This window comes from Schistocerca nitens, chromosome 7, assembly GCF_023898315.1.
Source record: "Schistocerca nitens isolate TAMUIC-IGC-003100 chromosome 7, iqSchNite1.1, whole genome shotgun sequence".
Classification (NCBI taxonomy): Eukaryota; Metazoa; Arthropoda; class Insecta; order Orthoptera; family Acrididae; genus Schistocerca; species Schistocerca nitens.
This window is the reverse complement of record NC_064620.1, coordinates 333,432,074-333,576,252: the sequence shown is the minus strand read 5'-3', so window position 1 is coordinate 333,576,252 and position 144,179 is coordinate 333,432,074. Positions and strand designations below refer to the sequence as shown.

Sequence of the window (144,179 nt, the reverse complement as noted above, 5' to 3'; positions counted from 1 at the left end):
GCGCATCTGCTCGACGACCCTTCTTGAAGACTGGGACTACCTGTGCTCTGTTCCAATCATTTGAAACCTTCCGTTCCTCTAGAGACTTGCGGTACACGGCTGTCAGAAGGGGGGCAAGTTCTTTCGCGTACTCTGTGTAGAAACGAATTGGTATCCCGTCAGGTCCAGTGGACTTTCCTCTGTTCAGTGATTCCAGTTGCTTTTCTATTCCTTGGAAACTTATTTCGATTTCAGCCATTTTTTCGTTTGTGCGAGGATTTAGAGAAGGAACTGCAGTGCGGTCTTCCTCTGTGAAACAGCTTTGGAAAAAAGTGTTTAGTATTTCAGCTTTACGCGTGTCGTCCTCTGTTTCAATGCCATCATCACCCCGGAGTGTCTGGATATGCTGTTTTGAGCCACTTACTGATTTAACGTAAGACCAGAACTTCCTAGGATTTTCTGTTAAGTCGGTACATAGAATTTTACTTTCGAATTCACTGAACGCTTCTCACACAGCCCTCCTTACGCTAACTTTGACATTGTTTAGCTTCTGTTTGTCTGAGAGGTTTTGGCTGCATTTAAACTTGGAGTGAAGCTCTCTTTGCTTTCGCAGTAGCTTCCTAACTTTGTTGTTGAACCACGGTGGGTTTTTCCCGTCCCTCACAGTTTTACTCGGCACGTACCTGTCTAAAACGCATTTTACAATTGCCTTAACCTTTTTCCATAAACACTCAACATTGTCAGTGTCGGAACAGAAATTTTCGTTTTTATCTGTTAGGTAGTCTGAAATCTGCCTTCTATTACTCTTGCTAAACAGATAAACCTTCCTCCCTTTTTTTATATTCCTATTAACTTCCATATTCAGGGATGCTGCAACGGCCTTATGATCACTGATTCCCTGTTCTGCACTTACAGAGTCGAAAAGTTCGGGTCTGTTTGTTATCAGTAGGTCCAAGATGTTATCTCCACGTGTCGGTTCTCTGTTTGATTGCTCGAGGTAATTTTCGGATAGTGCACTCAGTATAATGTCACTCGATGCTCTGTCCCTACCACCCGTCCTAAACATCTGAGTGTCCCAGTTTATATCTGGTAAATTGAAATCTCCACCTAAGACTATAACATGCTGAGAAAATTTATGTGCAATGTATTCCAAATTTTCTCTCAATTGTTCTGCAACTAATGCTGCTGAGTCGGGAGGTCGGTAAAAGGAGCCAATTATTAACCTAGCTCGGTTGTTGAGTGTAACCTCCACCCATAATATTTCACAGGAACTATCCACTTCTACTACACTACAGGATAAACTACTACTAACAGCGACAAACACGCCACCACCGGCTGCATGCAATCTATCCTTTCTAAACACCGTCTGTGCCTTTGTAAAAATTTCGGCTGAATTTATCTCTGGCTTCAGCCAGCTTTCTGTACCTATAACGATTTCAGCTTCGGTGCTTTCTATCAGCGCTTGAAGTTCCGGTACTTCACCAATGCAGCTTCGACAGTTTAAAATTAAAATACCGATTGCTGCTTGGTCCCCGCATGTCCTGACTTTGCCCCACACCCTTTGAGGCTGTTGCCCTTTCTGTACTTGCCCGAGGCCATCTAACCTAAAAAACCGCCTAGCCCACGCCACACAACCCCTGCTACCCGTGTAGCCGCTTGTTGCGTGTAGTGGACTCCTGACTTATCCAGCGGAACCCGAAACCCCACCACCCTATGGCGCAAGTCGAGGAATCTGCAGCCCACATGGTCGCAGAACCGTCTCAGCCTCTGATTCAGACCCTCCACTCGGCTCTGTACCAAAGGTCCGCAGTCAGTCCTGTCGACGATGCTGCAGATGGTGAGCTCTGCTTTCATCCCGCTAGCGAGACTGGCAGTCTTCACCAAATCAGATAGCCGCCGGAAGCCAGAGAGGATTTCCTCCGTATTTTAGGTATGCTGAAGATGAGTGCTACTAAGGAGGTAAGGTTTAAGATGGAAGATAACAAAATATATAGAATGATTGCATGGAATTACACCTATCATGCAGCACAAATTGGGTTATGGGTGCAGGAGGCACGTGCCCGTGTCTGCTTCCAAAGACCTGTAGCAGACGTGGCTAAAATTATATCTAGGAAAACCATAGACATACTGCCTGGGTAAAACTGTAGACTGTCAAAGCCGAAACAGGACTGAAAAAAAGTACACAATGGTTACAAGGTAAAAATTCATTTATTACTGAAAGTAATTTTACATTTTCATAAACAGATACAGCAACCCTGTTTTTACACGTCTTCTTCTTCTTCTCCAGTCGATGGAAAGGACACCCGTAAAATTCCAGGTCTTGAATAGCAGCCAACTTAAAGATTCGACACATCCATGAGATCTTCTCCACCCCTTCAGGAAGATGATGGTTGAATAGTCAAAGTGACGTCACAGTTTCTATACAGGGTAAGCTGGGATCATCCCAGTGAATTATATGGTAGAAATGTGTTAACCACTTTCCACTCTTCCATGTCTTACCACATATCACATACTTGAAAAACCATGGTGACGCATTGTTTGCTGAGAATGTTCCTATTATTCCTGCATCTTCTGTGTATGCTGTATCTTTAAATATTATCTGTCTATGCTCATAATTACAGAAACCATGAAGTAAACAAATAGATCATTAAAAAAGTAATAGAACCATACTTGGCTACAGAACAGACATTATCATTATTGATCTTTTCAGCTATACATCCAGTGAGATGTATCAGAATTGATGGCAGTCCATCAATCAGGCATCACACATTCGAGTCAGTGCTTAAAGCGGGGCTCATACATTAAAATGCATGAGGTGGCAAATAAAATATATATTACATAGTAATGGTACAAGTTGTGTAGGGAACATATAGTGATCAAAAGCGTTCATGTGGTGACACCTCTTAATCAGTTTCACATAAATATCCGACAGCACATTACACACATTTCTTGATTTCGCCTAGTTAAACACGCTGTAAGCAGTAACATTCTCTTTTCCTGGTGAATCCGCAGTCCTCAAAATTAATTTTCATAGCACATTGAGGAAGTAAGAGCTCTAGAATATTTTTTCAAATGTGTAGTTACAGGTCTGTTGTTGAACAAGCAGAGTTGTGCAGCCTCTATCCCCCTCTGATAGTGATAATTAAAGCAAGACCATACTCTGCACAATACACTATCACTCCTCAGAACTGTGGCAATACCTTATTCACACACATCCTGCACACACTTGAAGTCTAATAACTGAATGACGATGGATTCATAGTGATTATTCAGTTACATACAGCTGATGCGCTGAAACACACAAACAGAAGTTTATTGTACCTTGTAATCAAGCATTATTTCCATTCAGGCCTATAGGAGGTTTCTGCATAACATGGTATTCCTTTTTGAAAGTTCAGCTTCTGCACAGACGTTATAGGATATATAAGGTCTGAATCATTAAGTCACCATTTTTCGCACATATAACAAACAAGATCTTTGTGTGACGCACAAACAGGCTCTTTTGTTTTTTCGTAACAAATTCAATTTTGCCAGCTGCACCAATAGAGCCGTCTCACGGTGATCCTCCTCCTTCTCCAAAGTGTTATACAGGTACAGTGCTCAGCAACAGGAACTTATAAATGTGCTCAGACTACAACAATTTTGCAGTTTCTCCACCCATCTGCTCAGCCTGTAAAAATTAACTCAGAATGGACATACTCTAGTATGTATTGCACTCACAGTGATTTCTTACTTGAGGGAAATTTGTGTGATCTGGGTGGTAGTCTCTATGCATGGAACGCACAGGCACAAACCCTGACTTGGCGGTCTGAATATATAAAAGACGCGTAAATACGAAAAGGTTTCGTGGAAGTGGTGAAATCGATAAACCGAAAAGATTTTAGGAGTTTTTTAAATCGTAATTACATCCTTTATTCATCGAGAAATAAGCTGGTGCGAGTGTGGAGGTATCATAATTTTTCTGTGCTCCTATAAGTGATAGTCAGAAATGTTATGCTGCTGCTTGAACGTAAAGTTACCATGGCTTATGTTCTGACGTATCCCCAGACTTTTGTGGGAAGTAATCAAAGTGCTATTCACACAAAAACAAAAAGCAAACATTACATATGTCTAGTCGTAAGGGAAGGAAAGATTTGATGTGATGAATTATGGTTTAAAGGCGTTAAGGAGTATATAGGAACGTAAGGGGTGGTAGATTCATTTCGTAAACAGCTGTACAATATAGTAATGCAAGGGCTCAACTGGACCTTCTATAGTGTACAAACAGGACGGGCAGTACGGCTGTAACGAAACGTCCCCTCATCGGCAGCCCTAAGCGTATCCTCGCGTTTTCCTTGTTGCACTACCGACAGTGATGTTGGTTACAGCACACCAACCTGTACCGGTGATGTCTTTCCAACGCTTTCGTCCACGGGAGCGTTGTCGATTATCACATAGTGTCGGACGCCTGTGCTTTATAACACTTTTATGAAAGAGTCTTGGCAGGGTGCAGCACTTTCCGGAGTCACTGACTGGAAAACTTAAATGTCAGATAATTTCCTAGAATCGTGACACGTAGCAAGTGTCAGTGTGAGTGCTGTATACCCATAAATGATAGATAACTGCATTCTTTTTTTGAAATGCGTATATATTGCACTGTAAAGTTACTGTGGCTTGTGTTCTGGCATGTCCAGAGAAGATGACTGTGTGTCCTATTGTGAGGAAGGTATAGATTCAGCACATTGATAGCTATAAGGAGAATGAAAGATTTTTTTTACATGGAAAATTATGTGCACTATAGATATTGAGATTCGTCCCAGAACCACGACCGACAGGAGACATTCCCAGTACATTGCTCGGTGTCAGACTGCAGCAGCAATCCTAATATTTAATTGTAGTTACACTGATAAATATGAGCCTGATTCCCAATATTCTTGTGAGTCTAGAGATGGCCATAGAAATCACAGCAGCAAGCAAGCAGGTTGGGGGCGGAAACTGCATCTCAGCAGACGCCTTTGTTCTGAGCTGGGTCTTGCCCATCCTTTGTACACCAGTTCAGAGAGCCTGAGAAAGCTTCCAGATTATGATGATTTGGCTGGTGGCTCCCTGGATGGGTAAATAGTGAACTAATACACATTTTGCATTAGGTCGCCTTCAGGGCAGCGTGTGTCACATGTATACTCTACAGAAATTTGAGAAGATTCAATACGAGTAGTGTTTGCGCTGGGAGTATTGATAGCATTCAAACTCAGATCCTCCTGGGGTGGGGGGTCGTCCACAGCAGGTTGGACTCTCTCTGGCTGACACGCACTTCCATGGCTGTGGTCATGGATCATGTTTAAGGCAGCAATTTTCTCTGTCAGCGGTGCACTGCAGCACAGTGAGTACGTGGGATGTATTTGACGTTCTGTAGACCACTTTTGCAGAGTTTAAGTATCTGTGTAATATGGCGATCTGCATAAAATAGTTTTGCCGCCTAAAGTCTTGTCTGCTGGAAACAATGGTGGATAGTGCTCCCACACCAGCAGCAGCAGCAGTCTGTTGGGTTAATTCAGTCACAGACGGGCTGTCCCATTAGGACTACCAGGAAGAATGCATTTAGTGTTACTCTGAGCTATTTTCGTAAACAGGTCCTGTTATGACAAGAATTTCCATGCAGACAAGCTAAAACATCATGAAAGCTCCTACTGAAGCGACTGTTTACTGTTTCTGTGACCCTTTACGAATTCCGAGAAGGGGCTGATAAGCAATGGACGAGCTCTGCCATTAGGAGCATCAGGAAGAATGCATCCTTTGTTATTCTGGGGAGCATTTCAAAAGATTTCTATAGTGCATCTATAACTTGGCCGTTATTTACATAGACATGTGTCATTGACGACCTTTTAGCTGCACCTGCAAGAGTGACCCGCTATGCAGGCATCTTGCTGAGGGTGATCTGTTATATGAACATCTCGCTGGACTGCAGGCACAAAGGACATGTGTCATTGTGCCAGCAACAGTGTCTAGGTAGACATGTGTTGAAAGGAATTTCTCAGGTGTCAAGTATGAAATGGGATGCCATCGCCTTGTGCTCACAGGACCCAAACTGACACCTGTGCATGGTTTGGCAGGTAATGGTCACATCTTCAATTCACAGGGGCTATTGGTGCATCTCAACTCCTGGCAGTGTGTGTGGTGGCGTTCCATGTGGTCCAGTGGACTGGGGATGGCAGGTGGTTCGTGCTTCGTGATTGGAAGATTTGCCAGTGTAATTGTGTGTGACAGATGTTTCATTACGGTATTCCTTGTGCAATCAGAAAAAAAAAAGAAAAGTGGTCGACGTAATTACTTCCTACAAGACCTACATCTTTCCAAACAGCAGATAATGATGAGCAACAGAAATCCAACCCCCACAAACTGAATTTTTTATAAATAAACAATATACCCTTGAATTTCCTGTTATGAGATTCTTCTTCTCCACCTCAGAGCCGCCAATTTCGAGGTACAGGAGGGGAGGGGGGAAGGAAGGGGGGTGGGTGAGGGGCAGGCAGAGTTACTAGAAGGGAGGGGTTCATTAATTGATCAGTTTAATTAAATAGAGTGAGAGGGGGCTATTCAAATAAGTCAGACCTGAAAGTGTACCTGCAGCAGTGAGGGGAATGGTTGGGTTGGAGGTTTTCTGAGGGAGGGGGAGGGGAGGTGGATGGGGGAGCAATAGGTTAAGGATCAGTCAATGAAAAGGAAGGATCGTTTTAGCTGAACAATAAGTTAAGGAGTTGTCAATCAAAGAAGAACACTAGGTTAATGACCTGTCAGTCAAAGAGAACAATAGGTAGTTCATACCTGCCCCTGATGTAGGCAACCCGCACTAACAAAATGCACCAGTGTCCTTGTTGTCCTACTACTCACTACCTCATTAAGACAACGAATACCTGTCAGATTACAAGAAAAAATTAGCTATGAAGTGTGCCAGAGTTCCGTCTTTGGTACTATATTGTTCCAGGTATATACAAATGATTTGCCAAAACCATATGAGGGCTATAAACACAGTGACGTTTGCCAACGATACAAGCATTTTTATAAAAGGATGCACTGAGAATGATCTACAGCATAACGTTTCTAACACAATAAATGAGGCAGGAAAATGGTTTATGGATAACGCTTTGGTCATAAATAAGGGAAAAATGGTATGGATGAATTACAGTAATATTAGAAGTAGAGCTAGAAGCAACATAAAAGATGAGTTAGCGAACTATGCTTTGCACAATCTCCATACACTTGAGATGCTAAAAGCATCAAGAAGTTTTGAATAAGAAACTATGTAAATAATATTATGTGCTCAGAATATTTTGGGACTGTTACAGCACTGAATCATCATTCTGTGGCTATTAGGCTGATATGAACAGCTTTCTTAGATATGATGTGATCTTCTGGGATTGGAAAATAAACTTTCACACTTTAAATAAGGACTATCAGAATAATGAAAGAAGTTCCCCATAAAGAGCCATGAAAGGAAATACAACGAGATGAAAAAAGTCATGGGATACCTCCTAATATTATATCAGACCTCCTTTTGCCTGGCGTAAAGCAGCATTGCAACATGGCATGGACTCGAACAACTCGTTGCAAGTCTCTTGCAGAAATACTGAGCTATGCTGGACCTATAGTGGTCCATAATTCCGAAAAGGTTGCAGGTGCATGATTTTGTACACGAACTGTTCTCTCGATTATGTCCCATAAATTTTAGATGGAATTGATGTCGGGCAACCCAGGTGGCCAAATCATTTGCTCGAATTGTCCAAAACGTTCTTCAAACCAACTGTAAACAACTGTGGCCTGGTGACACAGCGCATTCTCATCCCCACAAATTCCATCGTTGTTTGGGAACATAAAGTCAATGAATGGTCCCCAAGTAACCAAGCGTAACAATATCCAGTCAATGATCGGTTCAGTTGGTCCAGAGGACCCAGTCCATCCCCTATAAACACAGTCCACACCATTGTGGAGCCACCACCAGCTTGCACAGTGCCTTCTTGACAACTGGGTCCATGGCTTTGTGGGAGCTGCTTCACCTCGAGCCCTACCATCAAATCTTGCCAACTGAAATTGGGACTCATATGATCAGGTCACGGTTTTCCAGTTGTCTAGGGTCAAACCGGAATGCTCACAAGCCCAGGAGAGACGCTGTCGCGCTATCAACAAAGGCGGTAGCATTGATCCTCTGCTCTACTGTCCTAATGGATACATTCGCGGTACGGCCCACATTAATTTCTGTGGTTATTTCACGCATTGCTGCTTGTCTGTTATCACTGATAGTTCTACGCAAATGCTGCTGCTCTCGGCCTTTATGTGAAGGCCGTCGGCCACTGCGTTGTCTGTTGTGAGAGGTATTGCCTGAAATGTGGTATTCTCGGCACACTCTTGATACTGTGTATCTCGGAATATCGAATTCCCTAACGATTTCCAAAATTGAATGTCCGATGGGTCTAGCTCCAACTATCATTCCGCATTCAAACTCTGTTACTTCCCGTTGTGTGTCCATAACCGTGTCGTATACCTTATCACATGAAACAACTGAGTACAAATGATATCCCCGCCAATGCACTGCCCTTCCATTCCTTGCGTGCGCTTTACTACCGCCATATATGCATACCTCTATCCCATTACTTTTGCCATCTCAGTGTATTTAAGGAATTTATAATAATGACACTTCTTGTATTATACAGGGTGATTCAAAAAGAATACCACAACTTTAAAAATGTGTATTTAATGAAAGAAACATAATATAACCTTCTGTTATACATCATTACAAAGAGTATTTAAAAAGGTTTTTTTTTCACTCAAAAACAAGTTCAGAGATGTTCAATATGGCCCCCTCCAGACACACGAGCAATATCAACCCGATACTCCAACTCGTTCCACAGGGCTTCTTGGAGGCCAGTGATGAAGTGCTCTGTCACAGGCTGCCTGGCGGCCGATCCATCGCCTCGGGTAGTTGACGTTCAGGTAGTTACAGACAGATAAGTGCCAATGTGGTGGCGCTCCATCCTTCTGAAATATGAATTGTTGTGCTTCTTGTTCGAGCTGAGGGAACAACCAATTCTCTAACATCTCCAGATACTTCGAAGAAAAAGGGACCAAAAACTTTATTGGCTGAAATGGCACAGAAAACGTTCACCTTAGGCGAGTCACGTTCATACTGAGTTGTTTCCCGCGGATTCTCAGTGCCCCATATACAGACATTGTGACGGTTGACTTTCCCGTTAGTGTGGAAAGTTGCTTCATCACTAAACACAATCTTTGAAACGAAAGATTCATCTGTTTCCATTTGAGCAAGGATAAAATCACAGAAATCGATTCTTTTAATCTTATCAGCTGCAGACAGTGCTTGAACCAATTTCAGACGATAAGGTTTCATAACTAACCTTTTTCGTAGGACTCTCCATACAGTTGATTGTGGAATTTGCAGCTCTCTGCTAGCTCTGCGAGTCGCTTTTCCTGGGCTGCGAACAAATGCAGGCTGGATGCGTGCTACATTTTCATCACTCGTTCTCGGCCGTCCAGAACTTTTCCCTTTGCACAAACACCCATTCTCTGTAAACTGTTTATACCAACGTTTAATACACCACCTATCAGGAGGTTTAACACCATACTTCGTTCGAAATGCACGCTGAACAACTGTCGTCGATTCACTTCTGCCGTACTCAATAACACAAAAAGCTTTCTGTTGAGCGGTCGCCATCTTAGCATCAACTGACGCTGACGCCTAGTCAACAGCGCCTCAAGGGAACAAATGTACAACTAAATGAAACTTTATAGCTCCCTTAATTCGCCGACAGATAGTGCTTAGCTCTGCCTTTTGTCGTTGCAGAGTTTTAAATTCCTAAAGTTGTGGTATTCTTTGTGAATCAGCCTGTACATTCACAAATGTGTTTGCTTTCTGAAAACTCACCATGAAATTTCAACATTGAACAATCAGGTACATAACTTCAAAACAAAAAACAGGGACGATTTTCACAGAGAGACCTTCAAAAAAGCCCTTTACCAAGAAAGGGTACATTGCCAACTCAAAATACTTTTTAGTGCATTGCACCAGGAGACAGGCAGCTTGGAACCTAACAAGCAGGTCCTCATCCATTACTAGGGGGTTTCTTACGTCAACGTTATGACGTAACCCCAAAGGAAAAAGACTATGAGTGTGAGGTATAGCGATCGCGCTGGTCATGGGACAGGACCTTTGCTCCCAGTCCAACGATGAGAATATGTGTTGTTCAGGTGCTCGCAGACATTAACATCGAAGAGGGCTGGTGCACCGTCGTGTTGAAGCCACATCCTTTCGCGGACTACAAGGGGTACAGTCTCCAAGAACTGTGGCAGTACATCTCGCAAGAACAGCAGGTAACGCGGATCAGTCAAACGGAGAGACAGCAAATAAGGTCCTATTAGGTGATCTCGGATTATGCCCATTCATACATTTACAGAGAATCGTTGTTGGTGGCCACCAGTGTGGGTGCCGTAGGGATTACCCTCATCCCAGACATGGCTGTTAAAAAAAGACACCATCACAAGTGAATGAGGCCTTGTCCGTGAACAATACAGATCGTACAGATTTCGGCACTACAGCATGCGGTAGGTAACACATTGACAAAAGTGAATGTGGGGCTCAAAATGCGTTGATCCCAGTGCCTGCACATTTTCTTTATGACAGGGGCCTAAAACCTGTTCCGCCAGTACTCTCCTCACTGTATCCTTACAAATGTGCGTTTCATGGCCAACTTGACGGGTCCTTATTGCTGGATGGTCGGCCATACATCCCACATCATCTCCTCAAATTCTCGTGTTCGGACATGTCTGTGATGGGAACCCTGGACGGTTCTTTGTGGCGTAAACAACCCTTCTTTCGCAAGTTGGTATCCACTAAGATAAACTTCTGCTGGTGTCTACGGAGATAAACTTCTTCCGTTTAGGATGACGCCCGTTAGAAACCGTTGTCTGTACATACGTGCTGGTTTAAGGGCACTATATCCTGCCGCACCGTACATTAAATGCGTATCTGCCAACTCTCGTCACGAAAAACGTTCCATCTCTGACTACGCGTCATGCACTGTACACAGTAATACACCTCATTATGGTCACATCACAAATTATCTGATGCAATGGACAACTGACACCAGTGATGTCGGTATGCGTGCGACACAGGTTAATGCGACAATGTGGCGAATGCGGTCGTCACATAATACACGTACTATGAGCTAAGTTGTGTAGGCTTTCATTATGTCTTTTGGAGGTCAACGGTGTTTGTTGTTTGATGCAGGTTTTTTGTTCCTTTTCCAGCAGAATGGAGTGTTTTACGATACTGATGTTACTGTAGTTTCATATTCTCAACGGGAGTGTGAACTAAGTTTAGTCCCCTTCGTTGCATTGGTACTTTATCCCCATGTGCTATCCATCCGTTATGCACAGTGTCTCTGTAAGCGTCCGTGAAGTTCGGATGTCGACAAAAAAAGCTGGAATCAGAAACCTATTCCTTGACTTCTCCTGACTGCGTTGGCTTGTTACAGGTTAACGTAAGACCATAGCAGCAATCATGACATTCAATGTTCAGTTGATGAAGTAAATATCGAAAGTTCGTACTCTTTCCCTAATCTAATATGGCATGAAGACCGAGAATATTTCATAGCTGCAGTACCTTGAAACAATTTCATCTTACTCTTGATTTACCGTTCCATGAAAGAAGAAAATTCTAAGCACTCCATTAACATTTCCACACGACTACTTGTTACAGGACCGGGACATTGTTCCTGCAGGCCTCTAGCTTCCCGGAAAGTGCCCCGAATACACGTAAATCATGGTGACGTTGTCGGCAGCGCAGTGCAACAAGTGGCCAGTATTTAACTTCTGCCCGGAACTAAATCCACAGTCCGGAGTTACGGCCCAACAGGCGCACTAAATCATTCCCGCAGTTTCAGGAACAATGTGTGGCGTCAGTGACTGCCATATGTTTTATATAGCAAACAAAGCTCTCCATTCCGGTGGGCAATTTGTTGTGAATTGCATAAAACTACTAAAAAGGGATGTGCGTGTCTCCAAACACTCAGAACAGCACTAAAATGTGCTTAGAATACAAATCGCTCACCTTGAACAGCGGCACGACCCACTCACACGCAAAACTGCGCCTCTTACCTCGACAGACATTTTAATGATCACCTATTCGAGGTCTAAAATGGAAACTTTGGTAACGAAATAAAACCAAAATATTGATATAATAGGACTAAAACCACACATATTTTAATGTCGTGACATTTTTCTATATTTCTCTCTGCCTAAAACAATAGGCTGGTACATAAGTTCGTAGCCTTTTTCCATAAGTTTAATAAACACAACGGATAAATGTTACAGCAGTAAAATATTTTCCTTCACTGTTTACAACAGTTACTTGGGGTAACTTTCGAATCCCGCAACTGGAGCAATCAGATAGTTTTGAGTCGAAGAACTCGTTGAGCCATACTCGGAGCGCATTTTATTCTGGAAAGGAAGTTCCTTGAACGCTTTTCGATAGAGAGCAGGTGAAAATCTGAGGGAGTAAGATCAGGAGAATAAGATGAGTGCGGAATGACTTAGCAACCCAACTCCTGTATAGTGTTTTTTGTCTAGCAGAATGCAGGAGCGCGTTATCACGGAGTAGCATCACTTCAACCAGTTTTCATGGTCGTTGTTCTTGAACTGCGTCTGCAAGACGTCTCAGTTGACAATAAAGGTTGTCAGTGATGCTTACAGCTCGGGGAAGCAATTCGTATTACATCACACCGTCGCTGTTCCATCAGATGCATAACATTATCTTTTGTGAATGCGCGCAGATCCCCAATGCATGCATATCTCGCAGGATAGTGGAATGCTCACAGTTTATCACATTTGCGGGTTCTAGAGTACGTTGAAATGGATCATTGTGGTCTTCATCAAACCCTGAAGGTCTTCCTGAACGTGGAGAGTCACTAAATGTCAAAACGATCCTCCTCAAAACGAGAAAACCATTTTCTTGCCGTGCTCTGTCCAATGGCATTATTCCCATACACGGTGCAAATGTTTCTGGCTGTTTCCGTTGCTGTCACCCCCCCCCCCCCCCCCTATTGAACTCAGACAAAAAAAATATGTCGGAAATGTTACGATTTCTCCACTTGTCACTCCATTTTCTAGCGTCCACAGGTCCAACCACTACCTCTAAATGACAAAGTAACAGTACGTAAACTGAAATAGCAATAATGAACTACCAATAACAAAAATGACTATCGATGAATATAGCAACCGGAATATCAACATACAAAACAAGAACGCTATGAACTTATGACCAACTTAATGCATTGATATTTCAAGTTTTCAGACACGTTATCATCGTATTTTAAGCCGTATTGGGTCCCGATAAGGTTGCGCAGCTGGCGAGGGGCAGAGCTTCCCCTTTATAACCACTATTTAGCTGTTGCCTGAGGAAAACCTGTCATGCCGTTCGGTTTATTTCAACTTCTGATGAAACACTATCTGGTGATGTCAAGGCGACTAAGGACTTTCCTATAAAATTTCTGGAAATTGTCAGAGTAAATGAACTGTTGCCTTCACTTAACAATTCCGGGCTGAGATGCCGTGGTCCATACATAAGACTCTCCCCTGACGTTTCGCCTTAGACTGTGGAAGGCATCCTCCGAGGACAATCGGCGAACTGCGGAACATGTGTTTCAGGAAGGTGATCATGAAATAAAGTTTAGTGAGACGATCGTCATAGCAAAAACGTCGCATTATTATGCGCGAATGTACAGAGAGGCCATTGAGATTGCCAAACACTGCAATAATTTTAATAGAAAAGATGAAGGCATTAAGCTGGATAAGATATGGATGTCAACATTGCAGCAACAGCGTGACAATCGATTAATTTCAATTAAGAAAGTTTGCAATATCAGAGATCGTACCACAGTCGACGTCATGTGATTGACAGCAGAGCCCTCTAGGCAGTTCGCCGATTGTCCTCGGAGGATGCCGTCCGCAGTCGAAGGAGAAACGTCAGGGGAGAGTCTTATGTATGGACCACGGCATCTCAGCCCGGAAGTGTTAAGTGATGACAACACCTGCCGTGAAAGCCTTGTCAAGTCTAAACCAGAAAATGCTGCCAAACAAAACGCTCGTTGCATCAAATGAAACCATAGAAGGAACGAAACATAAAAAACATAAGCTATCCGTTGCTCCTTGCAGCAACGCTGATGGTATAAAGAAGCTTGCCCATTTCGTTATTGGCAAATGTAAGAAGCCTAGGACATTCAAAAACATTACTAACTTATCTTCATTGCCGGTTTGTTACTGCAATCAAAAACCTGCTTGGATGGACAGCAATCTTTCCAGATCTTGGTTTTTCGACCAGTTCGTTCCATCTGTTGCAAAAGACTTGAAACAAAAAAGTTCCCTGTTCGTGCTCTATTGCTGTTGTATAACGCACCATCACATCCATCTGAGGACGAAAGGGGACATAAAAGTTATCTTCTTTCCACCAAATGTGACATCACTTATCCAGTCAATGAATCAGGTGGTGATCAAATGGTTAAAAAGAGGCGGTACCGCAGAAAGTACATAAGCTCAATTTCGGAAACGTCCCAAGAAGATTGTAACATGCTTGAAGCTACGAAATCCCTCAACGTCAAAGATGCTATCTATAAGATTGGTGAGTCATGGCAGGAACTCAACACCTGACATGCTGTGAAAATCTTGGCGTAAGCTTTAAGCGGAAGCTATGACTGAAAATGATCAAATAAAAGGCGAGCAAAACAACGACACGCACGAAATCGTTAAAGATGTACATGCTGTACAATCTAATGTCCCTGCTAGTGAAGGTGAGGAGTGGATTGCCCAATGTGACAAAGACTGTGAAACCAGCGAAGGGCTCAGTCACAACCAGACAACTGCCGCTGTTTTGGAAAAAAAAAAAAAAAAATAGTGAAGAAACTGTGAGCGAGGACTTGAAAGGTGATGATGACAAATCCAACTATCCAGACTTCACACACCGACTCCAAAACCGCTTTTAATATTCAGTACATCGAATAGAACTCAACCGCAACACCTACGGGCATTTTGTGGATCAGGAAATTGAGGAATACTGCAGCTAAGGCTAGAATTCCATCTGCTACATAAAACTCTATAATTGACTTTCTTCCTAAGTAATTTTGTACTGGTGTATAGTACTGTACATACGTACTGTATGTACAGGGCAGTACAACAAATACAAACTGTACAGTTTGTCAATTATAATAATAATAACAGCTTTTGCAGCTTTTACTGGTGAGAATACTATACATGTGTACAGTAGTCATTTTTGAGTTCAGAGAATGTCCATTTTAATGTGAATCCGTATAATCACACCTTTTGCGTTTCGACTTATACTCCAGACTCAAATGTGACGGATCACAGGGGTTGTGCCGCAGATGCGTCTGATGCAGCTGGACGTTTTCGCTGCGAGCTTTTCAAATGGGGGTGAGCAGCCGCGGAACCCAACGCACAGAAACTTATTTCATATTCAAAATATCGTGCAAGGTGTGACCAACCAATCCACGGCTGCTTTTCCCTTTTTCCACTGACGCCCCAATCATGATAACGCTGTTCGTCGAGCACGACTTTTGTTGCAATTCCCGGTTCTTCATGTTGACAAGGTTGTCTCACACACAGAGTTGCCTGTTGCGTATCCTGTATCGATGATACAAGCACTCTCTAGATCTAGCACCATCATTCAAGAAAATACCAGACTTCTCCAGTAATACGGGGCTAGAACTATTTAAGTAGCGCTGGGCGGAGGAATCGGGTAGTTCCCATTTGAATACCGATCAGATAAGACGATTCTTTCTAAACATAATACGAACAACGAGTGCAAGTTAGTAATGTTTGAAATGGTTATTGCGGGTACTTGGGACGTGAAGAGTATAGAGATGTGTGCTTCGATGTCTAAAGTGTTATTCTAGATATTTTTCCGTCTAATAAACTTACCAGAGCATGCCTAAGAATGCCTAAAAATGAAAAGAAAATGCGTAAGAATGCCTAAGAATGGAAAGAAAAACGTGTCACTTTTCGGATGATTACACAAAAGCTTGGTCTTTTGTCAAGAAAGGACGTGCGGATCAGCAAGCGTCGTACGAGATTTGTCATTGTTTCATCTCAGTAACGCATGGAGGTCATGCAGACAAGAGGCAGCACATTTCTACGAAGACTTATACAAATAGATTCGTGGTAACATCGACATCAAAGCCTATGTCTAGAATTCATGATTATAGAAGATACCCAAGAAGTAATTCTCCCCGGCCGGGGTGGCCGAGCGGTTCTAGGCGCTACAGTCTGGAACCGCGCGACCGCTACGGTCGCAGGTTCGAATCCTGCCTCGGGCATGGATGTGTGTGGTGTCCTTAGGTTTGTTAGGTTTAAGTAGTTCTAATTTCTAGGGGACTGATGACCTCAGAAGTTAAGTCCCATAGTGCTCAGAGCCATTTGAACCATTTTCGAGGTGATAGTTAAAAATTTATATCTTTCACATATCAATATTACAAAAATGCTTATATGTATGCAAGCTCCACATCTCCTCCTGAACCACTGGACCGATCTCAACCAAACTTGGCACACTTACTTCCTATTACCTGGAAAGAACCAGCTACCTCCTACTAGGATTGAGGTGATAACGTGGAGAGAAAATGGGGTTGGAAGATATGGACAGACAGAGTGGGGGGAGGAGGAGAAGGTCACTTACAGGAGGGGGGGGGGGAGGAGATGGAATGGAGTGAGAGGAGGAAGGGGGAAATGGACAGAAAGGGAAAAGATAGATTGTGAGGAGAGGAGGAGATGGACACAGAGAGGGGAGGGGATAGAGAAAGGAAAGATGAGTACATGGAGAGAGAGGGAGGAGGAAGGGGCCGGCCGGAGTGGCCGAGCGGTTCTAGGCGCTACAGTCTGGAACCGCGCGACCGCTACGGTCACAGGTTCGAATCCTGCCTCGGGCATGGATGTGTGTGATGTCCTTGGGTTATTTAGGTTTAAGTAGTTCTAAGTTCTAGGGGACTGATGACATCAGAAGTTAAGTCCCATAGTGCTCAGAGCCATTTGAACCATTTGAGGAGGAAGAGGTGGACAGAGAGAGGGAAAAGAAAGAGATGAACAGAGAGGGGGGGGACAGAAGAATGTGGACGAAGAGGGGGGCAGGAGAGTGAGGGAGGGAGGAGATGGACTAATAGAAGGTTGGAATAAATACATATCTGGGTAATGCCGGATACTCAGCTAGTTCCAAGTAATAAAATAAGAGCTCATACAGAAAGGTACTGACAATCTTTCATCCTGCTTAGTACCAACGAATCGAATAGCAAGGGCAGCAATTGGGACTAAGTCACTACTTACCCCCGGTCACATACCATTTGCGGAGTACAACATAGATTTTGAATACACATTTGACCAATTTTATGGATTACGTCACTGTTACTTCCATGACTTCACATTTTGTGGATCGTATTCTGTATGGTAGGGCTTGGAAAGCACGAGGGTGAATCAAATATAAAGTGGGATTTTTGTTTTACACGCTTTTCTGTAAACGGTGAGCGGAGTGATCTCAGCTATTCGTTGCTTTTGTTTCCAGTTATTGTTCTCCACAGCCAGAACGTTGTCGTACCATTTCTTTAGTCAGAGAAAGAGGTGCCATCATATGTTGCGCGTCGCGTTATTCAAGTTTCTCACAACAGAGGCTGTAACACCGTCCGAAATTTTGAAAAGACTTGCGGAGCGCCGGCCGCTGGTGGCCGAGCGGTTCTGGCGCTACAGTCTGGAACCGCGCGACCGCTACGGTCGCAGGTTCGAATCCTGCCTCGGGCATGGATGTGTGTGTTGTCCTTAGGTTAGTTAGGTTTAAGTAGTTCTAAGTTCTAGGGGACTTATGACCTCAGCAGTTGAGTCCCATAGTGCTCAGAGCCATTTTTGAACTTGCGGAGCAGTTCGGTGAAAACACCCTGAGAAAGTCTCAAGTGTACGCATGGCACAAACAGTTTTTACCGGAACGAGAAACAGTTGAGAATGCAGTTCATCAACGTTGCCCAACGATCAGTAAGACTAAGGAGAATTTCTACTGGATTTCGGAAAGTGTCTGCAATGTGGGTGTCTCGTCTTCTCACCGCAGGGCACAAATTTCATCGTCTCGAGATGTGCAGACGGCTACTGAGCACAACCACTTCTCAGAAGGGAAACATTTTTTGCACAGGATTGTGACCTGTGACGAATAGTGGGTGCACCACAACATCCCGGCATGCGAAAAAGTAGCATGGAATGGCGCAAAAAGGACGAATCTACACCAATCAAAGCCAAAAACCATCTTTCCGAGAGGAAGGTTCTTGCAGCAATCTTCTTTTACTTTAAATGAGTTCTTCTCGTCGATTTTCTGCACGAACGTCGTGCTATGAACCCTGCAGACTGTTGACAACTTTTGGACCAAACAAAATGTGTACATCATCAGAAAAGGCGTGTTTTTCCGCCCCAGAATATGATCGTATGTCATGACAACGCTCGACGCGTCACAGCTACCTGAACTCAACAAAACATCAGAAGTTTTATGAACCACTCCAGAAAATCCTCCCTACAGTCTGGATTTATCGCCCTTCGATTTGCATTTGTTTGGACCACTAAAGGAAGCAGTCGGAGAACACAGATTTGACGACGATGGAGCTGCCGAGATGTTCGTGAGTAAATGGCTGCTGTCACAATCACGTTCATTTTACGATAACGGGATAAAACACTTGCCTATCCGTTGGAAAAAATTATTTCCCATTCAGGAGACTCCGTATAAAAATATATAAATTCGTGTGTATGAGTTTTCCTTAAGCTTAAATAAACTTATAAAAAACAAAATCCAGTTTGTAGTTGATTCGCCGTCGTATTTTGTGACTCTCTCTGTCTCAAAATTAGTTGCCCTCCCCATTTCGATGTCCATGTTTATCTTCCACGTTGCCAGTAACAAGTGCAGAGCCTGTTTCTTTAGTTCCGCCGCCAGCTCGTGCTCTGTAAGAGGTAACGTCTGCGTTGCTACTGCTTCTCTCGCCGCGGCATCCCTTCCGAAATACTGCCATCCAGTACGTGTCCGCAGGCCCTTCTTTCCGTCCTACGTAAACCGATAGGCGCCGCGCACTCGGTAAACACAGAGACGCGATCCGCTGGCAAAGCACGCCTTCCCGCAGGCCACCGCTGCTGCTGCCAAGTGGGGGCTGGTTAAAACTCTCTGCGTTAGCAAAACAGATCGCCAGCTCTTTCATTCGACTTGTAAGGTCGACGCCCTATCGACTGGGGATGCGTCCATTAAATGCGCGGCATTTGTTCAGTTTTAATGGGGCCGAAGAAAGCCATGGCAAGGTCGTAGCGCAGGAAAACATATAGTAATTCGTCTAGAACTACGTTCCGAGTTGCGCTCTGTGTATCACATTCTACATTTGCGTCTATATTTTATGCGTCACTATAAAGTGCGTGCTGGCGGATACTTTCTCTATCAAATACTGTGGTTTCTTCCCTTCTGTTCACTAACTGCACGTGGGCAGAAAATCGTAATAACATACATACGAGGCGTGATCAAAAAATAACGGGAATTCTTGTTTTTCTTAAATAATCTTTATTTATTCATCAAAATCAACTTTGTCTCCTTCAAACTAATCCTCCTCAGATATAATACAGTTACGCCAGCGTTTTTTCCAAACTATGAAACATTTATGGAACTCGCCTTACGTTATCAGCTCCTTCAACAACCCTGTTTTTATCTCATCAATGGCGACAAAGCGACGTTCTTTCGTGGTTCTCTGCAGACCAGACAGAAATCGCAGGGGCGCATTTCCGGCGAATACGGTGGCTGAGACAACATAACGATTTTGTTTTTTACCAAAAAATCACAAACAAGCATTGAGGTGTGAACGGAAACATTGTGTAATTTCCATGATTAGTTTTTCAACCATTCTAGTCGTTTTCTTCGGACTGCTTCAAGCAAACGGCGCGTAACTTCTAGACAGTATTCCTTATTGACCGTTCCAGGCAGGAACTCATGATGTACTAGCCCATTGTAGTCGAAGAAAGCAGTGAGAAGAACCTTCATGTGTGATTGAACTTGTCGAATTTTTTTCGTTCTTGGCTCTTCAGGCAGTTTCCACTGGGGCAGTTGGGCGTTGGTTTCGACGTCATAGCTGTATACTCACGTTTCGTCAACTGTTATAACCTTCTTTACAAGTTCTGGACCATTGTCGACTTCATTCAGTAATTCCCGCGCGATGTCTACGAGACGCCGTTTTTGGTCGAAATTCAACAATTTTGGAACAAACTTTGCTGCTACACATTTCATGCCCCAAACATCCGAAACAATTGCTTGGCACGAACCAAAGGATATGCTGACATCATCAGCAATCTCTCTGATGGTGATTCGGCGATTTTTCAGAATCACCTTCTCTACTTCTTCCACAATGTCGTCTTCTCGACGCTCTTTGAAAGGTTTATACCAACTGCAGACTCTTGTCTTACTCGTAGTAGCCGAAATTCACACTCAACATTACGAATGCGGTGCTGCACTTTATTTCATTTTTCAAGTAAAATTTAATGTAAATTCTTTGATCCGTCTTTTCCAAAAGTAAAAATTTGCCTAACATTCGAAAACACTTACAACCTTTTCGACTGTTAACAATAAGCTAAATATTGAAAACTGCTAAAAAGCATACGTCAGAAACATTTGTACCAAGATATAAAAAATTGGGAATCGGATGTATAAAGTATGCGAAATTAAAAAATTCCTTTTACTTCTTGGTCACACCTCATGGGCGTGTTCTTATTTTATACAGGGTGAACCTGAACTCCACCGACCAAATATCAGAGGCTGCTCAGAGATATTTCCAGAATATTTTGGCACAAGAAACCAGCATTCTCCAGTGGCTCATTCCAGTGTGACAACGAATTATGAATTATTCAGTTTGTTACTTGAATAATCTTTGTCACTGCGAAAATAGCTTCATAACATAGGAATAATCTATAATACGCAACCACTACAATGTACAAACGTACCATAACAACAAATGGAAAAGTACTGTGATGTCACTGCTGGACCATTACAGCACAGTGCTGCAGTGATGTCCTTCTATTGCCCATGATGAATACGTGCATGAGGTGCATATTGGTCAACTATTATTAATCGGTTAACTTATTCAAACTGCTACGTATCACTGTTAACAGACAACACTGACGGAAAAATAAACCCGAGAGAGAACCAGTCAGTACTGATTGCAAGATTGACAGCGAAGAGTTAAGTGTGCGTAACTGTGGTCAATGGCAAGTACAGTGAGTTAATGAATGGAACAAGTTCGCTTCCACGAAAGACATGCAGAGCATACTGTCGACATTGCTCTGTTGTACAGATATTTTGAGTTCAGTACAAATATAAAAATAAATGAGAGTAAGAAATTACGTAGAGTGCAATTACTCTATAGCGAGCCACCAATGACCACATGTTCCTTACACCAAAATATTCGGAAAACATTCCTGAACAACCCCTGCGGATTTGGTCACTTGTATATGCAGTCTACACCCGAGTGAGTGTTATTGAGGTGCAGGGTATTAGGAGACTGTGATCACTAGAGCCTGGGTTTTATGTGTAATCACATAATACTCATTCCCAACGTTACTACACATGTGAAAGTTGCAATTGTTTACGAGTTATGTTGTCAGCGTTGATATATTTCATTTTATCGTTATATATTTTTACGTATTTCACTAAAATTATAAGTTTTTTTTAAATGGCATTCTAGTGCAATAAAACGTAGTTAATGACACTTTGAGATGGATTGCGTGTGGCCGAGCGGTTCTAGGCGCTTCAGTCTGGAACCGCGCGACCGCTACGGTCGCAGGTTCGAATCCTGCCTCGGGCATGGATGTGTGTGGTGTCCTTAGGTTAGTTAGGTTTAAGTAGTTCTAAGTTCTAGGGGACTTATGACCTCAGATGTTAAGTCCCATGCTGCTCAGAGCCATTTGAACCATTTGATGGATTACGAAGGCTATTTTGCTGCTAAATTATCTAATATTAGGAATTTCGGTTCTCGAAAGCAAAGCAGATACAATAACAATACTGTATATGGCATACTAGTAGCCTTATTGGTGTAGTAAAGGGTTTTGTTTACTGTCGAGATTGGCAGTGGGGCAAATGAAAGAGTAGTGGCCCGAAGTTTTCCGACTACTAGCGACTTCTACCGATTCATAACTCGAGAGTGCTTACGCCAAGATAAATCTTAAGAGTTCACGACTGTTTGTGAGTCCGTGATGTCTCTTATTTCATCTAAATTTACCAGTTGTGGAAGTATGAAACCAAAATTTGGTTGGAATAATTACACGTCTGGTGTTTGAAACTAACAAACAATATTTCATCCAAAACAATCTACATTGCTATTTATACATTTCTCCCATCTCTCCGGCAGGTTATGAATGCCACCCAAAAAAAAAAAAGAAAAAAAGGAAAAAAAAAACAGTTCTTCTTAAAGCGAACCAGTCAGCGAGCCATTTTCGTACATTTTCATACGAACTGAGGCGCTGATCAGCGAAAGCGTGTCCCAGTGATGCAAATAGATGATAGTCGGGCAGAGTCAAGTCTGAAAAATATGTCGCATGCCCTAGTATTTCCGAACTGAACACCTCGATCGTTTCCCTGAGCCGTTTAGCTATGTGTGATGGGGCGTTATCATAGAGCAATACGAATCTGTGTTGACTTCTTCCATATTCCGGTCGTTTTTCACGTAATGCTCGATTTAAATCGATCATTTGCTGTACGAGCGTACGACATTGTGAGCCGGGAGTCCCCCATTCGGGTAAGTTAGGCCGCCGAGGGCAAGTGCTTATTGCATTCGACGCCACATGGGGCGACTTGCGCGTCGGAGATGGAGATGAAATGATGATGATGACAACACAACACCCAGTCCCTGAGCGGAGAAAATCTCCTGCCCCAGCCGGGAATCGAACCCGAGCCCCTTGGCCTGGCATTCCGCCGCGCTGACCACTCAGTTAACGGTTCTTGCGGAACCCATTTTCCCACTTTCTGCATCTTCCCTGTATCTTTCAATCGGAGAGAAACGGCTTTCTGCGTCACATTCAATTGTTCCCCGAGTTCTTTTTTAGTATCATCTTCATCCAATAAAGCCTGCAATTCGTTGTCTTCGAACTTTTTCGGAGGTTTCCCGCGCTCATCGTTTCTCACGAATCACCACTTTTGAATTTTCTGAATCGCTCTTATGTGTTTTCCCTAGAGCACGTTCGCCGAAAATTACAAGCATTCGATGCGATTCTGCAGCAGTTTTCTTCAAATGATAACAGAAAACCAATGCTTTCCGCAAATCGAAGTTTGTAGGCACAAAACTCGACATGTTTCCGGTTTTGTAACAGATGCCGATGTTTGGAACTTGGGTTATTGCGTGTTGACGTTCGGTGCCAATTGTTATATGAAGCAGATGGCGCTGCAGACGAGGTCTCACGGGCTCTACACTGAAGGCTAGCACCATCTATAGCGATATTCCGGTTTCATAATTCTACACTTGGTAGATCTTCCGATGAACGACATTTTCATTATTGATGGAGAGATTGTTCTCTTTCGAGCACGCAATGAAGTGCCTACTTCAACATCATACACGTGGCCTGGCGAACACAAAGAACGAAGCAGTGCTATCGTCTAACAATAAGAAGCAAATGTTGTCGACTCAGAAGCAAAAGACTCCAAAGTCCACAAACGGATTTTTCCACGGTATTTGATCTGCTAAAGAACAAATTTCAAATGACTGAATACTACACGTTTCTACAAAAATACTACGGACAATAGGTACCTGATGAATAGACATTGAGGAAAACACTACTTAGATTTTTGTTACGAGGAGGCTCTGAAAAGTATATGCCACATTAAAGATACCACCACATATGGATAGCCGTCGACGAAACAACGAACGTATGTGGACATTTCATTGGCAATCTCATCGTTGGCAAACTCGATGGAGAAGAACGTGTAAAGTAATTATTGATTTCCTGCAAAGTGTTGGAATGCATAAGGCAAAGCCGTGCATTCCGGGTATGCTAGGTAAGCGCCGCTTACCCATACGAATTTCCGGCAGTGAAAATAACTCAACTTTTTCTGTTATCAGTCCTCTGTGTTCTGGAAATATAAATGTTTCTTCCGCAACTCGTGTTTCTGCGATGGAAAAGTTGCAACACTTACCGCTGAGCTAAGAGCATGGTGGAGCGCATGTGTGTGTGTGTGTGTGTGTGTGTGTGTGTGTGTGTGTGTGTGTGCACAAGCGAAATTTTTAACGACTCGGGGAAGCTGTGAGCCGTGAGGCTTCCGCTGCCCTGTTAGCTCACGTGTGGCGTGCGCATTCAAACTCCCGGCCTTCTACTGCCCAGTCAGCTAGCTAACGCATCGCGACAATTTTTTTTTTTTTTCTAAGTGAAAGTCAAGTTATTGTTTGCAGACTTCCAAGTTCAGAAACAATAGTTTTTTCTGTAGAGTGAAACAGAAATTTTAATTAGAGCTGTTGCGTGAAGACGTTCGAAGTTCAGAGCATAATGTAAGTACGGTATTAATTTATTTATTTTACGTTTCATTGCGGCGGTTTGTTGATTACGATACGATGAACAATTACAGTCTTAAATGTATGAGACTGATACGACAAAGTACTATTTACATATAGCTTCCGAGCATATATTCTTTCGAGGGTGGGAAGGAGTAATGGACTGCGTGTGTGGTTCGTAATTTGAAGACGCGGGTTCGAATCTTGGCATCAGCAAAAGTTTAATTTTTTTCTTCGGTCTCATACGTATATCACTGATATATAACACTGTGAAAATGTCTCAAGGATCGTAAAAATTTCATTTATTAATTACGTTTTTTATTCTCTCTAATTATAGTATGGTAGAGGCGGAGTGTATAATACAACAGTTGTTGCTGAAGATGAACCTCCTGCTAAACGGAAGCGTTGTACATCCCTCCATTTTAAGAAGGTTCCTCTAATCTGATATTGTTGACAATGTAGTTGTGCAAATTGAAGAAAGGTTTGAATTATTGCATCAACTTGAATTCATATCTCTGTTGGACCCAAAGACGTATGAAACGTACAAAACAAATTTCCCTACATCTGCATTTGAAAAATTGAGACAAACTCCTAAGGACGTGTTTGATTTTGTTCGACTGACAAATGAACTATCCGTGTTATATGCATATGAAAACTTTAGTAATGATCTCCCACATGAACTTGTGAGATCACTAAAGAGCAGACAATTAGATACAGCTCTGCCTGACGTGTATAAACTAGGTTTACTTTCTGTTACTGTCCAAAGCACAACTGCATCTGTAGAAAGATCTTTTTCTGCATTAAGAAAATTAAATCGTACCAAAGGTGCACACAGAGTCAACAGCGTCTTTCTAGTTTGGCACTTCTACCCATAGAAGCGGATGTTCTTCACAATCTAAGAAGTAGGCATACCTTCTATGATGATGTGATCACTGAGTTCACCAGACAAGAAAGAAGAATGGAATTTACATACAAATACGTAGATAATTGTAAAATCTAGTTCATTAATCGAAATTTGTCAAGTACACGTAACAATAAATATCGTGTTAAGTGAAATAGAATCTCATTTCCGATCCTTTCCGTACATTGACCTAAAGCTCAAAGTCGTTAAGTATTATGGGCTGAGGGACTTCATGAAGAAGTAGCCGTTGTTATGCATTCAGATGTTTTGCCTAGGTCCTGAACGCAGAAAATACCCTACGCTTGTTCTATCCGCATTTGATTCGTTTCTCCGAACTGGCCCATGCAGTGCAACGTACCACAAAAGAAATAAAAAAAAAAAATAGTTTCATGCACCAAGGAAAAAGCCTTACATCATCATGTGCCGCTTTATGAAGAACTGCTGCTGAACCTAGCGTTGCTATCTGAGCCTGTTCTAACGAGGTGGGGTCCTTGGATTGAAACTGTAGGTTTTTATAATGAACATTTTCAAACCATTGAAATCTGTGATTGATTCAGTTCTGAGAGAATCTTTAATTCGAGGAAAAAAAGGAAGGAAGATTAAGGTTTAATGTCATTAGAGTCGGAGCACTATAATCCAGATGGCATAAGAAGTTCCCCGACAGCTCGCAGCACTGTTGCCAACTTTCACTGTGAAGCAGTAAGGGATGCAGTAGAAAACAGTAGGTAGCCGTCAATAGTGCTGCGACAGTGAGGCACTGCCATAGAGACGTTTACAAAATCGTGTTACGGTATTACAATATCATTTTTCTTTGTCAAAGTAGATAAGTCAAATAAATTTGATAGTGCAATAGGGAAACTTGTGAAATCTCGCCTTTTGTCAAAGAAATAGGATCAAATCCGGTACCTCGCACTAGCCATAGCAATAAACAAATGTCTATCTTCTGGTGTCTTTATAGACTTCCTTAAACTGGCGCGCACAGTACCAATATATAAGAAGGGGTATCCAGTGTGTCCAGTGTCCAGCTTCAGAGCAATCTCAGTGGAACCAGTACTAGCAAAAGTTACTGAGTCTGTGATGGACTGCCAGGTACTGAATTACTTCGAGGAAAACAACTTATTCCAAAACACACAGCACGGATTCCGCAAAGTGGGATCAACAGTGACAGCCACACTGGACTTATTAAAAACGATTCGATAGAGTTTTGAAGAGAGAGAGAGAGAGAGAGAGAGAGAGAGAGAGAGAGAGAGAGAGAGAGAGAGAGTGTGGCACTGCCACACTGTGACCTCAGCAAAGCCTTTGATTGCATCTCACACACAACACTAATAGTCAAGTTAAGATGCTATGGTGTTGGAGGTGGTGTTCTATCAACACTCCAATCTTATTTGGAAAACTGAAAGCAGGTAGTATCAGTGCACAGAGCAACTTCTCTTGAACAAAAACTGGAACATGGAGTGCCCCAAGGATCAGTCTTAAGACCTCTCCTATTCCTCATATATGTCAATTATATGAGCTGTAATAGTCAAATGTTGCAGTTTGCAGATGACACTACCCTTATTGACAAAGGACATACAGCTGCAGAAGCTCTTGGTGCATCAAATTTGATGTTTGAAGAAATAAAAGAATGGTTCATCATAAATAAAATGAAGATCAATGAAGAAAAAAACCCAACATTTGATACACAGTCTAACCAACATTGAAGAGCAAGAAAACATGGAGACTGTCAGACTACTGGGCTTCAAGATTGACAGCAAACTCTCCATGAATGATCACACTGCACGTGTATGCACCAAACTTTCTCGTGTGATATACCTTCTGAAGAAGCTGAAGAGGGTAATAACTGACCAGTTTCTGACAATAGTCTACCATGCACTCTTCCACAGCCACATTAGCTATGGACTGTTGTTGTGGGGACACTCCTCAGGCTGCAAAGATGTGTTGCTATTACAAAAAAAGCCATCAGGATCATATCATCTAGCAAAAGACTGGACCACTGTAAGCCTATTTTCACCAGGCTAGGCATAATGACTGTTTTTAACCAGTATATGTTTTTCTGCCTCATTTATATAAAAGAAAATCAAAGGAATTTTAGCATAAGACAATAAATACATAATCATGACACTCGCTGTAACAGGAACATTGAAGTGCCGAGGTGTCGCCTATCAAGTACACAAGACAGCTATCCAACAGTCACCCTAAAAATGTACAATCAACTGCCTCCATGTACATCTACATCTGAAATCCCTGCCACCTGAATTATTTCGGAAAAAAATTGCTCAAGACTTGAAACAACATGTACTATATTCCCTGGAAGAGTTTTTCCACAGTGGTTATAGTGAATGGACAAAATAATAAATATTATTATGTTTTATATATAATTTTGCCTAAATTTAATCTTCTATGTTCTCAGTTAACTGCACATTTAATTTTGTTTTACTTAAAGAACATATTTTGCCAAAACGAAACTTTATGTGTGTGATTTACATGGTTTTGTAAACATTTTGCTTTATGGTATTTTCATTTGCTGCTATGAAATTTTACTTTCCTGTTTAGTTATATTTCAGGTTCTCTATGTTCTGTGTGTTTTTGTGCACTGCATAAATATATTCTTTTATTTGTAATATAAATTTTGTATATGGTGTTGTATAAATGTTAGTCGATAAACATTGTATTTGTGACGCAGTCTGCCCAGCCATGGCTGGTAAACGACGAAGATAAAGCATTTCATCATAAAATGTGACCGCTTGGAGTGCTGACATTGTGACAGGCTGACAGCTATTTGACGTCTGTAGTGTGTGTGTGTACAAAGATGGTGCAAAATTTAGTTGGTGTGTTCTTCCAGATGCTACCTGTTATTGAACCTTCTGGGCTTTTGGGTCTGCCACATTTTGATACTGCATTTTTCAAAGTAGGGACTGGTGATATGTCTTCAGCAGTGATACAACTTTTCCAAGTTCCTGGAACTTCGTGTTGGGCTTTATTCACAGGGATATGGTTGTCGCAAGAAATGAAGTTGAATGCTGAATGGAATCAGATGATGAGACATTCAAGTTACTTGTTTTTGAGGGAGGGATGGATACCGACCTAGATGCATTGCTTCGGATGTAGCTGGAGAATCAGAATTTACAATTGTAGTAATTGGTTCAGCATACTGCAGAGCTGGGATACTTTCTTCCTCTTCTTTGATCGAATCGGGATCAAAATCCTGGAAAATTATTCATTTACAGGATTTAGTTCCATAGCCTTGAACCCATTCATAGCTATCTGACCTGTCTGAACCGTCAAATATGTTCTAACAAACAGCTCAGAAACCTCATAATATACCACATTTTTATTTTGCAATTGCCAATCCCCAATTTCCTCACTGCAGTAATGTCTTAATGGCAAGGGGCTGGATCTTGTGAGTGATTTGTTGTGGTAGCTAAATATGCTGACATGAGATTTCTGAGCCCCATTCATCAGATGAAGATTTCTAGTAGGGCTGAAGTGGCCATCCAAAATGAGGAGAATTGAAAGTTATGCAATGAAAGTGAAGTGATCAAATTAGTCCAAAAAAGCTTCAAAACTAATCCATCCAGACTACTGGCATCAGAAAATATGTCCTAGATAAGCCCATCTTGCCAGAAGATGACTGAAGTCCTTGCATGGTAATATCATAAAAGGAAGGATAAATATGCCACTCAGATTCATTCAGACTACAGTTGTAATTAAGAAGCCCCTCTCAGGAGATGTCATTGACCCTATTTGTCACGTATCATTCAAAGCAAGGATTATGGGCAGCTTGCCCTGGACTACAGATAATTCCACTTCGTCCCAGTTAAAAATACGTAAAGGAGGGCAGTTATGAGCTTCTAATGCTGCTTCATAGAGATCAAAGAATTTCACTCCGTTTCTCTATTGAAGCCCTTGACAGTAGCAACAAATGTACCAGTCAGAGTACAAAGGAATAATTTGTGACCATGTCTTTGCATGAAGCATTTGAATGTCTTTATCTACGACTTCTTTCATGATAAAAAACAGACTTGAAATAACTTTCAGTTCACCCAGCTGACATTCAAGCCTCTTAACATCATTCCTTGTGCAAACAAAATATTTCTTCTCCATCATTAGCAAATTTTCAATTAGATTTTTTTCGAGTTCATCTGGTAATACTGGTTTCCATCCAAGTTTAGACAGTACAGCTTCAGTGAGACAGTACAGCATCAGTGGGTTCAGTGTGTGATCATACATAATCAAGTAGCTTTGCATCACTTACATCAAATCTCTTGGAAGAGATGGAAAGAGGGAAGTGCATGATCACAATCTGGCAGCGCACCTTCCCTCATGCTTCTACACTTTGCTCCCTTCCCATCCACCCTGTTACACCCCACAACACAAATTATCCCTCAGAGTTAGACGTGGTACACACATTTAACATTTGTTCCTAACCTACTTCATTTAACAGTAAAGATTAATTTTATACTATTAAAATACTATTTTTAATAATATGTGATTTTTCCACCCCATGCAATGTAGAAGCTATTAGTCCTAAAGAAAAAATGAATAGGACCACTGCAGGCGCCTCTGCTGCATGGTCGCTGGCCTCGTGGAAGTCAACGTGTTAAAAATGTGGCATTTCTATTGGATATTACCTTTTCTTTGCTCTTTTAGAAGAGGAGCAAGATAGAGAGTGGTCTATAGCTATCTACTTTCAATATGTTTCCTTTCTTGAAAACTGGGGTTACTTGGGCTATTTTCAAAAGGCCAGGAAAACTTTGACATTAAAGTGCTATTAATTGCAGTGGAAAGGGGTCCTGATATGTTTGCCTATAATACGATTTTCTTATTTAGCCCATCATATTTCACAGACTTAAAGAGTTTTGTGATGCCTTTACTGTGTTTTTTGTATCATTGGTGAGGTAAAGAGAGTATTTATCTGTCTTTACAAGTAGTTGATAGAGATTAGTTGGAAAAATATCTGTAATTGCACATGGAGGTCTGTATATACAATACCCACAATTATAATATATTATCTTTCCCACCTATAGTTTATAACAGGCAGTTCAATGACACAACACTTACATTTACAGCACAGCAATTACTACAACTTTCTGCAAATACTGAAACACCACCACCAAGCTTGATCTCCCAGATGAAATATGAGCAAAGATTCATTGTTACTGGGTGCATAGTGAGAATTTTTTCTTCAGGACACCAGTGCTCAGTGATAACTAATACATCTGATTTATTAAAACATGCTATGGTTTCCTAATCATTGTGCTTATTTTGTAGACTTCTAAAGTTCTGGTCGATAAACTTCAAATTGAATGTTTCTTTACCTGAAGTTTTCTTGTGTAGTATTTTGTAACACAGCGTGTAAATTATTAATTATGTCACTTAAAGTATTATTTTTACACATATTACTTGTATCGTGATCCCCTTTCCTTCTGCCTGCAACTAAAAAAAATTCGAACTGGCATGCAGCATTATTTTTTGCCAGTGCACAGTGTTTGACCCTATTTCTTCTAAAACGAATGTCTTCTATACTTTTGCTGGTATTGCTCTAGGTGATGGCGAATATGTAGCTTTTGTAGTTACTGCTCATGCCTGGTCTGGTATTTCTGATGTTGATGGCTGCTCAGTTGTTTGTTGAGACTGGAACTGATGCTGCTCCTGTTGGCTTCACTATTGGAAGTACACCTACTGCTTTTGCCTGTTTTTGTTTCTGTTGTAATGTCAGCTGAGGTTGTATTTTCTATACCACTGCTTTCAGAATGGTAGTTCACTAATGCTGATGGCTGCTCTGCTGTTTCAGGATACACCACTGGAAGGCTGGTTTGTACAGATTATTACCTTGCAGGGTGAGTTTTTCTAATGTTTCAGTGATTTTTCCACTGAGTAGTCTCTTGGAACTTTGTTCAGATGCATTCTACTATTCATATACTTTTGCATAATGTCCACACTAATAAAATGGGCATTTGAGTACAATTTGCAGATCATATGGGACCATCTGTTTGCCTTTTTAATTTAAAACTTTACATAGGAAGTAGGAATGAGAATGTGTCTGCATGTATCCCTGTTACAATTACGATGTCCTTTCTTGAAGAATGAAGAACTTGCCTTAGGTTACAGACTGCAGTCACCAGTTCATTACTATAATCATTGTTTCCACCCCCAATCAACACAATAAACTGTCCTGCTCAATGTTTTTGATAACTTCACCCATGGGTTCCCCAGGTTTAACACTGCTACGTAAATTCACATTGAACTCATTATGCAAGAATCCTGCAAGACTGCATCAATAGCTGCCGGAATACACAGCTGTTTCTGTAGTTTACATTATTGAGAAGGTTCTTACTTGTGTTTACAAATTTGTGCAAAATTCTTCACTTCACGTTTTTTCCACAGTTGTAGCATTTACACCTGTATGTAGGTTCTCACAACTGGTACTACTACTACTACTACTACTACAATTTAAGCTGTCTCAAAATCGAGCATTTATAGACACTTCAGTGCAGAAATGTTTCCCACCATTAACTGCATTTCTTCTCTAGTTCATCAAATCTACAGCTTAACATGCACATTTTGCTTAAAAGCACCACAATTACGTCGTCTTTACAGTATTTTTCATTTTGTTTGTGAGCGAGCCGCCACTGATACATCATGAACAAATCCATATCTTCTAATTTGAAGTGCTAAAATGATACACAGTTCCGCACTTCACACAAATTATTCCTTTTACTGCATGCTTCTGCCAGTGGCAAGAATCTGAGTCACTTTTTTTTTTGGCGGATCTTCCTAAAATGACATACTAGGTACACATGCAATTTTTGTGTCGCACTTTTCTGTTTCACTTGTGCTTGTTTCAAATACTTTTGTGACAATATACATCACACACAGCTGGTCAGAATACAAACCAAGATATCTGCAAGACTAACACTTCTGGTCTACTTTCATCTCATAAGCCACAGAACTGCATTTTATCGAAGAAACACACTGTATGTGGGACTGAGGCTTGCCAATACTTTACCAAGTTGAGTCACATCACTCGCCACCATGAAATTTAAAACAAGACCAAAAAGAATATTGATTGCTAATCCACACTGCTCATCTAGTGAGTATCTTTGTTTTGTACAGAATAAAGGCAATTTTAAGTAGGCTTCATCTGTGTTTAGATTCATTTAATATAAACACCTTATCACCCAGCTTTGTTCAGTCATTTCTTAAATAACAAATCTCAAATAATTCTTAGTTCCTTACATGAAATGCTCTCTACCTTCAAATCAAGGCTCACCTATAACTAAATTACTTATAAACCTGTCTTGCCATGTCACCGTTTGTTGCAAAAATTAAAAAAAAAAAGATGTAAATACACATATGTATTTGTTAGAATGTATGCAAGAAATTCTCTTGTGTAATATACCTCCTAAAGATTAAAAAAGTGATTACAGACCAGTTTCTGATGATTGTCTACTATGCTTTGTTCCACAACCACATTTTGTATGGATTACAGCTATGGGGTCATTCTGCAGGCTGCAATGACATGCTGCTATTGCAAAAGAAGGCAATAAGAATTATTACATCGAGCAGCAGCCAGGGACACTGCAGACTGTTATTCAGAACATTGGGAATAATGACTGTTTATAGCCACTATGTGTCATCATGTCTCATCCACATAAGGGAAAACCTAGGCACCAACAGAAAGAGGCAAAACAAATCAATAAACATAACACTCACAGCAAAGAAGACATAAATTTACCAATCTGCCGACTGTCCAAAACAAAGAGACAGTTTTCCAGTGATCGCTGTGAGGATGTTCAACAAACTACCTGTTGAATTGCAGACCCTGCTGCTGGACAACTTCAAGAAACAAATTGCTGAAGGCCCAAAACAATGCCCACAATACTCGGACCAAGAATTCTTTGACTGTGAAGAAAGCGAATGGACACAGTGAACATGACATATCTATATACATTACCTGTATAAAGTTTAGATGTTATTCTGTAATTCATTATATTGTAATCACTTGATTGTAACTTTGACACAGTCTGTCCAGCCATGGATGGTGAATGACAAAGACCAGTTAATAAATGGTATGAACTGACAAATTCAGAAAAATAATCAATGCATCATCTGATGTTGAGTAAAAAAATTATTATTATTATTATTATTATTATTACTATCAATATATTGTTACCACATATGATACAGACAGTCTGTTAGAACGTATCTGTTTAAATAGGGGCTGGTCCTTGTTGCATATGAAATGACAGTTTGATGTTGTCCATTATAAATGGTTTTGTGAAAGCCTATAACTTTGAAAAGAATGGGTTTGTTTATAAATAACTTTTCGTCTAATAGTCATGGTTTTCTTTTATTCATATTTTACATGAAACTTTTTTGGAAAATGATTTCCATTTTCAAGTGTGTTCTCTCTTTGTGCTATGCCATTTTTACTTAAAGATGGCATAGTACAAAGAGAAAACCACTTGAAAATGGGAATCATTTCCCAAAATGCATCGAGTAAAATATGAATAAAAGAAAAGCATGTTTGGTAGCAGAGAAATAAGTGTAATGGGTGTTTCTTTTATTAATTTATGTACTCTGCAACTATATGTGATTGGTATATGACAGTTGGCAACCATTCCCTAATATATAATTGGTGAACAAGGAACAAATGTTTCACATGAAATTTTACCACATAAACCAACAATACATTTAATTTGCAGTTAGTTACTCATATTGAAAGGAAAAAAAAAATGAACCGTACATAGCTTTGAAGTTGTCTTGCTTCCACAATATTACAACAATCAGCAGAAATTGCGAATGCATTTATTTCAAGTTCCATGGTACCTCTGAATACCTCATTATCAGAGGGAAAATTGTGTAGTGTAGAAGTTTTCCTAACATAGTAGACCTTTATGTGCAACTCAGGCCTTTCTGGATGCATTTTTACTTACATTGAGGTGATGAGTCGTGGGATACAGCCTAATACTGTGTCAGACCGCCATCTGTCCACTGTAGTGCACCAACTAGATGTGGCATGGACTCAACAAGTCACTGGAAGTCCCCTGCAGAAATATTGAGCCATGCTGCCTCTATATTTGTCCATAATTGCAAAACAGTTGCACGGTTTTGTGCATAAACTGTCCTCTCAATTGAGTCTCATAAATCTTCAATGGAATTCATACTGGACGATCTGTGTGGCCAAACCATTTGCTTGAATTGCCCAGAATGTTCTTCAAAGCAATCGCGACCAGTTGTTGCCTGCTGATGTGACACACTGTCATCCATAAAAATCCCATTGTTGTCTGGGAACCCGACATCCATGACACTACCATCAGCTCTTGCCAACTGAAATTTGGACTCATCTGACCACACCATGGTTTTCCAGTCATCTACAGGCCAACCAATATAGTCACGAGCCCAGGACAGGTGCTGCAGGCAATGTTGTGCTCTCAGCAAAGGTACTTGTGTTGGTCATCTTCTGCCACAGCTTATTAATGCCAAATATTGCCGCACTGTCTAGTGGATACATTTGTCATATGTCCCACATTTATTTCTGTAGTTATTTCACATAGTGCTGCTTGTCTGTTAGCTCTGGCAATTCTATGCAAACACCACTGATCTTGGTCATTGAGTGAAAGCTGTTGACCACAGTGTTGAGCATAGTGAGAGGTAACACCTGCAACGTGGTATTCTCAGCACACACTTGAGAGTGTGGATCACCGAATATTAAATTTCCTAACAATTTCCGATGAGACACTTAAAGTAGTAAAGGAGTTTTGCTATTTAGGGAGTAAAATAACTGATGATGGTCGAAGTAGAGAGGATATAAAATGTAGACTGGCAATGGCAAGGAAAGCGTTTCTGAAGAAGAGAAATTTGTTAACATCGAGTATAGATTTAGGTGTCAGGAAGTCGTTTCTGAAAGTATTTGTATGGAGTGTAGCCCTGTATGGAAGTGAAACATGGATGATAACTAGTTTGGACAAGAAGAGAATAGAAGCTTTCGAAATGTGGTGCTACAGAAGAATGCTGAAGATAAGGTGGGTAGATCACGTAACTAATGAGGAGGTATTGAATAGGATTGGGGAGAAGAGAAGTTTGTGGCACAACTTGACAAGAAGAAGGGATCGGTTGGTAGGACATGTTTTGAGGCATCAAGGGATCACAAATTTAGCATTGGAGGGCAGCGTGGAGGGTAAAAATCGTAGAGGGAGGCCAAGAGTTGAATACACTAAACAGATTCAGAAGGATGTAGGTTGCAGTAGGTACTGGGAGATGAAGAAGCTTGCACAGGATAGAGTAGCATGGAGAGCTGCATCAAACCAGTCTCAGGACTGAAGACCACAACAACAACAACAACAACAACAACAACAACAACAACAATAATTTCCGAAATGCCATGTCCAATGCATTGAGCTCCAACTACCATTCCACATTCAGAGTCTTTTAATTTTCACTGTGCGGCCATAATCAAAATTCAAACCTTTTCGCATGAATCACCTGAGTACAAATGACAGCTCCACCAATGCACTATCCTTTTATACCTTGTGTACACAATACTACCACCATCTGTATCTATATCACTATCCCACAACTTTTATCCCCTAAGTGTGAAAACAAGATGAATGCTTCAATTATAGCATTTATTCAAAGTGCACATACACTTGTTTGCTTCTTCAGGCAACAAGCTCTCATCATCAATCTCATTTCAACAAAGTATTGATGATACTCATACACAGAACCTGAGCCATTTCACATCCGTAACATTTATGAGTAGAGATCAGTTACTTACGGACAATTTTTTGTCACAACAGATACCCTGAATCCTGATCATGTAAGCAACTCAAGCTGAGCGAGTGAAATATGGAGATCACCTTTAACAAACAAATGATTTGAAGAGATTAATCCTTTCCCTACAGCAGCACTATTTTATCCAGTATTGGTAGTATCCTTAAAAAATATGAAGGTAAATGCGCTTTACATTCTTTCACGTGTGTCTGACCTTTCCTGGGTTCTGCGAAGGACAACATGGGCCTCATATGACACAGTATTCTTGAAATCTTTGAGAGTTTGGAAAATCTCAACATTGGTCAAAGTTCTTACACTATCTGGGACTGGGAGCAATGGTAAAAAATAAAGCACTGTTGACACCACATGTAGTTAGGGCAGAGAAAGTGTTTGCATTTTTGCAACGGATAATTTAAGTTAGAGAAAGGAATAATACAATGGCAAGGCACAGGATGTGCGCTGAGTATTCTACGATTGTATCAAATACAGAGTGTGCTGTAACAGGAGGAATAAGGAGGTGACCATGTGCATATTAAAATTTGATGGTCTATCCAATGGACAAATTTAAACATGTGCTGTGTCCAAGTGCCAGCACTAGGGGCTGTAGATTGGCACCTGCAAACTTTGATTTATCATGATACTTTGCACCCATTTCAAGGACTGCATCAACTGTTAGCAGCATCAGCTAATGATGTTGAGGGAGTACTCGATCAAAATTTTTTGAAGTTTCAGTGACTCTATCTGACGCAGTGCCTGGGACCCGCAGCAACAAGAATAATGTTCATCCAAAAATGCATAACTACAAATTTTAAACAAGGATATTTGCTTTAGTATAATTACTGTGTAGACTATCTAGTTATTAGTGCTGTAGGATAACATAACACTCAAGAACAAATTTTTAATATCAAAATACTTTGGATAAACGTGTGATTAAATGCATATGTCTCAATATGTAAAACATAAAGCAGTCAACAAACATGTTCATGAGAGAGGCACTGTAGGTACGAAGTACATACTCGTCAATAATGCTTAACCAATCAACAGCACAATTGCAACAAATGTAACACAGTCAGATGAATAAATATTGTAGTCTTCAACATATAAATATAAAAACATTTGCATACAATAATATTAACAAATAACCATTTGTGCAGGCTTAAAAAGACTGTACTAAAGGAAATGCTGCCCAGTGGTCATCACAGATCAAAAACAGCTTTGGCTTTGTCTGCTATCATCATGGCAATGGCTAGACTTGATGTAGCTCCAGGTGAAGGAGCATTCCGGCAATGGAGAATACGTTCACCAAACTCCCCTATTGCTCCAGTGTGAAAGACAAAGTCATCAACAAGCTGCCCTGAAGTATCCATGGCTTGAGCTCGAACTCCAGCAGGCCCTCTGAAAGATATGTACTTTCATTACTCAATGAACATATCATTTACTTCAAGATTACCACACAAAAAAGCAGGTTCAAATGAAATTATATATAATAAATTTATGTTGTAGCACAGGAATGTAAAAGCAAGGAAATCAGTAATGTTGACTGACTGACTGACTAATCTTGCATTTCTTCAGCTGGTGAAGGGAAGACAGAAGTTCAAATTTTGCATAGATCGCAATTTAATCCAGACTTAAGAAAAATCGTAGAAAGGTAAGGAATCAAAAGAAAGAGAGGAACTTTAGTAAGCTGAAAGAGCCAGAAGAGTGAGCATTTTAAAGGGGGGCATTAGGCAAAAATTAGCTGAAACCAGGGAAAAGAATAGAATAGATGACAAATGGGTAAGTTTGAGGGATGAAACAGTGAAGGCAACATATAATCAAACATGCAAAAAGATGAGGCCCAGAAGATACACTGAATTTAATAGATAAACAAGTAAATATAAAAAATGTGGCAACTGAAAACAGACACATAAAAAAGTTATAATGGCAGAAAGCGCAAACTGGCAAAGCAGGAATATGTAGAGGAGAAATGCAAATTGTTGTACGGCCCTGAGAAAGGAACAGTGAGATCATCAGCTCCCTTACCCTACTAATTAGAGACAAATATGGTGTATGCAGTGAAAAGTATGCACCAAAAGGTAAATTATAAAATGTAATACTCAGCCACCCTGTTACACTCTCTCTTGCCTCACAGTCACACTTTCGGGTAGCAGACCAAAGTCAGTTTATGATTAAAATATACAGACAGTAACAACACAGAAGCTAACATAATGTAACAGGGAACTATGCCCCGTTAATAAATGGAAAAATACAAGGTGAAGCAATCTCCTTGGAAAAACATTAAAACTGTCTACCTAATAAACTACTGAAATAATCAATTTTTGACAATATAATGTGATTGGATAGGTAAAAAAAAAAAAAAAAATACTCACCAAGCAGCAGCAGGAGAACATGCACAAAAATGTTTAACTTATGCAAGCTTTTAGAGCCAGTGGCTCCCTCTTCTGGCAGAAGAGAAGAGAAGGAAAAGGACTTGAGAGGTTTAGGAAAAAGGATATAGTTCAGATAAGTTACCCAGAATCCTGGGTCAGAGGAGACTTACCAGACAGGATGAAAAGGAAAGACTGATTGTTAGGTACTGCACCAGATGATATTTGAAAACCTGAGATCTTAAAGATGGAAGACAGGGTACTTCCCAAGACAGAGATTACTGCTAAAACATCTTGCACGAGTTAATATGAGTGAAAAGCTAAGAGCACTGTATGTAACGGAGGTGGGAGGGGGGATAGGGAAAACTAGACAGGTCAACAATGAAAGATGTAGAATACTAAAATAGAGTGAAGAAAGGAGTAGTTACTGTGAAGAAATGCTGAGACCAAAGGAATTAATGTAAATTAAGGCCAGGTGTATAGCAAGAACCAAGGGCATGTTGTAGTGCTAGATCCCACCTGCAGAGTTAAGAGAAACAAGTGTCTGGGGAAAGAATCCAGATGGTGTGTGCAGTGAAACAGGCACCGAGATCATGACCGTCATGTTGTGCAGCATGTCCTACAGCATGATATTTGTATTGCTGGCATACACCCTCTGCCTATGCCCATTCATCCTGACTGATACCTGGGTGGTAGTCATGTTGATGTTAAAGGCTTTTAAGTGTTTACATAACAGCTGCTATATGAGTGTCATTTCACAGGTGGGTCTCCCTTTGATGGTATTTGTTTTGACAGCTATAGGGCTGGTATAGGTGGTGGTAGGAGGGTGCATAGGCCAAGGCTTGCCGTGGGGATGGTCACAGGGGTAGGAGCAACTGGGTAGGGATATGGGTACAGAAGGATCATGGGGTCTGACAAGGATATTGCGGAGATTGGCAGGGTGACATAAAGCTATTCTAGGTGTGATGGGCAAAATCTCAAGACGCAAAGGATCTCATTTCAGGCATAATTTTAGGAAGTTACGGCCTTGTTGAAGTAGCTGATTAATACATGCAAGAGCATGATAATACTGAGTGTCAAGAAGTGTCTCCCGAAGTTCTTTTTGAAGGGATCAGCAGTACCAGGATTGGATGTGATGGCCTGGGAAATTTGCTTTTGAACTGGGCTGGTGGGGTAATTATGTTCAGTGAAGGCTGAGGTGAAAATGGTGGTGTATTGCTGTAAAGAGTCTGCATCTGAACAAATAAGTTTGTCTCAAATGCCAAGGCCGTATGGGAGGGAATGTTTGACGTGGAAAGGATGGCAACTGTCAAAACTTAAGTACTGTTGTTTGTTAGTAGGTTTAATGTGGACTGAAGTGTGTAGCTGGCCTTCGGTGAGGATGAGGTCAACACCAAGAAAAGCGGCATGGAATTTGGAATAGGACCATGTGGAATTTAATAGGGAGAATGTATTTAGAGATTCCTGGAATTTTAACAGGTCAACCTCACCATGAATCCAAATGGCAAAGATGTCACCAATGTATCTAAACCAAACTAGGGGCTGAAAGCTTATCGATCCCAAGAAAGCCCCCTCCAAGCAATTGGCAAAGATGTCACCAATGTATCTAAACCAAACTAGGGGCTGAAAGCTTATCGATCCCAAGAAAGCCCCCTCCAAGCGACCCATGAAAAGTTTGGCACAGCTGCTATATGACATGTCATTTCACAGGTGGCTCTCCCTTTGATGGTATATGTTTAGACAGCTATAGGGCTGGTATAGGTGGTGGTAGGAGGATGCATAGGGCAAGGCTTGCAGTGGGGATGGTCACAGGGGTAGGAGCAACTTAGCTGCTACATCTGCTGCTTCATTACCCTGAATTCCCTCTTGCCCTGGTAATCAGCAGAATGATACCTCCTTCTACTGCCTCTGTAAGTGAAAAAGTATACCACTGATCAACTGCATATACTTTTTTGTTGGGTATGTGTGACAAATAGCCTGAAGGGCACTTAGGGAGTTGTTGCAGTTGTTGCATCCTGGTTCCCACAGCCATACCCCTGATCCATTTGTATGTCTGCCCCTCAAAGATGAAGTAATTGTTGGCAAATATAAAGTTGATTATGGTGAACATGAAGGATGTCTTAGGTTTGGAATCAGTGAGCACTGACTGAGGAAATGTTTAGCAGCAGACAGACCATGAATGTGGGGGATGTTGGTACAGAGGGCGATGGCATCAATGGTGACAAGAAAGGTTCATGGAGGGAAATGAACAGGAATGGATTTCAGATGATCTAGGAAATGGTTGGTATCTTTAATAGAGGAATAAGTCTTTATACTATGGGTTGTAGGTGTTAATGATCTAAGGCAGATGTAAGTTTGAGGGGTGCCCTATGCTCTTTCTACACCCATCACAGTACCCTATGGCTCCTACAACTGTGACCATCCCCACTGCAAGACTTGACCTATGCACCCTCCTACCACCACCCATACGAGCTCTATAACTGGCAAAACATATACTATCAAAGGGAGAGCCACCTGTGAAACGACACATCATAAACCAGCTGTAATATAAACACTGTTCAGCTTTTTAAATCAGCATGACTATCATACAGGTATGAGTTAGGATGAATGGGCATAGATAGAGGATGTATACTGGCCATACCAATATACTGTTGCAGAGTATGCTCTACAACGTGACAGTCGTAACCCCGGTGCCCATCTCACCACACACACTATCTGGATTCTTCCCCCAGACACAAGTTTCTCCAAATTCCACAGGTGGGAACTAGTGTTACAACATATTCTTGGTTCTCACCACCCACATGGTCTTAATTTACATTAATTCCTCCGGTCTCAGCATTTCTTCACAGTAACTACTCCTTTCTTCACTCCGTTTTAGCTTTCCACTTCTTTCATTCTCTGACCCATCTATTTTTAGCCATCCCCCCTCCCACCGCTGTCACATACAATGCACTTTCCTTTTCACTCTTATGAACTCATGCACAATGTTTTAGCAGTAATCTCTGTCTTGTGTATTACCCTGTCTTCCACCTTTAAGCTCTCAGGTTTTCAAATCTCATCTGGTACAGTCCCCAAAAATCAGGCTTTCCTTCTCATCCCGTCTGGTAAGACTCCCATGATCTGGGATTCTGGGTGACTTTTCTGAACTGTATCCCTTTTCCTAAACCTCTCCAGTTCTTTCCTTTCACCCTTCTTCCTTCCCCCTCAACTATTATGCCGGAAGGAGGAGACTCGGGCTCCAAAAGCTTGCATAAGTTAAACCTTTTTGTGTGTATCTTCTCCTGCCACTACTTGGTGACTACATTTCTTTACCTATCCAATCATATTATATAATAAACTACTGTGAAGTTCAGACATGAAACACCAACAACATTCAATTCATCATCTCCTAAAATAGATGGCAGGTCTGCTGGTAAGCTGGATGCAGCGCTTATAGTTTGATATACAGCACACACTGTTAAAATGGGATGTACAGACACCTACACACCACAAGCCAAAAGCTAGCGTATTCTGCCTCCTGCTGGAGGAGAAATCCATACATCAGAGGACATTGCCCTATCTGGAGGACTGTTAACTGTACGTCCTCTCACTGAAATGGCCAGAAAGAGGAACACCACAGACATGCTGTTTGTTTCACTGACCGCAGCATGTTGTTCCCCAACCCTAACTACTACTCCTCCCACAGACGCAGGATCCTACGCCTCAGGTGAAGTAACTGCACAGATATGGGCAGCATGCTCAGAAATTGTATTTTCCACACACGTATTCTTAGCTGCTACATCTGCTGCTTCATTACCCTGAATTTCCTCTTGCCCTGGTAATCAGCAGAATGATACCTCCTTCTACTGCCTCTGTAAGTGAAAAAGTATACTACTGATCAACTGCATATACATTTTTGCTGGGTACGTGTGACAAGTTGCCTGAAGGGCACTTAGGGAGTTGTTGCAGTTGAGGAATTTGGTAGCATGATAACACTGCATTGCAGCATTAGAAAATTGTAGCGAAATGCGGGAAGATCTGCAGCGGATAGGCACTTGGTGCAGGGAGTGGCAACTGACCCGTAACATAGACAAATGTAATGTATTGCAGATACATAGAAAGAAGGATCCTTTATTGTATGATTATATGATAGCGGAACAAACACTGGTAGCAGTTACTTCTGTAAAATATCTGGGAGGATGGGTGAGGAACGATTTGAAGTGGAATGATCATATAAAATTAATTGTTGGTAAGGCGGGTACCAGGTTGAGATTCATTGGGAGAGTACTTAGAAAATGTAGTCCATCAACAAAGGAGGTGGCTTACAAAACACTCGTTCGACCTATACTTGAGTATTGCTCAACAGTGTTGGATCTGTACCAGATTGGGTTGACGGAGGAGATAGAGAAGATCCAAAGAAGAGCAGCGCGTTTCGTCACAGGGTTATTTGGTAACCGTGATAGCGTTAAGGAGATGTTTAGCAAACTCAAGTGGCAGACTCTCCAAGAAAGGCGCTCTGCATCGCGGTGTAGCTTGCTCGCCAGGTTTTGAGAGGGTGCGTTTCTGGATGAGGTATCGAATATATTGCTTCCCCCTACTTATACCTCCCGAGGAGATCACGAATGTAAAATTAGAGAGATTCGAGCACGCACGGAAGCTTTCAGACAGTCGTTCTTCCCGCGAACCATACGCGACTGGAACAGAAAAGGGAGGTAATGACAGTGGCACGTAAAGTGCCCTCCGCCACACACCGTTGGGTGGCTTGCGGAGTATAAACGTAGATGTAGATGTAGATCTGCTACAATCCCCCACACCACAAAAAAGCATGTATATAATCGTCATACACAGTGATTGCATGAGGCAAGCAAGCCTTGAGAACATATTTTGGAAATGACACAACACAGAGAGTGGAATTCCCTGTCTTAGACCCAACAGTGCAAACCAGAATACATTCACAGTGCCCAGATAAAATTCTGTAAAACATTGATTTAAAAACATAGCCTGGGGTATAATTCCTTTTGTATGCTGACATATCAAAAAGAACTCTGGGAATCTTTATTAACCAAGGAATTGAACAACTCCAACCTCATAGTACAGAAACATGGTCCACATTAAGAGCTGCTAGATCCTGCCGCACACAAATCCCAAATGGCATCATTGCTCGTGGTCTATTTCTGAATAGTCGGTCCATTAGAGGGCAAACAATGGTATGGAATGCTGGTGGCTGTGGGGTTGATAGTAGGCCACATATATAGTGCATCAGAAGCATTCTGCCACTGGAAGATGAACAGTGGCTCACCAGCCTCAACACAAGAGGCTGAGAATCAGATTGGTTCTGTGTGCTCCTCGCACAAACACCTCGTAATACTGGAGCAGACATGTTTGGTCTGCTTCCCATCATCCTTGGCTGACGCATTTCAAAATAATTCAATGGTTTTAGACCTGTAGCCTTTTATTCTTCAGATATGGCAACCATGTCAGCTTTCAATCAAATGTGAGACAAAGAAACTTTACCAAACTTTTAAAATCGAGAACACTACCCCTCATTTTAAGAATAGGCAGATTAAGAGGGCAACAAGAACAGCTAACTCATTCTCCAAAACAATGACTTAACTGAAATCCAAATTAGTCAGTAATTCTTAAATATTCATATATTCTGAAACCACAATATTCAGTTTATGTTTGACTGAAATTTAGTCCACGTATGAGGGTTTCAAAAGGATAAAAAAAAAAGCTGTTTAAAATGTTTGATGGTCTGTATCTCAATCTCAATATATTTCAGTTAAGTCACATTTCTCTGAGGAAAATTTAAAACCTGTGCTATCTGCTCACTCCTCCAAGCACGTTATCATTAACTGCTGCTGATGAGATCTAATTGCAGTGTTGAATGAGAAGCAGAATATGGCAAAGTCATCCACAAACAATGAACATCAGATGGAAGACTTAACCATTGACATAATATCATTTATGGCAATAGCAAACAGACTCACACTTAAAACAGATCACTGAGGGACACCATTTTCTTGTTCAAACTGCTCGGAAAGAGTAACACCGACATGATACACAAGACATAATGTGGAAAGGAAGGCCCGAATGAATATTGGTGGTCATTCACTGGAGTCACATTTGTGAAGCTGTCCTAGGATGTGATGTTTCCAAGTCATGTTGTAGGCACTCTCAAGTTAAAAAAAATATGTATGAGGTGCTATCTGGGTAGGGAAGATAGTTATATTTCCACCTCCAGCAGGATGAGGTTGTCAAGAGTAGAATGATACCTCCACGTATGTCAACTAAGTAATTCCCATGATTCTGGGACCTAAGTCAGATTCTGGTTGACCGTGTGTTCTAGTGTCTTTCCTATACAGCTTGTGAGGGTCACACTTATGTAACTATTGGGCAATGTGAGATCCTTTCCTGGTTTCAGAAGGGGTAATAAAATTGTCTTCTTCCATGATTCAGGATTATTACCAGTTAACCGAATTTATTAAAAATATACTTTTAATCCTGTGTTGGGTACTGTAATATGCTGTAGGGGATTTGAACCTGGTGCAAACTCCTAAGTTTTCGCATAGGAAAGGGACAGCTGTAGTCCTCGATTTTGTTGGAATGGAAATTCCAACCACTCCTCTCCATTAATTCCTGAAAGTGGCAGAAAGCTAGATCCTGGTTTTTGGTGGCAGTGATCAAACTGAAGTACTCTGTCATTGTCTGTGCTGTTTCCAGATACAGACTGGAGACATCCTAGCGTCAGTATAGTATTTATAGGTGCTCACACACATTCAGCAAATATCCTCTTTATGGTGTCCCATACCTTTGAAGAACTAGTGGAATGATTTATTAAGCCCAGAAATGCTCTTCATAGCGTCTTCTTGCTCTTTTTGACTGTCCTTCATGCTTTTTCCCTTGTAAATGAAAAGGCTGCAAGGTTGATAGCAGATGGGTGGCATTTGAAGTATTGCAAAGCCATTTGTCTAGCCCTAATTAAGGAGACACACTTGATGTTCCACCATGGGATGTGTTGCCTCTGAAACTGGCCTGAGGACTTTGTGATAATGCTGGTAATGTGATGCACTCAGTCTTGGATGCTGTATTAGTGTTCAAAAATAGCTAGCTGTTTCTGTAGCATCCAGTCTGCTCTGCTAAGCATCCACTGTGGTGGATTTCTATCAGGATCAGCTCTATCTGAGAGGTGTAACAAGACAGGGATGTGGTCAGTCGAATGCAAGTCATCAAGCACTTCCCACAGAGCAGCATCTATATGGGCTGTGGTGGAGAATGACCCCATAGCAGGCTGATGTGTGCTATTAACAGAAATAAGAAGGCAAAATTCTTCTGACACAAGGAGGATTTCAAGAATTCAACCCCTGCCACACCCTCACAGCACATTATGTGCATTAAAATCTCCTACAACCAAGAATGGTTGTGAAATCAGGTCATAAAGAGCCTCTGTATTTGAAACTTCATTAGATGGCAGATAAACATTACACAGTATAACTTCAAATGAAATGTGCAGTGTGATAGCAACTGCCTGAATAGCTTTTCCAAGAAGAACAGAAGCGGAGTGGTAAGTGTCATTCACAAAGACAGACAGCCCACCTTTAGTCCTGTCCTGACTGAGGTCATCTGTTCGATGGAGGCTGATCACTCAAGCACAGGGAGATCAGTATGTTTAAAATGTGTTTTCCTGTACACACACACACACACACACACACACACACACACACACACACAGGGATCTCCCCCATGCCAACAGCTTTCTTTGGTTCCTCCACTTGTTCTGAGCCCGTTCATTTTCCACTGGAGCACAGGAGCCATCCATAAAGCAAAATGTAATAATTCTAGCATTACTTTTCCTCAATAGCAGTTGTCAATATCATTATTATTTTTTTGAATTTTGGACAGGTCAATATTATCTCAGCTGCTTTTCTGAAAACTTCCATATAATTTTACACACAATATGTTATACTTTAAGCTAAAATTTTGAAAAGGAATTACTTTATTTTCGATGTTACAATCGATAAGTACTAGCTCTCAATGCACAGTTAAAATTATTTTTTTTTACAAACATTTGAAATTATGAATTATTTGGCACACTTAAAATTTCTATTACTATTTACACAATTTAGTACTGTTTACTACATTTATTTCTGGATTCATTTATGAAATAGTAAATGAACTTAACAGAAATTCATTTTTCAAAAAAATTGTAATGCATTTTGTGTTGCTTCTGTAACAAGTGACGTTAAATAAAATATAGCGTTTCAGTCTTCGATCGCTATTCTTTATTTTCAATTACCGGTTTCGGGCTAGCTGCTCATCTTCAGGTCATATATTGCAGTTACAGAGTAACTTGTCGGTACAGAACACTCGGTTCGCTGTCATAAGTAAAGTAAATTTGTAGTGGACTGACAAGGCAGCCAGTCCACAGTGACGAGTAACCGAAAGGCACGCGTACACACACGCCGACTGGCGTTAAGTCTGAAACAGGATACGTGATGAAAGCTATAAAGAAAATAACGGAGCTTCTCGTATACTTAACTTTAATTCATTGTGGTACATTTCTCTTGATAATACAAGTGAGACTCTCTCCAGATTTGGTTAATGGCGCCTTGCTAGGTCGTAGCCATGGACTTAGCTGAAGGCTATTCTAACTGTCTCTCGGCAAATGAGAGAAGGCTTCGTACGTGTAGTCGCTAGCAATGTCGTCCATACAACTGGGGCGAGTGCTCGTACGTCTCTCTAGACCTGCCGTGTGGTGGCGCTCGGTCTGCGATCACACAGTGGCGACACGCGGGTCCGACATGTACTAATGGACCGCGGCCGATTTAAAGCTACCACCTAGCAAGTGTGGTGTCTAGCGGTGACACCACAAAATTGATGGGCTTACTTGTAACTGGGAGAACAAGAACTCTTCAGAAAATCTGCACACTTTATTGCCTGTTAGCTAATAACTTGCTGTTTTGTGTGACATAAAATTAAACATAGGATACAGAAAAACCAGTAAAGACAGGAGACAAGCAAGACAGTACACATTTCTTCAATCCTCAAGTCCAAGCAAATTTTTCTCCCTAATCTTGCTACAGGTTTACATGGCGTGCTTTCCTTTCTGTGAAAGTTCGTCAAATGTTTTGCTACATGAAAAAACGAAATGTCGTCGTCTAATACTGATAAAGCTGTTAATACAAATAGTACCCAAGACTGGTGTGGTTACTCGATCTGATTAGGTCTATTTTGTCACTGTGTGCTAGATAAAACAAAATAGGCCTTTCTAATATTACAACAATTGTACCACACACCACATGAGCGAGTCTGTTTTGGCAATAATGATCATTTTTATAGTACGACAATATAATTCACGAAGTGCCAATACGAAATACCTATTTGGCCTACTACAATGAAAAAGCTTTATGTTAGGAAATAGTTTCACATTCATTCATACGCTCCAGTTTCTCATGCATGAGACCGAAAAGTAGTAGAACGAAATTTTTGTATAAATTTGGAATCGTCATATTCTGCCATAATTTGTGTGACGTCCCAGATTCTTCTCCTTCTTCGTTCTAACAAACAATCATGTCATCACTAATTCTGTAACTATTCCTACTACTGTCAAAACTCATTCTCCAGTTACCGAGCGAGGTGGCGCAGTGGTTAGACACTGGACTCGCCTTCGGGAGGACGACGGTTCAATCCCGCGTCCGGCCATCCCGATTTAGGTTTTCCGTGATTTCCCTAAATCGCTCTAGGCAAATGCCGGGATGGTTCCTTTCAAAGGGCACGGCCAACTTCCTTCCCTAATCCGATGAGACCGATGACCTCGCTGTCTGGTCTCCTTCCCCAAACAAACCAACCAACCATCATTCTCCAGTTAACTTTACTAACCCTGCCACAACCACCGGTTTAGTTATCCAGCAATTACTCTCCGGTTAGACCTTATTACGTGTTCGTACAATGCGTTTTCCGCGCTACTCCCAGAATGGAACTCAAGCGGCTGCCAGCCGGGGACTACAACTGGCCCTGTCTCATGTAGCGATCTGGCCAAAACTTTTTTTGTCAGAATTTCACTTTCTTGGATACACTGTGAAGATAATACATAATCTGTCTTGCCTGTTATTCCTGTTAGTTGTTTATTTCCACCCTAGTAGTCTGAATCTATGGATTTCGCTGGTAATTATAACAACGGTAAACATTTGCAACGCTAAACAAGCAGCAGTTGGCATTCACCAGTTCGGCTGTGTTCCGCTCAGCTCCTATAGGCCCGTACCGTTTTGTCTACAGGAACGTTCATTTCTAGATGCGCAGAGACACCACGTATACTATGCAAGCATTCAAAAATCAGCTTCTAATTCATTCAAAAATCAACTTAGACTGTTTTCAAAAACCAGCAGAAGTGCGTTTCAAAATCATATGAATAATCGATAGACCAACGTGTGCTGGATGCTAGGTGCTTTGTGAAACAAGGGTTTTTTTTCTCAAGAATATGAATTTGCCCCCTCCCCCCAAAATTGCCGCCCAGTTAAGATACCTCGGTTTGCCATCCCCACCCCCACTAGATCTGGGCCTGCTGCGCTCGTGTGAATCTGGCATCTTGGGCACACCAGTAAAATTTTTCCGGGTACCATGTGGCTGATTGCTGCTACTGCTGCTTACACAGCCAACAGCCACACTTATTTAGCCAGAAGCGGGAGAAGGTATTACTCATATGCGACTCAACTGGGCGCGTGCATGAGCCCGTTCGTAACTGCTTAAATGAATCTAATGTAAACAGTTGTGACGTCACGCTCAACGGAGGCAATTTGTTGTTATGAAGCATTGCATAGTCTTCCTAAAGCCTTTGGCACATTTTGCTGTTGGCAGATGCTTGTATGTGCACTGTGTTATTTTATATGATGCATTTCTTTGCAATTTAAGTTTTATTTCCGTTTTTTCTCTCGTTCATGTTTTAATGCTGCAGTATTACTCTGCAGTAGTGGGATACAGTAATATCCTTTGTTAGAGGATTGGTTCTTAGCAGTCAAAATTACAAAAATTTAACTGAAAACTGAAACAATGAAAAATTCCCGGAATATTAAAAAATTCCCAGGTTTTTCCCGGTTTTCTCCCGGATGAAAAAATTCCTGGGTTTTTCCCGGATCTCCCGGTTGTCCCGGGTCGTATACACCCTGTCTATTATTTATTACATATGATTGAACTTACTGATATATGATTATGAACTTTATTCATTTTGTTGTGACAAAACATTTCTGCTAGTGTGTACCCAGTGTGGTTTGGTTCATGGCTCAGTCCTCACATCGTAAGCATAGGCCTTAATATTTTTAATTACTTTCTCCCTTCATGAGTCAACATATCCATAAATATTCTGGTCTATGTGGCTGATTGATTTTGTGCTATACTCCTACTTTTGATTTAGTTTATTCTTCTGGTATGTAGCCATCATTGTGAGTTTTTTGAATTGGCTCACTCACCCTACACTTACACTCTAAATATTTTTTTCTTCTCTTTTGATGATTTTGAAGGTGTGACTTTATAGATGTAAACTTGCAATTTGTAATTCTAGTAATTTACACTGCCTCTGCACTTGTTTCTATAGTTTAGTGTTGTAATATTGTAGTTTTGGCTTTGTATCAACTGTCCTGAGACAGAATGTTCCACAGATCCGAAAATGTGAATGCCATGTCCTCATATATATGTATAGATTATGACTTGTATAGTAGATATTTTTCTTAGATTTTCTGTGATATGTTATGTATCAGATACTTCTATACAACTGTATTCTATTTTCTGGCATGATTTTGTTCACTGTTTGGCAAACTTTATAGTAGGTCACAAAATATTGTAAATAACATTGTTTCCATATTACGTGAGGGGGATATTGTAACAGGACGTCCCCCTCTATCATTACTGTTCCTCAACAGTAGTTGATGCCAATATTATTTTTCGAATTTTGATCAGGTCAATATTATCTCAGCTGCTTTTCTCAAAACTTTCATATAATTTTATACACATGTTATACTTCAAGCTAAAATTTATGAAACGGAATTACTTTATTTTTAATGTTACAGTTGATAAGTACTAGCTCTCAATGAACAGTTAAATTTTCTTTTTTTTTTTTTTTAATTTGAAATTACGAATTATTTGGCACACTTAGAATTTCTATTACTAATTATGCAATCTAGTACTGTTTATTACATTTATTTCTGGATTCATTTATGAAATAATAATCGAAATTAATAGATATTCATTTGTTGAGAAAAATTGTAAGCCCTTTGGATTATGGTTATTACAGCAGAGTGAAGTAGTAGTAAACAAGTCTCTGATGTGATCAGATGTATTTTTGAATTTTGGGTGAACAATGTAATTTCAGTTTTGTTAATGTGAAATTCAAAAGGCTGTACGATATACTAAAATGTGACAAAATATATTAACATAACAACAAAAATTCTGCAAAAACTATCTTCAGATTTATTTAGATAAATTCAACCATGAGGACCTAAAATGTGGGAATTTCAGCTTCATCAATCAGACACCTAGACAAGAAGAACTGGAGCCAACTCTACACAAAAAGCTATATAAACTAGAAAGTTTATTGTAATCTTCACTCCTCTCAAATATTTCATAAAATACTTTGCTTATTGTGAACAATAACTGGAATTAAGAAAGGAAGGGGGAGATTACATATATCAACAGCCATTATATTGATATTGTTTTATTAGGCAACCAGTTTCAATGTTCCACTCACATCATCTTCAGGCCTGCTGCATGAATGACACCAGGTACCATTTGTATATGTTTTACACATGGCACCAATATCTTGGTTTCTTAGATATCTGAACTTCATGAGTATGTGTGCTCTTCACACATGTGACAGGAGTGAGTAGGAGTTGCTGCCACGTGTGTAAAGAGCACACATGCTCAAGTAGTTCAGATATCTATGGAACTAGATACAAATGCTGGTGCGTTATCTTGTACATGCACGAGTGGTGCTTGGTGTCATTCATGTGACAGGCCTGAAGGTGATGTGATTGAAAAATCAAAATTAGTTGCCTAATAAAACAATATATTAATATAATGGCTGTTGGTATATTATAATTAGCTTTCATTGACCAGCCACTGTCTCACACTCATGAAACCAAGAACAAAATTGCATTTATTTATAAGGCAGGTTTAGATCTTCCCCTTTCTCTTCTGTGTGTAGAAGAAGCCATTTCACAAATGGTACAATGGAGAGGCCCAGTGAGATCATTTAAGCAATTCTCAAAGTGAACAGTCATATTGTCATCTGGGTGTTTTTCTGTCTTACAGTCATCTTGCTTTGATTGAGCCTTCCTGACAGTATGCTTCATCTTAGTCTTCTCCTTCAGAGTTAGTAACACCTTTAGGCCAAGGCAAACTGTTCTTCTGCAGTTGCCTTCCAATGTGATGTCTACCTTCAGAGTTAGTAACACCTTTAGGCCAAGGCAAACTGTTCTTCTGCAGTTGCCTTCCAATGTGATGTCTATGGCATGGGCTGAAGTGTTGCTTATGACTGGAATTTGTGATGAGATGGCAACAGTTTCTTTCAAATTTCTTTCTCCAAGGTGCATTTGCAAGACCAGTTTTTTCTATCAGAAACCATTGTGACGTCTATGTGGAAACACTTTTTCAGGTTTATTTGTGAGAGGTGCAGGAAACAAAACTGTAGAGGCTGGTTGTTGAAGATATTTGTACACTTTCTTCATTCCAGCATACAGTATGTGCTTAGTCACCTCCAATTCCTCGATTTTCTTTTATTCCTTAAACATTGTACACTCTCTGCTCCAAGCTGTATGTGAACCTGAACAATTGACATATGACACAAGAGTTCAGAGGAGGTACAAATAGCTCCTTCAACAATGTCAGCCATAGCACTCTTACCACACATAGCTTGATTTTTATACCCCACAGCGGTTTGCCTGAATTTATGGTATGTGAAACACCTCATGGGGTTGGAGAAGTATGGTCTGACTTTTAGTCTTATGAAGGCTGCTTTAATGTAATCTGGCAAAATCAGCCAACTGGACAGCAATGTAAAAAATTCTGATTTTGACAGTGTTCCACTCTGATGATGCATTACTTTTCACACTTCAATGACCCCTTTGTTATCTGTCCACTCCTCCTTAAGCTCTGTAGTGTCCATATGCAAGCTGTCACTGCATGTTACTACTGCCTGACTGTAGCAAAGGGTGCCGTTCAGTGCAACCTCAATAGGACACTTACTTGAAAGTTTTGACTTGAGGAAGCAAGTGGCTTGCTGTGATATAGCTGTTTTGACCAGTAATGTTCCATTATACAACCACTTAGTACCTTCAAGGGTTCCAGCCAATCAACCGAAAGTAGTTACAGAAAAAGCACTTCACCCAGACAGAGCCTTGTGTATCTGGGTAAGCCTTTACAAAAGATGTGCAGCAGGATCCACAGAGGGTGCCCACTAGCAACTGTTCCACACCACTGGCAAATAGCACTCCCGTAAGATTGGGAAATTTTTTTTATAGAGGTTTGTAATGTCCTCCTGATCCCCCTTGCCTGTGATACGCAACATTCCACGACCACACCGCACAGTGGTCACTGAAAAATGCCCAGAGCTTACAACAACAGCAGAATGGCGGCACCTACCACTTATAACTTCATTAGGAAATCCATACCCAGTAAACGATTGCTGAGCTCCCTGAGGTGCTTGACATTTAGAACAACACAGGGGAGCATGTGTGGCTTTACCAGAATATTGAGGATAAGATGAGCATTGACACCCCCCCCCCCCCCCCTCCAATCCAAAATCCTGAAAGGTGGAAGTAAAAAAATTTGAACACAATATTATGGAAAGATAAGAGGAAGTAAATGGAGATGGGATGGGAAATATGATACTGTAAGAAGAATTAGACAGGGCTCTGAAAGAATTAAGTCAAAAGGAGGCCTCTGGAATAGATGACATTCCGCCAGAGTTGTTGAGATCCTTGAGAGGTCCATCCATGATAATAAAATTCCACTTGGTATACAAGATATACCAAATGAGCAAAATACTTCAAGAAGAATGTAACAGTTCCAAGAAAGGCAGGTGCTGACCGGTGGGAATATTACCAAAGTATCAGTTTAACGAGTCATGGTTAGAAAGCTTTTGACAATACTGATTTGACAAACTACAAGGAGTAAATTGTTATCTACAAACTGTAAAGCAACCAGGCTCAGAGGACATGAAAGAGAGGCAGTAGTTGAGAGAAAATGGGACAGGGTTGTGACCTATCCCAAGAATTATTCAATCTGTACCTTAAGCAAGCTGTGAAGAACATGAAGGAAAAATCTGGAAAGGGAATTAAAGCTCATGAAGAAGAAATAAAATCTTTGAAGTTTGCCAATGTTGGAGTAATTCTGTTGGAGACAGTAGTAAAGGACTTAGAAGAACTATTCAATGGAATGGACAGTTTCTTGAAACAAGATTACAAGATCAACATCAACAAAAGTTGACTGAAGGGTAATTGGATGTAGTCAAGTTAAATCAGGTGATTCTGAGGGAATTAGATTAAGAAATGAGACACTAAAAGAGGTAGATGTGTTTTTATTATTTAGGATGAAAAATAAGTGATTATGGCCAAAGCAGAGGGGATATAAAATGTAGACTGCCAATAGCAAGGAGTGTATTATTGAAAAAGAGAAATTTGTTAACATCAAATACAAATGTAAATGTTTGGAAGTCTTTTTTAAATATTTGTGAAAATTTATGATTTACAAAAGATGTGCAGCAGGATCCACAGAGGGTGCCCACTAGCAACTGTTCCACACCACTGGCACTTTTTTATAAATAACCAGTTTCAGTCAGACAACTAAACATCCTCAGGTATAACACAACTTCAATTGCATGAAATGTGTCATATCATGAGAACTCGCCGGCCAGAGTGGCCGAGCGGTTCTAGGCGCTACAGTCTGGAACCGCGCGACCGCTACGGTCGTAGGTTCGAATCCTGCCTCGGGCATGGATGTGTGTGATATCCTTAGGTTAGTTAGGTTTAAGTAGTTCTAAGTTCTAGGGGACTCATGACCTGAGAAGTTAAGTCCCATAGTGCTCAGAGCCATTTGAACCATGAGAACTCGTATATACATAAGACCCAACTGCATTAAAACCACAGCATGTTGTAAAGCATCAAACACAACTAACGTAATAGGTTGATGTGGGCGAAGCACATGGACAGGATATGAAAGAATGTGCCTTGATTGTAGCCTTTTACAAGAGTGAAACATGGGTGATAAAACAATACAGACAAAAAAAGGGACGACACTTTTGAAATGTGGTGCTACAGAAGAATGCTGAAAGTTATACTTGGATAGATCAGATAACTGACGAGAAACTACTGAATCGAATTGGTGGAGAAAATAAATTTATTTCAGAGCTCAATTAAAAGAAGGGTCCAATCGATAGGGCATATCCTGAAATGTCACAGAATTGTCAGTTTGGTAACATGCAGAACAGACTAGCATAGAGAGCTGCATCATACCAGTTTTTGGGCTGAAGACAACAACAACAACAACAACATCCATTTTATATAATCGCCTATCTACACTGATGAAACAAGAAACGTGTATGGAGAGACTACACACATTACTTCAAACATATCTATATTGTGATGAGAAACCAGTAAAAAGCGAATGCTACTGCCTAATAGAATGCAAAGTTATGGTTAAATTTTTAAGGTCAAGACACTTACAGAAATAATCAGTGTAACTACCTTACAGATGAGCAATATTATTTGCTTTAATGACATTCTGTGATTTACTTTTAGTTGTAGCCCTCCTATCAATACCCACAGTTCAGAAGAGGAGATGGTATGACAGCTGGATTTGCAGCAATTCTTAGATTCCATACATTCCAGTACAACCTATCCATTTGCATACTCACAGTGATATCCTTGACCAATCATAACACAAGCAGATGGTAGTCCGAATCACCTGGTTGGTGAATAAATGAATAAGTATGATGGGGGTAACTAAACAATAGGCTTAAGATTCATTGCAGAATGAAATTTTTTTCTCAGGGGGGGGACTGCAGACTGGAATGAAATTTACACAAATTAGAACAGTTTGTCACAGAGAACTAAAATCTGGATTGCATTTCTATTTAAGTGGAAGTTTGGGTTTGAATACTGATGCCATACACAATTTTAAACTGTATAGAGTTTTGTTTTAGTTTCATTTAGACAACTAGCAAGAAATGGACATGAAGTGATATCAGATTACTAACACTGCACACCAGTGCTCAAAGCTCTGTTTTAAAATACATAAATCTCACTGTACAGTGACTGTATTGAGCTCTTTGTCTTCTCCTGCTTCTTCTTTTTTACTTTTATGATAATAGGCAATTCAGGACGATTCATTTTATTTTAAAAGTTGAAAATTACTCAAGATTTTAACAAAATTCCAAAATTGTTTTCTAAGAATATATTTTAATAGGACATACATACCTTTCAACATCAGAAAGTTTAATTTCTGGTATGTACTTCTGCAGCTCTTTCACTTGGAGGAAAGGGAATGCTGACTTTAGTATCTCTTTGCTACCAAACCCAAGATATTTAAATGCCAGTTTTCGAAATCCGGGATATGCTAAAACCTCTTTTAACTCCTTCCAGTCAAAATCTTTCCACCTTGAAAAATAAATATGAATCATTTAAATGTTTAATGTAATTGTAACAATACTTTCCTTAATTCTCTCTCTCTCTCTCTCTCTCTCACACACACACACACACACACACACACACACACACACACACGCACACACACACACACACACACACACACACCAATTACAGCAGCAATGAAATACATCATTGACACTAGTCTTAAAAGTGCCAAGAACAATGTTGCACAAATGAAACAGCACTGATGAAGGTCTAACATTACCTGTGGGATGCATAACTCACCTTGAATCAATGCAATTTCTCTCCCTGATATTAAATTTACCATATGCAACATCTCAGAATTAATCTAATGATCTTACGCCACTGAGGACACAAGCAAGTATAATATTTAATTATATCAAACACAGAATACTATTGCTATGCTCTGACATATTGTGTACCTGTAGCCTTCTCGTTTAAATGCAAGGATAGCATTTGGTCCAAGCCATACACTGCCATCCATTCGGGGTGTAAAGTGGACTCCCAAAAATGGGTACCTCGAATCTGGAACCTTCAGAAAAAAGGGAAAATCAGTTAAACTGAATCACAAATAAACTATTGTGATCTACATCTACATCAATACTCCACAAGCCACAGCATGTGCATGGCAGATCCTATATGGATCCGTATGAGCCCTAATTTCTCATATCTTATCTTCATGGTCCTTACTCGCAATGTATGTTGGCTGCAGCAGAATTGTTCGGCAGTCAGCTCCAAATGCCGGTTCTCTAAATTATCTCAATAGTGTTTCTTGAAAAGAACATTGCCTTTCCTCTATGGATTCCCATCTGAGTTCCCAAAGCATCTCCGTACCACTTATGTGTTGTCTGAACCTACCAGCAACAAATCACACAGCCAGCCTCTGAATTGCTTTAATGTCTTCCTTCAATCCATCCTGGTATGGATTCCACACACTTGGGTAGTGCTCACGAACAGGTTGCACCAGTGTCCTACACGCGGTCTCCTGTACAGGTGAACCACTCTTTTCTAAAATTCTCCCAATAAACCAAAGTCAACGATTCACCTTCCCTACCACAGTTCTCATATGCTCATTCCAGTTTATATAGCTTTGCAACATTATGCCCAGATATTTAAACACTTGACTGTGTCAACCAGGTCACTAGTAATACTGTATCTGAAAGTTGCAGGTTTGTTCTACCTACTCCTGCACATTAACTTATATTTATCCACATTTAGAGGTAGCTGTCATCACAACAACTTGATATTTTGTCTAAATTGTCTTGTATCTTCCTACAGTCACTCAGCTTCGACACCTTACCATACACCATAGCACCATCAGCAAACAACTGCAGATTGCTGCCCATCCTGTTTGCCAAATCATTTATGTATATAGGGAGCAATAGCAGTCCTATCACACTTCTCTAGGGCACTCCTGATGATACACTTGACTCTGATGAACACTCGCTGTCAAGGACAACATAATGGGTTTTATTGCTTAAGAAGTCTTTGAGCCACTCACATACCTGTGAACTTATTTCGTATGTTTGTACCTTTGTTAACAGCTTGCAATGATGCACCATGTTAAATGCCTTCCAGAAATCTAGAAATATGGCATCTGCCTGTTGCCCTACACTCATAGTTCACAGTATTTCACTTGAGAAAATTGCACGTCGAGTACTGCAGAAGTGATGCTTTCTAAATCTATGCTGATTCGTGGACATAAAGTTCTCAATCTCAAGGAAGTTTATTATATTCGAACTGAGGATATTTTCAAGGATTCTGCAGGAAACCAAAATCAGGGATATTCATCCGTAATTTTGCTGGTCTATTCTTTTACCCTTCTTATGCAATGGAATCACCTGCGCTTTTTTCTAGTCGATTGGGACTTTGTGCTGGGTGAGAGATTCACAATAAATGCAGGCTAGGTTTGGGGCCAATGCCATAGAGTATTCTTTGTAAAACTGAATTGGGATTCCATCCGGACCTGGTGATCTATTAGCTTCAAATCTTTCAGTTGTTTCTCTATGCCAGGGATGCTTATTACTATGTCATCCATATGAGAATCTGTCTGATGATTGTAGGAAAGTATGTTTGTATGATTTTCCTGTGTGCATGATTTGTTGAAAGTGAAATTTGAAACTTCAGCCTTTGTTCTGTTATCTTCAATTGCCACTCCAGACTGGACAACAAGGGACTGAATGGAAGCCAGTGATTTTACATAGGACCAGAATTTTCTCAGATTCTCTGCCAGATCTTTTGCTAAGGTGTGACGCTGGTAGTAGTTGTATGCTCCACGCAAAGATCTTTTCAAAGATGCACAAATCTCTACCAACCTTTGCTTGTCATCATTTGTGCATTCTCTTTTGAACCGAGGGTGCAACAGCCTCTGCTTCCTCAGCATCTTTCAAATTTCATTATTAAACCATGGTGAGTCTTATTCATCCATTACCTGCTTTCTAGGCACGTAACTCCCTAGACAATGATTTAAAATTTGCTTAAACTTAGCCCATAATTCTTCTATATCCATCTTACTGGAACTAAGTGATTTCAATTCACTATCTAGCAGAAACGAAACACTCTCCTAGCCCACTTGACTAATTTATTAACTTTTGTAATGATAGTTGCTATGATCATATCATGACTGCTAATCCTTGTTTCTATATTGACATTGTCGATAAGGTCTGGAATATCTAAGATATTTCCATTGCACGTGGGCAGCCAAGCTAGCTGCTCAAGACAGTTTCCAGAAAAGTGTTCAAAAGTATTTTGTATGACTGTCTGTCTGCACCCCCTGCAATGAATCCACAGACATCTCAGTCTATACTCGGTAGGTTAAAGTTGCCTCCAACAAGTATTGCATGATCTGGGTATTTACGCACTACTGACCATAGACCTCCTTTCAATGATTCTAGAACTGTCCCAGTGGAGTCAGGTGGCCAGTAAAATCACCCAACAATTAACTTGGTTTCATTTACACCTGTTATATGCAACCAGATAACTTCACTGCCACACTCAACTTCAACCTCAATAGAAAGAACATTTTTGTCAACTGCAACGAACACCCCCTCCTGGTGTCTTTGCAATATACATTCCACGCCTCGCTAAGTATCTCAGAGCTTTCCGCTTCGGATTTCAGCCGGCTCTTGGTCCCACGAATAATTTGAGTGCGAGAACTTTCCTGGAGGGCAGTAAATTTGGGAACTTTATTACAGATACTTCGACAGTTTACTGACACAGTTTTGACAGTTGAAGTGTCTTTACTCTGAATGCAGTCTGGTCTGACTTCCCCTGCTGCGTATCAACTGGTGAGTGTTCATCAGAGCAGCCTGAAAAACCCTCACATGCACTCCACAAGTACTCTGAGTAGTTGCTTCCTTTGTGTAGTGCATTCCTGACCTATCAAGGTGAATCCTATAAATCCCCACACCATAACAGAGGTCTAGAAATCCACTGCCAATACCAGCACAGAGTCAACGAAGCCTTTGGTTGAGACCCTCCACTCGGTTCCAATCAAAGGATCCCAACCAATTCTGAGAACGCTGCTGCAAATTGCAAGCTCTGCTTGCACCCCGCACACAAAGCCACCTCTGCCAGCAGCCTGTGTGAATTGAGGATGGCCTCAGAACCCATGTGACGGGTATCGTTGATGCCGACGTGAGTCACAAGTTGCAGACGGCTGCACCCTGCACGCTCGATAACTGCAGGCAAGGCCACCTCCACATCTTGGATAAGGCCCCCCGGCAGACATACTGCGTGCACATTGGCTTTCTTTCCAGCAGCCCTAAATGCTATCTGCCTAAGGCACTCCATAACACGCCTAACGTTGGAGCTCTCGATAACCAATAACACCCCCCCCCCCCCTCACTGCCCCAATGTGCCTGCTCAGGCCCTGCTGAAGGAGCAGCCACCTGTCCACTCACAGGGTGAATCGGCAAGGCCAGGTGCCTAGTATCCACATTGATCTTCTGCCTCAATCAACGCGAACGCCTTACCATTGGCACTCACCCTGCTGTGAGAGAGGATCCACTGTATCGGGTACACTAGGAGGTGCCTCAGAAGCAGAGCCCTTGGGCAGAACAAGCAACACCTGAATGTTCCATATGATGAGCTAGATTCTCCACCACCGCTAGAGCCCAAGGCAGCAACCTGAAAGTGACTGACCATAGACAAAAGCGCATTCAGCTGTTCGCAAACTGCGGCCAGTTCCTCCTGTATCTGCACTCAGCATGCACACATCTTAACCATCCTAACAAGACTAACTGAAGGAGTATACTACAAAAGCAGACAGCCTCCTAGATATGCAACTTGCTACCCTTCTGATGTGTCACCAAAGCACACTGATGTGTTAATGAGCTATGTAGCTGGCTGTCCAGTGCGCAACTATTGCACTACAGACTGAATCAATTCACCCTTACAAAAACATGAGATTGAATCTCTTGGCAGAAAAAGAAACAAAAATTTTAATAAATATACTACAAGAAAAATACAGAAAAAGATAAACACTTAACTTGCCACTCTGTAGATGTATATGACCTGTACATCACTATTTTGGAAATTATAATACCGGAAATAATATATTCATAAAGTAATACTAAATATAAATATTATTCATGAAGAAAGAAAACTCAAGTTTCTTTAAAGAGAAGGGAGCAATGGACAAAGACAGAGTTTGAAGTTGTCTAAATTTGAAGACCTTATTTCAATAGTGGTACACTAATTTTGTTCATTTCAAGACACTGAGGATAAAACGTAACTGACTGATGATATTGCAACAAGGTATGAACTGCAATATTTCAGGTATCTCAGTCAAAGAACTGCCATCAGTCAATTATGTTTAGGCCTCAGTATCTCAAAAATGAATACAGCTGAAGGTATACCACTACAGAAGTAAGGTTTTGATTTCTTATTATGGAATACATTTTACAAACATGAGACAAAATTATAAAGTAAAAACAGGAAAATTCCACAATATACTATGGTCATACTATGAAGTCATTAGATGCTTACAAAACAACTCTAGATCTGTGGCATTTGGAACTAGTGATCATTTCTTTAGGCACAGAGTAAATCTTGATACAAAAAGGAACTCTAGATTTCATGTCTTGTTTCTCTCTAATTCTGGTAGGGTTTGGTAGTTGGACTTATTAACAGCAGGATTTGTACACTGATAGTTTACATCCCCTTGAAGTGAAACACTAACTCCCATTTATTATAGTCTTGATATAAATGTTGTCGTATTCTTAAGAGACTGTTTCACTACATGAGCACAGATCCATACTCAAAATGGTCCCATGATAGACTAATCACATGGTTGTCATATTTCTGGTGCCTTGGAATTACTGACTCTTCTCTAAGGCAAAAGCAAAATGTACCTCCTGTCGTGCAACATTGTCCTCAGCTGAAATGTGTCAACCTAGCTGTTCATTAGAGCCATGATTGTCCTTTAGTCAGGCACTGAGTTTAAATTTATCTAGATTCACCTCACATTATTGGATTCAGCTTCTTACAGATCCTGATAAGTTAGGCCCTACACTCACCCTCACCAGCATCATTATATTATAAGATTATTTAAGACTTTTAAAGTTTCAAAAATATTAAAACCCCTCACTGATAGGGAAAAAAGGACAAGCAGAATATAAAATGTAAACGAAGCATAATTTATCATCTGTGACTTAGTACTTCTTTCACATCTTTCAATGATTTGTTGACATGAAAATTCCGAGTTGCACTGTAGTGGATTATTTCTGCTACCTTTTGTGGATATGTGAAAGCCGCGATTTCTTCTAATCACTGGGCACGGCCTTTTATTCATGGAATCTATAGTATATTTTGGTTATAAAAGGGCATAACACTGCAGTAATTATTGTATAAAAGTTGAATGGGATTCTGTCAGATTCAGGGACCTTGTTCAGTTTTAGTTATTTCAGCTGTTTTGCAACAACACTGACTCTAATAGCTATATCACTTGTGTCTGCAGTTGTGTGACACACAAACTAGAGAAGTACTCACACACACTTGTAAAAATGATCTTCAGCTTTTTCTGTCATAGCTCTGCTATCCTCAGTTACAATTCCTGTACCATCCATATTGTGAAGTAACGGGCAAATTGTGGCATCCTGAAAATATTCTAAGTTCGGAATTGACATGGTCGCACGGGACACTCAGCAGGTGGGCCACTCGGCAGGCCGACCACGTGGTGCCGGACGTTGGCCGAAGTAAGAGGAGTCCAGCCCGATCGCACTGGAGGTCAAAGTGGCCGATTACTATTGATTGCGTCAGGCCATAAGTACTCCACAGTGACACGAGAAAATGGTAGCAGCATGCTTATAAATATATTTATTCATCTATGTCTTTTTTTATATCTGATATATACTATTCATGAAGAAATTGGTTAAATATTTACTGTGTTTTAGAAAGCTCAGAGACATTAGGCTACTGGCCTACCTTTTGTTGCTATTCCTTTGATATATGTGTGTTTTAATTTGTTTATGTATTTAATAATGTGTGTTAGAGCGTGTTTATGGTCCATCCGTAGGAATATTTACTTAATTTCAAGCTATTTAAACGTAAATCCAGTATTTCACATGTGTTTCAATATGTTTGTGAGTGTATGTTGGCTTGTAGACGTGGAGGGAGTGCTCTAGCCAATCACAGTGCTCGTTACTAAGAGAGACATATGGAGGTTGGGGAGAAGCATCATTTCCGGAGAGGACACGGGTAGTTCTGAACAGGGCGGAGCGAGGGAGAGTCACACAGGCCACGGGGAGTGCTGGACGTGAAGGCGCGCAGACGCACAGTTGCTGGAAAGACTTGAGTAGTTTGCGTGTGATCGTGATAAGTAGAAATACTTTGCAGTTCCGACTTGTGTACTTGTGAAATTTCCGTGGCTTCTGCAGTGAAGACATAGGAAGCGTTTGGAAGTGAATATCTCACGAGCTATGTTGTTGTTCATATCTAATTATGCGAAGTAGGAATCTACTGTTTCCCTGTTATTCAACTTATATTTTATTTAACTGCTGGACCATCGACACCAATAAGTGTTTGGAAAAATATACTGCATTCTCAAAAGTACTTCTACTATCGTACTCATAATTTAAAGTCATTAAGATAGTACCTGCAGATTTTATTTAATTGCAATCTTTCATTTATAAATTTCTATATTACATCCAAAACTTTGTTGTGAATGCTTCAACAGTTAACCAAGAGGATTTTAATACTCTCAAATGTGAAGGAGAATTTCTTTGGACCCCGCACTGATACTTCCAGCTATCCTACAGCTATCAATATCTGGGATGGAAGCAGAGTCACTTGATATAAAAAATCTTGTGTGCACATCACACACAGTCATCTATCTGGGTAGCAGACTGTGATGTGTAGTGCACATCTGACCCATTTAGGGGGTACCCTACAGTTCTCAAATCCATGGCTTAAGTCCAGGAAGTCACAGTCCAGCTTGTCACCGAACCTCCATAGTTTCTGGTTCAAGCCTTCCCCTCGACAGATTGTAAGCTTTGTTGAAACTCCATGAGCAAGACTGGTATTTTCAACCTTCTCTGTCAGTCACTGGAAAATCAAAGAATGACCTTACAGCCTAGATGACAGGCATCATTGGTCTCAATGTGTGCAACAATGTGCAGTTCATTATACCCTGTTCCTCGATGGCTGCAAGAATTGTATCTTCAACATGCTAAATGAGCCTCCCAGTCTTACACATTGGTTGCACATGGTGTTCTTTTCCATCCTTTGCTGCCACTTCACTTAGGGATAAGTATTCAACATTCATTTGAACTACTAATGATTAACGGACCCCTTCCCTTTTGTGTCTGCCCCCTTGACACACAATCAGCACATCTGCCAACAGGTGAAGTGGTTTTTATTGACTCAGTATCAGTTTCAGTGGAAGACAGCACCTTAATCTTGTGTTGGTTGTAGCATCCTTAACTCTCCCTGGTCCCTTTCTTCCCTGTACAGGAAGCCCCCTATCACTGACACACCACTCACAGTCAAGTAATGACAGATCCCATATTTCCTGCAGAAGACACACGGTCCACATGAGAGGATAGTGCCTGAGGTACATTTGGTATCTCCGATACATGACTCTCACTAGCCCTCTCAACAAACCCTTTCACAGCAGCTCCCAGTTGCTTGACAGCAGTGAGAGCAACTTCCAGCTGCTTATGAACAGCAACTGATTCGTTCCATGGCGGAGAACAGCAAACACAGTGAAACTGCATTGTGTTTGGTGCAATACATTACAGAACAGTAAATTAAAGTCCGTGTCATGTAGGAAGGCAGCCCACCATTAGCCGCTGGCAGCCAATAGTATTCACTCTCTTTCCTTAGCGGCTAACAGTGAGTTACAGCTAGACAGCGAAAATCCCGCTCCTGCCTCAACTCTGTTGCCATACTTCACAACAACAGAATTATTCATTCAACTGTCAGTGTTTCTCATGTAGCAGTATAGCTGTGAATGTGTACCTGCAAATGATTTAGTACGATTAAAAAAAAGTCAGGTGATGGCAATGCACATGAAGTGCTTCACAAGCAGGCAAGGGGGATTATTTACCGCATTTATAACTTTCTCATGCGTGAATTTGAAAGTAAGTCTACCAATGTCTGAAAACACAAGAACAGACTGCAGAAGCATGTGGTGTCAGCAAGAGCTGTACAAACCATAGAAGAAATTGGTTTCATGTTACCTGGAAACAATCAAAATTGCAAGAAATCTGCAACACAAATGGACGGTTTTAAGAATGATGTTTTATAGTGCTCCATGTGAATGGTGAATGCCTGACATCACAAAAACTTGTTACGGTTATGCACGAGAAAACTGGCTTCATAGGTAAGTGCTCTGTAAATGTAAAAAATTTAGAAGACATTGGTTCCAAATATGTTAGGAAGAGAGTTTTCATTTCAAAGAAGTGACACAAGTGCACCACGAGCATCATCCCATATAAAGATACACAAGGAGATAGTTTAGCAGTGTACTACCTTGATGAAACATGGGTCAATCGGGATCATTCTAGGAAGATCTGTTGGAAAATGAGTGATGATACTGATGGTTTTAAAGTTCTCATAGGAATAGTTTCTCAGATAATTATTCTCTATGCTGGCTCTTCTGGTTTTGTTCCTGAATGTAAACTTGTATTTAGGTGTAAGAAAAACAGGAGTGACTACCATTCGGAAATCAACATTGTCAGTTTCATGACGTGGTTCAAAATTCTTGTCATACCTTGCTTTGAAGTGGGTCATTGACAGTTGTAATTCAACTGCTACAGAGAAACACCAAGTACAAACACCAGAATGTGGATTTTTTCCTTGGCTTAAAAATACACTCCTGGAAATTGAAATAAGAACACCGTGAATTCATTGTCCCAGGAAGGGGAAACTTTATTGACACATTCCTGGGGTCAGATACATCACATGATCACACTGACAGAACCACAGGCACATAGACACAGGCAACAGAGCATGCACAATGTCGGCACTAGTACAGTGTATATCCACCTTTCGCAGCAATGCAGGCTGCTATTCTCCCATGGAGACGATCGTAGAGATGCTGGATGTAGTCCTGTGGAACGGCTTGCCATGCCATTTCCACCTGGCGCCTCAGTTGGACCAGCGTTCGTGCTGGACGTGCAGACCGCGTGAGACGACGCTTCATCCAGTCCCAAACATGCTCAATGGGGGACAGATCCGGAGATCTTGCTGGCCAGGGTAGTTGACTTACACCTTCTAGAGCACGTTGGGTGGCACGGGATACATGCGGACGTGCATTGTCCCGTTGGAACAGCAAGTTCCCTTGCCGGTCTAGGAATGGTAGAACGATGGGTTCGATGACGGTTTGGATGTACCGTGCACTATTCAGTGTCCCCTCGACGATCACCAGTGGTGTACGGCCAGTGTAGGAGATCGCTCCCCACACCATGATGCCGGGTGTTGGCCCTGTGTGCCTCGGTCGTATGCAGTCCTGATTGTGGCGCTCACCTGCACGGCGCCAAACACGCATACGACCATCATTGGCACCAAGGCAGAAGCGACTCTCATCGCTGAAGACGACACGTCTCCATTCGTCCCTCCATTCACGCCTGTTGCGACACCACTGGAGGCGGGCTGCACGATGTTGGGGCGTGAGCGGAAGACGGCGTAACGGTGTGCGGGACCGTAGCCCAGCTTCATGGAGACGGTTGCGAATGGTCCTCGCCGATACCCCAGGAGCAACAGTGTCCCTAATTTGCTGGGAAGTGGCGGTGCGGTCCCCTACGGCACTGCGTAGGATCCTACGGTCTTGGCGTGCATCCGTGCGTCGCTGCGGTCCGGTCCCAGGTCGACGGGCACGTGCACCTTCCGCCGACCACTGGCGACAACATCGATGTACTGTGGAGACCTCACGCCCCACGTGTTGAGCAATTCGGCGGTACGTCCACCCGGCCTCCCGCATGCCCACTATACGCCCTCGCTCAAAGTCCGTCAACTGCACATACGGTTCACGTCCACGCTGTCGCGGCATGCTACCAGTGTTAAAGACTGCGATGGAGCTCCGTATGCCACGGCAAACTGGCTGACACTGACGGCGGCGGTGCACAAATGCTGCGCAGCTAGCGCCATTCGACGGCCAACACCGCGGTTCCTGGTGTGTCCGCTGTGCCGTGCGTGTGATCACTGCTTGTACAGCCCTCTCGCAGTGTCCGGAGAAAGTATGGTGGGTCTGACACACCGGTGTCAATGTGTTCTTTTTTCCATTTCCAGGAGTGTAGAAATACTTCGCATAGTGTAAAACAGACTTGTGCTGGTCTTCTGCAGCTCATTAATTTATAAAATTCATGCGACAGAATGTACAAACTTGATGTCGTTGCATGGGAATGGGGTCACACAGTTTTGCATTTACCCATGTGTCACTGTCAGTATAGCCCCATGGAATTGATTTGAGCAAAGGGTAAAGGCTATGTGGGAGAAAAAAATTAAACATTCAAGATAGCAGAAACTGAAACGCCTGTGCATGAGGCGATGCACAACACACCCCTTCAGTGTGGGCACAGTCTATGCAACACGCTGAAAAGTTTAAGAAAGAATAATTTGACAGAGAAGTGATGATGGATATAAGCCTTGAACCTGTCGTCATAAATTTACAATCAGACAGTTCGGAAACAGACTCAGATACCAGTGACGATGGTATTGCGATGTAGACTTTGGAACAAAGTAGAGTAATAATATTTTTTAGTTTTAAAATCTGGTGGTTAAAAAAATGTGTTTGTCAACATGTCACTTACATACATAGTAAACAGAGCATCCTAGCTTTATTTATTATGACTTTGAATCCTATGAACTATGCAATCTATAATTCAACATACTGCCCAAGGAGAAGTTGAGCGTCTCCCAGCATGTTGTATGCTCTAATAACATGTGAGAATGCGGCTGGATAAAAAAGTCTAGTATTTCCACATGTAAGCCACTGACATTTTCAAGGCGCGAGCTGGAAAATGCCTTAAAATGACAGTAACTGTCAGTTGTCAAGATATCGGTGGTTTTTTATGTTATTGGTTAGCATTCCATGGATATATTTGTAGCTGATGGTTAATTGTTTGCTTGTTCAATGTATTATAAATGCGATCTCTCACTGTAATGTCAAACGAGTTAGTTTACACCCAGAATGTCTGTTGACAGCGGTAAATATGACAACTTACTGACCATTTTTATAATAGCCTCTTCTACCAGTAAACTTATACACATTTTTAAAAATTCTACTGAATGCAAGCAGTTATCAAGCAAATATAATTATTTTGGTTTGTCCTTGAAGTTAATTTTGTTGTGTATTAAGTATTTACCTATAATACAGTTCAAATCACAGTAAATGATAATTATTGCACACAGTTTCAATGATCTTGTTGTTCGACAATTGTCATTTTGAGGAAAATCGTACTTCATGTCTTCACAAAGCTGTGTCAGCTGTTCTCGCCTCCCAACATTATGCAGACTAAATCTATGGAGCAGTGGATGCTACTACATCTTCAAGACACAAAGTAATATTTCTCTCATGATGATTAACTGAAATCAGCTTTAAGATTTATTATTCCCCTCATAGATTTGAATGTATAATACAAAGTACCATAGCACAATGAACCAGATTCTTGTCTGCAGAAACACTGTTTGGCAACACGGACTTCGTTTTCCAGGTCTCTGCTGCCGCATGTGTGCAATTCTCATCCCTCCAAGCTTCCTTACAACTCTGCCTCTATGCATGAAAGTGCCATCATACGTGACGCGGGCTATATAACTTTAAACTACGCTTGCTGATTCTTCATTTATGGGTCTGGTCGCCTTTTAGAACTGAAACACTTAACAGCCACAACATCTATTATGAGAACAGAAAACTGTAGCACAAAATTTACTGTTTCTCTGAAACATTTTTCAGGTCATGTTCACGAACAAATTAGAAAACAATATTAATTTACAATAAATATAGACAATATACACTCTTGTTAAAAAAGGACACTACTGTTATTTACAGTGACAATAAATCACAAATGCCAGTTTACTACAAAACAGGTTATGCACAACTCAAATTACAAAAGTTCTAGAAAATGCACTTTTTCTCACATAAATATATGATGAAATTAGAGAATAATTGGTTTTGAATGAGGAATATGTGGCCAAAAGTTTCTAAAAAGCACAAATTAAGTTTACAATTGAAGATATAGTGACAGCGTTCTGCACCACTCGCACAAATTCGAAATAACACAATATATCATGATACACACGTGTATTAACACACCATGCACTTCACTTCATGAAAGAACTGTCCAACTGTCGTGGCCTTATGTGTTCATTTGTAAAATTATACTACGATTTTATAGGCAATTTGTGTCTAGTGGAAAAGGCTCTATACTCAAGACACCATAAAAAATTCAATATCTTACCAAATGAAGAGATTACGAGAATTTTTCTATAACTGGAGGCTTATAACTAATTTTTCTTCTCATACACTGAGTAGACTATACTCAATTTTTATGGTACTTTTTCCCCATAATGCATCAATTAATACAATATTTAAGTGGTTTTAAGATTTCTTTTAAACACATATGCTATCCCAACCAGATAAATAATTGTTTTGTAACACACGCACTGCCTTTAATACTTCCTGTTCATATGGTTCCACAAATTTAAAATTAGCATGTAGTGGGAGGTGATCTGGTATCTTCACATGTCAATCTTTAATACTAGTAAACTGGCCAACAGTAAACTAGTAACAACAAAGGGAGAGCGGCTGTACATGCAAAAAATAGAAACTGGACCACTGTGAGTAGGACTGGTGCTCTGAGGATCCTGTACAAACTTAATTAAGTATATTATTATAATAACAACAATAATAATAATAATAGTAATAATAATGAAAAATGAAATGATCGTATGGCATTGTTGGCCGAAAGGCCCCATTTGGGGTAGTTCAGCCACGTATTGCAAAAGGGACAGCAAACCTTAGGACCTGGTATAAATTTCAACTGGTTTCCTTTATCTGTTCCTGAGAAAAAGGGGTCTTAACAGTCAGACAGACAGACAACCAGAGATCCTCTAAGGGTTCCATTTATATGGGACCCTAAAAATGGAGATATGTCTAAGGTCCTTAATACTTTGCAAAAACAGACATAATGTCTTATGGGATAACAGCAATCAAGCAACTTTCACATGCTACGTCACAGGCACAGTGATGTGATGTAGCATGTGAAAGTTGCTGGATTTGGGCGGGTTACTCCTGTAACTAAAATACCAGATCTGAAGATGGTTCTGAATGAACCGAAACCGGTCATATGAATAAAAAAAAAAAAAAATTGCAATCAAGTCCTTAATACTGTTGTAGCACGACCCAGCCTTCAGCTGGAAAATTATTAGTCTTTAACAAAAATAAGGAAAAGTGCAATAGAGCACTGCATTAACATATGCAGGTCAGTAGTCAAAAGTGTGGTAACATGCGGGTCACAACAACAGACAAGTCAGGAGATTGTGCAGCAAAGATATCTGTGCTCAGTAATAAACCGTGCTGTACTGCCGTAACAGTGTACCAAGAATGGTGGTGTCACCACACCACAACTAGTATCTTGTTTTGGCAATCTGACTAGGCATTATTGAAACAAATGGGGACTGGAGGCACATAAATAAGTACGGATTTTAAGGCAGAGAACATTTGTCATCACTGGAAACCAGCAGTACCACCATAACGCCAGAGTGACAGTAGTCAGTGAGACGACAGGGCTAAATCAGCAACAGCCATGGGCTTGAGTCTGGATTACGCCTGTCACCTGCACTTGGTGTCTCAGCACTACCGATGTGCTGTCTGTGCCTGCCACATGCTCCCCGAGTTCCTAGTGGGGCTTGGCACCACAATGCCAGCTATCAGCTGACTACTGTCCGAGAGCACTGCCGTCTTCAGGTGGTGATGCAAGCAAACTGAGGGACCACCAGGCCTACACAATGCTGAGGGAAGCAGTGCATATGAGTCTCCTCATGCTACCAATGCAGCTGCATGCAAAGCCGAGAGGCCATCTACCGAGAAAGGCGCCACTGCAGCATGATGTGACACATTGCTGATGTCAATATCTGTGGGCTACAGAGGTTGCCAGCCTCAGCAGTGCAAGATGCCAGCCCAACAGCACCTGGCGGACACCGTTCCCCATTCATCAGCTCCAGGTCAGGTCAGAGAGGTGAGGCATCCAAGCCTACCTCGTTACGACATGTACCAAAACAATAGTTCTTAGTGATTGTTAACAGTATTTGCCGTGGATGCCCTCCAATCTGTCACCACCATTCTGAAATTACCGATTAGTGTCAAGAGGGATGATGTCATTACAGTCAACAGTGGAGGGGTGCCACTCTGACAGCATATCATCAGAGCCACAGCCCACAGTATCGTCATTAGGGCGAGTGACAACAGCTTTTGCTCTTGTGTGGTGATAGTTTAAGGGACATAGTTATACGAGGGTTACCTTTACAAGACCAGCTGACTTATTACAGTTTAAGTGGAATTCTAAAGATGAGTGTTTGTGCATAAGCATTGTACTCAGTGTAATTTGCTTGGGCACTCTGCCCCTTGTGCTGACTTGGTTGCAGTGAATTGCTTTATGTTTAATCATTTTGATGCACAGTTGGACAGAGTGATGAATCCAGGTGCTTCACAATTAGATATAAGAAGTAGGTCGATAAAGTACTCTGCAACACCTGTTCTATCTAAATTAGTTATGTTAACTATGTACAAAAAGATAGATTGCCACTTACCGTAGAGAAGACATGTTAAGTTGCAGACAAATACAATTAAAAGACACTCACGTATAGCTTTCAGCCAAAGTGTTCAACAGTAAAACACACACACAGCCACAGCATTCAACAGTAAAACACACACACACACACACACACACACACACACACACACACACAAGCAAGCACAACTCACGCACACAGAACTGCTAAGTCCAGTATCTCAGTCGGGAATGCAACTATCACGTGGAATGCAAGCGGCATGCACAGTTGGTAATGTGGTTGTAAATAATGTATTAATGAAGAAGAATCGAGAAACATACGGATCACACAATAGAACTGCCAATGTCTCAGGTTCTTGGGGTGAATACGGCTACCGGGTCATTCCAAGTCAGTTCAACCAGGGGCTCCAGCTCATAGTCTCAGATTTGACTGAAATTCAGTACACTAATTCTACCACGTGTGGAACATTCATGTACAAAGTATTAGTTTCCCCTGCAAATTAGTTCCAGAATTATGACTTATGAAAGAAGGTGGCATGACCCGGAAATTGCAACCCGCATCTGGCAATCTATCTTCAGATTCAACTTCAGGTCTTAATAACTTTGGAAGTATTCCACACAGTCCAGTGAAATTTTTACAACCCAGTAACATCCATTTAGAGAACACACTCCATGAATCAAAACATGAACAACATATTTCTGAGGGAAAATAAAAAATTCCAAAATGTGATTAAAAAATGTAATACGTTAAAAGGTACATATTGTAGGTGCCCTCTATGCCAAATATAATTCACTCAAAAACGGTATAAATTTTTTGTGGTAAGCTTAATGTGGCCTAAACACAGACACAGAACTCATCATGCCCATATCACTCACAAAAACTGAATTACAAGCACACGAAAATATAAAAATCTGAAAAATTACCTGAAAAACATGGATTTTCGAAGTGTGGTTGCACAAAAGGGACAAGTGGTATCCAAGCCAAATTTCACACATTGCATACGTAGACCATAATGATATATATCTCAAAATTTCAGCATGTTATTGCAAGGCATTTGTGTACAATGGAAGTTGACAGGTGTATTTGGTGATGTGGCCATTGTTCCACAACACAATTTTGTAAAAACATATCTTAAACTGTTCTGCCTCTTCTTATCCTCTCCCACAACTGTTTAATCACTAAGCAACAACATATAGACAGATTAACACAACCTATCATTAATGTTCACTGCACCTTAACTGTTAAAAACCAGTCGATTGTGCTTCGAACAGAAGTTCTCCCACACTTTAGCTACTGTGTATTCTGTACATTGAGTGGCAAATTTTACTGTCTTCCTGACACTGTGGTATGAACTGGAACTGTCGTAAGAATATGTTCAAAAGGAATCCAACACCTGTCTGCCAAACGTAGCCAATGAAATGATCTTGCTGCTCCTGCTGGTGCCATGAAGTTCACAAATACATCACCTTCTGCTTCACAGCACTCTGAAACACATCCTAAGTACCATTTGTCATCATAAACAGCAATAACATAGCAACCTGGGTGTATGTTGCTGCTCTTTTTGCTTCTGAATCCTGAGTCAGACACACTGTGAAGACACATGTTGTGCATGAACATACAGTTATAACCGGACAGTCTGCTCATCTGCACATTGTCAGAGTCCGTTGGAGAGAAGTGATGATTTCTCTTTGTGCCTGCAACAGTTTTAACGTGTTCTAGTCTGCTTTTTAGCAACTCTTTGACTGATTTCAACTCATCTTTCGAAACATAGAATGATTGTAAGCCAGAGATATTTTTCTGTACCCAGGTAAATAACTGAAGAGGTGTTAGAATGTGACCTTCTGTAGGGTGCTGCAGACTAGCTCGTGATGCCATGTGCTTAATGATAGCACCAATACCATCACACACATTTTTACCATGACTTGTTGCGAAAAAATTCCATTCTGTGTGAATCTGAAAATATGGTAATGCATGCATAAATTTTTGAGACTTTTACAGTTTTTGTACTGGCCAGCTGCCCCATCACTGAAGTATTTTGCAAAATGTATGTGAGGCATCTTGTTTTTCACATTTTAATATTTTTGTGGGATCTAAAATTTAAAAACCTCTCTCACACCGGCCTGATTTAGCTTCACTGATCAGGATAGTAAAAACCATGCGTATATTAAGGGAATTTTCACTCACAAAGCAGGCTTATCACATTCACACAGTTCAATACTGTTCTATCCTGATTAAATTGAGCTTAACTTAAATTCCATAAGGCAGTGAAGCAATTTCGAAGTCTCGGTGCGACGAAAATTGTCAGTCAATCTCCTGAAAACATTTGTAATAATTATTAACTTTCGGTGATCGCATGGGGAAGACCGGAGATCTGCTGGTAAGGCTGTGTTAGCCTATTTATTGAAAGTATAAGCTGGATATCCTGAGCATACAAAACGGCAGGTTCGTCCAGTGTAAATCAGACGTTCCCCACTGATCCCATGCAACACAGCGTAGTAAGCAGACACTGTCAATAATAATCAGTTAAATAATACGCGAACACACTTACTTTAGTTTAGCTCATGTATTAAATTCCTTCTCATACAGAATCTCATCAATATGGCGACTAGCTCAACAATACATACATATACATCTTCGTTCTCTCCCAGCTAATCGGCAAGATCTGAATCCCTCTTTTCATAAGAGAAAACATAGATAGCAGAGAAGCTATTCCATGGAGTAAATGGACGCTCCAAGGAATAATAGGGCTTGAAACTACTTTGCATTGATAATCATCGTATATTAAAGTTTAGGAATCGGTAAGATAAGAAGAGATATTTCGAGATATGTACTGAGTTATATAATTTATAAAAAAATTCTGGAGAGTTGCTTGACTGTTGTCCCAATGATATCCTTGGATGGCATCTTGAACTATAAATGCATAATTTTCAGAAAAGTCTAATATTACTATAATGTCATCTTGTTTCAAATTATCCTTACAAAACTGAAGATAAACTGATTGTGCTGTTGCTGTGAAGCTGTGTGTGGTCAGTTTGTCAGTTTTTTGACAACATATTTCAACAAAATCTTCCACTGTACTTTGCTTTGTTTCAAGACTTGTACGATCTATGTGTGTCCATTGTTTATAAGAAACTCAATTGCTTACCCTGAGCCTGCTGAAGTTGTGGAAGCACTCCTTGGGTTGCTTTTATTTTCCTACCTTGCTTTACCATATATGTAGAAACATTGAATTCCTTTGCAGTGTAGTCAACAGACCAGCTGGAAGGTGCATGGGTAAGAATAGCTATTTTTTTCTGGCGTGTGAATATGGCACATTTTTCTTTCAAATCATGCACAATTTTGTCCAAATCAGAGCATTTCTGGCATGATTTATGTTCCTTTGGAGCAGATAGTTCTTCCTCTTCCACCATTAGTGTGTCAGCTATTTTGTGTTTTAATTCCATTTGAGCTTCTTGTAGTTTTCTTCTACAGTAGCTGGGCCTGTCTCTTTTCCCAACTTTGTGTGTCTTCATGGGAGACAAACCAAGAGCAGTCACTGAAGTATTTAATTGCTCATCCGCTGTGGTTGTAGATGGCTGACACTCTTTGTCACTGTCATGTAAATTATGAGAATATTCTTCATTTTTTAGCAGTGTAACACACCCGGAACATAACTTTTGTCCTAGTTTCATGTTAAGTCCCATGCACTGATCCACTTTCAATATTGATCTTATATCAATTTCTCTGAGGCTACACTTCACTGTCTTCTTATGAATCCGAAATAGATCAAAACAACTTCTTTGTAGGAAAGAATACTTATCCAGAAACATTTTCATATGATGATAACAAACACTAAAGTTTCCTGTAACTGTACTTCTTGTGCTCACAGGATGTATCCCGAATCTCCATAGCAACAAATCTTGGTCTGATTCATCCAGATCATACAGTACAAAGCGAATGCCACATTTTGTTCCATATGTTGTTTTATGACATTCAGATGCTTGTGCTCTACCAATACTGCAACTTGTTTGAACAAAAGCACCACTAGTACACTCTTCTGCCTCCATACCAAATTTCCACAACAGTATTGACCAGTGTGAACTAGAATCTTAAAAACATAAGTAACCTGTAATTGCTGCTTATTTCCTTTGTTGTTCCTGCCTAATAATGACTCATTCTGTCCCTGAAAACTACCATTGTTTAACTTTCTGTTGCCTAATGGTTCCCAACAATTGCTGCAGCTTTATCTGAAACAAGCTGTCTGCATCATCACTATTACTTGCTAAATCATGTTAAAAGAAATGTAACCAAATGCATCTCTGTCAACTTTAATTGTACACAAATGCCTTGCAATAACAAGTTGAAATTTTGCCACATATTATATTATGGTCTACTTATGCAGTGTTTGAAATTTGGCTTGGATATCAGTTGTCCCTTTTGTGCTACCCCACTAAGAAAATCCATGTTTTTCAGGTAATTTTTTCAAATTTTTGTATTTTCGTGTGCATGTAACTCTGTTTGTGTGAGTGATATGGGCATGATGAGTTCTGTGTGTGATTAGGCCACATTAAGCTTACCACAAAAAAAATTTATACCCTGTTTGAGTGAATTATATTTGGCATAGAGGGCACCTACAATATGTATCTTTTAACGTATTACATTTTTTTAATCACATTTTGGAATTTTTTATTTTCCCTCAGAAATATGTTGTTGGTGTTTTGATTCAGAGAGTGTGTTCTCTAAGTGGATGTTACTGGGTTGTAAAAATTTCACTGGACTGTGCAGAATTGTTCCAAAGTTATTAAGACCTGAAGTTGGGTCTGAAGATAGATTGCCAGATGCAGGTTGCAATTTCCGGGTCACACCACCTTCTTTTACAAGCCATAATTCTGGAACTAATTGGCAGGGGAACTTAAAATTTTGTACATGAGTGTTCCACACTTGGTAGCATTGGTGTGCTAAATTTCAGCCAAATCTGGGACTATCAGCTGGAACATTTTCTCAAATTGGTTGAACTGACATGGAGTGACTCTACTGCTAATCTTGTCTTTCCCTTCTCTGCTTGGGTGTCAGAGGATGTGGTAGTATTTGTGGAAGATCTCAAGTCATCGGCATTGGTTTTTTGAGGTAAGCAGATTGCAGTTTGTGAGGTTACATTTGACAGTGGAAGTGAAGTTGTTTGTCAGATGCACAGAAACATTACGTAACGAAGAGAGTTTTGATCAACTGAGACATAGGTTAAAACAATGGTGCAGAAAGCAGAGTTGTCAAGGATATAGGGGTGGTAATACAGATGGAGGAATGTTCACACCTATGAGTTATCGCAGAAGAACAAGACACACAAAGCTGTGCTGCACGAGGCCCAGCATTGAGCTCTCGATGCTTTTCTGAGATGTCTGGTATCAGAAATGTCTGCGAGAAATAGCTGTGTATTTTTACACAGTCCAATCTAGCCACTGTCACAAATGATGATGATGATGATGATGATGAGGAGGAGGAGGAGGAGGAGGAGGAGGACAACACAAACACCTAGTCCCCAAGCAGAGAAAATACCCAATCCAGCCGGAAATCAAACCCAGGACACCGTGTCCAAAAGCAACAATGCTAGCCACTAGACCATGAGCTGCGGATGTATACGCAGGGGTGCCTAAAGATTTCCATACTGGAATACGATACTGGAGATCGAGAGGGGAGGGATTGAAGACGTGTATTTCTTTGAATATAAAGTGTTTTGAATTTAGATCAGTGGGTCATATGTAAATATAGTGCTACCAGCCATGAAAAATTGATGGGCTTAATAGAGGTGGCCAGAATGGTGGCAGGGGAGGTGTAGGTCACAGACAAGGATACAGGAATGATAATAGAGGTGGTCCAAAGAGAAGTAAGGGTCTGTCAAAGTTAGGACGGAACTCCAGGGCTGCCTACTTGAGTACACAGTAAAAATAAATACAGTGAGAATGAATGCAGAGGCAGAATATGCCATTATGAGTGTGACAGATGGTAGGAAATAAAAGGTTTTTGCCACAGTGACGCCTGTGTCAGTGGCCTCAAGAGAGATAGTGGGAAAGAGGCAATGGAACCCACCATGCTATTTTATAATTTGCATGGGACAGGGGACAGTGATATACGACCGTTTCTACATAGATATTACGCAAGCCACTGTATAGCACTTGTAATTTCCTCTCCTCCTCCACTAGCAAACAGAGACTCTCTCTCTATGCTTCCATATGTGCCATAATGTCTTGTATTTTATCTTCGTGGTCCTTACGTGCAATGTATGTTGGCGGCACCAGAATTGTTCAGCAGCCAGTTTCAAATATTGGTTCTCTAAATTTTCTCAATAGTGTTCTCAAAAAGAATTTTGCCTTTCCTCCAGGGATTCCCATTTGAGTTCCTGAAGCATCCCTGTAACACTTACTTGTTGTTGGAACCTACTGGTAACAAATCCGGCAGCCCACTTCTGAAATATGGATCCCAAATACTCAGGCAGTACTTAAGAATAGGTTCCACCAACATCCTACAAGCAGTCTCCTTTACAGATGAACCATCGACCATGTGCCTTCCTTAACACACTCCTCACATGCTCATTCCATTTCTTATCGCTTAGAACTTTACACTCATATATTTAAATGATGTGACTGCATTAAGTAGGACACTACGAATGCTGTATCTGAACAAGAAAGATTTTTTTTCCCTATTCATCCACATTATTTTGTTACTTTTCTACATTTAGAGATAGCTGTCATTCATCACATCAACTAGAAATTTTGACAAAGTCGTTTTGTATCCTCCTACTGGTATTCAACTTTGACACCTTATACATCACAGCATAATCAGCAACAATCACAGATTGCTGCCCATCCTGACTGCCAAAGTATTTATGAATATAGAGAACAACAGCGGTACTATCACACTTTCCTGGGGCATTACTGATGATATCTTGTCTCTGATGAAGACTCACCATGTGGGACGACATACAGGTCGCATAACTTAAAAAGTCTTCAAGCCACTCACATATCTGTGAACCTATTCCATATGCCCATGCCTTCGTTAACAGCCTGCAATGGGGCACCTATCAAGTCTTTAATAGGTCCATTGTGGTCAGTAGTGGTGAGTTTTCTGTTCGAATCAACCATGTTTAAGAAATGAGTAGAATTGGTGTTACATGCAAGTGAGAACTACAGCAATATCCTAGCACTGGAGTTTGTGCATCACCATTAGGCCATAATTGACCTTCAACAATGTGTAGCGGAACTTCATGGGAAGACATTCTGACTACGGGAAACTGTTGTCAATTTTGATCTGCTGAGAGCAATGCTTAATGTAGAAAACAATCCATTTAAAGCATTAGCTATGACATTATGGCTTAATTCACATGAAACAAATACTAACAAAGAGGTAGAGGGGCTGGCCAGTACTTACCTCAGCTCAGTACAGCCGATAGATACACAAAAAACACAACCGAAAATTTACGTTCCTAGCTTTCGGAACGATTGTTCCTTCATCAGGGAGGAAGGAACATTTGTTCCGAAAGCTAGGAACGTAAATTTTCGGTTCTGTTTTTTGTGTATCTATCGGCTGTACTGAGCTGAGGTAAGTACTGGCCAGCCCCTCTATCTCTTTGTGAGTATTTGTTTCACATCTTTATATAAGATTTTCCATTAATCATTTAGATCTCTTAATTCACATGAATGTGTCAGGAGGCATTGGGAAGACACTATGGGTGAATGTGGAGCCTGAATTACCAGTTGATATATTAAGTGGAACAGAAATACTTGAGGGTAGTGAAATATTGGATGCAGCATGTTGTTTGGTAAAATGTGATGTTGTACACATACAAGAGAGAGATGGCAAAGTAGTACCTATCACTGTGAATAATTTTGGCACCGAAGAAGTTAACTTCTTAAAGGGAACATTTTTGGTTACATTAGATATTCCGGATGACGAAGGTTGTCACAAAGGAGGTGTTAGCTATGATGAGGCGTAGGACACTCCGAGGACTATATTTTGTGAGAAACTGAAGCATTTAAAGGGAATGGCTAGGGTGCAGATGGAGGATCTGTTGCTAGAATTGCAAGATTTTTCCCCACAAGAACCATTAGCTGATACACCAGTAACACAACACAGGATTCTGAGAGGAAATGAAGCACCAGTGTATTGGAGGCTGTACAGAATCCCACAATCACCGCAACCAGTTTTTGAGGAATTTATAAATCAACAGGCAGCTGATGTGATTGTAGAAGAATGTACTAGTCCCCAGGGGGAAGGTGGTGGTGCAGAAACTGTGACTGTGCTGTCAATACTTTCCTAGTATCAATGGGCATCAACAGGTTTGTCCGTGCTGACTAAGAAACAGGCCGCGTTGATAACATCTGTGAATGGCACAAGCAGTAGTTGGTTGGTGACAGGCAGTGGAAGCAGTTTCATGAGTGAGTGACAAGAGGAAGGACCCACTGATTTGAAGTACAACATGCTTTCGATTGGAACCTGGTGTGCAAAGCGACAAAGCAGAAGTAGTGGTGGTCATCACAGTCATGAAGTGCAATTTGATTGATGTGGAAGGACCCTAGCTCAACCTGTTATGAGCTGAGGGCAGCAGATGATATACTAAGTTCTGTATCTTTCACTGTCCAGTTGAAAACTGGTTACAAGGTTCGGAGGCTTTCTGTGGTTCTTCATTGGTTTGTCTCCTTTATTTTAGTTTAGTAACTGTCACAGTGTTTAGTGTTCAAAAATTTTATTTCAACAGCCAGTACAAAATTGTATTGGTTTGTGAGCAAGTGCAATAATGTGTTAGCGCACATAAATGTATTCGAACATTCCTTGCGAGTTAAAGGATAGAGGTCAGAGTGTGTTAGTGGCAGAAAATTTCATTTGAACAGCCAGTATAAGGCTGTATCTAATTTGAGGGTAACTGCCACAGTGAGTTTGCACACTTAACTGTTTTTCACATTCCTTGCAAATCAAAGAAAAGTTGTCACTGTGAGTTGTGGTTGAAAATTTCATTTGAATAGTCAGTATAAGGCTGTATCTATTCTGAGCATAACTGCCTCAGTGTATTAGCATACATAAATATATTTGAACATTTCTTGAAAATGAAAGAATAAATGTCACAGTGTGTTAAGCAGCCAAAAATATCATTTGAACAACCAGTATAAAAATGCCTGTTCTGAAAGTAACTGTAACAGTGAGTTAGCACATGTCAATGCATCTGACCATTTCTTTCAAGTTAAAGTATAAATGTCACAGTGTGTTAAAGACTGAAAAGTTCATTGGAAAAGCTAGCATAAACTGTTTCTAACTGGTGGTAGTTGGCACTGGGTGGTAGCCACAAATGCATTTGAATTTGTATCTCTGTTAGTGTTGGTTAATTCATTTGATAAAGACTGTACAAAACTGTTACTACATTGGTAGTAACTGCCCCAGGCTGCAGCATTCGTAAGTGGAGTTGAATTTTGCTTCTTTTCAAAGTATGTCATACACTGTTAATGATCGAACAGTTTGCATGGGCTGTACACATTGGTTCGTTCTTTGAAGGCAACTGTTCCAAGTGAACTGCTACCTGCAAGACTGTTTAAAGTCCAATACATTCTCTTCATGAAAGAGTAATTGCTGCTGTGGGCTAGTGCCTGTAAATAGCATCTTGAAGGAAGCCTTAATATTTTAATATTTTAAAGTGTTAAATATTCAGCATATGTTGTTTAACAAAGAGTAATTGCTGTAGTGCGGTAGTGGCATAGTTCTTAGCTGAAAATGATAGTTTGTGGCCTAGTGCCTGTAAGTTTATTTATTATTTGGTATACGTTAATTTTAACAAAAGTAACTGCTGCAGAGGGGTAGTCTTCACAAATTTCACTTTGGGGGAAATTTTTTAAAATAACTGTTGCTCAGTGACAAATTCTTTGTAACTTCGTTTGTTAATAAACTGTTGTTCTAAAAGTCCAGTGGCTTTCACTCTAGGACCCTGTGTCCTAGCTTACCAGCTCTAAGGTACTTCTGTCTTTTCACCCTGCATGCAAAGGTGGTATCACTTACCAACCAATGCTCAACCCTAGTCTGGAATATATCTATCAGTTGAGTAGTGACGAGGATGCCCGCTTGTTGACTTGTAGGGTTAATGGCTTATCCATCAGATGCACTTCAATGAAAGTTTGTTCTGGCCTGCAGGCAATGTATGTGGCTTCCTCCTCTTCTCCTCCGCATGCTACGTCCCATGCGCTGGTGCTGCATGCTGTAAACAGTAGTAACACAACTCCATGCCTCTAATTGGCAGCCCACAGTGTGGGAGACTTCAAATAACTGTGCAATATTCAAGACCTCTTCTAATGTAGGGTCCTCAAATTAAAAGGCACATTGCTGCACCTCCTTATCCTGCACCTGAATGAATGATTGTGTCCCCTAGAGTTCATATAAGACTTAATCATAAGGAACAGACACTTATGACTGAGACCATGAAGCTCAGCCACCTAAATTCAAAACGACTGCTGCAGCTGTTTGCGACATTGATAGAATTCAACATGTGCGGCAAACACTTGCATACGCCTGTGGTGACAGCGGAACAGCAAACTACACATAGTGTCAAAAGTAAGTGACACTGGTTCTTGTAGAGGAGTAAATAATACATATGAGGGGGTTTCCATAGTAAGAAAAGAGCTCTGGCAGCCTCCGTGTCAACCTCCTGGAATGGTACGTTATGTTATTGTGTGCTTGTGAATCTATATTTATTTCTTGAAGGATGCTCATGATTGCATAATATGGAGGATTTCCAGTGCTTTGCTTATGGATTTATGAACATCCCTCAAGAAATAGAGATATATTAAGATGTACAAAATATGAAATAATACGCACACACTTGTAAGCCACGTGCAGTAGCAGTGTGTTGTCATCTGTAACAGTACGCCATGAAAGAGCAATAATGTGAACTTCCAATAGAGCCCAACATGGACGAGTGCCTATTGAAACCCTGCCATGTTACGCTCAGAATCAGTCATCTGTTATTACTGCTTGCACACATTTGCCTTATCTTGTTGTGTTCAGTGTATGTTTGGTGATTGGCATACATGCCACAGTATAATAAAGTTGTATTAACATTCTTGGTTGTGTTGTGCGTCCAAGTTGTGAGACAAGTGACGAAACGCGTGGAATTTTTCTCTGCATGGGTTTCAATCTCTGGCTGGTCCTCCATCGCTTCTACGATGTCTGACTGTGCAACTGATGAGTTTTTATGCCGGCTGGTTAATCAGCAAGGGGTTCTTCCTGTGGTGTTACAGCATCTCAGTCAACAGCAGGAGGGAGGTGTTCCCACAGCACAACACAATCAAACCCAGGTACTGCAAACGATTGCCTCTCTGTTGGCCAGTTGGCCAGTCTGGGTCCATCTCACTCTACATCACCTGCCGTGTCACCCCTTGCATCTCCTGTTTTGCCTGATGCTACCTCGGTCATTTATCCCCTACTGTTTCTGGCTTACGATGAGTCTGCTGAAAAATGGAAAGCTTACAAAAAATGGTTGCACCAGCATTTTCATGCATTTGAATTGACTGATGTTACCTTGTGCCAAGCTTTCTTTTTGTCTTTGTTGTCACCCCACGTGTATCAACTCCTTTGCCAACTGGCCCCCTGTGTAGGGTCAGTCTTCACTCTACTTTGATAACACGTGCGCCCTCGTTTCAAAATACTACTGTCAATGGACGCACATCATTGCTGCTGAAGTTGAGTGCTACCAGTCTCACAAGAAACCAGAACATTCCTATGAGACTTGAGCAGTCAAGCTTCATGGTTTAAGCCATCATTGCCACTTTGTCACTGACGTACATAAGGAGTTGTACGCCGACCAAATGGTTTACAATGCAATCATTTGGTTGGTCCCCAATTGTGAGGGGACCCCTCAATGTGAAAACCTCTCCCTCTCGGGCGTTCTGATTGTTGCACAATCGTTTGAGGTTTCTAGGACTGCAGGTACTCAAATTGAATCATGATGTGAAGTTGCAGAAGTTCAACCCACTTCCCCCTGCTGTTTTTCAGACAGTTTACAGGGGAATGATATGATGGCAGTGCTCTGCGCACGAGCAAAACATCACGGCAGCTGCCTCAATTCACTGGGCAGTCATGGCTGCAGAAGCAGCGCAGTAAGTCCGGTAATGAACAGCAACGTAACTGCTCCACGCTTCCCTCTTGTCCATCGTGTTTTGTCACTCATGATAGGTCAGACTGTTCCACGCAGTGGGCCGTTTGTCACCAGTGTGGCAAAATGGGCCACATTGCTCCTGCTTGTACTGCAAAATTTCAACAGCCTATTGCAGTCACTGACATTGATGTCAATTTTGTACCAGCAATTTCCATTGCAATCCAATACGCTTTTTATTGATGACAAGGTTTATCAGGTTTCGCACATGCCAAGTCAACACTGGTGCTGCTGTGTCACTACTCAACTTGCAAATGTACATGGACTTGAGTCCTCTTCCTTTAGCCCAATTGTCATGTACATTAGTTACCTACAATAAACAAAACATTCTGATATTAGGTAGTTTCTCAGTCCCAGTCATATAAATCAGTGGTTTGACCACTGACTATTCTAGTGGTGAACAGTGTATGCACCGAAAATTTGTTTGGTTCGGACGCCTTTAATCTTTTCGGGTTTACTATTTCCAATTACATTAATCTCGTCACTCATCATGTGCCTTACACACATTACGCTATGAATTTTCCGCCTTGTTTTTTGCGGGTTTCTGTTGTGCCAATAATTTCAAAGCCAACATCACCATGAAGCCTTTGGCCAGAAACCGTTTCTTTTGGGTTCACCCAGTGCTGATGGCACTCTGTGACCAAGTCAAGGCAGAGCTCGACCGCCTCACGACATCCCGGGTCATCCTACCAATTGCATCCAGCGTACGGGCTACACCCTTAACCATTTTTGAGAAGCCACTAGGACGGTAACGCCTTTGCGACAATTTCAAAGGTACCGTCAATGCTCATGTCCCTTTTCGCAACCTTACAAACCTTTTGCTAAGCTCGCTTGGTGACCAGTATCTTTCAAGATCGACCTCTCAGATGTATATTTGCAGCTTCCCTTTGATGCTTACTCTCAATGGCTCTTGGTCAATAACACAAGATTGCCTTGTATCAATAGCATTTGGCGTGGCCAGCACCCAAGAAATTTTACAACAGTTTCTCGAACAACTCACGAGGTCTGTGCCTGGCTGGTGCAAACTATCTTGATGATATTGTGGTCTCCGGCTCCTCCACTGCTGAACATTTCAACAACTTATGTATGCTTTTATTGCTGTTACAGGCCGCCAGGTTAAAATGCAATTTGGAGAAGTGCCACTTGTTTCAGCCTTCTATTGTCTATCTCGAATTTGATATCTCTAGAGCTGATAACAGCCCTCAGTTTGTGTCGCAAGAGTTTGTCTTCTTCTCCAGCACCTGCAGGATTCACCACATTTTCACCCCGTCCTTCCACTCACAATACAACAGGTGAGGCTGAAAGGTTAGTTGTTAGTTAGAACATTCAAAATGCAAATGAAAAAGTACATCAATTGGTCCCCGACCAACATTGCCTTGCCAATTTCTGTCTTCCTATTGGTTCACGCCATTCGGCAACAACCACCCCGCCAAACTTCCCCACGTGCATCAACCCCCAACATTCCTGCACCACCTGCGTCCCATTTCCGGCCTGAAGTGGTTGTATGGGCATACGGGTTTGGTTATTGCCAGTCTCCGCGACATCCGCAAGAACAACGGCCTTTGTGCACGTCATTACAATCAGGGTGTGCCTGCACAAGGCTGACTGGACAACACCGTCCAGAACACCGATGTCGCCACACCTGTCTGTGTCACTCGACATATCACCCATAGCCAGGTCCCTGCCACAACATACAAGCAGGACCCCATCACCGGTGGACGAAACTGGTGCAGCTTCTCCAATATTGCTACAAGCACTGATGCAGCCGTCATCCACACTGGAGCCATCTCCTCCACCTCAGCTGTGAACTGTGGGGGCACCACCACAACCGGGCCCTGGACATGTGGATATGAAGCTTGTGCCGATGTCATCCATCTTACTGTACAGGTTAACACAAGAAGGCAGACTGTGATGCTGTCCACGCCCAAGTACTTCTGACCATATGCTCCAGTATCAGCACAGCACCTCAGTACGTGCCTCATGAAGGAAGACGCCACAGACATCTCATGACTCCTAGCTGTTCCCCAAGTGAAGGCGAATGAAGTAATGCTCACACACTTGAAAGTACTGTACTTTAGCAGTGTGTTGTCATCAGTGAGAATGCGTCACAAAATAGCAATACTGTGAACTTCTAACAGAGCCCGCCATGAGCAAATGTCTATTTAAATCCTGCCACACTAGGCACGCACTCAGTTATCGTGTTATTACTGTTTGCATGCATTTGCCTTATCTTATTGTGTTCAGCATATGTTATTATAACTGGAGTATATGCGACAGTCTAATAAAGTTGTACTAACATTCTTGGTTGTGTTGTGTATCCAAGTTTCAACACAATGACCTTCTAAATTTACTGAATGAACAAACTGACCTCAAGCATAAAAAATATATTGGAAACTTTATTGATACTATAAAACAGGAAGATGGATAAAATAAACAAACCAGTCACGCTAAATAACACACATTCACTGTTTTAGTGTAAACACCGCACAACAAATATGTCAAACATATCATGCAGAATTTTCTGAAATACCAAAGGACACGAATACAAATGGTAAAACACATCAAAAGTGTAAAATTCAATGTGGTTTGTTTGAAGAAGATACAAATCCTGCCCTTTGTCAAAATCCAGATTTCTGCAGAAAAAGGCTGGTACCTCACATCAGACAATATAGAGCAAAATTATGCCTACCGTTACGTTCAGATTTTAAAGCAGATGAGTTACAGTAAAAAAAATCATAGTTGTATGTTTGTATCCATATGAGTACATATCAGCTGATTAAGAACTTATAAGTAAATGCTTTTTGCTCCTTTTGCTGGTGTAAAACCTGAGTCTAGTGCTAATGTTAATACAACAATGATAGGCTATGTGCTATTAATCACTGAAAGCATAACATTTAGACACCTTTATGTACTTATGAAACAAAGAGAAACTATGTTTTAGAAGCTGAACGGAATGATGATTAAAAAAGAGTATTGTTTCATGTATTTTGAGCATTTGGAATATATGATATTCTCAAAACATGGGTAAATGCATAATATGTATAAAACTTACAGGATAAATGTTCCCATTCACTAGATGGCACTTATTTTTCTTTAGAAGTAGATATTCCCCTCTGAAAGGAATTATTCGTGGGTCTCCACTCAAACCACTCATTTTTGCCAGTACATCAGAGTGCAGCCCAGAACACACAATAACATAAGCTGCATTCACTGACTGAAATAAAAACAACTATAAGTAAGATGTAAATGTTATGATACACTTTACTGAATTTTTTTTTTAAATCATAGATTACAGTTAGAGTTCATTTACAGCATTGGCAGCTCTTGAATTGTATGCTGAAGTTGGTAATTCAGTGATGCTCTTTTTTTTGTTGTTGTCAATTCAATGATGCTTTTTGTAGTCAGTCAGGCAATAGAATGATGCAGCCAATAATAATCTCTGAATCAAATGATCCCTTTTGGCAGGAGATGTGAACTGACTCCATTTTTTTTAATGTAGAGAGAACCATAATTACTTTTACTGATCTGGTTATTACAAATTTTAAAGTTGGTTACTGGTTTTTGTACTTATTTGGAAAAAAAAAAAAAAAATAGATGCGCTGACTGATTGACTCGTAGCAAATCCCGAGATGTAGGTCACGTTGGAATGTAACAATCTACTTGTAGGTTGGTAAAAAAAGAAGATATACATTCATTACTGCAGTAATTGACTTGTACATCTCATCTCTGCCTTCGTAGAAAACTGCTATAATGTGATTAAATTTAAACTTAACAAAACAAGATACCAGGTAAAATTATTTACAAGCCACAGGAAATTATGAACGAGCATTCCGATTTGCTACCAGCAACAGACTCAGGATTCACTGTATTCATTTCCCATCATTCACACACTGTTGTTACCTACATCAGCAAACTATGCAATGCCCATTGATACCATTAGTGCACTTTTATCAAGATTTACAGAATACGTATACACATAGAAAAGTTTCCATCTGATATCAAAACATTTTCTTTCTTCCTCGTGCTTATTGGATACTCATTCTGTATCTCTCCTCCTCTTCTCAGATTCACCATCTCAATATCTAAATGGAAAATAACAATAGAAATATTAATGATAAGTAATTTAAAAATCCTCTCCCCATGAACCATGGACCTTGCCGTTGGTGGGGAGGCTTGCGTGCCTGAGCGATACAGATAGCTGCACCGTAGGTGCAACCACAACGGAGGGGTATCTGTTGAGAGGCCAGACAAATGTGTGGTTCCTGAAGAGGGGTAGCAGCCTATTCAGTAGTTGCAGGGGCAATAGTCTGATGATTGACTGATCTGGCCTTGTAACACTAACCAAAACGGCCTTGCTGTGCTGGTACTGCGAACCGCTGAAAGCAAGGGGAAACTACGGCTGTAATTTTTCCCGAGGGCATGCAGCTTTACTGTATGGATAAATGATGATGGCATCCTCTTGAGTAAAATATTCCAGAGGTAAAATAGTCCCCCATTCGGATCTCCAGGTGGGGACTACCCAAGAGGACGTTGTTATCAGGAGAAAGAAAACTGGCGTTCTATGGATCGGAGCATGGAATGTCAGATCCCTTAATTGGGCAGGTAGATTAGAAAATTCAAAAAGGGAAATGGATAGGTTAAAGGTAGATATAGTGGAAATTAGTGTAGTTCGGTGGCAGGAGGAACAAGACTTCTGGTCAGGTGAATACAGGGTTATAAATAAAAAATCAAATAGGGGTAATGCAGGAGTAGTTTTAATAATGAATAAAAAAAATAGGAGTGTGGGTAAGCTACTACCAACAGCATAGTGAATGCATTACTGTGGCCAAGATAGATACGAAGCCCATACCTACCACAGTAGTACAAGTTTATATGCCAACTAGCTTCTCAGATGATGAAGAGACTGATGAAATGTATGACGAGATATTATTCAGATAGTGAAGGGAGACGAAAATTTAATAGTCATGGGTGACTGGAATTCGTCAGTAGGAAAAGGGAGAGAAGGAAACGTAGTTGGTGAATATGGATTGGGGGTAAGAAACGAAAGAGGAAGCCGCCTGGTAGAATTTTGCACAGAACAAAACTTAATCATAGCTAACACTTGGTTCAAGAATCATATAAAGAAGGTTGTATACATGGAAGAATCCTGGAGATACTGACAGGTTTCAGACAGATTATATAAAGGTAAGACAGAGATTTAGAAACCAGTTTTTAAATTGTAAGACATTTCCAGAGGCAGATGTGGACTCTGACCACAATCTATTGGTTATGAACTGTAGATTAAAACTGAAGAAACTGCAAAAAGGTGGGAATTTGAGGAGATGGGACCTGGAAAACTGACTAAACCAGAGGTTGTACAGAGTTTCTGGGAGAGCATAAGGGAACAATTGACAAGAATGGGGGAAAGAAATACATTAGAAGAACAATGGGTAGCTTTGAGGGATGAAGTAGTGAAGGCAGCAGAGGATCAAGTAGGTAAAAAGATGAGGGCTAGTAGAAATCCTTGGGTGACAGAAGAAATATTGAATTTAATTGAAGAAAGTAGAAAATTTAAAAATGCAGTAAGGAAGCAGGCAAAAAGGAATACAAACGTCTCAAAAATGAGATTGACAGGAAGTGCAAAATGGCTAAGCAGGCATGGCTAGAGGACAAATGTAAGGATGTAGAGGCTTATCTCACTAGGGGTAAGATAGATACTGCCTACAGGAATATTAAAGAGACCTTTGGAGAAAAGAGAACCACTTGTATGAATATCAAGAGCTCAGATGGAAATCCAGTTCTAAGCAAAGAAGGGAAAGCAGAAAAGTGGAAGGAGTATATAGAAGGTCTATACAAGGCTGATGTTCTTGAGGACAATATTATAGAAATCGAAGAGGATGTAGATGAAGATGAAATAGGAGATATGTTACTGCGTGAAGAGTCTGACAGAGCACTGAAAGACCTGAGTCGAAACAAGGCCCCGGGAATAGACAACATTCCAGTAGAACAACTGATGGCCTTGGGAGAGCCAGTCCTGACAAGACTACCATATGGTGAGCAAGATGTATGAGACAGGCAAAATACCCATAGACTTCAAGAAGAATATAATAATTACAATTCCAAAGAAAGCAGGTGTTGACAGATGTGAAAATTACCGAACTGTCAGTTTAATAAGCCATGGCTGCAAAATACTAACACGAATTCTTTACAGATGAATGGAAAAACTGGTAGAAGCCGACCTCAGGGAAGATCAGTTTCTATTCCGTAGAAATGTTAGAACACGTGAGGCAATACTGACCCTACGACTTATCTTAGAAAATAGATTAAGGAAAGGAAAACCTACATTTCTAGCATTTGTAGACTTAGAGAAAGCTTTTGACAATGTTGACTGGAATACTCTCTTTCAAAATTCTGAAGGTAGCAGGGGTAAAATTCAGGGAGCAAAAGGCTATTTACAATTTGTACAGAAACCAGATGGCAGTTATAAGAGTCGAGGGGCATGAAAGGGAAGCAGTGATTGGGAAGGGAGTGAGACAGGGTTGTAGCCTATCCCCGATGTTATTCCATCTGTATATTGAGCAAGCAGTAAAGGAAACAAAAGAAAAATTCGGGTTAGGAATTAAAATCCATGGAGAAGAAATAAAAACTTTGAGGTTTGCTGATGATATTGTAATTCTGTCAGAGACAGCAAAGGACCTGGAAGAGCGGCTGAACGGAATGGACAGTATCTTGAAAGGACGATATAAGATGAACATCAACATAAGCAAAACGAGGAGAATGGAATGTAGTCGAATTAAATCGGGTGATGCTGCAGGATTTAGATTAGGAAATGAGAGGCTTAAAGTAGTAAATGAGTTTTGCTATTTGGGGAGCAAAATAACTGAGGATGGTCGAAGTAGAGAGGATACAAAATGTAGACTGGCAATGGCAAGGAAAGTGTTTCTGAAGAAGAGAAATTTGTTAACATCGAGTACACATTTAAGTGTCAGGAAGTCGTTTCTGAAAGTATTTGTATGGAGTGTAGCCATGTACGGAAGTGAAATGTGGACAATAAATAGTTCGCACAAGAAGAGAATAGAAGCTTTCGAAATGTGGTGCTAAAGAAGAATGCTGAAGATTAGATGGGTAGATCACATAACTAATGAGGAGGTACTGAATAGAATTGGAGAGAAGAGAAATTTGTGGCACAACTTGATTGGAAGAAGGCATCGGTTGGTGGGGCATATTCTGAGGCATCAAGGGATCACCAATTTAGTAATGGAGGACAGCGTGGAGGGTAAAAATCGTAGAGGGAGACCAAGAGATGAATACACTAAGCAGATTCAAAAGGATGTAGGCTGCAGTAGGTACTGGGAGATGAAGAAGCTTGCACAGGATAGAGTAGCATGGAGAGCTGCATCAAACCAGTCTCTGGAATGAAGACCACAACAACAACAACAACAACAACAACAACAATTTAAAAATGACAATCTGTGATGAAAACAAAGTTTCAGTGCTAATTAACAAAGGGTTTCTTTGCCTCTAGCTCTTTTGGCTTGCACAGGCACAAAGAAGGAGACTTTAGGTAAGTACATTACTTGCCATGATTGTTGTTTATTTGGGGCACTTGTAACTTTGACTGCAATTGTCTTCATGTTTACATTTTTACATATATACATTTCAAAATTTATCAGCAAATTTACAGAGAACAATGCAACAGGAAAACAAAGAATTTCAAAAACAACAAAGAATTCTAGAAATTTATGAACTATGTTTAACAGAGGATATTTTTCAGTTTCCTAACCAGTGAAACGGCTTGTGGCCTGACAGCCTGTAGGAAACATACTGGGCGGGAAAACATGGCCATTCACAGGATGACCACACAAGATGTCAACAAAAAGTCTGACATGGTTCACAGGTTCAAGTACACAGGTAGTACCAATAAACCACAGGAACTTGAGAGAACCTAAGACCAAAAGATAAAACAACCCTCCCAACCTCACTAAGAACACAAGTAACAGAAAGACTGACTTTCTATAGCAGAAAGGAGTAAAAGAAACCACATTCCCCTCATTTACACACATACATAGTTATATTGTACAGACCTGTGTTCACAATCATAGTACTATGTGGAGTACTTGTAATAGCGAATACTCAACTCGATGAATTTATACTGTGTAAATTTCGATGTTGTCAATTTTGTGCCCCCTTGTCACTAATACAGTTCTTATATGATCCAGATGGATTGTCTAATTCTAATAGCAGGTCAGGTCACCTGGTAAGAAGTGAGAGGAAGCTAATTATTCAGCAATATGCGAGAGGAGGTGAAGAATATCAGGGGATTCTGAGGAGATGAAGATATTAATCTCAACGGCAAAGAAGGTGGAAGAGTCATTTTCTCCTGACAGTCATGCCTCAACAGTAGCAAAGGCGGAGAGAGTGGACCTCAGTACAGTAGATCCAGTGAAAGAGACAATCTATCAGGGAAACCAAAAATCCACGTCATGTCGGACAAGCAGCTACATGATGTGTGCCTGTCTGCATGTTGATGGTGGCTCCAAAAATCAATAGGGTTTGTTACAGACTGGTAGGCTAAAGGCATCTGTTCCACTATTGGAGAGCCTGATAAAACCCATCTGGCAATTTTCTCAGAGATGTACCTGTAATTAAGGGATTAGCACCCGTTCCACCTCTTCACAATTTACTTGTAACCAAGATATGATGGTAAACACTGAATAGGGAAGCATTCCAGGAGGTGAACAATCCTTAATCACAGGAAACAGTGATGCAACTGGACCATCAGATTCTGCAGAGCCCAGAACACCACATAAGGAAGAATCAGAACTTCCTAGAACTTCTCGCATGCGGCCTAAACAAAAACATTTGCTAGATACACTTTACTAAAGACCCGGAAACTTAAACAATTGATGGGGAACAAATTTCACAGCCAAAAGGAATCTAACAAAGTCCACAGCAAATTTTACATCCAATCTGAGCAAACATCACTTCTCTCATTTGGATCAGCAAACAACATCTGTACTATCATAAATGCACTTGCATCTACCAACAAAGGCAACAGAAAAATACAGAAAAAGTAGAACAATTGTGAGAAACATTAGAAAAAGAGACATCAAAAATACCAAAGCACCACATAAAACTACTCATAGGAGACTTCAATGCACAGACCAGCAAAAAAGAGACATACAAGGCTAGTAGGAAATTTTCCTGGCACAAACATGTCAATAACAATGGATAAGGGCTCATCAACTTCTACAGACAATTTAACACTAATGTCATGCTTTTTCAGAAAATTAGCAAAGAGAAAGAAGACCTGGTCTTCTCCTAAAACAAAATTAGACTCATATCAGCTGAATCACGTGACAGTAACCAAACAAACCATAGAGAAAACCTGAATGTGTGGGTCAGAAAAGGACTAGGCAAAGACTCAGACCACTATTAGACAGAAATCAAAGCCATATTTCTACAAAAAGACTGAAACACGAAATTACAATAGTCCATGTAATTGACACAAAATTCACACAAAGAAGATGGGAAACTGGCCTGACATCAGAGAAGCAATGATAGACATGGTGACAGAACGATAACCACCAAGAAGAAGGAAACATAGATTGTGGAAGATTCAACAGGAAAACTCATTACCAACAACAAAGACAACTGCGAGTTACTACCAAGTTCGTGAGTCTTCTAAACTGCAAGGAATGGACATGACAACTAATTTTCAGTCTCAAAAGAATAATCCACCTTCAGAACCACCATACTGAATCACACTGAATAATACATTAGCCTACTGAAAAACAACAGTCGGCCATGTGAAGAAGCAATATTAGATGAGATGTGGAAACTGGAAAGGAAGCAGGCAGCTGAAACCATTTATGAAACTATTAAAGACTGCTAGCAGAAGGGAAGAATACCAGATGAATGGAAACAAGTCATAATCCATCCACTACATAAAAAAGGAGACAGACAGATACTAATTACCAAGGCATATCTCTACTTCCAGTCACCGACAAAATTGTATCCAAAGAACTAATAAAAAATATAGAAAACCAAGCAGAATACCCAATTGACAAGTACCAAGTGGGGTTCGGAAAAAGTAAATCATGCCCAGAGCAAACGTTTAACTTGAAAACAAGCATCAGGATCAGAACAAAAAAGAACCTTAATGCAGTCTTTACTTTCACTGACCTCAAAAAAGCCTACAACCCCACAGACTGACAGTTGCCAATCAGCTGGAAGAAGCAAGCATCAGAAAACTCATCAGTGAGTGAGTTGAACAGACACTCACACACAAAAATTTAGAAGTTAAATTCCTAGGAGAAGTTTCTGAATCCTTCAGAACTAGCACAGGAATTTGGAAGGTCTCTTGCTGATTCTCTTCAATCTGGTATTAGGGAAGATCATTTGAGTGTGAGATACAGAACTACAAGAGAAAAACACTGATGAAATTCATCTGGGACAAAGAAGATGATTCAAGTTGAAATATCTCTCTTTTGCTGGTGATATTGCAATACTTTCTGAGGACAAAACAGATGATAATACAATGACAGAAACAATTCACAAAATTGCAGGTAAAACTGGATTACAAATATCACATGAGAAAATACATTGAACATAAGCACAACAGAGAACAATATACAAAAACACAACACAAAACATCAAAAGAGCTATCAAGTTTAAGGATTTAGGAGAATGTATACAATCAAACAGATTAGATAACACCACAAATGTAGGAAAGACTAAAGAAAATTGAATTAGCAATGTCACCTAAAACCATTATAATAAATCATCATTATTGCTCCATGCAGAAATTAAACTTTCTGTAAACATAATTAAATCAGAAGCACTGTACAGATCTGAATGCCTTCCACTGAATAAAAGAAGTGAACAAATTCAACTCGAAAATGCAGAAAGAAAAACATAGAAAAAATTTTAGGACCACAAAGGAACAAAGATAAAAACTGCACAAGAGAAGTAATGAAGATTTATACAGAGAAACAGAAACAATCACATACACTATAAGGAAGAGGAGATTAAAGTTTTATGATCATCTTCACAGAATGAATGACAACAGGGTAACCAAGAAAATTTTCAATTTCATTTCCAAATTAAAAAATTCCACAGGATGGCTGGGAGAGACAATAACGGATCTGAGTAGGCGTAATGCCAAGAAATCATCATCATCATCATCATCATCATCATAATCATAATTTAAGACTGATTATGCCTTTCAGTGTTCAGTCTGGAGCATAGTCCCCCTTATAAAATTCCTCCATGATCCCCTATTCAGTGCTAGCATTGGTGCCTCTTCTGATGTTAAGCCTATTACTTCAAAATCATTCTTAACCAAATCCAGGTACCTTCCCCTTGGTCTGCCCTGACTCCTCCTACCCTCTACTGCTGAACCCATGAGTCTCTTGGGTAACCTTGCTTCTCCCATGCGTGTAACATGACCCCACCATCTAAGCCTGTTCGCCCTGACTGCTACATCTATAGAGTTCATTCCCAGTTTTTCTTTGATTTCCTCATTGTGGACACCCTCCTGCCATTGTTCCCATCTACTAGTACCTGCAATCATCCTAGCTACTTTCATATCCGTAACCTCAACCTTATTGATAAGGTAACCTGAATCCACCCAGCTTTTGCTCCCATACAACAAAGTTGGTCGAAAGATTGAACGATGCACAGATAACTTAGTCTTGGTACTGACTTCCTTCTTGCAGAAGAGAGTAGATCGTAGCTGAGCGCTCACTGCATTAGCTTTGTTACACCTCGCTTCCAGTTCTTTCACTATGTTGCCATCCTGTGAGAATATGCATCCTAAGTACTTGAAACCGTCCACCTGTTCTAACTTTGTTCCTCCTATTTGGCACTCAATCTGTTTATCTCTCTTTCCCACTGGCATTACTTTCGTTTTGGAGATGCTAATCTTCATGCCATAGTCCTTACATTTCTGATCTAGCTCTGAAATATTACTTTCCAAACTTTCAATCGAATCTGCCATCACAACTAAGTCATCCGCATATGCAAGACTGCTTATTTTGTGTTCACATATCTTAATCTCACCCAGCCAGTCTATTGTTTTCAACATATGATCCATAAATAATATGAACAAAAGTGGAGGCAGGTTGCAGCCTTGTCTTACCCCTGAAACTACTCTGAACCATGAACTCAATTTACCGTCAACTCTAACTGCTGCCTGACTATCCATGTAAAGACATTTAATTGCTTGCAAAAGTTTGCCTCCTATTCCATAATCTCGTAGAACAGACAATAACTTCCTCCTAGGAACCTGGTCATATGCCTTTGCTAGATTTATAAAGCATAGATACAATTCCCTGTTCCACTAATAACACTTCTCCATTATTTGCCATAAGCTAAAGATCTGGTCCTGACAACCTCTAAGAGGCCTAAACCCACACTGATTTTCATCCAATTGGTCCTCAACGAATACTCGCACTTTCCTTTCAACAATACCTGAGAAGATTTTACCCACAACGCTGATTAAAGAGATACCTCTGTAGTTGTTACAATCTTTTCTGTTTCCATGTTTAAAGATTGGTGTGATTACTGCTTTCGTCCACTGATGGAACCTATCCCGACTCCCAGGCCATTTCAATTATCCTGTGTAGCCATGTAAGACCTGTATTTGACGAGTTCCGACTTAATTTCAGCCACCCCATCTGCTTTATTGCACTGCAATCTATTGACCATTTTCTCCACTTCCTCAAATGTGATCCTATTTCCATCATCATTCCTCTCCCATTCTACATCAAAATCTGAAACATTACTGATCATATTTTCACCTACATTGAGCAACTCCTCAAAATATTTCCCTCATCTGCCCAAGGAATCCACAGGATTCACCAGCAGTTTTCCTGACCTGTCCAACATACTTGTCATTTCCTTCTTACCTCCCTTTCGAAGACTGCTAATTACACTCCAGAATGGTTTTCCAGCAGCTTGACCCAAATTCTCCAATCTGTTTCCAAAGTCTTCCCAAGATTTCTTCTTGGATGCTGCAATTATCTGTTTGGCTTTGTTTCTTTCTTCAACATAACTTTCTAGTCTACCTGCGTTCTAGTATGTAGCGATTTTTGATACGATACGCTTTCTTTTTCCTTTTACAGGCTGCCTTGACTGTGTCAGTCCACCAAGCTGTTTGCTTCATGCTGCCTTTACACACTACTGTTCCAAGACATTCTTTAGCCACTTCTAGTACTGTGTCCCTGTACCTTGTCCATTCCTTTTCCAATGACTGTAATTGACTACATTCAACTAACTAGTACCTTTCTGAGATCACTGTTATGTACTTGTGCCTGATTTCCTTATCCTGAAGTTTCTCCACTCTTATCCTCCTACATATGGACCTGACCTCCTGCACTTTCGGCCTCACAATACCAATTTCACTGCAGATTAAACAGTGATCAGTGTCATCAAAGAATCCCCTGAATACACGTGTGTCCCTCACAGCCTTCCTGAATTCCTGATCTGTTATTATATAGTCAATGACAAATCTGGTTCCCCTGCCTTCCCAAGTATACTGGTGAATGTTCTTATGTTTAAAAAAGGAGTTTGTGATTACTAAGCCCATACTGGCACAGAAATCCAAGAGTTGTTTCCCGTTCCTGTTGGCCTCCATATCCTCTCCAAATTTACCCATAAACTTTTCATACCCTTCTGTTCGATTTCCAATCTTGATATTTAAAATCACCCATGAGCAGAACACTGTCCTTGTCCTTTACTCTAACAACTACATCACTGAGTGTATCATAAAAACTACCCATCTTATCTTGATCTGTCCCTTCACAATGCGAATATACTGACACAATCCTAATTTTCTTGCTAGACACTATCCAATCTATGGTCGAAGACTTGTTGAACTCTGTAGGGAACACACACTGATCTCAAAGTCGAAATACTTCGAAGGAGGCCAAAAAAACTTAAAACTTGGAAACATCCTGATTGGAGAAAAGGAGTATGGCAGCTAGATCGCGTACTTATGGACAAATTCTTCCATAGAGAAATCTACAATGTTAACGTATTAAGAGGGGTAGATACAGGTTCAGATCATTACATTGTCAAAATCAAAATTAAGTTCACACCACTAAAAAAGAAACCAAAGTGCAATAAACGAAATAGGAACTTTGATCCCCACCAATTAATTAGAAATGATAAATATAGAGAAGGCACACAAAACATAAAACTGACAGATAATTTAGAAGAACTGGTTCAAATTCTCAAGCAACAAGCAGAAAATTTAGCCCCATTGAACCCACGTAAAAAGACAAACTCAGAATGTGACAAAATTCATGAAGAAAGACATCATGCATGGTTAAAATTTCAAACACACAAAACAGAAGAAAATGCAACCAACCTCAAAAACATCAGGAAAAAGTTCACACAAATTATCAGGCAAACCAAGAGACAATCACAGAAAGATCTAGTCCATTCAATAGAAGAAAATTACCACAAAACCAATTCCAGAGACTTTTACAAAATGTTAGGAAGACAATTACAAAAATTTGCCCCTCCCACGTTAATGCTGAAAAGGGAAGAGGGAATAATGGCAAACAATGACAAGGAAAATGTCAAAATCATGGAAAAAGCATTTAGTAAACTTTTGAATCATGAAGAACCCCAGGAACTTTTAGCAATTAACACAGACACACCCATCAAGAATCTACCTGATCTCATAAATCCTCCAACAATCCAAGAGGTGGAAACAGCACTGAGAGACATGAAAAATTATAAGGCATGCAGAGAAGACCAAGTTTTTGCAGAAATGTGGAAATATGCCAGTGATACAGTTCAAACATCCTTACACATAGTCCTAACAAAAATCTGGATAACAGAAAAGTTCCCCGAACATTGCACCACAGCCCTAATCCACCCACTCCACAAAAAAGGAGATAAAAGCAAGCCAGATAATTACAGAGGTATCTCTCTCTTAGACTGCACATACAAGATTTTCTCCAGAATCCTATACAAGAGGATCAAAGAACAACTAGAGGAAGAATTAGGTGAATACCAAGGAGGCTTCAGACCTTGGAGAAGCTGTGCAGGACAGATCATCACTTTAAAATTAGCCACAGCATATTACAAGAAATGAAATAAACCTCTTGTGATAACCTTCGTGGACTTTAAAAAAGCATATGACTATATCCATAGATCTTCAATGTTAAAAATCTCAAGAAATTTCGGGCTTCATACAAAATTAACCAGTTTGATAGAACTCACCTTAACCAACACTGTGTCAAGTCAAGTTCAGGGGGGAACTCTCTCAGCATAAAAACAGGTTTAAGACAAGGAGATTGCTTGGCACCCCTGCTGTTCAACTGTGCTTTAGAATATGTAATGAGGGAATGGTACATGAATAACCCAAAGAACATCCAAACTGGAAGATCCAAAGACAACATAAGTTTAAATTGTCTAGGATTTGCTGATGACCTTGCTCTCTTGTCCAAAGTATTCAGGAAACCAAACAACAAGTTATCTCACTACAGGAAATAGCACAGAAAATTGGTCTTGGAATATCCTTTGAAAAAAACAGTCATCCTGTTAACTGACCCACGACTCATAAACAAATTTGCCATGAGAAACCAAGAAATCAAAATTGTAGATAAATTTAAATATCTGGGAGAAATCATAACATGTGACCTCAATGAAAAGCCAACATGGCATAACAGAATAAACAAATTGACTAGAGCATAATATATCACCAAGAACACCTACAACAAAAAGAGCCTGTCAATAGCAACAAAATTAAAACACTACAAAACAGCCACTCAACCAGAAATAACATATGCAAGTGAAACCATCTTCAAAACAACTAATGCTGCACAAATAGACAAAATACTCAAAATAGAGAGAAGAATCATCAGAAAGTACATCAACAAATTGTACCAGAAAGATAGACACTGGAGAGTAGCTACAAATGAAGCAGTCTACAAGGAAAAAGAACTGGTAATGAGTACATTTCATTTTTCGGACATCTAATCAGAACACCAGAGAACAGAAACATCAGGAGAATAATAGAAAAATTGTGGAATAGTAAGTGCAACATTAAGTGGATTACAGAAATCAAGGAAGATATGGATGAGATACAGATTACACTGGAAGACCTAAGAAACAAAACTGACAAAATCAGGAAACTCACAGACAAACAAACCAAACTGCAAACGAGAATCAACAAACAGACAATAGGAAGGGTGATTTCCGATGAAGAAAGAAGGATGAGATCCGAGAGAATGAAGTATTATTATTATTTCTTTCTTTTCTCAGACGTTATGTCTGGTCAAAACTGGAAAGTGACGCGGACCTTGATCAAACGTGACTTCCTTTTAACTGTACGGTATATGTTATATTGCATTTAGGAACTTTCGGGTAATTGAACATGTATCAATAATTATGGATTTCTGTAGTTGTATATATAAGTTTGGATGTAGCTGTATTGCATTGATGTACTGGTGGATATTGTGTGGTATGACTCCTGTAGTTGATAGTATAATTGGTATAATGTCAACTTTATCCTGATGCCACATGTCCTTGACTTCCTCAGCCAGTTGGATGTATTTTTCAATTTTTTCTCCTGTTTTCTTTTGTATATTTGTTGTATTGGGTATGGATATTTCGATTAGTTGTGTTAATTTCTTCTTTTTATTGGTGAGTATGATGTCAGGTTTGTTATGTGGTGTTGTTTCATCTGTTATAACGGTTCTGTTCCAGTATAATTTGTATTCATCATTCTCCAGTACATTTTGTGGTGCATACTTGTATGTGGGAACGTGTTGTTTTATAAGTTTATGTTGTAAGACAAGCTGTTGATGTATTATTTTTGCTACATTGTCATGTCTTCTGGGGTATTCTGTATTTGCTAGTATTGTACATCCGCTTGTTATGTGATCTACTGTTTCTATTTGTTGTTTGCAAAGTCTGCATTTATCTGTTGTGGTATTGGGATCTTTAATAATATGCTTGCTGTAATATCTGGTGTTTATTGTTTGATCCTGTATTGCAATCATGAATCCTTCCGTCTCACTGTATATATTGCCTTTTCTTAGCCATGTGTTGGATGCATCTTGATCGATGTGTGGCTGTGCCATGTAGTGTTTTCTTTTTTCCAATTTACTTTCTTCGTATCTGTTGATGTTATGTGATCTAAAGGGTTGTAGAAGTGGTTATGAAATTGCAGTGGTGTCGCCAATGTATTTATATGAGTTATTGCTTTGTGTATTTTGCTAGTTTCTGCACGTTCTAGAAAGAATTTTCTTAAATTGTCTACATGTCCATAATGTAGGTTTTTTATGTCGATAAATCCCCTTCCTCCTTCCTTTCTGCTTAATGTGAATCTTTCTGTTGCTGAATGTATGTGACGTATTCTATATTTGTGGCATTGTGATCGTGTAAGTGTACTGAGTGCTTCTAGGTCTGTGTTACTCCATTTCACTACTCCAAATGAGTAGGTCAATATTGGTATAGCGTAAGTATTTATAGCTTTTGTCTTGTCTCTTGCTGTTAATTCTGTTTTCAGTATTTTTGATAGTCTTTGTCTATATTTTTCTTTTAGTTCTTCTTTAATATTTGTATTATCTATTCCTATTTTTTGTCTGTATCCTAGATATTTATAGGCATCTGTTTTTTCCATTGCTTCTATGCAGTCGCTATGGTTATCCATTATGTAATCTTCTTGTTTAGTGTGTTTTCCCTTGACTATGCTATTTTTCTTACATTTGTCTGTTCCAAAAGCCATATTTATATCATTGCTGAATACTTCTGTTATCTTTAGTAATTGGTTGAGTTGTTGATTTGTTGCTGCCAGTAGTTTTAGATCATCCATGTATAGCAAATGTGTGATTTTGTGTGGGTATGTTCCAGTTATATTGTATCCATAATTTGTATTATTTAGCATGTTGGATAGTGGGTTCAGAGCAAGGCAGAACCAAAAAGGACTTAATGAGTCTCCTTGGTATATTATTATTATTATTATTATTATTGCACACATCTGTGAAATACTATGTGATGTGTGATGGGTACCACTCATTTGCTCTACATGTCAATCCTTATTTTAAGTTTAGACAGCTCAGCAAACTGATCCCATTTCTGTAGAGGGGGAAGCCAACCATTAACTGTTCCTGTTTGAGACTCATTTTGCCCTTTTATCAAATATTACATAGCGTAAGTAATTAAAATTGGTATATTTAATTTGAAGTCACATTAAGCAATACTGTAGTGTGTGGCACATAACATGACAGGTGACAGAAAGCAGCTCAGTAAAAAAATTGACCAGCCATTTGATTTGTCCGCAAATAAGTAACAGTCAGCGGATGATTCATCCGAAGTGTAGTTTGCATTACAATTCTTGCATTTGCAATTGTTTGTACTGATCCTTTTGCGTATTTGTTTCTTGTTTCAGTACATTCCCAATGAAAACCAATAATTCTAACTGTGGAAAATGAAGAAACTTCACAAGCCAAGATTACTAAAAAAGCATTTTATTGGATAACTGATTTCAAGAGAGCTATGCTATCATCACTGACCTTATGTTTTAAAAAGTTTACAACATATTGTCCATTAATGTTACAAGTTGTTTCACTTTGCATATGCACTGCCCACTACTTGAAGATCACAACCCATCAGCATGTCAAATATAAAAGTATTATGTACAAACATAAACATAACTATATTGTGTCGAATACACATGTTCATGTTCACCCCCAGCTAGTATCTCAGTTGTCAGCAGGTGGTGAACACAAACACTTGCAACTGGTGCAATATAGTTATGTTTATGTCTGTACATAATATTTTATGTTTTACATGTGGACATGCAGTGATCTTAATGGTAATGGGAAGTATATATGGAATATGAAGGAAATTGCTACACTGATGGGCCGTATGTTGTCAGGGTTGCCACAAGTTTCCCCAAGTGAAATTCCCTGATTTACAGACAAGTCCTAGCATTATTCCCTGACAAATTTTAAGATCTCAAGGATAAGTTGAGACATAAGTTGATAATCTATCTTTGCAGCTATGGTTCAAGAAACAATAGCGCAATGACAAAATATCTAAAAAAAAAACTTTCAAGCAGATGGCGTTTCCTGATGTGAGCAAAAATCTGAAGTACTAACATCAACATCATTTGTAATGAACTGTTTTTAGATGGAGAAAACAAGCCAAATGGTATATATGTTTCCTTAAGATCACTGATACTATTTCATTTCAATAAAACGGAACACATTTGGTGACAAAAATACACATTTCCTTGGAGTCGCAAAGTGATTTAAAATACCGTCACTGATTTCAAAAATAACCTCAGAAAATGACAAAATATCTAAAAAAAAAACTTTCAAGCAGATGGCGTTTCCTGATGTGAGCAAAAATCTGAAGTACTAACATCAACATCATTTGTAATGAACTGTTTTTAGATGGAGAAAACAAGCCAAATGGTATATATGTTTCCTTAAGATCACTGATACTATTTCATTTCAATAAAACGGAACACATTTGGTGACAAAAATACACATTTCCTTGGAGTCGCAAAGTGATTTAAAATACCGTCACTGATTTCAAAAATAACCTCAGAAAAAGTAGACCTCTTGAAAGAACTGTATAAGGTGAGGAAGAATTGTGTAAACCAATGCTGTAGGTGACCACCAATAAAATGTTGGTTCTACTATGTTCATTATTGTTGGTTATTACCCACTGTGTTATATCTATTATTTTACAGGATTTTGTGATTTTTGTTCTGAGAAATATATGAGTATATAGCGTACAAACTGTCAGCAACTGACAATTTTCTTCTTATTATTGTCCATACTTTCTAACATATAAACTACCTTTTAACTGACAAAATGTCTATAAAATGCCACACTGTACAACATACTTGTGGTGAGACAGTTGCAATTCCTGAAGTCCATCGCTCGTGGCCTCCAGACTGCTGAGGAACACTGCAGTCCTGGGCCCATTGATAAACTATGAAAATCTGCTGCATTACACCACACACAAACATGCCCGACCTGTGGGCAATTTGACGAGATTAGATCCGACGAGCAGGACCTGCATATTAGTGGGAACCGAATGGCTTCAGATTGGCAGGTCCGATCCATTTCAGATACCTGCAGAAATGGCCTGTTGTTCTGGCCTGTCACGGAAATCCACTTGTGTGGCCAGCTATTCATGAGCCATGGATAGCATGTTGACGAAATGAGATGATGGTGATCAATCCATGCAACACATAACTTGTTCAAATACTCTGAGAATCAATAATAATGAGGATACATAGCAAATCACCTTAAAGATGATTGCTGAGCTGCAAATAGGTGCATAAAGAGAGACAATCACACTCTCACAACTAATTTTCAGCCACAACTTTTGTCAGAAAATGAGAGAGAGAGAGAAAGAGCGCGCGCGCGCGCTCACACTCGCACGCACGCACGCACACACACACACACACACACAAAAATCACTCAGACAGAACTGATGCAAACGACTGCCGTCTCCGACAGCTGCGTCTACAGCCTCTGAGAATCAGATCCAAACAAACCACTTCTACCTCCCTGTCTCTTGTCAGCAGCTGCTAGTCTAGTGGCAAGAAGTGGTGGCAGCACTGACTGCAAGCTGAGGGAGTGCTAGGAAGGGGAGAAGCAGTAGTAATGAGGGAGTAGAGAAGCAGCACACGTATTCAGCTGCACCCAGCCAGCTGCAATGCATGACACCTCAGTAAACAAACCATTTCATCTACTGAGACAAAAATGAGATTTTCCAGGTTTTTTTTTTTTTTTAATTTCCTGGTTATTTCCCTGATGTGTTAGAAATTCCATGATTTCCAGAACCCAAGGCAACCCTGATTGTATACATTTTAAAGTTTTTTTAGTGATATTGGCTTTTGAAGTTCTCCTCAGCCACCATACATTGCAGATCACTCCCAAACCGACAGTGCCAGGAATATATAGGGTATCCCACCTAACCTTTCACTGACAATATCTCTGGAAACACAACAGATCTTGACAAATGGCTTTCATGGGTATGAATGTACATTACATGCTCACAAAAGTAAATACTATGAGCAACACTAAACCATGTGCGAATATTGGTTTCAACACAAACTTCCTGTTTTTTTAAATGGACACTCCATATTATTCCACATGCAATCAATAAAAAGAGAAATCACAATAATAATGATGTTAGTTGCATTGCAATACATCAATTACATCCTGATGAATTGGAATGCAGAATTGGTGCTGTGTGTGGGAATAGCTCACTATGAAGCAGGTTGTTGTGTGTGGAAGTACGTACAGGTATGTGGCAGTGGTGTACTGTACCACTGTAATTGGTGTCAATGTTGTAACACGGGAAGTGCAATAGCAGCTGGTTTCATTTATTTCATGCATCAACTAAATGTTCCAATTTCTCATGATGTAATTGAATGTTGTGATGCAATCAATGCCATTATTATTCTGATTTCTCTTGTTACTGATTGCGTATGGAATAATATGTTGTGTTCATTAAAAAAAAAAAAAGTTTGTGTTGAAACCAATAGTTGCACACAGTCTAGAATGTCTCATAGTATTTACTTTCATGAGTCCCTGCTGTACATTCACACCCATGAAAGACATTTCTCAATACCTATTGTGTTTCCAGCATTAGTGGCAGTGAAACGAGTAGATGAGACAACTTGTAAAATGCTACCTACTACGAAAGCAACAGGAATAATATTTAGAAGGAATGAGTTTTGGTCATTGGAGAATGTGACTAATGAAATTGTTAACACTTACTCTCATTTAACACAATCACAAAATGCTTTGAAATGTTAATTAGTATCAGCCTGCACTGGCCATTCTCATAACCATAAAATAATTTATTTTACATGTCTCATGATTGACAGAGCAGATCATAATTGGTTAATGTTTTGAAGTATTTTCTGATTGTGTCAAATTAAAATAAAGTGTTGACAAAATAGCATTTGATAGATACATTTTCTTCAACAATACAGTGACATCCTTAACAGAAGCCCAACATATTGTGTTCTGGTATTCTCCAGTACAAGGAATAGTGATTTTAGTGTGCCAACAGACAAATGCAGACTGGCTACATAACATTCACTAACTATGCCTTGTTCTCATTTCTGCCTACCATCTTAAATGCAACTAACTATAGCAAGTGTTTATCAATAAGTAGAAACTTCATCTTACTAAATATCAAATACCTTACATTGTTTTCAGATGTGATATTCACAGGATATGTCATTGAACCCTTTGAAACAGGTTTCCTCTGTTCTTTAAATCCTGTAACTTTGAAATTGAGATATATTTTTCCTCCGGCATCCTCAAAGTCTTTGCCATAATGTTCTGTAACCAAACCCCAGTCAACAATTCCTGTATGTGGAGAGTGTATTGCTTTAACACCCTAAAACAAAAAAAAATATATGCCAGTACACTATCTACAACTGTGTTATTTATACCATATCTACACACATGTAACAGTCTTACTTGTATACAAATAATGATAGTTTTACTGTTGAAGATAGAGTACTTACATGGCAGTGAGGCTCGATTTCTTGGATCTCATGACCAGAAATCATTCTAATATCACGAACATTATTTTTCAGCCCTCTTTGAAAAAGCTCTTCTAATGCTGGTATTTCAACTGGATCAGTGGCAACTATAATTTTACCACATTTCTTGTACGGAATATTCTTTTTATCAAAGTATTTGTATGACAAATAGCAACCTTGCACACATAATTTTGCCTTGAGTGACCCTGGCTTATAATATATACCAGCATGAACGACACCACTGTTGTTACCACTCTGGTGAGCAGCAAGCTTATCTTCTTTCTCTAGGACTGCCATTTTGAAAACTGGATACCTCAGCTTAAGTTCTCGAGCTGTGGCCATTCCCACAACACCGCCACCAATGATGACGATATCGTAGATTTTATCATCGGGACAGCTGTTTGACAGAATAACTTTTAATATAAACAAACTGTAAAGACCACACAAACATGTTTTTTTAGGTATCATGTTTAACAATATGATTTTTATATCATGGAAGAATTTTTTTCCCCAAGTTCGCCAAGCACTCTGTGTAGTGCAGTGGTTCCCAACCTTTCTGAGACAATTACCCCTAAGTGTAATCAGATGTTAGCTAGTAACCTCCCACCCCCACCCCCCTTACCCCAACACCCACCATCATAGTGAATCTTTTGAATGAAAAATAATTTTCTTTGAACACTTTCATATTTAAAATGATGAAAGGTAAGTTGTCTTACTACACCATTAACTAATGAGACAATAAGTACTGTTTATTTCTAACAATCTTTACTTATGGATTGGTGATGCAATTCCCAGGGCAGTGCAGATGCTATCTACAACTCCTCCGCAAAAATGGAAAGCTGTGCACACTGAGGGTAGATGCTTCTAACAGAACAAGTGGTAGACTTCAGTTTGCTGGTGGAACACTGGGGACATGCAATCAATCTACAAAGGAGATTGCTTACAAGTCACTTGGATGAACCATTCTAGAATATTGCTCAGATGTGTGGGACCAGTACCAAATAAGATGAATGAGGGGTATTGAACTATACACAGGAGGACAGCATTAATGGTCACAGGTTTGTTTGACTCATGAGAGAGTGTCATACAGGTGCTGATGAAACTGAACTGGTAGACTACTGAAGGCAGACAAACTATCCCAAGAAAGATTACTAACAAAGTTTCAAGAATTGGTTTTAAATTGTAACTCTAGGAATATACTACAATCCTATATGTATCGCTCACATAGGGATCATAAGGACAAGATTAGAATAATCACAGCATGCACAGAAGCATTCAATCAATTAATATTCTGTGCACCATACATGAATGGAACAGGAACAAACCCCAATAACTGGTACAATGGGCCATACACTCCTTGGTTGTTTACAGTTTATGGATATAGATGTAATGCTACCTCTGCATCACTTTCCCCATACTGACATTTGTTTCATCCGCATCTTGCATCCCATTTAAAGAGAACCAAACTAAAATGTGTGCACAATAATTAGGCCTACTGTCTGTAAATCACTTGATTGCTATACTTCTTACTTGCGAATGGGCACAAATTGGAAGACTTCTGGCAGTCAGCTAGCTGGTAACAACAACAACAACAACAACAACAACAATAATAATAATAATAACACTGTGTAGACCTTACAGCAGTTTAGTACCTATTACAAAGTTACTATTGTGCTTAGCTATCAATTAGTTTGTTTATTGTTGCAAAATGAATAATGAAGCAATAACTGATCAATTTTGGGAACTATGTACAGCTTCAAGAAGGCTCTCCCATGAGATATTTAAGCATATGTGATGTATACGTCCCAAATTTTACTGTTATGGTTGCATGGAACAAAGTATTGAATATGTGTTTAGTGAACATACTATGTGAGGAAGATGATGATCACACATTTCTTACACAAACTGTAACCTCCACTGCATTGTATTACACGCTAATGCAAGTATTAGCCGGATAATTATAATGGACATGACACAATGCAAGTATTTTTTATAAAACATAACAATTCGTAAATTTTATAATCAGCCTTATGAAATAGCGATAATACTAATGATCAATTAAAAAGTAATTTAGTTTCATAGTTGAAACACAGTTGAAACCTTTAGTTTTTACCCATCAGAAAATTACATTTCGCACCTTAATGAGTAATTACCCTCATACAAACTGGTGTAATATAACACCACAAATGAATCAATTTAGTGTGTCATTGTGAGTTAGTCTGAATCAAAGTCTGTTTTTATTCACCTAAATAAGCACACGAGACAAAAAATTAGGTGCCACCATGAGGCATCATGACTAATACCACATAATATCACCTGTAGCCCCGATAATGGCCTCAATTCAGCAAGAAGATAGCTCACAAGTTAGATGTACCACATCCAGCTGCAGCACGTCGATGAAGATTTGATCCCACAGAGCTACAAAAGAGCAGGAATATCGACTGCTACATTTCACCTCATGTTCCAAGCAGTGCCAAAGTTTCTGTGAGGTTAAGACGAGGTGATTGATGGGCCAGTCGAAGTGTGACTGGGTACTGAGTGTTTGTCAAACCATGAATGTATGAATGCAGCCCTGTGAACACTGTTGTCGCCTTGGATTGCAGCCCAAATCAAGTATTTGTGCGGTCTGCAGTTCTCAGCCATATTTTATAATATGCATCTAGTAACTAACAGCTGAGCCCAAAAAGTCAATTAACATTAAATCTTCTAAAAGAGCATAGTTTTCCTGCTCTGTAACAGACAAAAATAATTAGAGAGACAGTAATATTTTATGATCGCTCCATTTTAATTGGTACTGATGAATGCGATTGTGAGTAAAGTTGGCTGCCTATCACAGGGACAGAGAGGTAAGTAGCACAGTTATTGCAGGTTTAGAGGATGTGAGAGGGGCAATTTTTTATTAGTTGTCTTCCAGTACTGTCAACTCACGGCCATGTGTGACTCATACCGATCAGCTGCTATGGTATAAATTTTGACATGGAAGTTAAGATCTATCGTTTAATGCTTATAACACGGTGGTCATCTTCAAATGTGGTACTTGTTTGTGGCATGGAACATCAAATTACAGCTGTTGTAATACAATGAAGTGAGCAAAAGAAAAATGACATTGAAAATACTTAATAAGTAGATTTGATCATGTCTCATATTGCGTATAATCAATCAGGGTAACTTTTTCTAGTCAGGATACCTTTGCACCATGTAATACTTTTATTTCAAATGGCTGGCGTTCTACCAACTTGATTAATTTTGTATTAACAGTAATAGTTTGATTACTTCTGTGACTTCTAGTTAGGATTTTAATTGTCTTTTCAGTGCTCTACTAACTCTTATGCGCCGGCCGCGGTGGTCTAGCGGTTCTGGTGTTGCAGTCCGGAACTGCGGGACTGCTACGGTCGCAGGTTCGAATCCTGCCTCGGGCATGGGTGTGTGTGACGTTCTTAGGTTAGTTAGGTTTAAGTAGTTCTAAGTTCTAGGGGACTTATGACCTAAGATGTTGAGTCCCATAGCGCTCAGAGCCATTTGAACCATAACTCTTATGATAGTGACTGAAATTGAACAATATGGAATTGTAGTGTCTGTATTGTAAAGATGTACAATGCAATGTTCCTTTGAGCATGGCTGTTACTTGTGCTGGGATAGATGAAGCTTTTAAGATGACCACTCACACAAAACAGAAAAAGATTTTCACTGTCTTCATTCCATTAAATAGCTGGAAGTGGTTCATGTTCACAACTGCAAAAATATTTCATGAGATTGAACAAAGGATGGTCAAATAAAATCTTCTCGATTTTCAGGCCACATCAATTTGAATAAAATTCTTGAGCTTTTGATGGCTATCCCCACTGTTATCATCAGGAGTAAAACTACTGAGTGCTAAGGCTGTCACAACTTTCTGCTTATATACCCACAATTACGGCTGCTGGCACCAATAACAGAGGGCCAAAATGATATGTTTGTGGAAGGTGAACAACAATGGATGCTTAACACTTGTAGGGAGGTGGGAGCGGCAGTTTCAAATGTGGTGCCGGCCCCTTGCACCACCTGATGTGACTCGGTCCTGTGGCAAGCCAGAGTTGCTACAAGCTGCTCAACTCACCTTCTGCCCACATGCCATTTCGGCTCTCTCAGATTGATGCCAGTGACTATAATCGTGGCTGTACAAGCAGAAAAAGTGCTAGCCCCAGCAGTCAGTAGTTTTGCTCCTGATGACAATGGCAGAAATAGCCAGCAAAAGCTCAAGAATATTATTTGAATTGGCATGGCTTGGAGACTAAGAAGATTTTATTCAGACATCCCGCTGCAAAAGACTCCGAGGACACAATGCATGGTCAATAAATATATTTTGTTATTTCAAAGTAAACCTGCAATACTGAAGTAACACTTTGTTTCTGCTCCTTATTTACACCTGATTTTCTTTTGACAGGTCTAAAGCTGGTCAGAGCATTAGATGTTTCAGAAAATACTAAATTTTTAAGACTGGTCTAAAGTTAACTTGAATGATGGTGTATCTTTGTACCAGTATTAAACCCACAATTTTACTCTGCTAGGGATTTAATTAGTGTACATTTTCACTTTCCTTGGCACTCAGTAACTATAAGTGTAGGATGTCACAATGTCTGTTGTGATGTGTACTTCCTACTTTGCATTCAGTATTTTCAAAACATGGAAAAAAGTGGTACAAAGTGACCCTGAGTGAGTGTAATGCATTTAAATATAAGTGCAAATACTGTTATTAATCAATTTTTCACCCACTTACATACACAACAAAGCACTTCATCAGGCAATTACAACTTTGGGGTCACTGAGATAGCAGCAGTTTGCAACAAAGAACAGTTGACATGAAGTGTTCTAAATAGTGCTGACTTTCAACAAACATTACTACAGAGGAGGAGAGGTGGCCAACTTATTGCCCCCTTGCTACAGCTAGTCTATTGGGGGCTCATAACGTACTAACATATGCAGGTAACCAATTAATAAGGTCAGTATATACACCGCTCGATGTGACCCCCACCACCCCCCACAATTTCAGTATTGGCCCTTCATCAAATCAGTTTCACTACCGCTTGCGTACATCATGAATATTAATAAAAAGAAAGGGCAATGCATGATTGCCAAATATGTCAAAATAAAGATCCTGACTGATAGAAAGAGTGGGATAAGGCCATCTCATACAAAACATCCCCGAAATATCACAGGACCACCTCCAGATTGAACAATATCTTCCGCACGCTGCGGGTTAAATACATCACTGGGCATTTGGTGCTCTTGATGTTTTGCTTCATTTGAAAAATAGAGGCAAAGTTGGAGAAATGGGGTACGATTTCAAATGTCATGCCTTAGTGCCCACAAACAAGTGTACAATGTGTACTTATGTTTTGTCAACATCTGACAAAAAAACTTAGTCAAGGGTCATTCCATGTCAATTCAACCAATTTGAGAAAATGTTCCAGCTGATAGTCTCAGATTTGGCTGAAATTTAGCACACCAATGCTACCAAGTGTGGAACACTCATGTACAAAATTTTAAGTTCCCCTGCCAATTAGTTCCAGAATTATAGCTTGTGAAAGAAGGTGGTGTGACCCGGAAATTGCAACCTGCATCTGGCAATCTATCTTCAGACCCAACTTCAGGTCTTAATAACTTTGGAACTATTCTGCACAGTCCAGTGAAATTTTTACAACCCAGTAACATCCACTTAGAGAACACGCTCTATGAATCAAAACACCAACAACATATTTCTGAGGGAAAATAAAAAATTCCAAAATGTGATTAAAAAAATGTAAAATGTAAAAGGTACATATTGTAGGTGCCCTCTATGCCAAATATAATTTACTCAAACAGGGTATACATTTTTTTGTTGTAAGCTTAATAAGCCTAAACACACACAGAACTCGTCATGCCCATATCTATCACACAAACAGAGCTACATGCACATGAAGATACAAAAATTTGAAAAATTACCTGAAAAACATGGATTTTCTAAGTGTGGTAACACAAAAGGGACAAGTGATATCCAAGCCAAATTTCAAACACTGCATAAGTAGACCATAATATAATATGTGGCAAAATTTCAACTTGTTATTGCAAGGCATTTGTGTACAATTAAAGTTGACAGAGATGCATTTGGTTACATTTCTTTTAATACGATTTAGCAAGTAATAGTGATGATGCAGAAAGCTTGTTTCAGATAAAGCTGCAGAAATTGTTGGGAACCATTAGGCAACAGAAAGTTAAGCAATGGTAGTTTTCAGGGACAGAATGAGTCATTGTCAGGCAGGAACAACAGAGGAAACAAGCAACAATTACAGGTTACTCACGTTTTTAAGATTCTAGTTCAGACTGGTCAGTACTGTTGTGGAAAGTCAGTATGGAGGCAGAAGAGACATATTTGGCAATCATGCATTGCCCTTTCTTTTTATTCATATTCATGATGTACGCCAGCGGTAGTGAAACTGATTTAATGAAGGGCCAATACTGAAATTGTGGGGGGTGGTGGGGGTCACATCGAGCGGTGTATATACTGACCTTATTAATTGGTTACCTGCATATGTTAGTACATTATGAGGCCCCAATAGACTAGCTGTAGCAAGGGGGCAATAAGTTGGCCACCTCTCCTCCTCTGTAGTAATGTTTGTTGAAAGTCAGCACTATTTAGAACACTTCATGTCAACTGATCTCTGTTGCAAACTGCTGCTATCTCAGTGACCCCAAAGTTGTAATTGCCTGATGAAGTGCTTTGTTGTGTATGTAAGTATTGGTAGAGCACAAGCATCTGAATGTCATAAAACAACATATGGAACAAAATGTGGCATTCGCTTTGTACTGTATGATCTGGATGAATCGGACCAAGATTTGTTGCTGTGGAGATCCGGGATACACCCTGTGGGCACAAGAAGTATAGTTCCAGGAAATTTTAGTGTTTGTTATCATCATGTGAAAGTGTTTCTGGATACATATTCTTTCCTACAAAGAAGTTGTTTTGATCTATTTCGGATTCATAAGAAGACAGTGAAGTGTAGCCTCAGAGAAATTGACATAAAATCAGTATTGAAAGTGAATCAGAGCATGGGACTTAACATGAAACCAGGACAAAAGTTATGTTACGGGTGTGTTACACTGATAAAAAGTGAAGAATATTCTCATAATTTACAAGACAGTGACAAAGAGTATCAGCCACCTACAACCACAGCAGATGAGCAATTAAATACTTTAGTGCCTGCTCTTGGTTTGTCTCCCATGAAGACACACAAAGTTGGGAAAAGAGACAGGCCCAGTTATGGTAGAAGAAAACTACAAGAAGCTCAAATGGAATTAAAACACAAAATAGCTTACACGCTAATGGTGGAAGAAGAAGAACTATCTGCTCCAAAAGAACAGAAATCATGCCATAAATGCTCTGATTTGGACAAAATTGCACATGATTTGAAAGAAAAATGTGCCATATCCACACACCAGAAAGAAATAGCTATTCTTACCCTTGCACCTTCCAGCTGGTCTATTGACTACACTACAAAGGAATTCAATGTTTCTACATACATGGTAAAGCAAGCTAGGAAAATAAAAGCAACCCAAGGAGTGCTTCCACAACTTCAGCAGGCTCAGGGTAAGCAACTGAGTTCAGAAATAAAGGTACTAGTGTCGGACTATAATGAAAATAATTACTACAGCCGAATAATGCCTGGAAAAAAAGACTACGTAATGGTGAAAATGGGAAATGTACGTGTACAGACGAAAAAAGACTGTTGCTATGCAACATATCAGAACTATATGTAGAATTCAAGGAAAAGTATCCCAATACCAAAGTAGGTTTATCATCTTCTTTCAATCTTCGGCCAAAATGGGTTGTGCCTGTAAGTGCAAGGGGCACACACAATGTTTGTGTATGTGAGACCCATCAAAATGCTAAGCTGATGTTTGCTGCTATAAAGGACACTGGTCTGGATTACAAAGGTGCAATGAAGCTGCTAGTGTGTGACATCAGTTCCTACCAGTGCATGATACACAGGTGTGAAAAGTGTCCTGGTAAGGCAAATCTTGCAGAACACATGAATAACAAACTGTATGCTGAACTCCTTATGGATGACGATGAACTTGTTTCTTATAAACAATGGACACACATGGATCGCACAAGTCTTGAAACAAAGCAAAGTACAGTGGAAGATTTTGTTGAAATGTGTTGTCAAAAAACGGACAAACTGACTACACACAGCTTCACAGCAACAGCACAATCGGCTTATCTCCAGTTTTGTAAGGATAATTTGAAACAAGATGAAATTATAGTAATACTAGACTTTTCTGAAACTTATGCATTTATAGTTCAAGATGCCATCCAAGGATATCATTGGGTCAACAGACAAGCAACTCTCGAGCTATCTGCAATTTACTATAGAGGTGAATCAGGTGATGTGTCTGTTATGAACCTGTGCGTTTTTAGTGACTGTTTAATTCATGATGCCATCGCAGTTCATGCCCACATTCACACTGTCATGGCATATGTGACAAACAAGCTGCCTCACATACATTTTGCGAAATGCTTCAGTGATGGGGCAGCTAGTCAGTACAAAAACTGTAAAAACCTCAAAAATTTATGCATGCATTACCATGATTTTCAGGATTCACACAGAATGGAATTTTTTTCGCAACAAGTTATGGTAAAAATGTACGTGATGGTAGTGGTTCTACCATTAAGAGCATGGCATCATGAGCTAGTCTGCAGCACCCTACAGAAGGTCAAATTCTAACACCTCTTCAATTATTTACCTGGGTACAGAATAATATCTCTGGCATACAATCATTCTATGTTTCGAAAGATGAGGTAAAACCAGTCAAAGAGTTGGTAAAAGGCAGACTAGAACATGTTAAAACTGTTGCAGGCACAAGGAGCCATCGCCACTTCTCTCCAGTGGACTCTGACAATGTGCAGATGAGCAGACTGTCCGGTTATAACTATAGGTTCATGCACAACATGTGTCTTCACAGTGCGTCTGACTCAGGATTCAGAAGCAAAAGCAGCAACATAAAACCAGGTTGCTATGTTATTGCTGTTTATGATGACAAATGGTACTTAGGATGTGTTGCAGAGTGCTGTGAAGCAGAAGGTGATGTATTTGTGAACTTCATGGCACCAGCAGGACTAGCAAGATCATTTCATTGGCCACGTTTGGCAGACAGGTGTTGGATTGAACATATTCTTATGACAGTTCCAGTTCGTACCACAGTGTCAGGAAGACAGTACAATTTGCCACTCAATGTACAAAGTACAGTAGCTAAAGTGTGGAAGAACTGTTCGAAGCACAATCGACTGGTTTTTAGCAGTTATGGTGCAGTAAACATTAATGATAGGTTGTGTTAATCTGTCTATATGTTGTTGCTTAGTGATTATTTTGTGGGAGAGGGTAAGAAGAGGCAGAACAGTTTTCGATATGAAACTTCCTGGCAGATTAAAACTGTGTGCCCGACCGAGACTCGAACTCGGGACCTTTGCCTTTCGCGGGCAAGTGCTCTACCAACTGAGCTACCGAAGCACGACTCACGTCCGGTACTCACAGCTTTACTTCTGCCAGTACCTCGTCTCCTACCTTCCAAACTTTACAGAAGCTCTCCTGCGAAACTTGCAGAACTAGGACTCCTGAAAGAAAGGATATTGCGGAGACATGGCTTAGCCACAGCCTGGGGGATGTTTCCAGAATGAGATTTTCACTCTGCAGCGGTAGAGCACTTGCCCGCGAAAGGCAAAGGTCCCGAGTTTGAGTCTTGGTCGGGCACACAGTTTTAATCTGCCAGGAAGTTTCATATCAGTGCACACTCCGCTGCAGAGTGAAAATCCCATTCTGGAAACATCCCCCAGGCTGTGGCTAAGCCATGTCTCCGCAATATCCTTTCTTTCAGGAGTGCTAGTTCTGCAAGTTTCGCAGGAGAGCTTCTGTAAAGTTTGGAAGGTAGGAGACGAGGTACTGGCAGAAGTAAAGCTGTGAGTACCGGGCGTGAGTCGTGCTTCGGTAGCTCAGTTGGTAGAGCACTTGCCTGCGAAAGGCAAAGGTCCCGAGTTCAAGTCTCGGTCGGGCACACAGTTTTAATCTGCCAGGAAGTTTCATATCAGCGCACACTCCGCTGCAGAGTGAAAATCTCATTCTAGTTTTCGATATGTTTTTACAAAATTGTGCTGTGGAACAATGGCCACATCACCAAATACGTGTCAACTTGCATTGTACACAAATGTCTTGCAATAACATGCTGAAATTTTGAGATGTATATCATTATGGTCTACTTATGCAGTGTGTGAAATTTGGCTTGGATACCACTTGTCCCTTTTGTGCTACCACACTTAGAAAATCCATGTTTTTCAGGTAATTTTTCAGATTTTTATATTTTTGTGTGCATGTAACTCAGTTTTTGTGACTGATATGGGCATGATGAGTTCTGTGCCTGTGTTTAGGCCACATTAAGCTTACCACAAAAAATTTATACTCTTTTTGAGTGAATTATATTTGGCATAGAGGTCACCTACAACATGTACCTTTTAACGTATTACATTTTTTTAATCACATTTTGGAATTTTTTATTTTCCCTCAGAAATATTTTGTTGGTGTTTTGATTCATGGAGTGTGTTTTCTAAATGGATGTTACTGGGGTGTAAAAATTTCACTGGACTGTATGGAATAGTTCCAAAGTTATTAAGACCTGAAGTTGGGTCTGAAGATAGATTGCGAGATGCGGGTTGCAATTTCCGTGTCACGCCACCTTTTTTCACAAGACATAATTCTGGAACTAATTGGCAGGAGAAACTAATACTTTGATCACGAGTGTTCCAGACATGGTAGAATTAGTGTACTGAATTTCAGTCAAATCTGAGACTGTGGGCTGGAGCCCCCAGTTGAGCTGACATGGAATGACCCTCAAATACCGAGAGAGATATAACAGTCTTTTTTCAGTGTGCCTGCCTGCCAATCAAAGCCTGCTCTGTGTTAGGAGTAGCAGTCTGTCCTTTCCATATTGTTCTTATACTCTGAATTTTTTCTCCAACCCTCAAATGTTATATTGGATTCCTCTTTCTGTTAGGCCCCTTCTCCTCATCCCTCCTTCTGGTTACAATGAGAATGTGAATTGAGTGAAAGTAAAACACAGGTCGTAGTATTAAACTAAAGAGTGAGAACTGCTTTTGGTGATTGAAGTAGTTTTCACCCCAGAGGAATGTTACAGCTGCCATTTATATTTGTTTCCCATCTAGGAGTGTAGAACAGCATACAGTGGTATACATGGTTTTTTATGTATGTTTCAGAGTTACTAAGTGGATCTACGTACATATTCAGTGAGTTATTTAGTCACTGAATTTGTTGGAAGGTAATCAATGTGTTATTTAGTTATGGGTCATTCCATGTTAAGTGTCCCAGTTTAGAAGATGATTCCTGCTCGAGCATCTTGAATTTTGATGAAATTTGTACAGGGTGTACCTGAGGGCCCTACATGAACTTATGCAAAGTTTCAGGCTCACCTGTAACTTTGCTGAGGTGCTAGAGCCATTTTCGTGAAGACCACTTTTACAGAGACTGAAAAGTTGTGAAGAAATCGTCAAGTTTAGCATTCCACTGTTCCTAATGTAAAATAGCTAGACTCTTGCTTCTGGGTAATTTTGTGTGCTCTACACACAAATGTTGCAAGCAGAGTTCAGAAAGCAATGTATTTGTCATAATCTCAGTTCAAAGTGGGCAACAAATCATGTCACGAGAAATTTGCCCCATAGTTTAATGAGGCATAAGTAGTGGAGAAAGTGCACAATGGACCTGGTCTTTTGCCAAACTACTGTCTGTCTGGGTGTTTAGTATATCACAAATTTTGGCCTGGCTTGTGTGTTTAATTACTGTGCTACCATTCTGTAAATTTGCAAAAAACATGAATGTATCAAAATATACCCGTGTTTGAAGTTATGTATCTCAAAATGGACACATACCACATTACAATCATTAACACCATCCAACAGAGCACATTTCATTCTATTAGAAAAACTTATTTTCATTTTGGTGTCTCTTTGGGTAAGGTGCAAAAAATTTGCATAAACTATTGACTTTTTTGGTAATTCAGAAAATCCTTGCGTTTGTCCATGGTGGCTATGCCACTACCAATCTCAAGACTGGTGACCCCATCGCCAAGGGGTCACGCCCGGTAGCTATTCAAGGTCAGCCATGGGTGGGTTTCTTTACTGCAGGTTCCCAAGCCTGAAAGTGGGTGTCTAGCAAGTTCCCAAGCCGGAATGCAAATATCTAGCACGTTCCGAAGTCTGAATGTGGGTATCTAGCAGGTTCCAAAGCCTTTTTTGGGTCTCTCTGTGGTTCCCAAGCCTTAATACAGAATTCTTCAATAGTTAAATGTTTTAAATTTTTGCTGATGTTCAAAACTATTGCTTCCGGCAAACTGTATTGCCATCCCATCATTGAAGCATCTGGGACTGGTATGACTGCAATTATCTGTTGTTCTGGGATCTAGCATATGTCTCTTCTAGTAGGCCAATGAAATGATTGAGCAGCTCCATGAGGATGCATGAAATTAATCAAGGCATCTTTTTCTTCACATCAAACTACACAAATATTTCCTATCCACCATTTTCCATCATAAACGCAAGCAACATACTGGCCAGACTGTAGTTCATTAATGGCAACATGTTTAGTAGCAACTTTAGCATGTCGGTTAACATTTGCTATAAAGGACAATGTATCATTTAATACTATGTGAATCCTAAGTCACTTTTCATCAATTGGCACAAAATGGTGATGGTCTCTTGTACCAGACACTGTACATCCATCCTCAAAACTTATCTCTTGATCAATTTTTGCATCTTCAATAATTTCTTTTTTTATATAAATAAATTCAATGCCATGAACATTTTTTGCAATATTCAAACAGATCAGTTGGTGTTAAGATTTGGTTGTCAATTGGGCATTGAAAGCTATCTCTTGCTGCTAAATGCTTAACTGTGCCCCCAATTCCGTCACGTGGTGATTTCCTATGGCTTGTTCTCAAAAAATTCCATTCTGCAATAATGCCAAAATATTTTTGATGATGGCAAAGATTTAGGAAGTTCTTAAATTTTTTGTACTGTGCTGCAGAACCGTCGCTAATATAATGAATATGCTTAATTTCTTTAAAAATGCATTTAAGGGATTTGATCAAGTACGTTAAAAACACATGCACTGCAACTGTGTCATGTCGGAGGCAATCACTGATTATGCAGTAGCTGACACTCTTTAGGTCTTCATTACCTTTGTAGTAAATGACAAATGGATGTGTTGTAGCTTGACTATTTTCTCAATGGAATCCCTGCACTGCGTCTTGGACAATAAAGGACATATTTTCTGCGAAGCCCATTAATATAATCAATTCTCCTGGTTTGAGACCTTCTTTAGTGAACTGCAAATGCTTGTTCTGATGCTTTGCAATGTAGTGGTGAGAAGAAAGGACCAACAGTTTTGTAACTAATAGTTCAATGAATTCTTCAGCTGTCATTTGTCTGGTTTCAAGTGTATCTCTATCAGTGTGAGTCCATTGTTTGAACTGAATTGTATCCTCAGGATCAATATCTGCGAAAGTGCTTTCCAAATATTCATTTAGAGCTTCTGTTCCTGGACATACTTCATAGCGATGAAGCATGCAATTCTTTGTTTCCAAATTACAGACAATTTTGCTCAGTAAAATTTTGTAATCTTCTTTTATTGGGCTATGTGCCAACATTAGTTTCACATTTTGATGTATTGTGCAGACACAAACTGAATGTGAACCAGCTGTGCCTACAGTCACACACCACTTTGGCCTTAATTCACAAAATTTGGAAAATCCAATTTCCGGTCAATTTTTATAGCGGTACGCAACAAACATTTCTTTTAAGTTGCTTAGTAATAAGTATTTCTGTTTGTTTAACCTTTCCTCCAGCTATCCGAACAGTAATACAGTCTTTTTTTCCTGGACAAATCCAACTAAACTCTTCATCATAAAAATGTTCTATGACTCTTGCCTTCACATCCTCAGAAAGCACTTTCCCACATGTACCTTTGGGCTGTGCCAATATTCCCTGTTCAGCTTTTAACTTTCTAGCCTTCCTTACCATTCTTTCTGAAACACAAAATTCTTCCATAGTCTTTTTGATAGCCCAGCTTTGGGGAACTAAGGTCAAAATTTGAATTTTCTCGTTATTATTTGATATATGTAATTTTTCTTTCAATTCTTGGATCAGCTCAATGTAATCTGAACAAGTAAAGCATTGCTTGCTTGTGGATGGTTGCTCCAGTTCACTGGGATCAAGTCCTCCCACTTATGCAATTTTCTTAATAATTGCACCTTCAACTTGATGTATTTTGTGCTTTGCATATCCTTTTGTATCCCTTGCACCAATTCGATGAAACTTCAATGGTGATATTCCAACAGATGTTAAGCTTGTATTCAAATTGTGACCAACATTAGTCTCATCATCTTCATCTGACTGATATGTAACGTCCATTTGTGAATATTTCAGTACATCAAATTCTTTTCTACAGGAAGGGCACATTTTTTGGCCTGGTTTAATATCACACATGGTTATCCTTTTTAGTAGGTCAGCTGTTTCTATGTTGATTGAGTGCAAGCTTTTTCGTGGTGTGGTTTTTCTTGCCAAATGGGTTGCAGCATGATCTTTGCAAAAATTCAAATCTTTTTAGGAGTAAAGCTTCATGATGGAAGTATAGTTGAGTATTTTCAGTAGAGTGTAAACCACTCTGTCTAGTAAGTAATTCTTGTTCTTCTAAGGAAAGTTGCTTTACAACTTTCAGTCCTTTTAAGGCACTGTATGTTGTTAAATGGCATGGGGAATCAGTATTTCCAAAACTGCATACATTAACTTGATCTTGTTCTTCCATTTTAGCAACAACTTGATATGCTTCAGACATTAAAATCAAACTGTCGAGTCCTAAATAAAGAAAATAAATAAAATTGATAAGCATTCAGCTTCCCAAAAATTATGTAACACTCTCCAGTACAGTTAAATGGTTAAATTTAGCAATGAACCTGTCACAAGCAGGTTTAAAATCACTGAATAAACAGGCAAAATGAATATTTAAACAATGACGACATAACCAACAAAACTCCCAATTTTAGGCGACTTTTTTGCACCTTACCCAAAGAGACACCAAAATGAAAATAAGTTTTTCTAATAGAATGAAATGTGCTCCGCTGAATGGTGTTAATGAATGTAATGTGGTGGGTGTCCATTTTGAGATACATGACTTCGAACATGGGTATATTTTGATAAATTCATGTTTTTTAGCAAATTTACAACAGGATGGTAGCACAGTAATTAAACACACAAGCCACGCCAAAATTTGTGATATACTAAACACCCAGACAGACAGTAGTTTGGCAAAAGATCAGGTCCATAGCGCACTTTCTCCACTACTTGTGCCTTGCTAAACTAGGGGGCAAATGTCTCGTGACGTGATTTGTTGCCCACTTTGAACTGAGATTATGCCAAATGCATTGCTTTCTGAACTGTATTTGCAACATTTGTGTACAGAGCACACAAAGTTGAACCACTATACCCAGAAGCAAGAGTCTAACTCTTTTGCATCAGGAACAGTGGAATGCCAAACCTGATGATTTCTTCATGACTTTTCGGTCTCTGTAAAAGTGGTCTTCACGAAAATGGCTCTAGCACCTCAACTAAGTTAAAGGTGAGCCTGAAACTCTGCATAAGTTCATGTAGGGCCCTCAGGTACATCCTATACAAATATCATCAAAATTGAAGACGGTCGAGCTGGGAGCCCTAGGACACTTCACGTGGAGTGACCCTTATGCAAGTTGATGGATAAATCTTCCACAGCACACAAGAATAAGAGAGAATATTTGTATAGTAAAGAGCGCCCAGTCATGAAGTTTAAAATTCTTCTGGGTGTCATATCACATCATTGTGTAAAATATTTTAATCATAAACTTAAAACCAACATTATGATTGTATTACAATGGGCTTGCTCAGGGCAATACTGGTTTAGGTGGAGAAAAGGTGGCTCTATGTACTGCAGACAACTGGTGTCAATATGTCATACTGTTGAAAATTTATGGGCCCTAACATATAACAGGCTAGTCATGATGGATAGGGGAAGGTAGGAAAGAAGCTACGCATGGGCTAGCCATCTTGCCTGTGACTGGCGATAGTCTGCAAATTAGCTCTTCACTTCTGGTGGACGCGTTTATCTCCTAGTGTGTGCAGAACTGCACTGACAAATCCTCTGTAACTGTTTGTTTAGAATGTCACATCCATGCCCGGTGAGGCTTCTGCCTTGTGACTCTTCGTGGCCTATTGGACTGAGATAGCTGGCACCCAGGATTTGTAGGTGTCCTCTCTACTGATGTTGTCAGGCTGCTTAATAATTTCAATCACCTCCCAAATCTTGCACTGCCACATCCACACCTCTTTCGCCAGCACACAGACAAGTGAAACTATTAAGCAGCCTGACAACATCACTAGAGAGAAAGGCTACAAACTTAGGGCATCCTGGGTGCCAGCTATCACACCATGAGCAGTCACGGGGAAGTAGCCTCACTGGGCACAGACATGGCAGCCTAAATAAACAGCTACAGGGGAACTTTCAGTTTTTTTTTTTTTTTTACACACACACACAAAGAAAACATGCCCACCAGAAGCTATGTGATGATCAGCAGCCTGTTTCACTGACAAATTGGCTAGCCCATGAATAGCTTCTTTCCTACCCTCCCCCTTTCTGGCGTGTCTAGCCTATTATATTTTTGATTCAATAGTTTCAAAAATATGACATAGTATCACCAATTGTCTGTAATAAATATAGCCATATTTGATCCACCAACATCAGTCTTGCCCTGAGGACGGCCATTGTAACACAGTCGAAATGTTGATTTTAAGTTTATAATTAAAATATTTTATGCAATGACGTGGTATGACACCCAGAAGAATTTTAATCTTCATGACACTGGCCACAGAAACCTATGTAGTTATGTCAGTGTCCAGTCATTTTGAACATGCTTATAAACAATGTAGGAGACGATAGATTGCTACTTACCATAAAGAAGACTCTTCAAGTTGCAGACAGGCATGATTAAAAGACACTCACATGTAGCTTTCAGCCACAGCCTTCATCAGTAAAGATAGGACACACACACACACACACACACACACACACACACACACACACACACACACCTCACGCACACGAGTGCCAACTCCAGTACCTTGGGCCGGAATGGTATTCTGGCCCAAGATGCTGGAGTTGGCAGTCGTGTGTGTGAGGTGTGGAGTGCTTGCTTGCTTGTGTGTGTGTGTCCTCTCTTTACTGATGAAGGCTGCGGCTGAAAGCTACATGTCAGTGTCTTTTAATCACCCCTGTCTGCAACTTGATGTGTCTTCTTTACGGTAAGTAGCACTCTATATTTTCCTACATTGTTGATATTCCTACCTGGAGTTTCCATTATTTGATTTGAATGTTTTTACATTGAGAAGACAAGCTGCCCTAATAAAGGAGCTGCAACATAGGATAAACCACAAAGGAATGGGAAAAGTAAACTATTTAGTTTACTGGAATTTCAAAGAAAAAATTTAAAGGCTTTTTTCAGTTAACACAATGATAATGTCAGTGTGGATGCAACAGTATCAACATTATTCTAACTCAATCCTTGCTGTAAAACGGAAGAATCATTTTTGGGCAAATGTTTGAATGAAGTGTAAACATGACTTCCTAGAAATTACACAATGCGTTTTTGTCCAAATTTTCAGAGCGAAACAAAAAATGGAAAATCAGCAAACAGAGTATAAAACTAACCAGCCTGAGGCCAATGTTTGCAAAAAATATTTAATTGCTTGAAAGTAATCTATCTTAATTAATGATTTGAGGGAGAATTGAAATATTTCTTGAATAGCTTCTACTAACCGTGTAAATGAAGTGTTAAAAAGGTCATCTCTTCACAAACACTAGCTATTTTGTGCACAAGAAAAGTTACATTGATGAGATATTTAGTTGCCAGGTGGGCTTCCTTCAAAGAAAGTGCTAAATTTAGCACTTTTTGAGAACAGCAGACATCAGAAAGACAAATTAGGTATCAAAAAGTTTATCTTTCCATTGCAGAGGTATTTTGCGCATAAAAAATTATATTGGTGTGATATTTAACTGTCAAAAATAGTTCCTACAAATAAAGTACTAAGTTAATAGTATTTTGAGAACAGCAGATGCTAGTAAAGGATGTGAGACGTCAATAAGATCATGCTTTGTGAACAAAACTTGAAAATAAGGGGAAAAATGGTCAAAAATATTCTGAAATGATTTGTCTAAAAGTAAGAAGTAATAAAAAGGAAAATAAATTACAGAAAGATGCTTGAAATCATAAAAGTGTGTGAGGTGTATCAATTGTTTCTCTAAATGCTTTTGGATTAAAGGAGACAAGTCACAGATGTGTTGTGTTGGAATCATTTTGGTCAATGCAGTGTGAGAAAGGGTTCACTGGAAGAAATCCAGAGAGAGAGAGAGAGAGAGAGAGAGAGAGAGAGAGAGAGAGAGAGAGAGATTACAAGTAGACTGCACTTAGAAGGATGAGTTCTAGGTTTTACATTTACATTTCCAGTCATATATTTACATCATATTTTGGTATAATTTACTCTACACTGCTGTGTTTTGAAAGGAAACAATCATATGCTGTATTTCATATTCTGTTACAGAATTTAGTGATTGACAAATACTCATCAGGACTCTTTCTGTCTACACATACTGTGTCACTTGATTTAAAATCCTCATTGTGAAAGAGCCAGTGGAACTACTGGAACAGCTTGTCTGGGTTTCTAGTGATGTATTTGTGTTCCTTGTCATATACACAGAGAAGAAGTGGGGGGGGGGGGGGGGAAGTGGTGGGAGCGGAGCACTTCAACAATCATTCTTCTGTTTTGCCATAAGATATACAGCTGTGGTGAACTGATTTATTAACCACTATAATGAATGATAGCAGGATGTTATTCGTGTTTGTGATGTTCTATTAATTTTCTTCAATCAGTGCAAATTACGGTCTTACATTATTATTACACAATTTACTACTTCGAAAAAATTGTGACTAACCCATTTATAGTCCATCCAGGGCCACATATTTCACAATATGCAAGTACACAGACTGATTTTGAAGGATAGTGTCTATTAAGTTTACTATAACTGGAGCCCTATTTAAAAAGAACATTCTTTCTCACCACATTAATACAAATGTATTTTTAGTTTCTGAATATTCTTACTATTCTACTTCATGACTAAGGCTAGAGTGTCAAAAATGATTTACATGTGAAAAGAAAGTTTCACTTCAGGTTTTTGACAAGGACACAAACTCAATACAGAAATTAATTTTGCGAGACTGCAGAGAATGTTTATCTTTACGCTTTCCCTGTTAACAGTTTAAGATGATTGTATGCACAATATTACACTTCGAGCTGATCTTTATTATGTATCTTGAACAAACTTGACACGGCATTAAACCCTAATCTTCCTTCCTTGGAAAGCAATGAAGAGTAAATGTACTTGAGCAAATATGAAAGCACTCCCGAGAAGTCTTTCTAACAGTCAGTCAGCAACTCTTGTTACAGAAAAGTTTTACTGATGATGGTTCCATTGTCTCAGCAGAATATTTCACAAAATGGCAGGAAATAAATATATGCTGAATATAGAATCAACTCTGACTGGAGTTCAAGATAGTGAGAGACCCTTCCCAGCACAAAGTATGATCTAATGAGTATCTTTATCACTTATCAATAAGTTGTCTCCATTGTAATTTGGTGCTCTTATGAACATAAAAGATTTTTGATGCAGTAAGTGATTAATTTTTTTAGGGGTTTTGTTGGAACACAAGGTAAATCACTTGCCAGAGACCTTGTTCAAATATCGGTTTCCCTGTGGGTGGTATGGGTAACTTCAGGCCTTTTATTAGTACATCTGTAGCACTGTCAAACTTTATACATCATAAGAGGCTCATTAACAGCTTTAGTTGGCTATTTATGTAGCTTAAAAACAGGAGCCTACATAGTAAGCAGCTAACGTTACGGGATGTCATATTTGACTCCCCTCGCCAACTACCCCTTTATTCCACTTTAAGTTAAGTTTTACTACAGTAGAGAGCCAAATAATTGCATTTCCTGTTAAGAAGATATACCAATACAGGATGCCAGTGAAAAGCTTTCCCAATTACTACATTATTTTCTTAAAAAGATCTCAGACAACGTACATTTTTTTTATTATTATTATTTTTTTTTTGTCGTCGAAACTTCATTCTGGAGTTTAAACATAAATTTATTTGTGTTGGTGACAAGAAGTTACTTATACATAAGTTCTGCAAATCATAATAGAACATGATTATTTGCATCTCATTTGTAAGTGCAACATGTAAAGATTCGCTGTCCACAAGAGTACTGTATGTATGATACAATAGCCACGTTTCATTACATGGTGTCAAATAATCAGAAGTGTTCAATTCTTACTTATGCAGTTCCTAATAGAAAAATCCATACACATTTTGGATGAATATCCAAACCAATAGTACCAATTTCTTCCAGTTGTTAAATCTGAAGGTCTGTATCATCTGCAGTAACATGATTCTTATTACCTATTTTTTTCTGTTTTGGGGCAGTTACTGCACTCACAAACAAAGTTGACACTTGGCACAATGGCTGATGATGTTTCCTAGATGGTGGTCACTGTAGCACCAGACATCACTTATGTGGTGACCGGTAATTATTAAGGTCCAATAAAAAATTGAAATACATATAGTAAGTAATCCAAGATTATTAGAAGATGCAAATATATGTAAGTAAGTCTCTAAGTAACAAAACGTAAACATATTACCAAAATAAAACTACTGAGAAATAATGGCAAAGAGGGAAAAATTTATTAATGGGCTATATGCAGAATAAGTACTGATTTCATGGTTATTTCAGTGTAATAGCTTTAATTGTGATTCTGGGAGCTGATTCTGTCATAAATGGGCTTGGGTATCAGTAGCTATAGCAATATTTGTTTGTTTATTTACCTGCCTAGTCATCATGTACACAGTATCACATCCTTTATGCCATCAGACATCTTATGCATATTGTGATAATATATTTCTAACAGCTCTCCTTTGTATTGTGAAAGTCCTCTGGGACACCAGTTGCCCCAGAAGATTATTCCATATTTTTGGAGTGAATCAAAATATGCATTACAAACACTTTCCATTGTCCTCAACACCTCACAACAGTTACTAAAATGAGTTGATATGAATCAAATGCCTACCTTACTTCTCATCACTCTGGATAAGTCGAAAAATTTAGTCTCCTTGCTATGTGCCTCTATTTACCTTGAGATGGTTATTAATTGTGATTCTTGGGTAAGCAACATTTTTATTTTGTGCGTTATGGAAACTTCTTATTTTCAATTAGCTGAGTACAGAGAGACTAGTCACAGGTGTTAATGTGTCGGTGTGCATTGTTCTTTGTATAATTTATCATGTCAACGGTAAGAATAACTTGTTACTTAAACCTTACAATTACTGGAGGGTGGCGAAGAACTAAAAGTGGCTTTGGGCGCGTTCATCACGACACTATGACAGTTGCCACTTGAACTGTTATGAGACTTATTATAACGGCAGTAGTTAATGATTATGAAATACCTGACGCAAGAACATTCAGTGTTTCATGGCTAAAAGCAGCACAGATTTGTTATCAAGAAAATTAATCTATTGCTACAATAAAGTTTTATGATCCACTGTGTCTTTTCTTTACCTGGCAATTTTAACAGAGTGCCGACGATTTAAGATAGGTAGTCTGTCGACGCTTAATGCAAATAGGCACCGTGAACGTGAAGCAAACTGCAAGTTACGCCCACAACAAATGGATACCATTGTCCGAAGCCTTCGCAAAACCACACTAATGTTATAGTTTATTCAGTGCAGCATTCCAGGGCGCGAAAAGACGCGTTAATTTGTGTTCCGTGCACCTTTACATAGCTAGTACTCTTATATTTACAAACACGATTTAGTTACCGGCGTTAACGCAGTTTACGCAATAGCTTTGTATCAGAGTCAGACGAAGATGTTTCACAAACAACGCTCGAGTTCAGATTTCTGTTCCCACGAAAGCGAGCTCTATGAGACACAGCATAATCTTCAGAGTGCTTAGTCCATCTGCAGTGCCACTTACGTAACGTTATATAATTTTTAGGAGAAACTATGATGCCAATCCGAATGTTACATTTTATTTCAAACATTGGAAAAAAAAATTCTATATCTACAAGTTGTCAATACTGATCTTTCTCATACAACTCATTGACAACCACCTTCGCTTTGGTACGTCGCTCCTCGCATATATTGCAACATTTCAGAGACTATAGACTAGTGCGTCATGAGTTCATTGGACTCTCTTCAACACAGTTGTGTCGCACCATAGGTATGCAGACAACAACAACCGGTGTCGATAGAGTTGTGACAATGAATAATGCTAAAATTTGAGCTAGTTGTTTCTGCTGTGGGTTTCTGCAAGCAAGTGCCAAATATCAGGGGTACTGCATGAAAAAGTAAGGTTTTATTACACTAAGATGTAGAGGTATGCCTTTTGGTCACAGTATTGGAACAATTATTATAGTCCTATACAAGATCATACGCAGCTTCTACAATACTAGGTGAATATTGCTACAAGGAAAAATATAAAACAGAGTGCCCTGTATTTCTCAACGTGCGTATTCATTTGTGTTCAGTTAAGCTTATATTAGCTCTTTTCTTCTTCACATGGATGTTCATTTCGCTGCTCTGAATTCCAAAAAAATACTCTACTTTATACACGTCCATTCATTTACATACCGTGCATATGATATGAGCTTTTTTTCAATAAATGCAATGTGGTGTGTAGGCCCCACATCTCAAGACAACTACTTAAGCAGCTATTTAATCTACAAGATGTACCAAAATCAGTGCTACAGTACTTCTAATCCCACGTAATATTTCTCATTAATAACTTTTTGTAATATGAAAATGAACTAGAGTGTGTGTATATCTAATTAATAACACAACAACCTCCACTGTTCATGGCTTAACATGACTGTGGAAAGCATAGGTTCAAGAACAATGGTTCAAATGGTTCTGAGCACTATGGAACTTGACAGCTGAGGTCATCAGTCCCCTAGAACTTAGAACTACTTAAACCTAACTAACCTAAGGACATCACACACATCCATGCCCGAGGCAGGATTCGAAACTGCGACCGTAGCGATCGCGCGGTTCCCCGACTGAAGCGCCTAGAACCACTCAGCCACACCGGTCGACAGTTCAAGAACATAATTGACGTCTCATTTGGCAACTTCATCCCACTACCCCCCCCCCCCCAATCTCTGTGACACCTCTTTCCTTGTGCACTTTAATCCACGTTAGTTGACTTGCTGATTGTGGCATGTGCTGCATAAAACTATTGTATTTGGCAACCCCTTTCAGCTAGGCACCTCATCATGCAGTTTGCGTCGCTTGGACATTAGACTGGCTCTTAGTCTAGCATAGAGAGTGTAAAATCATGTAGGCATAAAAATATTAACCGAAATCTATTGACATGAAGATGCTGGTGGACAATGAGAACAAATTCATAAACAAAATGAAAACTCTGTTGAGGTTACTTTCATTCCATATAAGAATTTTTGAGCTGCTCATATCATTCACCCAATCTTTGTGCTACATGTTCGTGTGTATCTAGTGTTTAATTTATAACTGTTTATGGAAACAGAGTCAGCTCACATCTTTATTATCATTTTTTAAAGTAGATCATCTTTATAAACAGTTAACATCAACAGGAAGATAACAACAATGTGATCTACAGATTTTAAAAATAACTAACAAATATTTTACATGCAACTGATACTAAATAAAATTTATTCCCTATTAGTATTACATTCATGTAGGATATTTACAAAGCTCCTTACTTGTTTCAAGTTAGAATTGTGTTATTTAGAGGTCTTTAATAAACCACTATCTTAGTAAGGAACATTGCATTAACTTGAATACACTGATAATGTGCAATGTCTAACAATAAAGGATCAAATAATGATGAATGCTGTTCTCTAAATTTAAAGATTGTATACTGTTGTATATTATTCTTTAAATGAATAAGTGAAGTTGTCCGTAACCGAAATGCTGGTTTGGATCCTAAAGTGCATTAGTCATGCTAATGCATGGTTCTATAGGATGCGGCATGCCCTTGCATTCCTCTAAATTTTACAGTCTGTTATTGGAGTAACTACCATTTAATGCTGTCTTTCAACCATGGCGAGAGTATGCATTTTTTTCACATTTCCAGTGATGAAAGAAGCAATAACTGCTATAAAATCTATTATGTTCTAGTGTGACTGGTTATTAGGCGGTAGAGGAGAGTGGGAAAGACAAAAAACTATTTTTTATTATGAAACTGCCAGTTTTTAGCATAATTTAAATTTCTGCTGGCATTTTAAATGATCTATAGTTAACAGTCGAAAAGTTTCAACATTATCATATCACTATTATTTGCTTTATAATTTATGTAGTTAATTTATATAGTTAATTTCTGACTCACTACAGATCATCCTCGTCCACAGTGAGACTTCACAAATGCCACAGTGAGACAAATATTGTAAAAAATCAATAAAAATTCACATATTTTGCAAACTGGTCCATTTATTCAAATAAATTTCTACAATACTCAGAAAGGATTACTAGTGATCAGTGATTCATTTAATATCTCATTGATGAAAATTAACTTGAAATCAAAGACTGGAATTCTGCCATTTTGTTTTCCCATATGGTATTGGTGAAAGGAAAATCATTCTAGCACCATTGTTTTTCACTGTAGTAATGCTGATACATCAGAAAAATAAAGTCAGATTTCACAGCTAAGGACTGATAATAAATACCATAGGACTGATGACCTCAGATGTTAAGTCCCATAGTGCTTAGAGCCATTTGAAGAAATAATATACTTCTTTATTATGACCACATTTAAGTCCTCAGATCATCATCAAAAGGATTTTAGAGTAGATTACATTGTGATTTAGAACCTGTGGCTTCAGTTGTCATAAAATACATCATATGTGACTACTGTCAAGTAGTAAAACACGTTAAACTGTCCAAAATAAAATGTCTCAGACACTACCAATCTTTATTCTTATGATGTATATTATGCTAAATGAGACTATAGCTTTTATATCACAATTTAAACTGTTTTAAATTTCTTATGATACCTGATGATAGTCTGAGGACTGAAACTGGTTCAGATTCAGTTTTCGATCCATAGACCAAAAAAATGAAATGATTCTCATGGGTGTGGAACATGTCAGAAAATATAATATAAATACAAAAAAACATTTGAATATAATACTTACTACCCTGATTGTCGAAATAGGTTAATACAGTGCAGTACACAGGAACAGCTAATATTTATGGAATTAACATGCTGTCAGAATGAAACACTGTTATGCACTATTAATAAATTTATCATACACAAAATACCTAATCTCGACTGTTGTGACCAAAGTGCTGTCAAAACAGAAATCTAACAGATATTTTTACTAAAGCTAGCTTAACAGTCTCTGTTAAGATATTCATCTATGGAGTAAAAGGAGTTGCCCATCAAAAAGTCTTTCTAACTATGTTTGAACCATGCTTTATCTGAAACCAAGATTTTAATGGTTGTTGGAAATTTATTGAAAATGTATGTCCATGAATATTGGGCCCGTTTTTGGACCAAGGGAAGTGATTTTAGGTCTTTATGTAGATTGTTCTTATTCTTAGTATTGATGCTATGTATTGAGCTATTGGTTGCAAATAGAGATGCATTACTTGCAACAAATTTCATTAAGGAATAAATATACTGAGAAGCAGTGGTTAGAATATAAAGTTCCTTGAACAAATTCTACATGATGTTCTTGAATTTGCACTACAAATTATTCTTATCACACGCTTTTCCACCCTAAAACTTCTGCTCAGTTTGATGAGTTGCCCCAGAATATAATCCCATATGACATACTAGAATGAAAGTAAGCAAAGTATACAAGTTTTTTTACATTTATATATCCTACATCTGACATCATTCTTATGGTAGATACAGACTCGTTTACATGCTTAAGCAACTCTGTGGTATGCCCTTCCCAACTGAATTTGTTATCGAGTTGTAATCCCAGAAATTAAACACTGTCAACCTCTTCGATCTGCATGTCTTCATATGTTATACACATGCTGGAAGAAATGTTTAATCACAGTGAATTAGCCTTAAACCACTTATTAGTGACAGTGAACATTTGATTAGCAGATATTTCTAAATCTGTACTTGACTTGCTACTTATTACAATGGTTGTATCATCTGCAAACAAAATAAACTTAGCATCTGGCAATATAACAGATGAAAGGTCATTAACGTACATAAGAAAAAGCAATGGACCCAAGGTTGAACCTTAAGGAACGCTACATGTAATTAATTCCCAGTCAGATGAAGACTGACTGCTTACTGCACAGGTATTTCGCAACAACACCCTTTGTTTGCTGTTAGATAGATAAGAATCAAACCATTTTGCGGTATTGCTGGTGACACCATAATATTCTAATTTACTTAAGAGAATGCTGTGGTTCACACAGTCATAGGCTTTTGACAGGTCACAGAAAATGCCATTAACCTCTAATTTATTATCTAATGAATTAAGCACATTCTCACTGTAAGTGTAAATAGCTTTCTCTATATCAAAACCCTTAAGAAATACAAACTGTAACTTGGATAATATATTATTTGCAGTCAGATGCTTAAGGAGACACTTGAACACAACCTTTTCACATATTTTTGAGAAAGCTGGCAAAAGTGAAATTTGTCCAATGGTTTGATGATATCTTTTTATCCCCCTTCTTGTAAAGAGGCTTATCTTCAGCATATTTTAGCCAGTCTTGAAATGTTCCGCTGGTAAGAGATTGATTACACAAATAACCTAAGATAGAACTCAACTCTCTTTCCTGTTGAGGTGAAGGCCATGCCTAGTATAGTCCCACCTGCTGATAGAGTCAACATGAACCACACTGATAGGAGACCCTGTATCTGATTCAAGCAGCCATTCGACCTCTAAATTAATTCTCCTAACAGAAGAGTTAAAATGAGGGCAGTCGTGGTGTGTCAGAACAGACACAAGCCCAACAATAGTATGTCTCGTTGCTGAAGCTATCTTTAACAGGTCACTCTCAGTTGAATAATTAGGGTTCCTATCTATGCTGTTGCCCACCCCACCGACTATTACCATGATGTCTTCCTTTGTGAATTCTTTACAAAGTGAATCTACATCCTCTATCACCTGACCCAGACTTGCACTATGTTTAAAAAAGGTTATTAACTGGTAACCTGACCCTAGTTCATCCTGCAACACTTGGCCAATACCTCTACTATGTGAACTACCTAACAACAAAACTTTCTTCTTTTTCACACCTTTTTCTGACTTCTTACTTTTCAAACGCTTTTTGAAAGTTTGTTGTATCCTGTATACTACATCTATTTGTGGCTCATCAGTTTCCAACTCTGACAACAAATTAAACCTGTTTTCCACATTCACAGCCACACTGTCTGAGAATGTCCTATACCTATTTCTTCTATAACCTGTTGTATCTTCCCACCTCTCTTTTCCGTTATCCGCCCATAACATTTCCAGATCTAGTTTCGCTTTATCTAGTTCCACCTGAGGGGCAGCTATCTTCTCCTCTTGTTCCACTATCTTCCTATCTCTACAGCAAATCCTACACAACCGGTGAGCCTTGTTTATTACCCCAATTCCCACGCCACTACAGTCACCCACATGGAAGAAACTGCAACAACCCTCACACCACACCCCAGAACTAATAATTCTATGGCCAGTCATACAATTCTCACTCATGGCAATCAAATTTTAGCTTTAGTTTAGGTTAAAGCAAGAATAACTTAGTAGACTACTCAGTTAATATATAAAATTTCTTAGAAAATTTAGGCCTAAAGTTATATACTAATTCAAAACTTCTGGAGAAACAAAAACGATATAACATGTATTGTTTATGTGACTAAACAAAATGTAAACAAGGAACTGAGCATACACTATATAAACTTTTCACTTATTTCGAAACTTTTCACATCGACTATCTCGCATTACACAGACAATGTCGTTAAATGAGAGGAAATACACTCCTGGAAATGGAAAAAAGAACACATTGACACCGGTGTGTCAGACCCACCATACTTGCTCCGGACACTGCGAGAGGGCTGTACAAGCAATGATCACACGCACGGCACAGCGGACACACCAGGACCCGCGGTGTTGGCCGTCGAATGGCGCTAGCTGCGCAGCATTTGTGCACCGCCGCCGTCAGTGTCAGCCAGTTTGCCATGGCATACGGAGCTCCATCGCAGTCTTTAACACTGGTAGCATGCCGCGACAGCGTGGACGTGAACCGTATGTGCAGTTGACGGACTTTGAGCGAGGGCGTATAGTGGGCATGCGGGGGGCCGGGTGGACGTACCGCCGAATTGCTCAACACGTGGGGCGTGAGGTCTCCACAGTACATCGATGTTGTCGCCAGTGGTCGGCGGAAGGTGCACGTGCCCGTCGACCTGGGACCGGACCGCAGCGACGCACGGATGCACGCCAAGACCGTAGGATCCTACGGTGCCGTAGGGGACCGCACCGCCACTTCCCAGGAAATTAGGGACACTGTTGCTTCTGGGGTATCGGCGAGGACCATTCGCAACCGTCTCCATGAAGCTGGGCTACGGTCCCGCACACCGTTAGGCCGTCTTCCGCTCACGCCCCAACATCGTGCAGCCCGCCTCCAGTGGTGTCGCGACAGGCGTGAATGGAGGGACGAATGGAGACGTGTCGTCTTCAGCCATGAGAGTCGCTTCTGCCTTGGTGCCAATGATGGTCGTATGCGTGTTTGGCGCCGTGCAGGTGAGCGCCACAATCAGGACTGCATACGACCGAGGCACACAGGGCCAACACCCGGCATCATGGTGTGGGGAGCGATCTCCTACACTGGCCGTACACCACTGGTGATCGTCGAGGGGACACTGAATAGTGCACGGTACATCCAAACCGTCATCGAACACATCGTTCTACCATTCCTAGACCGGCAAGGGAACTTGCTGTTCCAACAGGACAATGCACGTCCGCATGTATCCCGTGCCACCCAACGTGTTCTAGAAGGTGTAAGTCAACTACCCTGGCCAGCAAGATCTCCGGATCTGTCCCCCATTGAGCATGTTTGGGACTGGATGAAGCGTCGTCTCACGCGGTCTGCACGTCCAGCATGAACGCTGGTCCAACTGAGGCGCCAGGTGGAAATGGCATGGCAAGCCGTTCCACAGGACTACATCCAGCATCTCTACGATCGTCTCCATGGGAGAATAGCAGCCTGCATTGCTGCGAAAGGTGGATATACACTGTACTAGTGCCGACATTGTGCATGCTCTGTTGCCTGTGTCTATGTGCCTGTGGTTCTGTCAGTGTGATCATGTGATGTATCTGACCCCAGGAATGTGTCAATAAAGTTTCCCCTTCCTGGGACAATGAATTCACGGTGTTCTTATTTCAATTTCCAGGAGTGTATAATGAAATATTTCTTTTTATTTTGTTGTCATAATGTGGTGGGCTTTTCTCAAAGGAATTGATAATTTGGTTTTTGGTTTTGATTTTTGAATTTAAATCAAACTGCTTTTTGGAAAATTGGTTGTTTAATAAAAGTTAATCCCGAGCAAAATTATTAATCACGTTAATAACTGTACAACACTGATATTGAAACACATTACATTTGAGTTGAAAAATGAAATAAACTTTTTTTTTATATTTTTGCCTTGGCTAAACTTTTCTGCTCAAGCATGAGATCTCTGATTATAATTTGCATTTGCCGACACACATGCTAGAGGATTATTTCTTACCACTTTTTTATAATGCATTGTAGTCCAAGTGATGGCTCTGGATCTCGGCCGTTGAACTGGAAATGAAAATCTTAGAACTACATCTTCTGCTGCCTCGTTTGTCGTCTGTGGAAAAAAATGCTTATTATAATTTACGTGGGTGAATTCTTTGCTTCCGCTAATTTTATAAATTAAAATTTCCACATAATGGCGTCTATGGCTGCAGTGGCGGCTGCAATCGTTGCACTGAAAATTACTTGAAATATAGGTATTTTAAGGAAATGGACCTGAGATAGGTCTCACCTCTTACAAATAAAAATGAATATTAACATGAAACTAATATATTATCAAGTTAAGATTACAATTCATCTTACATTCAAAAGCACTCGCCAATATGTCCGACTTCTAGCACTGAAGACATGAGAGAGAGTCAACAGATAAAAGAAGATAACTGAACAGTCCTTTTTCATCTACATTGTCCATTATTGTCAGAGTGCATCCTTTTTATTCTTTGCTCTCGAAAGTCCTTAACAGAATTTTGTACAATAATAATAATAATGATAATAATACATGAGAAAAATTATCTACCACCTAAGCGGTCAGTGTTCACGCACAATATAAAATTTAATATCGAGATAAAATCTCTCGTCTATTTTATTTTACTTTTTTCTTAAATATCATGCAATATTTCCACTGGAGATGGCATAGCTACTTACTAGAGAAACAAATGTTATAGTAAAGAAGTATTTATTATCACTTCCTGACAATGAATTATGACTTTTTTAATGTAAAAAAGACTAAATTTATGTCATGTGACTTTTCACTTCATCTTATGAAACCTTTTCAATCAAAACCATATCTATATAAAACAAACTCGTGTTTCCTTGAAGTTCCACAGGTATTTTAACAGAGGGTGAGTTCAGCTGATGAAAAGTCTACGGACTGAAATCCTGTGAGACACAAGATTTCACTCTTTAGACAGAACTGGTTTGGCATCTTTTTTTCCCGACTGTAGAAGTGCGTCAATATTATTTGCACTGGGCAATCAGACTTTCTTAATTAAGTGACAAGTGTGTTCTAAATAATTACTACAATTCATAGCTATATTGGTGAGAGGGCCGTAATGGCTACTAATTAGATTTCGCCCAAGCCAATTCTTTCTGTTCGCACGGTAAGACTCACACACGCTTTGGCTGTAAAACCTGTCAGTAACATACCAAATATATTACTGAACTATGGATGAAGGGCAACAGGTAGATTCTATACTTCTATATATCTGGAAATCATTTGACACAGTGCCCACTGCAGGCTGTTCATGAAGATACAAGACTCCTTGAATAATAGAACCCAGTTTGTCATACTCGATGGCAGGTGTTCATCAGAGACAAAGGCATCGTCAGGAGTGCCTCAGGGAAGTGTGATAGGACTGCTGTTGTTCCGTATATACATAAATGATTTGGCAGACAGGGTGTGCAGCAATCTGCAGGTGTTTGCTTATGATGCGATGGTTTATGATAAGTTGTCGAAATTGTGTGACTGTAGGAAGATACGACTTAGAAAAAATTTCCAGTTGGTGTGATGAATGGCAGCTAGCTGTAAATGTGGAAAAATGTAAATTAATGAAGATGAGTAGGAAGAGTAAACCTGTAATTTCGGATACAGTACTATTAGTGTCCTGCTTGACACAGTCAAATCATTTAAATATCTGGGTGTAAAATTAAAAAGCAATATGAGATGGAATGAGCATATGAGAACTATGGTAGGGAAGATGAATGGTCGACTTTGGTTTATTGGGAGAATTTTAAGTGGTTCACCTGTAAAAGCGACTGCATATACGACGCTGGTGTGACCTATAGTCGGGGACTTTTAGAGTGTTTGGGATACGTACCAGGTCAGATTGAAGGAAGAAATCGAAGCAATTCAGAGGTATGCTGCTAGATTTGTTACCAGTAGATTCAAACAGCATGTAAGTGGAGTTGCTTTAGGAACTCAAATGGGAATCCCTGCAGCGAAGGCAATGTTCTTTTCAAGAAACTCTATTGAGAAAATTTAGAGAAACTGACTGCTGAAGAATGTACTGCCACCAACACACATTGCGTCTAAGTACCACAAAGATAAGGTACAAGAAATTAGGACTGATGTGGAGGCATACAGACCGTCATATTTCCCTTGCTCTATATGGAAGTGGAACAAGAAAGGATGCCAGGGTACCATCCACCAGGCACCGCATGGTGGCTTGTGGAGTATCTACGTAGATATAGATGAATTACATAACATGACATGACTTCTGAAGGAAAGTGAGTGATTATCCTCACTTTAAGAAACTTACATTATCACATGCATCGTACCAGATCGTGGCTAGGACGACAAAAAGTAAAGATGGCGGTTATAAGGGAATTTTGTCGGACAAATGATGGATACTGCTTTACAAAGATAACTTAGTTACTAAACTTATTCCTCCAAACATTAAGTGTTATGACTCTATGTTAATATACATGAGCCTTTTCTTCAACATAACACACTTCATAGGTAGCCAATTACATTTTCTCTTGATAAAAAACAAATGCAATGTTTTTGTCTGACCTTGAACATTTTCAATAATAAATGAGCAACCAGTCTTTGACATCTTTAGAATTGCCCCACATCTGGATTTCTTTTTCTTTTTCAGAACTTCCACGTTTAAATAGACCTAAGTATCTCTTCACTTGTTTTTTCCTCTTTTGTGTAATTTTCTTCGTTCTGATTTTTCATCTTTCCTGGAGGTTCCTCTTACTCTAGAGTATCTGTGATAATGCAACTTTGACATTTATGTCTATTATTTGTTACTTTATATCTGTTTTTGTCACATGGCTCCTTTTTTGTCATTTAGGCTAGAGGATAATAGTGCATATGACCAGGTAGAAGAAATCGTTGGTTCATTAAAACAGCTTCCCTCATGGCACAATGAGTGAAACTGCCAGTATTTGCTTTACTTTGGTTTCTAATCATTTTGAATCAGGAAAACGATAACACTTCATGTTAAAACGCGAATTTTGTTACACAACACTATGTAGTAATTTTGGAAGTGTGAGTATGAAAAACTGTCATGGGCACACTGAGACACTACCTTACTATGCCCTAAGGGCTGTATTTTTGAAGACAGTAAAAGCAATCTAACCATGATGTGTTATCATCATCAGACTACAAAGTATATAGCTTGAAGTGTTTGGATTGCAATCATATTTCGACTTCTGACTGATTTATGTTAATGCTGAGATATTTTAGTTTCAGATCTTCCACAAAAAGTTTACTTTTTTTGACTTAAAAGAGATGGTATAATTTTATTGAAAGGAATCAACACTAACCATTCTGATCAAGGTAGCTATGGACCTAAGTACTTCCTCCTACTGCCATTGAGGAATCAATATTGTAGAGATAATACATGCAGAGGATATAGAAGTGTCTTAATGTGACCCATATCTCATGACATATCTCTCTGTGACCCATGACTCACTGTGATCCACTTTCCCCTATTTTTCATCACAATTATTATAGATCATTTTGGATGTGTTGTGTAAGGTGTAGAGTTTGGTTTATAGCAATGTATCACATGTGAATTATTATAATTGTGTGATTCTTGAGTTTCTCCCAGCGTATTTGATAACCAAAATATCCATGGGTGTACTGCCAGTCTACAGTGTCCAACGGGTACAATATTGCGGCGATCATACATGTCGCCATCATCAGGTGAACTGACGTACTGAGCTCCTTTGAACGTGCTGACACGGAGATCCGTGCGCTATGGCTGCTCAGAGGGAACTTGGTTCGGTCGCCGTGGCGGCGGATTTAAATACCCTCCGCCCGCGGCGCGCTCTCTCCTCTGTCCGCGCCCCGCGCAACGGTCGCGTGGTGGAACAGATTGCGACGGCGTCTGAGATGACGTCGGAGTGATGGCTCTGTCTGCCGTGGTCGTCACAACTATACGTTTGCTCGATTTACTCTTGATTAACCCAATCGCTGGTTCCAAAGCCTTGCTAAGATTATAGCCACAGCACAGTTTATGAGGTCGTCATTGGTGAGAATTTCGATGGCCTCTCTCTAACAACACTGTCCCAGTATCTCGACGTCTGTACCAGAATCCTCGTGCGTTCATACTCCATAGCGTGATTTTCCGATAAAAAATGTTCAGCGACCACCGACTTGCTCGGATACATTAGTCGAGTGTGCCTCTGGTGTTCACGGCATCGACCCTCAACAGCACTCATCGTCTGACCAATATACGACTTGCCACATTGACACGGAATCTGGTACACGCCGACCTTCCTCAAACGTAGGTCATCTTTGGCGCTCCCCACCAGTGCACGAGTTTTATTCGGAGGACAAAACACAGTTCCGACCCGGTGTTGCTTCAAAATGCGGGCGATTTTCCTCGAGAGTGCGCCTGTACATGGAATAAACGCAGTGCCTACCTCCTCCCTCGTGATTTCATCCATCTCCACATGTTGTGCTGTAGTGGTTGGGCGGAGAGCATGTTGAATCTGCCACTCTGAGTACCCATTTTTTCGAAATACGGTTCTCAGATGTTCCAATTCCTGGGGTAGACTCTCTGCGCCCTATATACTAGAGTTTTAAGTACCCCATTCTTTTGTGAAGGGTGGTAGCAGCTGTCTGCGTGCAAATACAGATCAGTGTGCGTTGTCTTCCTATACACCCCATGACCTAGGGTGCCGTCAGCCCTTCTCTTGACCAAGACGTCAAGGAAAGGAAATTTACCCTCTGTTTCAGTCTCCATAGTGAATTTGATGTTGGGGTGTATGGAGTTTAGATGTGTAAGGAGATCCACATAACGGAAAAAGCAAGTGGGTTTCCATTCGGATGACGACAGGGCTTCCTCCTTGAAGTTCTCCATGTACACATTCGATACCACCGGTGAGAGTGGGCTACCCATGGCGACTCCCTCCGTTTGTTCATAGTATTCTCCATTAAAAAGAAAATGCATGGAAGTCAAGACATGCCTAAAAAGTTCAGCGGTCTTCTCGTCAATCTTCTGACTAATCAATTCTAGTGACTCTCGCAGGGTACCCTCGTAAACAAGGAAACGATGTCAAAACTCACCACGATATCTGACTCATCCAACCTGAAGCTATCAAGACGTTTAACAAAATCCACGGAATTACAGATGTGACGAGAGCATTTACCCACATAAGGACTTAATATTCCCGTCAGGTATTTGGCCAACAAATATGTAGGTGCCCTGATGTTGCTGACAATGGGGCGTAATGGTACCGACTCTTTGTGAACCTTCGGACTATATGGACTCCCGAAGGTTAACAAAGAGGGGGCACCTAACCCTTGAAATGTCTGTGTAATATAGCATCATTTTACGCCATCTTGAGTTTGACTCATATTCAGTATATAACAGTAGGGAAATTCTGTGTCAAAACACAGCTGATGACAGAATGTGAAACACAAAGTTTTTGACTGAATGTAAAAAAGGCATTTGGCAATTATAAATATGAACAGAATAGTAAATTTATCATCGATCCCATAAACATTTTTAATTTCTAACCCAATTTTAGATAATATCTCAGGAAGTGTAAATTCAAAATACTTTCATAGTTTGGTCTCCTGATCCATAATGCTATACGAAATGTGAGCTCAGGTTTAAGAAATCAAGTGTGTTTTTCTGTCCCCGGTGAGGATCTTGAGTACTGTTTGGCGCAGTCTATTGAAGTAAATAAATATAACTTCATGTTTTCTGTTTCCTTTGACATGGGATCTAGTTTCCTGTTCTGTGAAACCTTTCTGATCCAAAAGTGTGCAGTATTTGCATTTCTTAAGCTTTGGCGCTGTGTGAGTGTCACTTATTTGTCTCTGTGTAACAGTACTGAAGTGCACCATTCAGAAATTTCTTGTGTTCTGTTATTACTACAAAATATTAGTTTATCACAATATTATAGCACCTTCGGTCGGCTCATTGTGAGTTTTAATTGTGGTAAAAATGAAATGATTGTACAACATTGTTGGCCAGGAGACCCCATTCAGGGAAGTTCGGTCGCCAAGTGCAAGTCTTTTTCCAGTCGACACTACAATGGGCGACTTGCGTGCTGATGACAAGGATAAAATGATGATGAGCATAACACAACACCCAGTCCAAGAGTGGAGACAATCTACAACCCAGCTGGGAATCGAACATGGACCCACTGCATGGAAGGCAAGACCCTTACACTCAGCTAAGCAGGTGGACTTAATTGTGGTATTCCACAAGGACAAGCTGAACCAGTTGATAGCAAATGCCCAACTCTCTTGAAATCATCCACAGTGCAATACACTTTCCTTAGCCACCACTGTACTTGTTTACTGTAACGTCACCGCGTATTTCCGATAACGGCCATGGGGGACAAGTGCAATTATTTCAGACTTGAACGCTCTAGGTTGAGAGGCTTGTGGTACTGGTTCACTGGACTCCTTTTTCGATTAATTGGGGTATTCGTAAGTTGGCAGTATTGTGGAATGTGGCCGACACAAGGCTTCAGTAGAATGATGACACTAGTCATACAAATATTCACAGGTTGTCAAGTGAAGATCAGTGGGAAACATGGAAACGGCAGATTCAACTTTGTTTAAAGGAACATTCTCTTTATTGAATTGTGGATGGTATATGTCAGTGTCCATCATTAGTGGAAGGAGAAGAATCGTCTGACACATTTCGATGCTAACAACAAGACAACACATGGGCAGCTCGTACTATTAGACTAGCACTTGAGGAGGTACCTGCTATTCATAAACAAAAGAAGACATATTCGGAGGAAGTCTGGCACTCCCTTGAATCAGTGTTTGAACGATTTTTGTTAGAGTGGTTACATAAACTGTTCCACTGCTTTGTTTGAAACGACATCTGTAATAAAACACACATCATTACTTGCAAACGTTTTCTATGACTTCTGCAGTGATCTGAGAAAATATTATCCAAATGTAACCTTGCCCCTTTTGTTGCTTTTTCAAAGTATTTTCAAAATATTAGGTCCTGAATAGTGGTTTTACAGGCGATCTGGTGTTGTGTTTCTGAATCTGAGCAGACAACAAAGCTTCTGATTGAGAATTTGCTTTTGATTGAGAATTCACTGGCTATGTATAGAAAGACTCAGACAGCTGGCATTGTCTACGTAAACTCAAAATTGGATGAGTGCCAATGAAAACAGAAGAAGTTCAGAACAGGTCAGGATAAGTCAAACAAAAAATTAACTAGTTTGTGTCTTCAAGATGCATTCATGTTATAATTCTTTTGATTTTTTTCCTCACAAGTTAATCAAGTGGAAACCGTGAAACTTGTGTCACTTCTGGACTTAATCTCCCTGCAATGTACACATTTTTAGGAATGTCACGGAATGATTCCATTGCCACTGCGAAAGCTTCTTTAGACATCTCCTTTAGCCACTGGAAAATAGCATCCATGTCTCATCCATTGTCACAGTCAATGAAAAGGAAGTCCTAGTCATACTGTCATCATGCCTCAACATTGCTGAAAACATGCCATGTGTACAGCTTCTTCTCGTCTGTCAGCATTCGTGGGACCCATCTGAAGGACAATTTTCGCCATTTTAAGTATGAGAGATGGTTCTCACTCTCGCCACTTCTGCTATAAGTCTGTGACGCATACAGTGCTGCCATCTCCGTCAAGCTTTCACAACATGTGCACGCGTATTTTAAAATAAACTACATGTTTCTAGCCTTTCCCAGACCTGAGTGGAAAAAACATAGATGTAGTAGCTTGAATGTACCTTGTACATTGCAACAAGGTTGGACATAATGGTGCAGACTGCAGAAATTGCATGGCCACAATAAATATATAGGTGGCAGCTAGCAATAATAGTGCTAGTTCCAGTTTAAAAGTGAACAGCAAATCAACTACATCTTTCACCACTGGTTTGTTAGTTCATACTAATTTTGGTACAACTGGCACTTGGATTTCTGACTCTGGCATGCCACATTACATTTCACAAAATGAATGGTATTAACCTATGTGTGAAACGTCTGTGATTCCATAATGTGTTGCAAATCAGACTGGCAGTGTTAAAACTGAAGTATGCATAAACAACAAGTTGAGACCTGCTTTACTGAATAATGTCTGTTATGTACCTGATACCAA

The 144,179-nt window shown here is 39.9% G+C and overlaps 1 protein-coding gene across 1 annotated transcript; it reads right to left on the bottom strand.

The window, feature by feature from the left end:
- Window positions 1-37,098: 37,098 nt before the first annotated feature.
- LOC126195418 (L-2-hydroxyglutarate dehydrogenase, mitochondrial) lies at window positions 37,099-128,402 on the bottom strand. The gene is made up of 7 exons (XM_049934025.1): window positions 127,913-128,402; window positions 106,129-106,543; window positions 105,804-105,998; window positions 86,671-86,832; window positions 56,647-56,756; window positions 56,033-56,212; window positions 37,099-37,620 (listed from the first exon to the last, which is right to left on the bottom strand). The coding sequence occupies exons 1-7, from the start codon at window positions 128,029-128,031 to the stop codon at window positions 37,422-37,424; spliced, it is 1,380 nt and encodes a 459-aa protein (XP_049789982.1). The 5' UTR covers window positions 128,032-128,402; the 3' UTR covers window positions 37,099-37,421.
- Window positions 128,403-144,179: the final 15,777 nt, after the last annotated feature.

Excerpts from the sequence above, each read along its gene's own strand:
- LOC126195418 (XM_049934025.1), bottom strand. The coding sequence starts at position 128,031 with ATGGTATCCATTTGTTGTGGGCGTAACTTGCAGTTTGCTTCACGTTCA. Across the intron at positions 106,544-127,912 it reads CACTCTGTTAAAATTGCCAG|CTGTCCCGATGATAAAATCT; the intron begins GTAAAGAAAAGA and ends TCTGTCAAACAG. Across the intron at positions 56,213-56,646 it reads TTTAAACGAGAAGGCTACAG|GTGGAAAGATTTTGACTGGA; the intron begins GTACACAATATG and ends TTATTTTTCAAG.